This window comes from Melospiza melodia, chromosome 24, assembly GCF_035770615.1.
Source record: "Melospiza melodia melodia isolate bMelMel2 chromosome 24, bMelMel2.pri, whole genome shotgun sequence".
In the NCBI taxonomy this organism is placed as follows: Eukaryota; Metazoa; Chordata; class Aves; order Passeriformes; family Passerellidae; genus Melospiza; species Melospiza melodia.
The window spans coordinates 12,795,846-12,939,169 of NC_086217.1; the positions used below are offsets into that span (position 1 = coordinate 12,795,846).

The 143,324-nt window shown below is 42.5% G+C and overlaps 5 protein-coding genes and 1 long non-coding RNA gene across 9 annotated transcripts in view; 2 read left to right on the forward strand and 4 right to left on the reverse strand.

Moving 5' to 3' along the window:
* Window positions 1–44, reverse strand: part of DUS1L (dihydrouridine synthase 1 like) — a 14,750-nt gene extending 14,706 nt beyond the window's left edge. Inside the window, exon 1 of the mRNA XM_063176126.1 lies at window positions 1–44. This exon is cut by the window's left edge and continues 217 nt beyond it. Coding sequence (XP_063032196.1) covers window positions 1–20 — 20 coding nt within the window. The 5' untranslated portion in view covers window positions 21–44.
* Window positions 45–3,481: 3,437 nt separating this feature from the next.
* FASN (fatty acid synthase) lies at window positions 3,482–45,014 on the reverse strand. The gene is made up of 43 exons (XM_063175718.1): window positions 44,881–45,014; window positions 38,898–39,044; window positions 38,225–38,377; window positions 36,513–36,686; window positions 35,476–35,676; window positions 34,925–35,047; window positions 34,171–34,286; window positions 33,798–33,932; window positions 30,957–31,416; window positions 30,411–30,598; window positions 29,388–29,577; window positions 27,867–27,961; window positions 27,333–27,467; window positions 26,844–27,047; window positions 25,227–25,342; window positions 24,609–24,784; window positions 24,067–24,258; window positions 23,705–23,785; window positions 23,421–23,606; window positions 22,947–23,126; window positions 22,515–22,718; window positions 20,972–21,282; window positions 20,431–20,820; window positions 18,538–18,702; window positions 18,218–18,336; window positions 17,959–18,113; window positions 17,420–17,623; window positions 16,268–16,418; window positions 15,572–15,750; window positions 14,910–15,029; window positions 14,646–14,768; window positions 13,618–13,841; window positions 13,100–13,301; window positions 11,901–12,052; window positions 11,321–11,412; window positions 11,023–11,174; window positions 10,481–10,723; window positions 8,782–8,970; window positions 8,015–8,242; window positions 7,391–7,611; window positions 6,755–6,853; window positions 6,374–6,625; window positions 3,482–5,284 (listed from the first exon to the last, which is right to left on the reverse strand). Exons 2-43 carry the CDS (start codon window positions 39,022–39,024, stop codon window positions 5,147–5,149), a joined length of 7,545 nt encoding a protein of 2,514 aa, XP_063031788.1. The 5' UTR covers window positions 39,025–39,044; window positions 44,881–45,014; the 3' UTR covers window positions 3,482–5,146.
* A 1,643-nt stretch (window positions 45,015–46,657) lies between these two features.
* Window positions 46,658–73,112, reverse strand: CCDC57 (coiled-coil domain containing 57). The gene is made up of 10 exons (XM_063175555.1): window positions 73,061–73,112; window positions 68,434–68,596; window positions 67,360–67,494; window positions 64,596–64,782; window positions 63,554–63,654; window positions 60,046–60,274; window positions 59,267–59,403; window positions 55,497–55,619; window positions 54,897–55,116; window positions 46,658–49,094 (listed from the first exon to the last, which is right to left on the reverse strand). Exons 1-10 carry the CDS (start codon window positions 73,066–73,068, stop codon window positions 48,871–48,873), a joined length of 1,527 nt encoding a protein of 508 aa, XP_063031625.1. The 5' UTR covers window positions 73,069–73,112; the 3' UTR covers window positions 46,658–48,870.
* Window positions 73,113–76,305: 3,193 nt separating this feature from the next.
* SLC16A3 (solute carrier family 16 member 3) lies at window positions 76,306–87,520 on the forward strand. The gene is made up of 5 exons (XM_063175912.1): window positions 76,306–76,406; window positions 82,688–82,932; window positions 83,504–83,647; window positions 83,994–84,761; window positions 86,034–87,520. Exons 2-5 carry the CDS (start codon window positions 82,710–82,712, stop codon window positions 86,318–86,320), a joined length of 1,422 nt encoding a protein of 473 aa, XP_063031982.1. The 5' UTR covers window positions 76,306–76,406; window positions 82,688–82,709; the 3' UTR covers window positions 86,321–87,520.
* A 5,793-nt stretch (window positions 87,521–93,313) lies between these two features.
* Window positions 93,314–114,153, reverse strand: CSNK1D (casein kinase 1 delta). 2 transcript variants are annotated; one of them, XM_063175913.1, is made up of 10 exons: window positions 113,850–114,078; window positions 110,859–110,969; window positions 109,065–109,213; window positions 108,358–108,586; window positions 107,794–107,964; window positions 106,208–106,356; window positions 105,465–105,636; window positions 105,025–105,164; window positions 98,551–98,617; window positions 93,314–96,728 (listed from the first exon to the last, which is right to left on the reverse strand). In XM_063175913.1, the coding sequence occupies exons 1-9, from the start codon at window positions 113,923–113,925 to the stop codon at window positions 98,585–98,587; spliced, it is 1,230 nt and encodes a 409-aa protein (XP_063031983.1). In that variant the 5' UTR covers window positions 113,926–114,078; the 3' UTR covers window positions 93,314–96,728; window positions 98,551–98,584. The 2 variants fall into 2 exon arrangements, with proteins under 2 accessions (XP_063031983.1, XP_063031984.1); XM_063175914.1 differs by lacking the exon at window positions 98,551–98,617 and having other exon boundaries at window positions 113,850–114,153.
* A 6,901-nt stretch (window positions 114,154–121,054) lies between these two features.
* The window catches only part of LOC134428908 (uncharacterized), a 24,506-nt gene continuing 2,236 nt past the window's right edge, over window positions 121,055–143,324 (forward strand). The window contains exons 1-6 of one of the 3 annotated variants that reach the window (XR_010030503.1): window positions 121,055–121,725; window positions 122,632–122,732; window positions 140,789–140,853; window positions 141,475–141,538; window positions 142,232–142,307; window positions 142,425–143,192. This is a non-coding gene — a long non-coding RNA (uncharacterized LOC134428908). Of the gene's footprint in view, window positions 121,726–122,516; window positions 122,733–139,975; window positions 140,258–140,788; window positions 140,854–141,474; window positions 141,539–142,231; window positions 142,308–142,424; window positions 143,193–143,324 lie in introns of those variants that run through there. The other 2 variants (XR_010030502.1, XR_010030501.1) reach the window with 2 other exon arrangements.

Here is a 143,324-nt window from a genome sequence, read left to right on the forward strand (position 1 = left end):
TCCCCGCGCAGCTTCGGCATCTCCCGCTTGCTCGCCCGTGCAGCGCTGCGGCCGCTGGCGGCCCGCGCCGCCGCCCCGGGGCTCGCGGCCTGAGGCCCGCAGGCTGCCGCGACCGCTGCGCCCGGGCCGGGCACCGGCGCAGCCGGACGGTGCCACCGCCATCTCGCTCCGGCCGGCTCAGCGGTGCAGCCGCGCGCCGTCCCCTCCAGAAACAGCGGCGCTGCCAGCAGGGGCCGCGCGCGGGAGAGGCGCAGCGGTCGCGGGCCCCGCCGCGCTGCCCGGGGCGGCTGAGGAGCCGCAAAAGGGCGGCTGAGGAGCCGCAAAAAGGGGGCTGAGGAGCCGCAGCGGGGCAGCTGAGGGGCGCCGTGCGCGGGCGGTCTCCCCTCACGTGCCGCGGCGGCGCACGGAGCCCCGGCGCTCGGCCGGTACGCGCCACGCGCAGCGCGGCAGCAACTCCCGTCCTTTGTCCCCCAGCCTAAGCCCGGCGTCTTTGAGCGCTTGGGCCTCCGCCGCAGCCGGTGCCGACGGGAAGCGCCGTGACTGAGCATTGCAAGAGCTCGGACAAAGTGCGAGGCCTGTCCTGTCCTTGGTGTTGGATGGTAGGGGCAGAGAGGTGAAAATGGTCCACATGACTGAACCAAATGTAACAGCATCCATGGCAATATCGTTCATTTTGCATCATTTTATAAAGCTATTGATCATCACCAGTATGAGTACAGTGGAGGAGTTCTGCTTCTCTCAGCCAATACCTTCCAGCATATAAAAAATGCTCTATCTCTACTCCAGTCAAAACAGCAATGTAACTTGAGTTACAGGACTTCTTTTCTTCAGGAGAGAAAAACTCCAACAAAATCGTAACAAAGCACCATAGTCTACACAGTTACATGTATACTCCCATTGCTCAGTAAGCCTGTTAAGTCTGCCTCTCTGCAGCCTAAAGAACAAGATTGCTATTTTAAATATACAGCCTCTGCACCCCTGCTATTAGCACTATCCTTTCCTGTGATGAAACTGCTCCAGGGGTATTTTTTCTTTCTTTTGACCTGATTTACAGGCATGATGTCTTGTAACTTCTTGAAGTGCAAAAGAAACAAACACCTGCTTCCTATTCTACCTTAAGTCTTTTGGGTTTTACTTGACCTCCATTCTCAGCATCAGAGAACTTCACTTTCTGGTAGTGAAATAGAGATTTTTTGAATGCACTTGAATTAGCAATATGAATTAAGCATTTAAAGTTTTGCCTGTAGAACTATGTGTTGAATTTTAACCCTTCTACTTAAGAAACCCCTGCCATGGTGCAAAGGGCATAGGAAATGCAAATTTCTGAAGCTTCTTGCATAAAGAACAATACCAGAGGAGACCAAGGGAACCCAGATAAAGGAGCTCCTCTGGCTCCAAGCTAATCAAAGCCACAGACACACTCAGATAAGCACCAAGAGACCAAGGGCGCATGCGCAAAGGGAAAAGTTCAAAAGTTCAGCCAGGAGGAAGACCACAACCTTCAGCCTCAGAGACCACCAAAAGGCCCCCGTGCGACCACCACAGCCAACCACGCATGCCCAGAAGGGCGTGGAACTATTTAGCATACGAGGCGAGGACAGGCGGGGCCAGGGGTTGAATGTGCATGAAAAAATTGTGCAAACTATTGCATATGGAACACCCTTGTGAATAAAGAGGTGGGTCAGACTGAAGCTCGGGGCACAAGTTTTTCACGAGAGCTATCTCGCTTGTGCCGGGCACCGACATACATACCCACTTCATAACTATCTCTGGTTGTGGAGTCTATTTATTCCACGTATCGCTTCAGTAGTGCTAATTTATGTAACTAGTTCTATTAAACGGTGGCCCTTCTAGCATTATTTTTACTGCTATCTTCAGCAAGAGAGCTGTATTTCTTTGCCTTCTAAAGTGGTAGACTAGAAAAGGAAAATAATAGCTTTAATACTGGTGACAATATATGCTGTGTGCCATACATTCCTGAACTCTTTCTATTGCAGATTTAAGGTACATGGTCCATCATTTCAAAATGGCAATATGCATTTGTGACCCTAAACAGTTCCCCAGTCAGAGAAATGCTCTTCAGTCTTGAGACTGAGATCAGCATGGTTTTAGCGTGTGAGAAGCTATCTGAAAAGGATGGAATGCATCAGCTGACAAGAATCCCCACTTCAGTTTCACAGAAAGGGTAGGTATGAGGGACTTCACTTCTGTCCTTGTCTTCTCAAAACAAGAAACTGCAATATTGGATTTTGCCATCTGATATTATTCTACGTGTCTAATCTGATGGGCTACTGAGAAACGAGCAATACCAGCACTAATAAGGTTTTTATTTTTGGCACACTGTGTCCAGCAGCCAGTTATAATAATGGTTTACATGGCAGTAGCTCATAATCAGATAATTATGGGGAAAAAAGCCCTAAACATAACAATCTTCTGCTTTTCAAATAACAACCACAAGAACATTAACAGTATATGAGCTATAAGTTATTCTTCAGCAACTTCTATGACTAAAACAGTATTTTCAAGCTCTGCTTAGATGAAACCATACAGATTTGTTTATACAGGGAGCTTATCAAACTCCTGCTTCAACAGATGGGACGGCAGTAGTCCTTGCTCCTTCCACACAGTCCATTCAGATCTTACACACATTAGCACAGCACTATTTTACCCGTTTGCTTTCCATTTAATCCTTTCTTATTCCTTCCAGTTTTAAATATAACCAACACAAAAGTAGGATTCTTTCCCCTTTTTTTCAGGCTCACTACAACTGCCAGAAGTTAAACCAAACCAACTAGTCCTCACTGGTTTTGTTTTATGTAGTACCCAATGCCAGCAGGTGCAGGGACAGTGGGCAGTAGATATCATGAAGTCCCATGGTATATGCACACAGCTTACACAGCCACTCCAGTATTAGTATGCAGTATGCCTCACACAGCAGACACTTTCCTCCTTCTGTTACTGTCTAACACTTGGACATCATACCAAAAACTTCAGAGCATTTATAGCCATTGCGTGTCTGACCCTCAGAGAGGCCCTGAGGCAGATGCTATGGTCCCATTTTATAGACAGGGAAACTGAAGCAGGAGTATTAATGGCTTGTCCAATACTGCAAATAGAAGCCCATCTAAAAGTTCCCACTTGAATATTATGGCTGTAAACTGGTTGTATCTAAGGTACCAAAATCATGGCAACAACAAGCCATGCTTCAGAATACTAAGCCTTCATTGTTATGATTTTTATCATTATTACTATTATTATTTCTACAGACTACAAATCAGATATGTTAGCAGCAGTTTTTTTGCTTTATACCAAGAAGTGAGAGACTCCAGATGAAACAGGGGATTAAGAAATGGTAGAAAAGAATTCAAAATCCAACCAGTGATGAATTCTGTTTAATTCTAGAAAAGCCAAAAAGACACTCTTCAGACCAAAAAGTAATAATTAAAAGAAAAAGAAAAAAGAACAAGACATTTCAAAGTGGTTTAAGCTGACATTATGTTGTTTTATTTCAATTTCACAAAAGAAATACTTTATAAAACTAAAATCAGTTAACCCAGCCACTATCAACAGAGGGTGGTATAAGCAAAAGACACTAGGTCAGAACCTGCAGTGAAGAGCCATCTGTTCCTGTCACTGGAATGCTCCTGTACCACCAGAATACTTTACTGGGGAATGAAGAGAAGAGGGGTTTTACAGCAGTTTGGAGAAGAACAATAGCTCCTCCTAGCTGGTGCTTTGTTGCTACCCAGGTCTCCTCTGTATCATAAGTGTAACAAGGATTTACTGATTTCGGAAAGGACAGATCCAGCATAGCAAAGGCAAGAAATTTTTCAATTCAATTTTATGCACATTTCCTTTAAAAAGGTACTACTGTATTTTAAAATCAGACCATCAAACTGATTACTTAGCTAACTTATGTGGGATTTCCAGTCTCATTACCAAAAGGAAAATGAACACAAGGCTTAAGCAAGCCCTGTGCTAAATAAAATATTTACGGGCCTTGGGCAGATACCTGTATGGTTGCCTGAGCTTTGATTATGGGAGAGCAGGGATGGGAGGATTTGTTCAATTATTGTTAAGGAATTCTATTCCTCGCTCTCCCCATTCCAAATTTTTCATTGGGTGGCAAGACTGGAGGTGAAAGGGAATAAGGTAAAGCAATAATCTTAATGCTTTACTAAGGTTCTGATAGAGCAGGCCACAGAACCTTGCACAAATATAAACAAAGTACCTGCCTAGGGACAGCTTTGCCTGTTTTTATCATGCCCAAGTTATGGCTGTTCAATACAGCAGCATCTGTCAAACCTATCCACCCTATCCACCAGGCCCCTCTCTCCCCTGAAGAGTATATGATGGCAAGAATCCTTCCTTCTACCTAATGCTTTCTGAAAAGGTCAGGGCAGTGGGAGAAAGAAAAATAACCCAACAAAACCAACAAGAAATTAGATTATTTCAAAGATGGGCAACTTTCCCTTGTAGAATAAACCTTTCCCTCCAAAAAAGGATGTTTCTTTGCTCCTATAACCCACAATAAATTAAAACCAAGTAAGAAGTCTCTGGTTTGACACAATAAATACTTAGAATATAGCAAATTAAAAAATATAGTTACAAAACCCTCAATGGAATTCTCTTTCTGACTTAAACTGCAGACAGATTCTTCACAGATAAAAAGTATCTCCAAAATCAGCTGCAGTTCCTCTTCTCTCCCTGTTCACTAGGCTTGGTCAACAAGTGCTATCACATACCCTTTGGAATACTGTTAAGACAAAAACAACATAAAGCACAAGAAATCTACTCCTAAATTTGTTTGTTTTTTTTTTTATACTGCCAAGGGTGTAGGAAGCAACCATCTGTGGGGAACCCTCACTGCAGTGCACAGTGACAGAGTCACAGCACTGCAGTTAACATGGACAGGGAGACTAGGGGGAAAAACAGCCATAGAAAAGGAAGGAGACAGAACCCATAAATGTGGGAAAAGGAAAAGATAAGCAAGAAAGAAACAAAAAAGACCAATTGAGTCCAGCTGGACTTCTCAGCTCTGGCAGCAGAGCAGATGAGATGTTGAACAGGAAGAGTTCCTTGGGGCCTGTCATAACTAGGAATGTTGTTGGCATTTTCTTCATCATTGATAGTGAGGAAGTAGAAGTTAACCCTCTCTGACACTGACACGTGGCTCTGCCAGTGAGCTGTGGATGATCCCAATAATTGATTCAACACCGTCTCCCTCCAGCAAGGTGCGGTGATCTCCTTCAACAACGTGGACAGACACCTTCCCATCGCATACCTGCGTAAGTATGAAAAAGAAAAACTTTTCATTCACAATTTACAACCAGCTGGTCACCTAGCCACTTTGGGTTTGTTAGTCTTCCAAGTTACTCATAATTCAGACCACTGTCTCTATCGAACTCAGCTAAAAATGGCACCAGTTTTACTCTGACACATTTTCACAGATCAGCTGTGGTGCACTGTTTGGAACTGGTGTTTTAAAGCACAATAGTCTGACAACCTGACAGGTGATCCACTCAAATATAAGCTGGGCAGGAAGTTAACCAACCTAGTACCAAAAGAATAATTTACCAACAGTATCAAAGAATGAATGATAAAATAGCTACTTCCAAGCCCTTAAGCAAAGAAAACACACACACACACATCCCCCCCCCCCCCTCCACGCCTTCTCCCACCACCAGAAATTTTCCTTGAAGGTCATTATGTAACTTTAATAATGTATAAGTTAGCCTGGAATCAATAATGACTAAGCTGGGTATCTGAAAGGATAGGAGATGCCAGAAGCAGGAAGGGAATTCTGACAATCACTTCCTTTTCCCTGGTATTTGCACCAATTTAAGCCTTGTGTGTGAGCAGGAGCTGAAGAACCTTATCTGGACTATGGGCCAAACCCCAACTTTTTTTAGACCACAAGAAACCCACTTTAACTACTACCTTCTAAGTGAAGAAGAGGTAACTCAGAAAAAGCTGCCTTTATTCTCATAAGACTGACACTTGCTCTTTAGAAGGCTGCCCTCATTCCGTGAATTAGCTTCAGGGTCTACAGTGAAAAGAGATTGCTCTCTTTTAACATCATTATTATCCAAAGTCATTCTAGAGAGCCGCAAGAATCAGCTACAGAAAACATTTCCTATATACTGGAAAGACTTTCTGGCCTTCACTACCCACAGAAAATGCCTGAAACCAATAAACTTATTTGCTTTTGGAGACTTCTTATTCTTGTTAGAGCACAGCAGCTGCAGAACAATAATGTCTTTAAGGTTGGTTTTGTCCTTTTTTTCTCAGTAAGGGTGATTTCCCATGCTTTCCTTTGGCTTCCCCAAATACCAGAAGAAATTCAACAGTCATCAATGGGGCTATGACTGACCTCTGAGAGTTTATAGTCTCTACCCAGACCTTCCTCATATTCATTGCGAGACTTTGCCCGCATCAGTGTCACATTCCCATGATACTTGGAGTCTGGTATATACTTGTCAGCAGCCTTCAGCTTATGGTAAAATGAAGTAGCAGCAAAGCTGAGTGCTTCACGATTGATGTTTGTATGAATCTCAGTTATTAGGTCTACAGCAGCATTCACACGAGCCTGCAGATCTTTCAGGGGCAGAAGAACCTCCAGCAGCTGGAAATATTAAAATTTTTTTCACATTAGTCTCAACAGCTGAGAATTCATCTCAATTAAACAAAAAAAAAACATACACTCTCTTGTGCAATATCAAGACACATGGATTTCGAAGATAAGAAACAGTACCTTATTATGTTCAGTGCCCGTAAATTGCTGAACAAAGACACACAATGCTTCGGTCTCCAGTTCAGCCTCATTTCCTTGGGTCAGTTTGGCTCTGTAGCTCTGGAAGAGAGAAGAATACAATGTGAACGTGAGAGGAATGTGCCCAATATTAAAAGTCAGATAAAAACAGTAACAGAACCAAAGGTGTGAACTGGGAAAAAAAAGGAAGGGGGAAAATCCCTTCAAGACAGATTAGAAAGCAAATCCACAGGTGGCAATTGCTAAGAGCCTAGTATTCTCTAAAGTAATTGAATATGAAATGAAAATGGGAACCCTTAAGCAAGGTTTCCTCACACCACTACAAGAGGACCTTGACTTGCACCAGGATCTTCCAGAAGACATACTAATATTATGATTTATCATAGCAAGAGCAACATTTTTGCTTGAACTCTTTCCATTTAATGAAGACCACCTCTCATGTGCTTCTACCCTTCAGCCATCTCTAAGCATCCACTGTCTAAAGCTTTCTTCATAATCTTTGTGAAAGTCTGTCAGCTTTTCAGATTACTCATATCCAGAATAGCAAGCTTTGAGAAAAATGAGCCTTGATGAGAGAGGATGGGGTCCCCAGAAAGAAGAGTCTCTTTGTGCCCTTACCTGGGTATATGCTGCCACAAAGGAATGAGACCCATCAAAAAGGAATAAACTGTTGAGTGCATGGGAAGCATTTTGTTGTGCTTGCAGCTGGGAACACATTTCAAAGGCTACACAGGCACCAAAAGAGTATCCAGCAATGCGGTAAGGTCCTTCAGGCTGTATCTGCTTCATGCAACCAATGTAATAGGCTGCCAGGCTTTGGATGCTGTCCAAAGGAGCGGCTGGAACATGGAAGTGAGTTAGAAAGACTCGTGAAAAGACACTGGCAGAGACAAATTATGTTTTCATGCACTCAGAAACAATCCTGTTGGAAACATTCAGGTTATTTTGCAGGTAAATTACTAAATTATTGTTAACAACTTGCATTTAGGACAAGTAATAGTAATATTGCTGCCTTCCAAGGACAGGTTGAACAGGATGCTTTGACTTTTGTATACATAAACTCTTCAATTTCATCCATTATTCTTCTTGATACCGGGGATGTTTGACATGACCCTCTGCAGACTAATAGGCCTGATACTTGTTCCTCCAAGTTTAATCGTCTAGAAACAAAGCCCTCTCTAAAAGCAACTACAGTTCAGAATGTTATGTTTGCAAATTCAAGATGCTGAAGAACTGAGATACCTTTTGTGCACTGGAGCCCATAGCAGGGCATGTGAAGTCTGGAGGCCAGAGTGTGGAAAACTGCAATGGATCCTTCAATGGGGTGAACGAGGAAAAGAGGGCGCTCCATGCTCTGAACATCATTTAGACGAGTGATTGTTGGTGCTTCTGGGTTCACCAGTAAGTTGTTCAAATCTAGTTTTGGAGGTTCGCCTGGGCCTGCCTTCATCAGTGGGGATGACTTCAGCTCTTTGAAGGAAAGCACACCAGACAAACCCAATTAGCTTCAGGGTCAGTTTTGGTCATGTAGCCATACTCTTAAAGGAAAACTTCAGGGCTAGGGCTGCCCTAGATTAGCCTGCTGCCTCACTACATCATCAGATCATAGAAGCAGAAATCTTTCTACTGTCAACTGCTCTGCAGCAACTGCATATGATTTTAGCTTCCTGTGAATGTGAAATTACATTGTTTATTCCCCAGACAAGTAAAAGGTCTCAAATTGCATCCCACACATAGCTACATGAGAGTACTCATGCATGCAGCTGCTAGCCATGCAAGAAAGCAGATTGCACACTTGCCTTGCTTGTACACCCTGCTCCCAGAAATGATGGGCCTGTCCTAGTGGTCAAAACACTTCTGTGACATGTCTGTCACTTAAAAGCTATTCAATTATAACCTTATTTCATGATCTGATAGAGGTTTATGTCACTAGAGATGAAAGCAACAGATTGGAAGCTTAATTATTTGGATTCAGGTGACTGGTAGCAACCTTAATTCAGACACTTTACCCTCTGCTGTCTTGGACTTCGAGGAAAGTTCACGCAGTTTGTTGATTGTAAGGAGACGAATTTCTCTCATGGTCATAACGATGTCATAGTCTCTCTCCAGTGTCTGGCGCACCTCCACACCCATCAAGGAATCCAAGCCCAAGTCAGCCAAGGAACTCTCAGCATTCAGACTGCTCACATCACGGACCCCTGAGAACAAAAGAGCATACTAGCATAATGCCAATTTCTTTTCAGCTCTTGGTCTCTCTAGCAGCCTTCTCCACTCTCTTCTATCTCTCAATAAACTTCAGCTGTAGAGCTGCAGTTTACCTTTCAGGATCATCTAGTACTTTCATAAACCACCTATTCTATAACCCCCACCTTGTCATATGGGATCTAGTATTTAGAGTACATATTAATGTGCACAGATTTATGACAGGGGATACCTCACTCCCAACTAAATAGCTGTGAATATTTTCACATCAGCTCTAGACCAAATACAGATCAGTTAGTCAGCTAGACAGATTCCACACACTGGAGGCTCTAATTGAAAACTGCAGTCCTAGACCTAACACTCAGCTACACCAAGATTGAAGTTATCAGTGTCAGTGATGGTTGGCTGCAACACTTGATGTCTACAACGCTGGAGGAGGAGGTGATACATTTAGGCTTCATTTCCCTTTTCTCCTTTATTTTTCTGACTGTTCAATCTCTCACTCCCTCCTTACCTGCAGAAGGCCTCTCATAATAACACCTGCATCTTCAGCGCTTTGTCCCTTCCTCCACCTTGTATAGCCCCATGTTGCTACCCTTCCCACATTAGGCTTCATTACTAGCTCCTCCTTTGTTGCTTTCATACTCTCCTCTTCCAAAGTAATCCCGTAGCAGTGTGGTTTCCCAGACCCTTTCCTATTGCTTCTAAAAGCCACATCTGCCCTGAGAAATCAGATTTCTCAGTGTCAGTGAGTTGCATACAACTCCTTAAGTAATACTCAGGAGACTGTCTTTTATTTATCAGTACCTTTTTTGGTAGAAAACAAAGGGTCACTAGACAGTTCTGCCTGCAATAGAGATAACTGAAGTGGGACATAATAGACAGAGCTGACAGCAATTATTCAGTATCAACACAAAAATAAGAGACACAATGGTAAAATAAAGCAGATTCAAGACAGACAGAAGGACATGGCACTTGTAATGCATAGTTAAGCTATGGTTACTAGATGTTCACATGGGATGACAGAGTTGGTAAGTGAATAAAATACCAGTCAAGCAATAAGTAGAGAAAAGCTATTTTTTGTGGCATGGGAACATATCAAGGTGAATATTTGAAAGCTGGAACAGTACTCAGGAAGTTAGTTATGTATTTACTGTCTTACATGCTGTCCCAGAATTTTGCTCTTGGGGACTGTTCCCTGTTGATTCTCCATTTGGAGAAAGGTACCAGCTCACTCTAAATAAAACCCAAGACTCTGGAGTATATATGCGTATCTATGTAAACACATTAACGGAGGAAAACCCATAAAAGAAACAGTCCTTATTTGAGAGAAGGAGCAGTGTAAAGGGGGAAAAAAAAAAGCCAACAGTCTCACAACAGCAACATTGCTACAACACAGGGGACCAGGAAGAGATGCTGAGCAGAGGACCTACAGCAGCACCACTGCTTTCCAAAGGTAATGAGAGAGTAGGCACCATCCAGTAGTACTTGAGTGACAGCACTTACCCAGGATGTGAGCAACAGCTTCTACAAGATCCCGCTGACTACCTCCTTCAGCTTTCGCTGAGACCTTCTCTGCTAGGACAAAACTGGACATGACAGGATGAGGTTGATTCAGGAAAACATCGAGCACCTCCAGGCATGAGCTCATTTGTTGGGGAATTGTTCCCCCCACCACAATGTCTTTGTTTCCCATTGTCTTCATCAAGATACCCACATCACCAATGGCTCCCCACTGGATTGCCAGGCCTGGAGAAGAAATTAGAAGAACACACTAAGCAGCTAACTAAAGCAGATGGCAGGAACAGGAGTGAGTTAATAAAAAAGGAACTTAATAATGAGCTATGCTAAGGCCTGCATTTCCTTTGTACTGTTAAATGGTGAGTATTCATTCACACATGAATGACTCAGCATAACATCTAGGAGCAGAAAACAGCCTTCAAAAGACTTTATAACTCCAGATAAGTGCATAGGTTTCTGGTGAGCTGGTCCTCATCTGGATGTTTGGCAAGATAGTATATACTGTGCAATGAGTAAAGTCATCTTACCTGGGAGTCCATCATGATGCCGCTGCTCACAGATACGCTCCATGGTAGAATTGGCAAAGCCGTAATTACTTTGCCCAGCATTTCCTCTTCCACAGCTTACAGAGGAGAATACAACGAAATAGTCCAGGTCTGGACACTTCTTACGAGTCACCCTTGGAACCGAGCAGGAGAAACCTCATCAGAAAAACCTGCTTAGTGTATTACTGTCAAAGGCTAGTGCAAGACTAAAACAACTAAGCTTGATCAGTTCCTTGACTTTAAAAACAGTTCTTATTTGTCCCTTCTACCAGACACTTACCAATCCAAATGAAGGGTGCCTGAATACTTTGGCTTGTTGACCTCGCAGAATAATTCTGGTGTCTGATTTTCAATCATGCCATCTCTAAGGACCTATGGGGGGGGTGGGAAGAGGGATTAAAAAAAAAAAAGTGTAGTTTCTCTGTTTAAATATGCCACATGGCTTGAGATATGAGAGGATATCGCTACACAATGTATTTTTGTAAATTCACAGTACAGACATATCTGGAATATCCCAAAATATGACAACATGCCTTTTGCCAAGTCTGCTTTTTTCAGTATTTTTTCTGTACTGACACAGCAAAAATTCTGGCAAGCTCTATGTGGGATTTTTCTTGTCCGCAAGAGGCTAGGACAACATTTGTCTCATCACAGAACTGAACTCACTGGCCAAATACTGTTGCTTCTCAGGTCAAGGGAACAGACCCATAAGCCTTTAGTCACCAGGTAGGACCAAAGTATAGTGTCCTTTGAAACACAGAGAACTTAACTAAAATTGTACGAAGCCTGACTGCTTTTAGTTAAAAAGTCACATGAATGGATGTTGCTTCTTACAAGTCCTGAGCATTTTTGTCACTTACCACAGCCAAATTAAAGATGCCACCAACTGGTCCAAGCTTCAAAGCCTCTTCTATTAATTGCTGTGTTCCTTCTAGTGTTCCAATATCACTGGTAGATACCAGCACTTTGATTCCCAGTGCCTTCCACTCTTGAACACGTTTAGCCTGATAACCTAGAAGAAATAAAGGTGGACAGTGCCTTGCATGAAGAATCCCAAATGTAAGGCTTTGGTTAAGCTGCTCCTTTATGCTTCTCTGACTAGATAGGGACTGAATAGCTAAATAATTCCTGATTCAGCTATGAGATAAAAATTGTACAAAATTTCAACAGCAGCTAGAAATCATTTGAATTTCAGAAATTCTACATAGATAAAGTGGAGAACAGCACTGGGAGAACCTAAGGGCTGGGGTGGTGGTGGGAGGAAGGAAGGAAAAAAACAAACAACTGCGAAGAGAAATTAACAAAAATTTGGGTACTGAGATAGGGAAAACTGGTTAGATTAGAGCAAAGCAACAGATTATAGTAGCACAACCAGAAATTGAAAATTTGTATTTTATCAATGGGTTTGTACACACAAGTGGTGTGATTGTGAACTTGCCAAAAGAAAGAAGAAACCTGTAGAGACAGAGAGGATTTGAGTTATGAGTGAATTTGTATGAGGAAATACTGAAGACTATCACTGATAAATCTCAATGCTGCCACTGTAATCAAACTAATGCCTTAAATCTGAGTAAAAATGTTTATGCATGCTATCAGATAGTAAGGTTCATCTTTACAGATGAGCTATCTAAGGAGCAAGAGTGAGCATCCACATATGAGGAACAAAGTATCTTTAACAAGGAGTTTTTAGGCCCTTCCTTGTGGCATGTGATCTAACATACTACAGCCAGTGGACAAGTCAGTGAGGTAGCCAGACTTTGCAGAGGGCATAAAGATAAAAGAAAGGCTACAGAAAAAACCCTGTATAAGAGAGAAAATGGGTTGATAGAAATAGGAAGCATAAAAGGGGGAAAGTAGTAATTGGAATAAACGGTCAAGCGAAAAGATTGTTCCTCCTTTACAATAAAGGAGACAACAGCTTGAAATGAGATAATACAGGAAAGAGAAGAGATCAAGACATGATTAGTCACCAACAGGACCCTTAAAATGGAGAGAAACTACAAACTGAGGTCTGTTGAAAGGCAGTCATATTCCCTGCTCCCTTACAATTTTTGCTTACCAGTTCGTATGCCAGAACGAGATGTCAGTATAATTTTCTGTGCTCCTCTCTCAACTAGCCACTGTGCCAACTCCAGCCCAAATCCTCCCAGGCCCCCTGTGATGATGTAGGACTTCGTAGGTGGACAGGAGGTTCGGGAGATTGCAGAGATTTTAACTGGTTCAGACTTTCTTAAAGGATACTCCTTTTCCTCTTCTTGGACCTTCCCCCACAAAAAAAAAACAACCAAGAACCAGAAACAACACACACACACACGCAAAAAAGAAGGTAGTTACAATTAGATAATCAGATACATAATGCATTTCTTATCTTTTCATGCTATGCTACTTCAGTCAATAGGAATGGACCTCGTCGAATAAGTGCCAGACTTGACAGTTACAATTGTGACAGTGTCAGCAGTAAAAACTGACCCTGTGCTGCCCTACTCGTAGACATTCAACTCAAAATGGATCAAAATACCCAACAGTCACCAGAGGATGGCCAGACGTATCAGAGAATCAAAATCATTATTGCATTACCTTGATGATAACTTTGCCAATATGTTTTCCTTGTGCCATGAATCTGAAGGCAGCTTCTACCTCTTCTTTGTTGAAGACCGAACTCCTCAGGGGCTTTACTACACCATCTCTTATGCCTTTCTTCAACAGCTCTGATACTACTTCCCACTCTTGGTTTCCCTCATCAAATATTGAATCTAGTAGGATCCCATGAAATGCCACATTTTTGAGGAAGAGAGACATTCCTAGAAAAAGCAACTTAGTTATGATCTGATGCTGCTGACATCTCAAAATGGAGCCTACCCTCTGCTTCAGAAACATTTCTGGGCAGGTTACAGGAGTAAAGCAGTCAGATGCTTGAATTCTACATTTTCCAAACTCATTCTTGCAGATATTCTCCAATTCATAACATTATGTTGTTCTCTTACAAGCAGACCAGTTTCACAGAAATGCAACTCCAAAAAATTGTGTGTTGAGAGGACAAGCTATATCATGGTCAGTCTGATATTAAAAAGAACAGTTTTTGTCTAGTGACAGCTGAGTTAGAGTCCCAGGAGAGCTATAATCCTGCATACATCATGTCTACCTCCACAGGAGACTTCCTCATAGCAAGGTTTTCCAATATGATAGGATTTTTGAAATTTAATTAGAATACGGAAGCAGGCTGTCAACGCTATATGCAATCATTCTACAACAGGAGAACATTGCTGTAATTTTTCATTGACACATCACCTTACAAAATTCAAAAATTTTTTCCCATAGAAGAGAAATCAGGGTTATCTTGCCCTGTGCCTTCAAAACTGGTAGATGCTGTTGACTGCCTTGAGGGACAAGAGGCCTTGCAGAGGGGTCTGGATAGACTGGAACACCAAGCAATCATAAGTGATACAAAATTTAACAAATGTCAGTTGTGCACCTGAGCCCTACTAACACCAGACATAAGTATAAATTTTGAGGAGGCTGGAGAGCTGTCCTGCAGAAAAGGGCACATGCGGTGCTGGGCAGGAGCTAAAACCTAATGAGAGGTGCTTTTCAATGCCCCATCTTACCAAGCTGACTGTTGTTAGATAGATCAAATTTGCCTATTTCCAAGAAGCGGCCATGTCGAGCAAGACAACGCAAACTGGCTTGCAGCTTCTCTTCTGCCAAGGAATTTAACACGAGGTTGACACCTGCAATGAAATGAGAAGCACCTACTTAACTCTGCTGAGAGCCTAACCCTGTCTTCTAGTGACTCATATTGTCTTTAGAATGCACAACTGATAATGTGGCTTAGCTGACAAAAAAAAGGAAAAATATTTATTGAACTTCACCTTTTCCATTGGTAACTCGAAGTATATGTTGCTCAAATGCAGTATCTCTGGAGCTGGAAAAGCTATTAGCATCTAGCTGTGGAAATCTTGCTTGGAGATACTTACGTTTCTCAGCGGAACCTGGAAGTAGAAGACAGGTTGAAAGATGTCACTAATTTGATTTTTATGATGAAACAGCCCATTTTCCACTGCACATCTTTCCCCCAAGGACTGTAAATCTAAGAAGCCATCTCCAAGCTTTCAGTCTCTCAAGATGTCAGACTCTAGAACAAAGGCTGTCTGGTTGCTACTGCTCATTTATGAGATAGAGCAAGGACCAGAAACAGATGAGAGCCTTTCAATTGACAGGCTCCAATTTGATCCATGTTACTAAATGTAAAATGAGGAAGCCATGCTCTTCTTCCAGGCTTTTGATTATATAATGTACAGAGACAGATAAATTTGACTGTGCTGTGGAATTTTCAAGCACAGAGTCAGTAGCTGTATTTACTATGTAACCAGTTCTCAGCCTGAAACTAGATCAAAGCTACAGCAGATCACATTGGGAGGGGAATAAGTATATACCTAAATAGGTATATATATTTCTGTATGTGTACACACACATGCTTCCTCTATTAGCTATAATCTCTCTCTCCCCATGACTTTGGGCCCTCAGTACTCACCTACAGTAGTAAAGACACGGCAGCCCATGCTCAGGGCAATGGCAATGGCTGCTTGGCCCACACCTCCTGAGCCAGAGTGAATCAGGACACTCTCACCCTTCTTCATACCACCTCGAACCACCAAAGCATAATAAGCAGTGGCATAAACCACAGGCACTGAAGCTGCTTCTTCCAGAGTCCTAAAGAGCAAAGTGGAAGGAGGTATCTTTAACCTTGGGAAAGACTACTAGATTCTCCTGATGAAATCTGCCTTTCTCCAACAGAAAGGTTCCACTGCTGAGATAGATAAGAAAGTGTTAAGATAAGATAGATAGAAAACATAGATAAGAAAGCGTCAATCATACAGCAGACTACCACAGCTGCCAAACACAGACAGGTTTCATTATTCTGCAAAAATATTTCACTAACTAACCAGTAACATAACAAACACCGATATCCCAGAGTATCCTGAAACACGTGAAGCTAAGAGCCCAAAAAAAGATGAGAACCTTGTGTAAGCCACTGTACAAAAACTAGTGCTGCTGAACTCCTGCAGTGAATCTAATGCAAAATTCTACAGTTTCTTGGCACACTCTAACCCTGTTAACATTTGACAGAGATGAATCTAGCCATTGTGCAGCACTCAGGTTTGATCAGAGCTGTCGTCAGCCTCAGGCAGGAAGGCAAATCTTAACCAGAAAACAGAAGCTGACCTACCAGTTTTCAGGCACCTCCCATAGAAACCTTTTTTCACAGTCTACCACTGTGGCCAGCCCCTTTGCTGGCAGCAATCCCATTACTCTTCTTCCAGCCGTGTCCCGTCCTGAGAACTCCATGCCCAGCATGCACTGCTGCAAAGCCCAGTTACCTGAAAGAACATTAACACCCTTTACAAAAAAAGAAAATTATCTTCTAAAATTCCTATTCTACAGCAGCAGACCCTGAAAGTCTAAACCTCTGAGATTTGTCTCTTCTGTACACAGTTCATAAATTGTCATAGTTAATGGCTCACTGCAAGAGTAGTGGAAAAGGACTTGGTCTCATTAAATCATGAGCACTTATCCTTGATGACATTGCATTAGTTTCCAGTTTTCATCTGAGAAATATCATGAAAACACCTTGTTTCAGAGGCAATTCTGTCCCTCAGAAAAAGAATTGTATATAAACTATAAAGATGATCACCGCAAAATATGAATTTTTGATAATTCATGTTTTAGGCAGACACTTATGTCAGTCATAGAATCGTAGAATGGCTTGTGTTGGAAGAGACCTTAAAGATCATCTACTTCCAACCTTCTGCCATGCACAGAGGCAACTTTCATTATGCCAAGTGGTTCAGCCATGAAGGAAACCCAGCCCTACTCAAATCACTAAATTTTAACATGCTCCATCCCCTCTCTTTTAAATACATATTTTAAAACCATTTCATACACATTACATTAATTCTTAACTCGCTATGAAGTTAGTACTACCTCCATTTCGTAAACAGGCAATTACTTCATCGTGCATTTTTCCTCCCTGAAATTCAAGCGCGTCCATCAGCATGGCAAAAGGCAACTTCGACATTCTCACCTTGGTATTTACCATGCCCATCTCTGGAACCTCTATCAACATATTTTATCTCACACTTGGTATCTGTGCAATGTGGCAAGCAACACTTCTCAGAGCATAGTTTGTTAATTGGAAAAAAATGGAACTGTAACTGGAAGTAGAACTTGGGAACCTTTTGGTGTACAGCCCTGCAGCAGAGTTGTACTTCCTTCTCAAAAGCATGCTTTCTGGCATACAATCTAGCCAGTGCATAACTAACAATCAAGAGATTAATTCTAGAACCACAATACATATCCTTTTAGTGTAACTTTAACTCACCAGGGATAGCATCTGGAGAAAGCTTCCCCGTGGCCAGCATAATGTCCCGGAAGTTGAGAGATGCGTAATAGACTTTGCAGAGTAAAACATTGGGATCAGTTGTGTGGAAGTGTCGAAGTGGGGAGACAATCCAGCGAAGAGATGAGAGATCTCCACGAGTTAGCACATTCACATAGGCATATTCTGTCAGCTCCTGAGGTTGTGCTGCAGAAGAAGGAACAGTAAGAACTTAGACATATTAACAAAGGTACGTGCTTTCCAAAACGAGTAAACTCCTTGTGCAATTTCTACCTCCTTCTCCATTTGCTATCCTGAGAGCCCTTTCTTGCTTTGCAATACTACTGATGCCCTAAATAGCCTATCCCTTCTAGCACCACAATGTTCTACTGTTCACTTTGAGCTGAAACAGAAGAATTATAAATTGTTAATTAAAAATAATAATAAAAGGTAACCATAGGAACAATAGCTACTCATTTTCTATTCAAAGTTCATTCAGATTCAAGGCCTTGCAAGTGATCCTCAGCTCTCAAAGACTGTACCTTGCTGCAATGTAAGATGCCTGAAGGAGCCCCACTTTCCATCACGATACACATTCATCACCAGGTCCTTCTGAACAATCTTCTGCATCTCCAGAGAGGAAAGACTTGTGGGTGGGACAGCAGATGAAGGGCTCAAGTTGGAAATGAACACACACCTGAAGACAAGAGTTGTCATTTTGTTTATTTTGCTATAGGTCTGAGAAGAAGCTAACACAAATATCTCATCTCCCAAATGTGACTCAAAGGCATGCTCGCGTACCTGATTCGGTGGCCTTCTGCTTCAAGGCGAAGGCAGTTCACCATTCCCAAAATTCCTGAGTTCGCACAACTGGTGGCAGTCAACCACACAGGCTTCTCTGATGGGTCAGCCAAGATCTCCTACAGGACAAACCCCAAACTGTTTTACCAGGAACTGCAAATAAAATAGCCCTCATATCCTTGGCAGAGATTAGGAACTTCTATTTTAGTAAAAGTAACTGAACATACACACACACATTCTTCTTTGAACACTACTAAATATCTCATTCAGAAAGTATAATGATTTGGAAATTCAGATACCTAGGACACAAGAATTCTCACCTTTAAGGATTCAACCCACTTAAAGCTCGTCTCATCTACTGGCAGAAAAACAGGTGTTTTGACAGGAGCTTGCCGACGACACAGGAAAATAACTGAGCCAAAGAATGACTTCTTTGTGGCAACAAGATTCAATGAAGCTTTGCTGAATAAGTCCTCCCACTGTGCCTGTCAAAACAGGCAAAGCAACAAAATTAACAGCAAAATCAAAAGTCAATATTTCTTGCTTTTTCTTGAAAACTTGCTCTGTATTGTCACAGTACAAATACAGGTTTGATTAACATAACAATGTTTTATCCACATCTAGACTACTCCTTCTTCCCTAAAGGATCTTCCAAAAGCAGGAGTACAAATACCTCAAAGTCCAAGTTAGGCAACCAGTCTTAGCACACTAGCAGATGTGCAAGAAACAAAAACCTGAGCTGTAACCATACCACCAAATTCCACAGTGTATTTGAATGTGTCTATGACCCTATGTCACATAAGCCCTGTTTGCACAGAGATGGGGAGAAGCACCCATATGTCTAAGTTACACTGAAATGGCATTTCAGGAAAATAAAAGAATGTAAATGCATGTATGGCATATCCAGAAACACTTGAGGATTACTATCTGAATGAAATAAAGATGAATGCAGTCTCTCAGAAAAGCATCCATTTGCTTTTCCTATGCCAGGCACAAACCAGCAGAAGGTTTTTACAGTGTGATCCCTTATATCAAGGTCCAAAGACAGTGTCTGTATCTAGAAAACTTTGAGAACTATGTAAGTCCTGCACACTCTTGCCTGGCTTGTATAATTTCCTTCAGAGAAGGAACATTCAAGGGACAGATATCTTCTCCCAGGGATTTGCTAATACCAGGCTACTGATACTAATGACAAATTTCTGGTTTTTGTTATTGGTAGCATCTCAGTGCCTTCTCTTTGTTCTCCTGTTCACCGGGAAAGATTCACAGCAAAGAACTTAACCTTTCTTCTCAAATCCCCTTGAAAAAATGTATTCAGGAATGGCTAGAATCCATGTAATTGCAAAATTCAAAATACAACAACCCCACCCCAGAATTATAAACAAAACCCAAACTCTTGGAAGCGCTATTCTCTTCTTTTTCTAAAAGAAGAGAGCTGAGAGGCTGCATCCCCTCAAATCAGGAAAAATAGGTAAGTTCAGTAGAGGTGCATTTTTCCATTACTGTTGGGTCTAACAGATGTCAAGAGAAGATGATGCCCCAGTTTCCACCCTTACCCTTGCCTTTCACTCTCCTCCTCTTGCACCAGCTTTGGCATTAGTTTATCTGTATGTTATACTGGTTGGAAGATACAATGCTGACACTCTTCTCTCCCTCCTCCAGCTTCTCAGGGCTTATTATACTGTATCTCATTATGGGATCAGATAACATAGGGAAGAGGAAAGGAAGAAAAGAAAAATACAAGAGAAAAGCCTTCCTTCTGGGAGGACCTTAACATTAGAAGAAATTACTAGCTTGTAAAATCGCACTCTAAGCAGCAGTATCAAAAGTAAGAGAGATAGTCTGATACCGAAGCATTTCAGGATTCTACAGTGGTAGAGCTGTACCCCACCCAGCAACATGATTTTAACAATAAAGGAATTGTCCTGGCCAGTGTTTTCATACAGATTGGACAGATGTACAAAAGATAATTAATAATTTTCAGTGCATTATGAAAGGCTTTCCTGATTGAACCTACAGTTTACTCTCTCAACCTAATATGTAGTAATTTGCAAGTCCTCTCTTCTTAATAAGTGTTCATTAGATATTTCTGTAGAAGTCCTCAATGGAAAGGCATGCAAGCAATGCCCACTACACATTTACCATCAGGGCATCTACAAGCAGCAGACTCAGACTATCCATGGTGAAAGTATTTGTCCTTCCAAGAGGCTTACCTCACTTAGGAAGCTGTGTTTTTGCTGCAGATCTGGGCTTGTAAGGAAACTGACAATTTCTCCAAGGGTTTCTCCCTTAAGAAGAGTATGTAGCAAAACAAACCCTCCTTCTTTCACAGCAGCTGCCAAATTAGAGAGTATTTCAGTGGTATTCACTAAAACACTTGTTGAACAGTTGTATACCACCAGGTCAGCATTGGTCAGATTTCCAGAGGGAGGGCTAGATGGATCCCACCGGCTAGAGACAACACCAGCATCTTGTAGCTCTGTTTCAACAGCTGAAAGGTTTTCCAGGATGCAGTCAGTGGCAATGTAGTCCAGCTGCAACAGGGGCTGAGCATTCAGAATACTTTTCACACGAGAGAACAGTTGTCCACTTCCTGCATTAGCCTGTGAGAAAAAGAAGGGGAAGGAAAAGCAGAAACCAAATCAAAACATGACTGATATCCAGAATTATAACCAGAACAACAGCAGTATGTAATCAGGTTACTGGAAGGCCTAGAAACACTAGCTACAGTCCCATCCCAGGCTTCCAACTAACCTCTATTATCTTCATCCTATGACTGATCATGTTCTCCAATGCCACATCCAGGCAAGTCCTCAACTCTGCAGAATCCAGCAATCCACTGAGAAGAGGGTCATTTTGGAAGTGCATTTTCTCTCGAATCACAACTTGTTGCAGCTCAGAATGGAGGTTTCCATTCAGTTCCAGACGGCAGATCTCAGCGAGGATATGATGAAGGCCCTTTTGTGTGGACGAGGACCCCGTAGCAGCCACTGCATTTTCTACTCCAGGGATGACTAATTTGACCCCATGCACTGCCACCTTAGACTGTAACTTCTGGATCAGACCTATGGAATAGAAGGGAGAAATGAAAGAAAGAGGCAAGATTTTCCAAGAATTCTTTTCCTCCTTGCCTCCATTTGCTACACCAGCTGATCAGCACCACATATTACAGCATCATATTACAGCATCCTATATCATTAGCCCAGACACACAGATACAGTGCAGCCTCTTACATTCACATAATTATGTATTGTGCAGTAGTTGCCCCAAATAAGTAGGCTTTGTAGTCAAACAAACTACACCCCCACAATTACCTGTGGTAAGACTGACTAAAGAGGGCAACTAACAGAAAACTTTTGATTGATTTAGGGAGCTGTGGTGGAAAATTTTAAGTTTCTGAAGATACAAATATACTAAAATGCCCTTTTGCTTTATAAACTGATGGGAAATAGTTAATCCTGACTGAGGATCAGGAACTGGATTACAAAAAATAAAATATTCCCACCACAGCCTAGAAAAAATATGCTCTGGGGACAGTATTTGGATACTGCAGGGGAAAACTAAGGAGAAAAAAAAAAAAAAAGGAAATCTTTAGAATTTATTGTCAAATCTAAGGATAAGCATGAAGACACTCTACCAATACAGAATGAAAAAAATTATTCTCTCAAGATGAAGCAAAATTCATCACTAGAGTAAAAATTTTTTTAAAAAGTAACATTTTTCTCTTTGATGAAAAGGCACTTAAGGTGATTAGTTTAGTGGATGTCTCCCCATCAAAAAACAATATATTTAGCTACCAGTTTCACAACAGACTGAACTGCTCCTATTCTATTCTTGTGGCAAACAATTCCTTTGATGTGTGCCTCACTACATCATTTTCCCTGTTTGGATATGTGCCTGCAGTCAAAGTGCCTATCGTAGCAGTTCACAAGGAAAAACAAACCAAGGTTAAAAACTCACTTAAGTAAGCTCTCCTGTCAGTGTCTAAAGCAACTAGGTTGGATTTCTTCTTAAAGATGATTTGTGTCTCTCTGCTTGCAGAAGGGGTTGTGCCATCTAACACCACATCTGACTGTTATAGAAGGAAAGATGTCCCTCTTCATGGTTTTTACTCTTTCTCACATTCTAGAGAGCTCAAGCAGAACTAGCTTTTAGCTTCCAGCAATCATACAGAGAACCCTTGCTGAAGTCTTCTACAGAGACCAATATTTAATATCTTGGATGTTCTGAAGGAGTATTCAGCTTCTCTCAGGCTAGAAGACTCTCCTAGTATGACAAGAAAGCAATCCCACTCTACCTTTGCATTGCTCCAGATAGGCATGAAGATGGGCACTTGAAGACAAACAGCTACTCTCAGTGTAGGGCACAAAGCAGAATTTTTCCAGGGTGGGAGGTGTCTGTTCCTGCTGTCGCCGTGGTGCCACAGAAGCATGAAGACCATTGATCTGAACGCCTCCTGCTTTAAGGCTATCAAGACAGCGGTCCACAACAACTTCCAAAGCTGAAAGTCAGGAAAGAAATGTAAGTTGGGAAACAAAAACATATTTTGTTCAGGGTGATTTGATGAACAGTGCTATGAGGGACTCTTTCATAGAGAGGTTACAGAGTTGCAGAAGAGCTTGGAGACTAAGAGGACCCTCCCATCAAAATTCATCCTACTACTTCAGAATTCACACATTCACCCAGTAGTCAAAGCAACCAGCAGAAGTTCAAGCATGAGAGACATTACCTTCTATATTGTCCTGGTATTGGCACACCTGCTCACGATGCAGCACTGGATCAATACAGACCGAGCGAATCCTCGTGGGTAAGCGCAGACTGCGGCCAGTCTCAGGTAAGATCAGCATGTGCAGCAGAGTGTCAAGGAAGGTCACCCAGTTCCCATTCCACAGAACTTTCCCTGCAGTTGCTGCAGAAGAGGAAGAGAAAGCCTCACTATTTCATCATTCATCAGATGCTAGAATGTCACTGCTTATTTAATGCTAAGTTTGGTGTATGTACCCAGCTTCCCCTGTAAATTCCACCACACAGTTCTACACTGGAAAGAACAGCTTTCTCAATGCTCTTTGTTGTTCTCTCCTATCACACAAAGTATAATTACCTCACAAGGCACAGTCAGGTGAACTGTTATAATACAAATGGTATTAAAAGATCAAATAGTCATCATTATGATACCCTGTGCTTCTTTTGAAAGGAAATTTACCTTCACTGTTGCATTCTAGAACACCCTGGAAAGTTGGTCCATAATTATATCCACGCAGATGCAGCTCTTGATAAATGTCATCTTTCAAGAGCCCAGGCTTTGAGCTCCTGTCTGCTTGAGTCCGAAGGCCATCTGTCTGGTTACGGAAATTGTTCTGAGCAGTGTCTTCCAGGAGCGAAATCTTCCCTGAAGGGCACAGTAACAAGAATAATGATCATTACCATTATTTATAAATAATGGATTTACTAAGATTGTACATATACACTTATATTTCCTTCACTTACCACTGACAGCCAGATTCCCATTTCCTGATACCTCAAAGCAGCGGGAAGCAGGCATAAGTCTTACTTCCAGCTGTACTGATCCTGCAAGAAACATTGAGGAAGACAGGAGGTCATTTATCTCTACCATTCTCAAGCAGAACTTTTTCCTTCACTATCGCTAAACTTACTACTCACAACAGGTAATAAGACAACCATAATGCATACTGCTTGACTATGTGAACCCATTCCTTTGCTCAGTCATGCTGCACTCCTCTTTAGTCTCTCTCCTGCATTCCTCCTCACTTTTCCCATGCATTCCTTTCCTTCCTCTCCCTCCATCTTCACTACACAGTTGTGCAGTTATACCAGCACTCCTCACTCACCCTTTTTGGGAATGATAGTTGCCTGATGAATTGTGACATCTTCAAATGTAACAGCCACTTCGTCCATAGCTACACCAAGAGACCGCGCCAGTGTTCGCCAAGCCAGCACCAGGTACCCAGTTGCAGGGTACAAAACTCTGCCATCAATGCAGTGACCAATCAAGTAGTGGTCAGGAGAGTCAGGACTCACATCTGTCAAACAACAAAGAGAAAAAGAAAAATAATAAAAACACTAACAAAGAGGTTTTCCCCCTCAATATCCACAAGATGCTCTAGTTTCCCCAACTATCCTGCCTGACAATATGAAGCCCTTAGAATTACTCTTAGTCTAAAGCAACAGAGGTTCCTGGTTTGTTCATGTTCTCTCATCCCATTTCAGAAACAGATAAAGGTTTTTGTCAATCCAAACCAAACATTTAAGCTTCAGAGGATGGCTTCCAGGATGCTGTTTTGAGTATTCTATTCTTACTATTACAAAAGGAAACACACAGGTAAAGCAGGAAAGTGAAAAACAAATAATAGACCCCAAATGAGCAACACACCAATATTGTAGACTGAAGCAGATGCAGAGCCTTTGGAACCTGCTGGAAAGTCTTCAGCTGTTGGAACATCCCAGTCCTGACTGTGGTCCCATTTGATGCATGGAGAAATAAGGGGTGTTCCCACAGGGACAGGGTATTCCATGGATGGGAACAAGTTATTTCCAAGAACATTTATCCTAAAAAGACAAAAATAATCAAGACATGGGAGAAGGGACGGGAAGAAAAAGTAAGGAAAAAAAATTGGTTATAATACTTAAGAGGTCAGGCAGTAATTGGTCTCAAACTCCATGTCAGATGTACCATGAACACTTACTGCAGCCAAATTTATAATTAACAGTCTATAAGATGCAAAATTTATTTCCAGAAGCTAGTGCCAGGTTCCTAGGCCTTTAAAATGGGACTTCTCTTTAGAAGGCACCTTCCCTGACCAAGCAGTCTCTAACCCACAGGAACACTTCACAAGTGAGCATGCTAAGTATGTAAAGCACAAATGCACATCCCATTTATTTAAAGGTTTCTTGAAGGAGTGTTTGATTCCATATGAAGACATTTATATTGGAGAAGAGACCTGAATTCCCTTCTGTTATCCCACTTACCCTCCTCCCCATGTCTCCTTACCCAGTTAAATGAATCTTGCCAATCTGTGTTAGGAAGAACTCCAAATTATTTTGGTGATCTTTCTTCATCAAAGGCAGAATGGTGCAAGTTGGTTTCAAAGTTCTCTTCAAGATAGCCTGGTCAAGCAGAATCCATAAATCACTGGTGGAAGGCATTACTTACTACTTTGTCTCTGAATTTTTGTCTATAGTGTCCAAACCACTTATGCATCTGTGCCAAGAGTTCAGTGCTAGCTGCTGGCACAAACACCACTTTAACAGGGAAGAGTACCCTTCCAGCAACCCTAGCTGTTGCACATCTAATGAAGCAGAACCTACACAATATTAATGTAATTCTGCCAAAACACTCCCAAGTAGACTGTGAGGTAAAACCACAACGTGCACTTGAAAAACTGCTAAGTCACCGTCTCATGCCTCCCACTTGCACACACTCCCTTGCCAGGAGCAGCACCTTATGGTCTGAAGTATCCTAGAGCATCTTTCAAGCATAAGCTATTAGACCAAAAAACTCAGCCTTGAACACCTGACCCAATTTTTATCTTCTCTTCAATTTGATCCCATGGTCTTTACATGAGAAAATCAGGATACTTTCAAACACAGACAATGAAGTCTTAGTCACTTGCATTAGAGTCCAAAATTGTTCAATGATTTCAACATGAGGCATAAAGTCTCTATCGAAAAAATATATGCCCAATTTTAAAACAGTACTCCTGATTCTCCCTTCAAATCACTTTCAAAGCATAAGACTAACATGACATAGTAAAAATACACTGGGCTGAAACTAAGAAGCACTGTGTAACTATTAATCTTGATCATGAGTAATTATTATTCTTCCTAAGACTTCTCCTCTTGCGTGCCACTGACCAAATAAAAAAGACAGTCCTTGAGACTTAAGAGACACAGACAAGACCACACCACTGATCCTGAGGAGCAAGTGTTTCCCAATGCACCTCATGTTCTGCACTCTCTACTATGGAGCTAATTCCACGAGAATCAATTTTGATAGGGCGGGGAGAAAAGAATAATGATCTGATCTCATTAGAGAAAGGAGTCTAAGAAGAAAGTAAGCTTCTGTGGTTTCAGTCTACTTGGTCTAGGAGAAGAGGGGAAAACACCACTGTTATCCACCACCTCTTAAGACAAAACCTCAACCCAAATTCAGAGTACAGATGGTAAAAGATTTTTTTTTATAGAGAAGGTCTGTTAATTCTTTGCATGTCTCACTCCACCATAAATTTTGTACAGACTCTCCATTAGATCCAAACAATGAAATGCTTTCCTTACTCATTATATGCAGTTCAGAAAGCTGGCTATCAGTTATCTGAAGCACACAGGAACAAATAGCAGCAGTAATGTGAATTTCTGGGTAAGGAAGTGGTAGTGTGTTAGGGATTTTTTTTATTTTTTTATTTTTAATATTAACATACACCACCTCCTAAAAAATCATGAAGAAACAAACAAAAAACCAAGCATTAAAACTGGGAAAAGCTCAGAAGTACTGAAGGAAGCAAGTACTCTCAGAACTAGGGGGGGGGAAAAAAAAGCTGCAGTCTTCCCCAGTTTGAGGGTCATCAGACCTTCAAACTCCTTGTAACAGCATGATGATCAAACAGGATACCTGTAAAAGAGCATGTGGAGCAATCTCTACAACAACGGCATTCTCTGGAACATGCTTCAGACCTTCATGGAACAGCACTGGATTCACGAGGTTGTTCACATGGTACTCTGCAGAGGAATTCCTAGCCAGATCACCTTGCCACTGAGATTCAGGGATAGATGTACTGATCCATCGTGCTGAGCGAGGTTTAGGGTGTGGAATGACCTACAGACAGTCAAGAAAGAAGGACAGGAGAAAGAGTTACAAGTCATAGAGAACAACAGGATCAGCAAAAGCAAGTAGCTCCTCCTTTTTGCAGGTTGATTGCTCAGGACATCCTCCTGCTCCAGGCCAAGTGATTTCAAACATCAGATCTCACAGAGGTCTACACGTTCTTCAAGAGATTTTCTCTTCCTTCTGAAAAAAGGAGTCCCCTCAAGCTGAAAATGACCTATAGGCAACCCAGGGGTCAGAGCATAAGCCATGCAAGTCATGGTTTGGCAATATTACCTTTTTCAGAGCATTGAACAGTGCTGGGGCAATAGATGCCATGTAATGGGAGTGAAAGGCGACGCCAGCACTGCGCACCTCCTTTGCAAACACACCCTCTTTCTTCAGTTTGGCTACAAACTCATTCACAGAGTCCTAAGAACAAAAACATAAGTGAACTAAGAGAGAAGCTCACAAAATACTAGGTATTTGTACATGCCAGTGTAGTCCCTCCATACCCTTCATCAGTTACCATTTAAGGGAAGCCACAGCAGTCATGAAGTTATTGCCCTTCTCAGTCTTATAATTTATCATCCTTTATGCCCATGGATAGAAGACATTTTATTACTAGCTTACTGAGGCACCAATATCACTTCCTCTCACAGACTATTTGAGTGTGTAAGTTTATACAATGTATTATGTCCACTCCACCACTTCAATCAGCTCCCCTTTTCAAGCAGCTGCACTCTAAGCAAGCTTCATGCTTTCTTCAAACTTGAACTTTGCAGGTCCTACTCACAATCCCGGTACACACTCTGTCAGTCTCATGCTCACCAGAGGCCCCGAAACAGTGACAGTGTCCTCAGAGTTGTGACAGGCTGGTACCACATTTGGAGGACAGCGTTGTTTACACTCCTCCCATGTCAGACCTGCAGAAGGAAGGCCACAGGAAAACAAAAGGGTTTCTAGTTATGAGCCTCATAAGAGGAGGAAATATTTAGTGCACAGTCACTCTGCTCAATTCAGCACTTTGCAAAATTGGGAAATACTTGCAAGAGACTGATGGGTACCTCCCTCTCCCCTCCAAAGCAATTCTGCAAAAGCTAAGAATATTTACCCTAGAGCTTTACCATAACATTTTTCACAGTTAAGATGAACACAAGGCCCAATCTTTGCACCATCCCATTAATGAATGAGGTGGGGGTAACCCCCACACTTTCGAAGAAGCTGCAGAAGTGGTTGTTTAGTCTCATGTTGCCATTAGTTTCTAGGAGCCAAGCCCATGTGTTCTCTTCCCTGCTCTAGCTTGGATTGCTGAGAGACAGAAAATAGCCATACAAATCAGTAACTCTAGTGGCATGTCAGATTAAATATGAAGCATCTGGTCATAACATTACACAGATACAAGTCACAGGAAGAACTTGAACTCAACATTAGATTACCAAAAACATACTATATGTAGACTTCCAAATTCTATGATAAGAGTGTAATTTATTTAATCTCAAGGGGGGAAAAAAGCTTAATTAGGTAGGTAGTCCTTTGGAGCATTACCTAAATTAAGAAATCTGAGATTATAGCAAGTGTTCTAATCCAACAGACAGCATTATACCTGCAACAACTTTTCTCCAAAGTGTTTTCAGGTTTTAATTGACCCTGCATCCAATAAGAAACAGAAGAACAACAGTGCTACCAATAATTATTTTACTTTTAAGCATGTAAGTCACTATAAAGTTGCACTACAAAGCAAAACTGCTGGGTCCAAAATTTTACCTGACAGTAGGCAAAACGATATGACTTACACATACACAAAGTAAAGCTTGTTCAGGAGAAAGCTTATTCCCAAGTGCTATTAGGCCATAGTAAATTCCACTAGCCAGCTGGCCGCTACATCACAGTGGCTTACTGTTTTCAGATCTCATTACTCCTGCAGACAATCACAAGTCTCCTTTGGAAAAAAAATTACAAAATACCCCCAACATACATACACACACACATCTGTGTGTGTATGATACAAATCTATAGAGAGCAAAAAAATCCAATTCTTTACATTTTTACCTTGTTTTAAGGTATTATTTATGAAGCCTTTCATTGGTCACTTGGCAATAAATCTCTCCATTTCCACTTAAATTTTGGATGGTTACCAAAATCCTGATGTATTCCAGGACAGAGATCACTACCATTTTATCCACTTAAATACTTAAGAGCCTGTTCTACATCAGAAGAAAACAAAGAGGAGGATACAGTGGCCAAGATTTTAGAGACATGATAGTTTCAGAGACCAGTTTTATACCAATGACATACAATAGAGATCAGATGCACGTTCCTGTATCACTCTTTTGGTAAGGGTGTACCTACCAACAGCAGCCATTCCTCCAGGTGGCAATTTGGCCTCTTTAACGCATCGTCCCCGCCAATAAGCAGCAAGAATGGCTTCTTCATGACTTAAGGAGTTGTCTGCATAGCCACAAGCTAGTTCTCCCACTGAGTGGCCCACAATCCCATCGGGATGCAGACCTGCAGCCTTCAGCATATCAATCTGAGCAATCTGCAAGCAGAACTAAAATTAGATTCCATGCCAGAGTAAGAAGGTGTCAGGCCTCAAAGGTACACACACGTAGCAAGTACATAATAAACTTTTTGGTTCAGACATTCTTGGCCTCACTGCTTTTGTTCTTCCCCACAACTACAGCTCCATCCTCCTTTCAAAGCAATCCCAAGAATCATCATGCAACTCCAGTACTGTCTGGGACTCTTCACAATGTAATTTTCCACTGAGAAAGTATTTCCAACGATAAAAGGCTGCCAAGAATGTTTCTGTACAAAGTAAGAGGCTAAGACCAGCTTTCCAGATCACTTTAAAAGCTTGGCCTCTAGTTTATTAAGAAACCATGAATACCACATTGACACTCAGAATCATGAAGATGCTTCATTCAGCTTGACTTAGTTCATTTCAGAACAAATTTTAGAAAACATTAAATGGAACCTTGCTCCTTGGCACAAACATTTGCCTAAAACTTAAAGACATTCCTAAAGCTCTTAATGGAAGAAACTGTGTCACACATACATACAGAAACACATGCAAATCAGTTCAGACCAGTATTAATCCAAACATCTTGTAAGAAAAAAATCAGTGAAACCAAGACTATCTATACCAAAAAGTTTGCTATGTACCTCGAAGTGGCAAAGTCTGAAACTGCCAAGGGCACAATGCACTCCCTCCTCTCAGAGAGGTATTTCCAACAGCTGCCACTTGCTGATTACACAAAACAAGCTTCCATAAATTGATATAAAGTGTTACCAGCCAAACAGACACATTAGCAGAAGGTGCTTATGTAGATTGAGTCCACTACCCCCCTCCCCTAGCCCACTGAGTCTTGCCTGAATAGCAGCTAGTCCAACAAATGCATGAACAGTGTCATCAAAAGTGCTCTCATTTGCTTGCAGCAGCAGCTCTGAGACCTTAAGGCCTGTGTTCTTCAAAGCCTGATCTGAACGCAATATAGACTGGCGAAACAGATCCAGCTTCATAAGGCTCAGGCCCATGCCTTTCCACTGTGTTCCCATGCCTGCAGGATAGGCAAGGAGAAAGTGAGCTTTTAGTAATACTCTGAAACAGGAGCAGACACAACACACTTTCCTCTGGCAGTTAAAGAATTCTAACTAAGAGCAAAGCATTGTACATTTCTTACATTCTTTAAACTGGGCACTGGTTGTTATTTGCTGGGTTTCACTATAATCAGAAGACAGTTAAGTTGGAAGGTTTTGATAAAATACAGAAAACACAGGACTCCTAAACATGTTACAGAGTTGCAAAATATTTCCTCATGCTACACTGTAAAATAACATTAGAGCACAGAATACAATTGCTCAAGTCCCAGATCTAAAGAGGAATAGAAAAGCCTGGATTCAATGCTGCACACCTACCCGAGCATATGTACCAGAGTGGTCTACCAGATGCTTGAACTTGCTGAACCTCTTTTATGTCACTTTCAGTGCCAACCAGTGTGTAGCCCCTGAAGGGCATGGAGGACACAGGAACTGCAGAGATGTCGCTGAGCAGGCTTACAAATGGGCTGCATTCTCCATGTTTTCTGCTCTCTTGAATTAGTGTTTCCACAGCTTCCTGGGTTCTGCCAGAAATCTGAACCAGCCTTGGCATGTTACTAGTCTCCAGAGGTGGGCATTTGTTCTTATTTGGCCTCAGAATGACATGAGCATTAGCACCCCCAAAACCAAAAGAGTTGATACCGATAAGGCCACCTTTCACTGGTGTTGGTTTACAAACTACCTCCAGGGAGCCATCTTGTAAGGCAGGAATATCTGGATTTGGGGTATTGAAATGAAGATTTGGAGTCCACAGCCCATGTTCCAGAGAGAGAATGACCTGAAAGAAAAAACAGAATGCTCTGTGCTCCACATTGTCTCATGACACACATTCTTTTGTTACTTTTTTACTACAAATGACTATACAGCATATTCTGAAACAGTTCTCTATGTTTGGATAAGGGGACATTTCAGAGAATAGCATTATTGATGTTACTGAGGTAGCAACTGCATCACCTAGGCAAATTTTCAGACCATGCAGGAAGTCAGCAGGGAAGTTGAGCGTAGTAGCATAAAGTTTAGCTTCCAGTCTCTTTCTAACTGGCAAGCCATGCAGTCTTGCTGGAAAAACAGCCTAGGTACTAAGACTATCACATCATCTTTTTTCTCTTTCAGATCCTATCCCTTTATCACTTTCCACTCCATCCCTTCCCAGTCACATGCATTCACAAATCCTCTTCCTTATTGCAACAAAATGCTCCTATCTCTTGCTTTGCTGCAAAAGAATCAAGCTGAAGCACTGGTAAAGAAGTCTGCTTGATGCTTTACACCCATTTTTTTTGTCTTCTTGATTCAAAAAAGCAGAAACAGCAGACTGGGCAGAACTGGCAGAGCCAAAGGAAAGTACTGAAACAGTGCGAGGACCAAAATATCTGTGCCAAAAAAAGCAAGAGCTCCCTTCTCTCAGTAGCTTCTCTCTACATACAGCTCATGACACCAAGCCCACGTTCATCTGCAGAACAAGCCCAGTAAATTCCAGGCAACAAGGTCAGCTGCAAACACAGTGTGCTCTGTATGTCTGACAGTTCCTTCATCACCCCAGAATGGTCAGAGAGACATACTGTCTTGGGAACTGCTCCTTCAAGTTGACTATCAGACATGGCAGCTTACCTGGGAGAACAACCAGTATAAATATACAGCTTCAACTCATAGTCAACATGTTTAAAGCTGTAAGGATTTTCATGCACACTGTCCTACACCTACAATACTATGCACTTTGAATGTGCTGCTGGTTTACACTGATATATATTGTACTTTAGGTTTGCCATGGTTTCTACCTAGGTTTGAGAGCACAGTATAGTGAGCATACCACCAGTGCCACCAAAAGCTTTGTCTTGGCTGCAAGGCAAGTGATTAGACAGGCTGAGTAATTCAAAGATGCAGGTGAGTTTTCCCTTCCTCATCAGAATTTGACTGAAGAGGCCTCAGCAAGCCTTAGTTTCATTCCTACCTATCCATATAATTATTGGATTATCTTCAAGTCTGAAACCTGATACTTTCAAGATCAAATTTCCCGATACCTCACATAGCAGCATTTTATGGAATTCCAGAAGAAAACACTTATACAAACTGAAGACATACTGAGACAGTTACTGTCTAAGAAACACTGGTTTTGGTGTAGAGATGGGGGGCAACAGTACCTCAAAGTTATGATCCTGTCCTGACAGATCACAGAACTACACTAAACAAACTGTTACATACAACACAGTATGGATTGAGAAGCTTATTTTATGACTAGGCTATCATTCTTTCTATGAGGAATGTGTCAGTCAGAGATAAAGGCTCTAAAAACCCTAAACTTTTCTCTACAGAGAGATGGACACTGCTATTGCCATGCAGGTGAGGCTACTACACAGTGAGTTGTATTTGGGTCACAAGCAACCACTTCGAAGAGTCTAAAATTCTAGCAGTGGCAGTATATGTGACTTTGGTTTGCAAGGTTCTATAGTAATAGGCTTACAAACAAGTGTGAACATTAGCTAGCTCTCTGCTAAGCAGTTTAGCAGCCAGAGCCAATAGATGACTGTCTGCCTACAGCGGTAGTTAGCAAGCTGGTTGCTGAGACAGACAGACAGACAGTTATTCATGCTGGTAGCCTCATCCCAGAGAACTCACCTGGCTTCCTGCCATCCTAAGAGAGAAGAGGAAGAGATGACACATCCCTGACAGAAAGCCAGAAGATCATCTGCTCTTTTGGCACTGAAAGCCCACATTGCCTCTCATCTTTGGTCACTGTCATCTACTCCAAACATCTAAATGTCTCTACATGTATGTGCCTCAAACCCAAACGACTTGCAGCAGAGCTCTGTTGGAAAGTCCAGTGTAAGGACTGACAAAGTAAACAACAAGGATTAACAAAAGGATCCCAAAGCCTTCATTCTGAGCAGAGCTACGCTCCTACAGAATTCAGTAGGAAGCAGGAACTGAAGTGTGTGAACACAGCAGAGGGCCACCTAAGCATCTGGTGGTTTGCAGGACAGCCACATGAGCTTTTAAAAGTATTCACATGTGAGGCAAGTAGTTAATGAGAAACATCTGAGTTCTTATAATTATCAGTGAACACCCTAAATCAATGCAGATTTTCCCTAAACCAAACAAACAAAACCCCACACACTGGTGTTACCCACCATCCCGAATTTTCCTTCTCAAGTCTCCTGTTACCTTAGCTAATGCAGCAAGCCCTGAGGCAGGCTCTGGATGACCCATATTTGACTTGGTTGATCCGATCAACAGTGGCTCCCGCTCACAGTCACAGAATATACTTGTAATGCTGTTTACTTCCTGTGGATCTCCAACCTAGTATGAAGAGAATCAGAATGGCTATTAGCCAGCACTTCCAAAACACACCCCAAAAGAGAAATCTGAAAGATTATGGTGTTTGGGCAAAGTCCAAAAGTTGTGAAGCAGAATATACTCTACTAATTGGTAGAAGGCAAAAGGATTTTACTTTGGGAAAACAAAGAATAATTTAATGGAAAGTGTGGCAAGAAATGCAAGGGAAGAAAACACTCAGTCCCTAAGGGACCATGCTGACCTTGGTGCCTGTCCCATGAGCTTCAATATACTCCACTTCTTCAGGTTTGACACCACTTTCGCTGTACAAAGATCTGATCAACTTCTCCTGCATCTGTCCAGATGGGAATGTCACACCTAGGATCAAAATTGCCATCAATTCCACTCTCCTATCAGGTACCTCCTGTTCTGATTTTAGCATCCTTTCATTTACTTTAGGCTGCCAGGTCTCTCCCCAAAAACCAAAGACCTTTTCACCATGTTCTTAGCACCAAACACTCAGGCTCTTTGTAAGAAGAGCAGAGAAACCAGGAATTAACTTAAAGCAATGAGTTAGGCTAGGGTGGAAAGATACTGGTTAACAGAATACTAGATTTCTAGGTTAAGTAGAACACGTGAAGCTTTCTGTCACCACAATTGGAGAGCAGGAGAAGCTGGACAACAGCAGGGTAAGAGCTTTACAGTTATAATACTATACCTACATTTCTACCATCACTGCAGAAGTTACTGCAGAGATGTTTAAGGAATGCTGAACTAGTAAGAGAACACTGCTGTTACTTCAGTAAAAATCACCGCTTTTCTCCTTTAAGTTTCTTACAAAACAGGGTCCTGAACTTTGCATTATCAAAACCAGAAAATGAAAAAAAAATCCCCAAACACAAAAAAAAATATTCTAAAACATCTAAAGAACCCTACAACAGACCATTTTTTATGGCCAAGACTCTAGACTGAACAGTTCTGTAGGTATCTCACAAGGTAGGTAGCTCAAGACCTACCTTGCTCCTTAAAGCCATCAGTGTTAACTCCAGCATTTATAACTGTGGCATAGATCCTCTTAGCCATAGATCTCTTGGTCAAAAGAATAACAACAGCAGCTTCAGAGCGACAATATCCATTTCCTGAGAACAGAGAGGGAACAAGTCATAACTTCTGCTTTGCCTTGTAAAATGTTGCCAAACACCATGCAGGAAGATTACTGCTTAAAACAGACTGTTTTGAGAATATGACATATCTATTTCTTTTGAAGAAAAATGTCATGACCTAGAAAGATACAGTGCTCAACATAAATTTCACAACAGAAATTTTCCATAAAGAGACAGCTTATTTTTCTCCAGAGGCAGAGGGATGAACCATATGTATCAATTTCTTCCTCACAGTTAATTTTCCAGGTTCAATAGAAGATGCAACATAGATCAGGGTATGGCCCAAACAGTGCACATTGGAACAACTACAAGGTTAGCTCTTTGCTGTATTGAAAGAGTAGCTGGTCACAGACTGTACAGTAAGTTACTCTCGTACAACATAAGCTTTTGTACTTATGCCTTACCTGAAGCATCAAAAGCCTTGCAGGCACCATCAGGACTAAGCAGACCCAGTTTCATGAACTGCACAGATGTGTTGGGTTTCAGCAAGAGGTTCACCCCGCCTACTAGGGCTGTACTGCACCGCCCATGACGAATTGCCTTATAAGCGTTTTCCAGAGCAACGAGACTAGAGGAGCAGGCTGTGTCAACAGTGAGGCTTGGTCCTTAAAAAACATAAGGAAAAACAACCTTAATATCCTAAATTCTTCTCCAAAGATGACAGGATGGGATTACAAGAAGCATATTAAAAATAATGTTAAATAAGAGTTGCTTCAGAACATAGCACATAAACCTGATGCCATGGGAGGCTAGAATCACCATCTCTGCCTACTTAGAAGGTATAGCATGAGAAAAGTGGGAAAAAATTGTGAACAGATCTGCTTTAAGGGCATTTTAAAAAATTCTGTCTCTCCATCAAAAAGAGAACGCAGCTTTACAGGCAAGTCTCATCTAATTACCCATTCTCATCAATAAAAATCCCTTGTCCTTCCTGATGCTGCCTTTGCCATCATCTCTGTTCTCTGCTGCAATCCACATCAACTACCATTTCTCCATTCCCTTCAATACCATACATGGACGGAATCATACCCATACTGGCAATTGCATCATTTCTGTGGCTCACCTACTTCTTCCACTTTACATAAAAAAAAACCCCAACTGCTACAGTCAATAGCAGTCTATCTCTGGTCTAGCTGACTTCCACACATCTTGGTACCAAACAGCAGTCCAAAGGCCATAAAGGCTTCCTGACATCACCACCTTTCAAATGAACACCAGCAGCAGCAGCTCAGTTATAAAAAGCCTTACAGGGAGTCCTATCATATAGTCACTACATATTTTTTACTTTTCGTATGTAACTAAGAACAATTACATGCTATTTTCTCTTTCCAAAAGGGATCTGTGCCATAATATCCATTCCAGTCCTCTACAGAAACTGTGGTACAATCATGTTGAAACTGCAATTGCTGATCAGCATCAACAGGTTTGGGGGGACACTTACCTTTAAAGTCAAAGAAGTAGGAAATCCTGTTGGCAAGCATAGCACGCTGACAGCCAGTCATACTGTATCCCAAAAGCTCTTCTGGATCTTGGCTAAAGGCTTCACCAGCCTCTGACCCACTGCAACCAACCCATACACCTGCATCTGTGCCACGGAGGGTGCCCGGATTAATACCTATGGGGATTGGAAGGTAGATTACAGTAAACAAAATGAAGGGCAAACTGGGGAGATATCAGGTTCACTTGCATCAGTTTCCCAAAAACTTTTTATTGCCCCTTTCTGGCAGGCCTGCAGCATTGTTCCCTTACCCTTACTAACCTTTCAACAGTTTCAGCTGCAGACCTTACATGTCTTACTTCAGAGTCCATCAGAAGTTTGGTATTGGCCTTCCGCCAGAACATACTTTGCCCTGACAAAGCTTTTCAGCCTAGCTGGGCATTGCTAGAGTCTTGTGCAAAAAAGTGCACGGACTACGAAAAGTACAAATGCTGACAGGAGAAGCTAACTGTTGATTTCCAGTAGAGAGAAAAGGAGCAGACTGAATGGGAGAAAAATCACAGCACATGAAATGTCATGTGAGCACATCAGTATCTATCTCCAGCTGAGATCTGGAGTACAAGACAGACATGAGAATTCTTAAGTATAAAACCAGCCAACAACCAGAACAAGAAACAACTTTGCTCTAAAAAAAACACATAGCAAGGTCTACTGTCAGAAACCTCTGCTGTTTCTTCGCTGTGCTTTAAGGCGTTCTGGAGACAAATATTCAATCTCTAGATGGGGGCTTACAAGCAGAGAAGCAAAAATTCATTTCAGTAAGTCACAGAATGTTAAGTGTTGGAAGGAACCTTAAAAGATCATCTAGTCCCAGCCCCCAGTGCCACAGGCAGGGACATCTTACACTATACCACACTGCTCAAGACCCTACCCAACCTGGCCTTGAACACTGCCAGGGTTGGAGAACCCGCAGCCTCCCTGAACAACGTCTTCCAATACCTCACCACTCTAACAGTAAAGAATTTTTTCCTCATATCTAACCTAAATTCACCCTCTTTCAATTTGTAACTAGTCAGTACTAGTGAGGTGGTTCCAACTTTTTCCCTATCTGCTTATGTTCTGACAAGAAACTAATTAACATGAAGAATAAACTTCTTGGCTCGGTGGATAAGTAACTCAAAATCTCAAAACACTGGCAGTGATAGAAGAGAGAGACTCCTATTTCTGAAAGCACACTTCCTAGGAAAGCCTTCTTTAGGAACAGATCAAATTCTAAAGGCTTTCCAAGAATCTGGCCATTAGACAGGAATACATCAGGCCATCTGTCATTCTTTTAGACCATGCATGAGAATTCTAATCAAGTCATCCTTATTTTCCTTTTACAAAGGAATTATTATGAAATGTTAGGGTAGAGAAAAACAGAAAAGCTCTAGAACCATGGACTGTTGAAGTGATTCTGTCATACTGGTTGTACCATATAATACAGGTACAGATTTGCTAGCAGTCAGCACTGATTTCTTTGTTTGCGTTTCAGAGACAACAGCTTTGTTGTAACCCTTATACTGGGATCTAGAACCCCACAGCATGTCTTGGATCTCCTCTCTAATGTGATGGCTTTCCCTTGTCAGAGTTCTCATCACACAAGTGCATGTCTACACCTGTTACAGAGAGACAATACAGCTTAATTCTCCCTCTTCAGTCATTCAGCCACTTACCTCCATCCAAAATAGCTTCATAAGAAACTTCCAACAACAAGCGAAGTTGGGGATCCATTGTGTTAGCTTGTTTGGGGTGAACCCCAAAAAAAGAGGCATCAAATTTGCTTAGATCCTTGAGCTTTCCATTTCTCTTGGGCAGTCCATAAATTCCTGGGAAGAAAAATTTGACAGAGTCCCAAAATCCATAAACGGTGAAGTGGCTACAAGCTGAGAGACAGTACAGAATGACCAAAGTTGATTTTCAATTACACATGAAACCTTACTCCCATGTGCAGTACTCAGAGGGTTGCATGAGTATCTACTGACCTACCTCATCTGGGAATGAGAATGCTGCATTAGCAAAAACAATTTTAATTTTTAGGATTCCCCTGGATATAGCAGCAAAAGACACCTATCCAGTTTAACCATTTTTACTTTGGCAAGTTGTACCAAGCACATATAGTCTAAACAGTGGTTCCAGTCAGTCACCAATTAAAAGAAAAAGAAAAGCTGCTTTTGACTTCTGCAAATCACTTCAAAAAAGTATTCTGTTACTGAATTTCTCGATGATTTACCAGAAGTTAATTCACGTCTGGAAGGATTTCAATCTCATAAATTCTCTTTTCATAGGATAATTCCTCTAAAACACTCAGAACTCAGGGCTCCAAAAGGAGGGACAATAAGCACTCACCTGGTTTCCACCTCCGATCATCCTCTGTGACCATATCAACTCCATTAAGCAGGTTTTCCCAAAACTCTTGCAAGTTGTCAGATTCTGGCAGCCTTCCTGCAATGCCTGCAATCACCACGTCCTCCATCTCTTAACTTCTCCCTGTTGCTGAGATCCACAAAGCAACAAGGCTAGTAAGATTTCACACAGAGGAAAGTATATGTGTCTTGTCTTCTTGACATGTTGTGACAAACAAGCATATTTGCAGGAACACCCACACAGGAACAACCCACGGAGTCTCTACTATTAAAATAAAAAGAAAAAGACACCCCAACTAATCAAATGGACCATAAGACCTGTGGGGTTGATAAGGATGAAAAAAAAAACGATCCTGAAGGAGCATCAGGCTCAGAGAACCACCAGTTTCTGTATGACAATCAGAAAAGGAGTAAGTCTACCTCTACTAAATGTGGAGCCTCTATGAAGTCAGCAGAGAAGAAAGATTAACATGCTGGAGCACAGGTGGGTGGAGAAATTATGAAATACATATAGTAAAATACATAATTACAAGGCAAACCTAACAGGTAGCAAAACAAGTTCTACAATCATTCCGAAGTTAAATGCTAACTTGAGAATCAATAATCAAAAGATTTGTTGGATGTGAAAAAAAAACCAACCCCAAACAAACAAAACTACAAGACTGCACAAAACCACCCCCCAGGTAAGTAACACAACCCTAACCCCCCTCCATTAACTCTGAGCAAACAAAAACCTGACTAAAAACCCCAAACCAAACCTATCAAACAACAAAAAAATCAAACAACTCCCCTATAAACACACAGAGGAGAAAACCCACACAAACCACAAAGATTACAGTACAATTCAGGATCATTTTAAATGTTAAAACCAAAGAATTAAGTGTTACATCTAAAGTGTTTCCTAACTGGACCCTGCACTGCCACATATTTAAAGAACTGTGAATGTGGTACTGACTGTATGATAGAGAGTGGTGCTTTAAGATACGCTTTGGCAGAACAGATCTGGAATACATACAGGATGAAAACCATCAGCTATTGTCCCAAGAAATTTGTATTCAACACCCCAATCTCAAATACCACAGGAGAGCATCATGCTGCATAACATAGCATGGCAGGGCACCTGTATCAGACCACAGCACCAAATGATAGCTCGTATAATACACTCCTTTATCTTCTACTACAGTAAAAAACATATTAACAACTAAGTAGAGAGGAGGCAAGTTAACGTGATGTTTAAGTTAAATTCAAATTATAATTTTAGATCCTAAGTAGACAAGTTAAAGGAGTAGTGGAAATACCCATATATATGATGGGAGCTTTTTAAAATATGAAAATAAATAAAAGTTGCAGCTGCAGGAACCAAAGAGAAAGTAAACATTCACAGTACTTTCTTAAATAATCCTTCTGGTAAGCAGAGGCAAACTATTCTTTAATGCATGGGATTTTAAACAAGTAAAAAACACAAAAGAAACTAGGCATTCAAACAACTGCACGTCTGCCTTAAAACCTTTGAAGGAAAAGGTTTGTTATGAAAGATCTGAAGTTTGACTTCCATCAAGTATTATGCTGCATAGTGGCATGCAGGCCCATTGCTTAAGTGCTGCTGGGGCTTGATCATCTTCTCCAAAATACAGCACTAATGGAGTCTCTCTGATGAGTGCTTAGTGGCTGGTTTTCCAACTCAGGATGTTTCATTTGGGCATTGTTTTGCAGCCTCTTTTGGGACTTCCTGATGCCTTTGAGCAAGAAACAGGCCCCTCTTCCATCCACGGACTACACTGCTCAGGCACAATGACACTTTCCCATAGCTGCACGAGGTTGCTGGGCTGTGCAGAAGGAAAGCAGAGCCTCTGTACAGCTGAGGTGTAGCTCTGCCAGAATGTAACACCACAGAGGCTGCCCGATTTCTTTCACCCTTCTTTCCTTCAGCAGTAATCCTGATTCACATCTGTGGAGTAACTGTGGAATTATGCAATACCTAACACCGAAGCAGAAGAGATGATTACTTCACCCAGTCCATTCCTTCTGGGAGCAGAAACAAGTGCTCCCACAAGGACATCTTGGATTTCTAGGTCTTGTGTCAAACACCCAAGCAACAGAAGGTCTATTCAACTCTTGTTCGTTTATAAAAAAAAACAAAAACATTAAGGGCCAAATCGAGAAAAGCCCTTACTAAGAAACTAGTCCCCAAAACTTAAGTCGGTAGTAATAGGCCCAGTCCACTCAGAGCTGAAGAGCTTTCCCACTCACACAAAATTAGCAAGTCAGTTTTATTACTGGCTTCATCACTGTACCTGTGAAAACCAACCAAGGGCCACAAGTCAACTACACTTTCAGCATTTCTGTGCTGGGGCAGGGAAAGAGAGATCTTGGGCACAAAGTGTACTATGTAAGTTTAAGATATGAGATACAAGAACGATAACTTAAGTATGACCCAATTTTATACCTCAGCTCTTTGGGTGATGATCTCTAGGGAGAGAAATATAATTTCTGTTTCAGGGGACTGAAACATGACTTATCTGATTGTTCCTTCTCATCCCACATCTCTTTTCCGGAAGTATCAGAAAAACTCTATCTGGGTAAAACCAATCCACAAAACATTGCTTTCAGACAGTGAAGTAATGAAATTCATTAACCAAACAATTTTTGCCAACTTGTTTTGAATGTAGTTGAGCAAGACTATGTCAAAGGTGGAGAAAAAGATGTTGCAGTAATCAAAATTAGAAGAATAAGAGCCAAGAAGATAATTTTAACTTGGGTAAGAAGAGCCACAAATTAAAATATTTTAATACACAAAGAACCAGAAAGATTCAGACTTGCCACAAAGAGCTCCAAATGCATACATCTAAGATAAAATAAAAATTATGGATTAAGCAGCAGACAGCAGAGAGCATCTGCTGTTGAAAAACAAGAGTGTTCAGAAGAAAAGTCATGAATATTAAGCCATCCCCCAATTAAACAGCGATTACAGTAGTTGTTACAGTTACCAACAATGTTTTCAGTCTTCCTTGACAAATAGTAAGCAGGTAAACCATTTTAAAGTTGATTGTCTTTGCCCCCAAATGATGTATTGCATTATTATTTTACTTTATTAGAGACGTGTTTTCCATAGAGCATTTTTTGACTATACGCAGCAACACAGTACATTGACAGATTTTCAAGTATAGGGCATAGCACAGATCAAGAAAGAACATTTATTTCTACAGATGTTCTAAAGGAGATTAGACTACAGAAAACATACAAACAGACTGCTCCTACTACCTCTGATGAGTGAAATGTTCAAAAGCAACAGGTCCAAATAGGAGACAAGATAAAGAGGGACAAACAGGAGTCTTCTGTTTCTTAAGGCTGTATTTTCTGAATCCAACCAGACATCTACCATTTTTCTTCCTCAGTTTATCTTATGCGTTTGCTTGAACTGAGTTTGTGAATTCTCCTCAGACAGCTAGCGTTTTTGAGTGGAGAGAAGCAAACACACTACAGCCGACCTTCCCTTCCCTCCCTTCCCCTCGAAGTATCAGTGCAGTAGACACCTCAGTTAAGCCTAAACTACCATCTTGTTGGATTTGCACAATATTTTTTAGCAATTCTATTGTGTTGCTGACTCATTCAGTTTGTGACTAGTAATAACTAACAATCCCTTCTGGTATCAAAGCAGCTCTTAAGTTGAAATACTGTTTTCTATTGCCTTTAAAACATTTTTTCCAGTCCCTCACTAACTGGGCACCAAAAATTAATTCTAAAAGTATTAACCATCATTTTCTACCATCCCTGGCAGCTGTACAACTTTTTTACAATACTTTTCTCTACTGCTTCCCTACAGAAATTACCCTCGGACCATTAAGCATATAAGCTTACAGAGAGAAAGAAAAGCCAAAAAATCCAAAACCAAAACACAAAGTGAAGGTATAATCTGATGCCTTTGCCCGCTCATACCTGACTTGCTACATAAACTTATTCTGCTGTACCTTGTTCACCTAGGGTTTGGTGAAGAAAGGAAGGGGAGAGGGAGGGAGAAACAGCTGTTTGCAAAGAAATGATAAATAAAACCCAAATCTTGTTTTGCCTGATGCACATTTCCTTTTCTTGGGATCAAAGTATTTATTTCACTGTTATTTTGATAGCTCTCATCATGGCGTAACAGAATCCTTAAAGTTAGTTCTGCTATTGTTTCTAGACAGTCCAAATCTTCACCTTTTCTGGATCTCTCATTATTGTAAAATGAAACACTCATGACTCCTCCATAGCTTTCCTCAGCGCAGATATTGACAAAAGGACTGTTTTCTTTGTTTTTCAGTATGATTACATCACAACCCAGGTTTCCTAATCTCTGGCTATCATTTCTAAAATTTGTAATAAACTGTCCTTACACAGAAACTGCACTTACAAAGAGTTATAATGCTTGCCTCCAAAAACCCCATTCACAGAAGAGAGGCAAACACAGTCTGGCTTTCATTCTTTTGACAGCATTTGGCTACCATCAATCTGTATGTTACAGATTCAATTTAACAAAGACCTTTCAAATGCCTCTGCTTCAGGTAAGTATTTGTCCTGTCAACCGCAACACAAATGAAAAGCAGTAGACTGTGTTTATATTTAAAAAGCACTACTTAGGGGGAAATGCAATCTAGTTCAAATCTGTAACTGGAGAAAGAGTAAGTTAGGCTTTATTCGTGGAGTCAACACAGCTTGGTTGATTCCCAAGTTGTCAGAAGTTATAAAAATCTAAAGTCCCCAGTATGACTATATCACGTTTGTAAAACAGCTGTTCATAACTGCCCTCATTCTCTGAATTCACCCACTAAATGCAGCCTTTCACAATGTACTATTCTTTTCACTTTGTTTCAAGAAGGATAGAGGCTGCAGGAAAAGGTGAATCCTTTGCTCACGTGGCTTGAGGTTTCTTCTCCCATTTTTTAAGACAAGACATGCTCCAAAGCTCCCAAAGGTGGTCTGACGGAGCAGGCAATTTACACACCCTTAATACTGCCTGTTTAAATTTAAGCATCCAAATACAGCTATTAGCCAGGACAATACGCATTTTGTATCTTATAGGGCTGTATTCCAGGGAAGGAATTCGGACTAAGAACCAAGCAGGTGCAAAACCAACCAAAGAGAGAAGAAGATCACATTCCTAATAGGAACGCATCGTCAAATCCATACTGGTGTACGATCACCGGGCTATTTCGTGCGGGCCGCTGGTTTATACTGAAGTGGGAAAGAACAGTTTAGCAATACACACGGCACGTTTTCTCAGATGGATTCCCAGAACCTATTGGCGAATCTCCCTTCCCAATATCGAGCGCCGATATCCTCCCGCACAAGCTTCTTCAGCCTGCCAGGACCGTGCCTTCGCGCTAACCCGGGACGGCGTGCAGAACGCGGCCCCGCTGCCCGGGCAGAGCGGCCCGTGCGGCCCTGGCGCCCACTCGAGGCCGTGCGGAGCTCGGCGCCCGAACTGCGGCAGCGCGAGGCCACCCGGCCCGCGGCGGGCGCGGCCCCTCACGCAGCTGCTGCCGCCGGGCGCGCGCGAGGACTGCGGACAGCGGGGCCCGGCCGCGTTCCCGATCCCGCACGGCCCGGCTGCGGGAGGTCGCGGCCGTGGCGGCGGGACGGTCCCCGTCCGCCACCAAGATGGCCGAGCGCCAGCACCACAATGCAGCCACCTTGCCGGGCGGGCGGAGTGCGAGACTGCGGCGCGGTAACCGGCCGCTGAAGTGGGGGCCTGTGCCCAGAACGACCGCGGTGGGCCACGGGAGAGCGGCCCGCAGCAACAGGGCGCGGCAACCCCAGGGCCGGGAGCAGAACCTTCCGGTCGTGCGGACCGAGCCCGCGGACTCGCACCGAACCCAGGGACCCTAATCGGCTACCCGGCGCAGAGGGCAAGATGGAGCCTCCCCAGCGCACCGGCGGGGCGCAGCGGCCCGCGGAGCCTGGAGCAGAAGCTGCCGCTCTCCCGCCGATACCTGTACAAGTGCGGATGGCTTCGTGTCGGTAACACTCCGTCGTCAGCTCAGTGCGGGATCGAGATGCTGCGGGGTGGACGCTGCGGCGGCGGGTGCCGGGCTGCGCACGGCCGATACTCCGCGCTCTCCTCACTATCTCCCTCTAGCTCCCACTCCTATTTAAGCAGTCGCCACCTCCAGCGGCCACGCCACATGGGCTGACAGTTTACGCCTCGCCGCAGTCCAATGAGAGCTGGGGCAGGGCCGCCCCGGTCAGACCCGGGGTGATGCCAACCCCTGTCCGCCAGAGCCGCTCCGCGGGAGGAGGGGGCCCTGGCCAGGCCGGGACGGACATAGGCGGGCCCGCTTGCCCTCGGGCACCGGGCCAAGCTCTCGCGCCCTGCCCCGCCCCGTACTGGAGGCCGTGGAAGACTAGGCGCTGCGGGCGTGCCTGGCTTTGGCCTGGCCTGGCCGGGGACGCGGCAGCGCCGACCCCCCGTGGGCGCGGACCTTGTCGTGTCCCTCTCCCACCTCCCCGCGGGTAGGTACACTGTAGGGCGTACGACCGCGCCGTGCCGGCACCGTGGCTCGGCGACTGAGGCGAAGGCTCGGCGGGCGCCAGTCCAAGCCCGGTGGGATCGCGCAGCGCCCGCGCGCATCCGCGGCGCACAATGGGAAAGGACGCGGGGCAGGACGCGCAATCCCGGGACGGCACCCAATGCGGAGGCGGGGGAACGTGGGCGGGGGCGCGGCCCTGCCAATCGCGGGCCCGCGCGGTGTTGCTAAGCGATAAGGCGATGTGGTGACGGCCGAGGGGTGGCTGGGGCCGCCGCAGAGCGAGCAGCGCCCGTCGCTCTCCGGCGGCGGCGGTCGTTCACCCCGGCGGAGCGCGGTCCCGGGGTTACCACAGGGCAGCAGGCACGCCGGCCAGGGATGCTCTGCCCCGTGCCCAGGCCCGTCGCGCCGCCCTGACTGGCGGCAGCAGAGCGAGTCCGGAGGCGGGGGGCGGGCGCCAGAGGTTCCCTCCCCGCCGTGCCCCTGCTACGCCCCCCTTCCCACCGGAACGGGGCGGGTCGCTCTGCGTGCGGGCACCTCTCATCCACTTTCCCTTAACTTGCACTCCTTCGGTTAAACACGAACAGTAACGAATCTCAAATTTCTTGTGTATTGCCTACGACTGCCTCTCCGAAACAAAAAAGCCTTTCGGTCGGCAAATGTGGGCTTGAACACGGGGACGCAAGAAAGCCTCCCCGCCTTGTCTCTCCCTCATGGCTTTGAACAGGCTCTGGGCAGAGGCCCCGCTCCCGGGTCGCGCTTGCACTGCCGCTTCGCAATACAGCTCCATTTAGACCTTCTCGGGCAGACTTTTTGCCTTTATATATTCCTCAACATAACAGGTTTTTAACCCTTTGATAAGGACAGCAATAAGTAATGTCCTCTTTTACCTTTTCAGTACTCTGTGATCTGCTTGAATTCTCTTCTTTGTAGGCATTCTTTTCTTTGTACAATTCAATAGCGTCCACAGTAGTACCTTGCTGCCACTCTTCTAATCTGTTTCTTAGAAATCAGTGCCCAGTTTGTTAAATATTTTGGTCATAAGAGAAATATATGAGAATTTTCCTGCTGTATTTAGTACACCCTTAGCACAACCGCCCCACACAGTATGTCCATATTATTTATTATTATGCATGTTTTGTTAATTTTCATACTTACATGCTATGTTCTCAGATGTACTCTGTTCAATGACTCAACTACTTTTTTTTCTACTACAAGTAAAATAAAATGAAACAACCCAGCTATCATCTTTCCTTACCTACAGTTGACTTAAGGAAACCTGTTTCTCAGGGAAACTGAATAAATTAAAGCTGCATTACTGGCAAGACGTCTGCATGAACAGGCATGCCAGTTGACATGGGAGGGGGAGTAAGTGGGACACCACACCAAACAACCACAAATAAAAACCAAAAAACCCCCCAAAAACCCAAACCAAAACAAGAAAACCCATACCAACCCCCTCCCCCCAAAAAACCCAACAGAAAACCCTCAAACAAGCAAGCAAGCAAACAAACAAACAAACAACAACAAAAAAAAAAAGCCACAGAAACCTGCATACAAACCTACACAAAGGCATTTCTGAAGTCTGCAGTCCATTAGCTTACACTTACGGTGTAAGGAATAAAGAGAAATGTTTTCCAGGTTCAGATGTAGTATTACAAATACCATGGAACAAACTGCTCTTTTATGCTGCTTTTAACATATGCACAGAATCTCATACCACCGAACTATTGTGTATCTCTGTAGGTCAATATTAAACACGTAAATAACAAAAACATTTTCAGGATGATCTACAGCTATTATAAAATCTAGAATTTACACATTGAGTTCTAGAAATAACCAGTGAGTGCTCTAACTGGTGTGATCTGGGCCAAAATTCCTGTAGTTGTTAGAAACCACTATGCTTTGTGCTACAGAAAGAACTCATTCAGGGCCTGGTTCAAGGGAGTGCATCATGTTGTCCTGGCTTATGAACAATGTTGAATCAAATGACAGGATTTTCAAGTAATGAAAATGTTTAGAAAGAAGCTCACAAGGTCTCTCAGGCCTTATATTAACTTAGCAACATCTCATGAAATTGCATATTTCTAGCATCTGATTATAATATCACTGCACCTTTGCACTAAAGCAGAATATTTTCAGCAGGTAGTACAAAATAATTAGTCCAATTCTCAAACGCTCTTCAGCATATTATCAGGTGCTGAAGAGAACACTTCCTTGCAAAGTGTATCAGGCAAGCATTTCTATAACAAAACACTCCACAAAAAAAAACCACTCATGCATAAGTAGCTCTCTTCCTTCGTTTATCCTTTTTAGATTTTATATATTTAGCAGCAACTGATAAGTATTATTCACTTCAGTGATACCACTTGCAGAATCACAGAATCTCTTAGATTGGAAGGTACCTCTTGACATCACTTAGTCCAAGCCCTCAACTCAAGGGTCAGCTGGAACAGTCTGGCCAGGCCCATGTCCAGTTGAGTTTTGAGTATCTCCACAGACAGAGACTCCATAACTCATCCAGGCAATCTGTTCCAGTGCTTGACCATCCCCACAATTAAAAGTTTTTTCTTTAATTTTTCATGTGCATTTCCTTTACTTATAGGAAAGGTCATCTCTGTAATGTTGCAGGACAGCTCAGCATTACTGGAAATGCTACAAAAATAAACGATTTTTTTAAACATAGCCAGAACACTTGTATTAGTGTCCCGGCATGATCATTACTACATAGCTATCCTTTCTTACATCACAACTCATTCAAGTTTTCTTCTAGTTTCATCTATTTTAAGACTTACTTCTTACAACATGTCTGTATTATTATGAATATATGATTCTAACATTGTAACAGTGTTTCTCACTGCTTTGAAGTCCATACAATCTCTTGTCAAGGGAAAATACAATCACTGGTGTGACAATAGAAATTTAATTTTATATTCTTTCATGCTCTCTGAACAAGTGGAAAGAGCTACAAAAGATGCAAGACTCAGATGCAATCTTTTGAAACCCCTTTCTATCAAGTAGAAAGATAGCTGCACAGGATTAACGGTTGCATTGTTATTTAGAAGACAAGTAGGTTGAGGCATCCCACTTCTAAGCTTAAATCACATCTACAGTTTCTCAACAAAACATCTGCTGAAGTCCTGCAAGTCCTGCCTGAAGGCACAAGGCTTTACCTATGTGTTAACTGAGTATTTCTAAATCCATGATGCAAGAAAATCTTAATATATATAATTAAAATAAATCAGTATCAACAACGAAGATTGTAACCTCATAATGCACACAGATTAACCCTTTATTTTAGGCTTCACTGTATGAAGCAGGGTATTTGTTCTCTCTTCTGGCTGCAAATATCTCAGCCTGACATACAAAACTGAGGCTGATAATTAGACCTGATATAGAGATGTCAAAGTAAATTCATAGCAAGTGTGAACCTACAACATGCTGACAACATAGAAATCAGTCTTTAATATTATAATTGCGGATTTTTGTCATACTGGAAGAGATTTTTGGTTTTAATAGATGAGCACAAATTAAACTCCTGGATTTTAACTTCTGCTGAACTTCCAGCCTTGTTCCTCTGACTGTCAAATCTTCAGCTGATGTTTCAAGGTTATCCTTGGCTTTGACATTTTGCCAAGATTCTTCAGATTGCTTGATTGAATGTACAACTTCAAACTCCCCTGCTCAAAAAACAGACAGAAAAATACTTGGTAGTTATGTTTGTATCCAATTATGAGATTGAATAGTTGAAGAGACCTGGTCTACTCTTTTCCTCTAAATATACTGATGCCATAGTGCCACATTATCAAAATCTTATATTACCAGGACCATTTCTGCACATAGGAGCCCAGAACAGTCCATTAAGGCTTGCCATACTGATGGTATAACACAGTATCTTCTGCTCAATCCCCCCTTCATCCGTACATGTTCATTCTCCATTAGCATCAGATTGCTTAAGAGAGGAAGACATCTGGAAGGTCAGTGTAACAGCTCAAGTCAAGCACTACCTATCTGTTCAGCTGTTTTAAAACATCATATTTTACAAGTTTACCCTTCCCTCCATTTTGAGAAAATGTTTGGATATGCACAATATAAAAGACTCAGAGGTAACTGTTGGCTTGACAAAGCTGTATTGCTACCATTATCTTTTGGGTCTTTTTTCAATCTTCTTTCATTTAGGAAAGGATTTAGTATGTAAATATTTGGTTTTGTTATTTAAAATATCTGTCTGTACAAAAATGACTAACTCAAAAAGAAACATCTTTGTTTAGGAAGCAGTGGGACTGGTCTTAATACCAGTCAGAGTGCATCTTGCAATTCTCACATAATTCTCCAAAAACTATTATCTCCAACTAACTGAACTTCAGTCTTATCACAGGTTTCTTTAGGTAAGATAAGTGGAACTGTTCATTCACATTATTCACTGTAAACTATAGGTAATATTTACAGGTGTTTGGCTCCGGGCACTTAACCCTTATTTTTCAAGTCATTGAGACTTTAACTTCAGATTTTCTATGGAGAGCCAAAGCGGACAGCAGAAGTAATCATAATAAATCTGTGATGACACACCCCACAGTATTCTGTACTAGTTTAATTTTATAAGCATCAGTCTGCAGTCCCAGATACTACTCAATCACAGCAATAAAAGGTGCACAAATTGACAAAGATCAGTTACTAGTAGGAGAAAGTAAATTTTCAGTCCATTGAACATGGTAAAAAGTCTAAACAAAATTCTACATAACAGGAAATACAGCATGTTCCTGAATTATGGAATGGATTGATCGATTGAAGGTTTATAGCTCTGTGCAATGCATGACACTGTGGCTAATGTCAAAACACGACACTTTTCAAAATAATTTTTATACACTGGCTTAGCTTGAAGCACATGTTCACTCATGTGTGTGATCTCTGCACTGAATCAGCTTGGTGACAAAAGCTCAGTGGACTCCTGAGCTGTGGATGCGATATCCTGTGGTTCAGCTTGCCACCTAGTGGTTTCCTACAGATGTAGAAGGTATGGAAGAGGATGCTTGGAGCCCATGAAGATCGTTGGGTGTATTTTCCTGCATGGGAAATGGACTTTAATCATTTGAATGCCTCTCCCACATCTGGCAGATAAGAAAGCAGAATTTCACAACAACAACCATTTAAAAAAGTGCAAGCAGCAGTGTCTGAAAGGTATTGCTTCGAAGATTACTGTCTTGAACAGGAACAGCGGTAGAATAATACTACTTCTTGTGGGTCGTCTAAATAACAGGAATGAGCAGATCCAGTGCTCCATAGCACACAGTTAACACTGCTTACAGACAGTCTGTTTTTTAAAATACTCAGTTTTCAAGGGCCTTTTGTATTCACCCAAGGGGATAACTTTCAGAAATTAATGTGGGAGGCCTTAATTGTGTAATTCTAAAGGCAAAGTAACCAAGCACCAATGGATGACTGCATCCCTTCCTGTGAAGACTTCTGTATGCTTGTCTCCTGTCATTAGTAGAGAAACTACAGTTGTAACTAGTAAAGGCTTCTTAGTTAGGTATTTGGAACAACAGCACAGAATACAAGCATTCTACATGGCTATTTTTAAATTTTGGACTGTAAAAAATGTGTACTAACACAGAAATTTAAAATCAACCACCGCAATCTTTTAAGGTTAGTTCCAAAAATTAGGAAAAGATAAAGAATCAATACCCAGAATTAGAAATACTCTTTAAATGCTGTAGCTTGGTTTGCACACCAATGAAAAAACACACCTAATTTACAAGCCTGCAACTTACTTCACAAGTGACCATGGCAAGCAGAGCTAGCAAGATCATAGCTAAGCATCTAAACTGCTTTTGAAAATGGAACTAAGTGTTTAGTGTATTGAAATGCTTAACATATCTTCCATTTGATGTGTGCTAACTTCAGTCAGAAATGAACATTCATAGATTTTTTCCCCTCAGGATAAAAGATATATATGCAGGCATGTTGTATAGGCAAACTGAAATTTCCTCAGATGGAAGTTTCATTTAAGAAATTTGTCACTAGATATTTGCTTATGGCTAACAGTGCTTCTGAAGGAACACCAACTCAAACAAGTTCCTATTCAGGAGAAGAACACAGAAATGAAGAAAATGTAGCTAGGGCATTAGTTAATATTTGTGAAACACTTCAAAGATGAAGTTTTACGTAATGCAGAAAAGAGATCATGAGTTTCTCTGATTGGAGCTGGAATGAAGCCCGAGCCAGAGCACTGTTTCTCTTTGTTAATATTTTACCAGATTCTTTCTCTGGCCAGCTTTTTACCCACATGGATTGCTCTTAGAACTGTCAGTGATGTCAAAGCTGTTGAAATTCTGTCTAGTGTGGAAACACTTAAGATAACTTTTGATCCATGAAGTGTGGAATTTCAGACAACAGAGCTTTGCAAGTTACAGTGAGAATTACAGTACAAGAAACTCCCCTATCTAAACTCAAGCAGTAAATAAAAAAGTTACTTTACCCCAAAGCAGCTCACTCCTTTTCTTTGTTAGGCTACAATGTAAACCCAAATTATTAAACTGAGGACAGGGTTCTGAATACTTGTGGTGGTGGGGTGTGGGATGTGAAAATACAAAGTTTCATCTATACTAAATATGTATAAGTCAAATGACTAGTGGGGACACAGCTTGCCTTACACCCATATTCCCCCTGCACTGACCCATCCTCTGCTAACCCAAGGATAGCTGATTGGAGCTGATAAGGAGCATTTCACACAGTACCACACAGAACCCTTCACAGTACTGGCTTCATGCTAAATGCATTATTACAGCTGAACTTCTATAGGTGATGTTTGCTTTTTTCCCCTCGGAAAAACTGGTAAGTATCTTCAATAGCAAATAGAATAGTAAACTTATCAAGATAAACAGAAGAAAATAAATTTCCATTTTCTAAATGTTTTACAAATCTTCCCCTCCTCCTGCCTGACATTTCCTCTAAAATCAAAAAAGGCTCTGCTTTCCTTTGAGGGAGGCTTGTTGTCAGCATTCAAGGTGCATATGATGTGGATCACCGATCAAAATCTCCACCTGCTCTCAAACTCTGGGATAGAGCATTTAAAAAGTAAAGAAATACAGAGGTGTATTTCTTATTTGTACAGCCTATGCATCCTATGTAGTCTTTTAATATCATCATGGCTTGTATCTGTCTATCTCTAGGAGGTTCTTTTTCTTTCAATAATACAGAACAATAAAAACCCCTAAAGAAGGGACCTATGATCCTTCTAAACATCTTCCTCCTACTTATCTGCAGAATTTACATACAAGCTATGAAATCCATCTAATTTTTACAGTAAACTGAAAATTAGCAGGTAGAGTAAGGAGAGAGAAAATTAAAATATCTCATAGCCTTTTGACTTGCTTGGAAGCTTACACAAGGTCTGAATTTGATGGTGAAATGAATAAAGTATATTAACAGTCCACTTCAGTAATTAAGATGTAGTCATTAACTCTTCAAAACACATTTAGTCATTGCATTGTGTAATAGGTTGGAAATACAACAAATTGCAGGGCTTACTTGACATGCCAACCATTTTGAGTGCCAGTAGGCTGTTTGGTACATGTAACATGAAAAAAATGAAACTGTTTAACAGGTTCAGAAAAATAATTTTCAAGCTACAATTCGTTTCACCAGAAATTCCCACAAAACACATCTACTGATGTTACCAATTTTGACAGAATTGAACTTGGGAAAAAAAAAAAGGGTTTGAATAAGCAAACTAACTTGCATGCTTTGCTGCAAATCATTTTTTGCCACTGAGCTTCCAAGTCTCTGGACGCGTCACTTGCACCTGAAAGCCCAGCTCCAAGTCACTCTGTCTCAATGACAGTGGTTTTAAACAGGAAAGATTGAATTCATTTCCATAGCTCAGGCCTGAAAAATAATACAAGCCTCTGCTAAAAATCAGGAGAAGAATTTGAAAATTTTATATGTAATGCTTCTAAGGTGATGTTGTTCCAAAAAAAGAGAAAGATTTTTCTTTCATAATTTTTTTTCTGAAATACAGAATTCAGTCCAGTGGAATTAAGGACACCTTTTCCTGGAGGAGAAAGCTAAGCAGCAATATAGTGTGTTTAAAAATCGTATTCTTGCAATGCAGTATTTCTGGGCCTGCACGGTTGAGTAAGAAGTTCCACTGTGGTATGCCTCATATAAATCTGGATGCAGAGATCAAATTAAACTTGGTCTTAGGAAAATATTATCCCTTATTGATTCACATTTCACTTGTTCCACGTTGGCAGTATCCTCTGTCCCTTTTGCTATTTCTAGATCCCTGAAAATCTACATTAAGTTTTGCAACAGTGGCTGGAAATTTCTAGACATTAAGAAACTGATGTCCTTGTAAGGCTGCCAGAGCTGTTGCATCACACATCCAACAGCACGAAACTGCATGGCACTATCAGTAATGTTTCAAAGACATCCTTTTGCTTATCCTGTCAATATAGGCCTGGCCTGAAATGCTCTTCCTATTTCAGTCCTAGCCTCACAAAAAAAGCATGAGAATCATGAATCTTAGCACTATGTCCATTCCAGTCCTACAGGTCTGTCAATGCACATTACTTTGTCCCTGCAATGCATTGCTGTTGTGAATAAATACACTTATAATCCACTCTTCATTTTGAAAGCCCTTTTAAATATTATTTTTTCTTGTGAGCTACTAAAGATGGTTCATTGCCTTCATACACTGGTTTAAAAATAGATGTAACACAGGCTGGATGGGACCTGTGGGTGAAATGTCACAGTGCTTATCACTCCCTACTCAGAATGTATCTTGACACAGCTTGTGTCCATTTGCCACTTTTCACGGTGCATCTCTAAGAGTCTGGTTCTGTCTTCTCCAAAATCCCTCACTGGAGAGTTAAAAAGCACCAATCAGACCACTCACCTACTCTTTTCTACACTGAACAACCCAGTTCTCTAAACCTCTTCTTGTGTAATGTGTTCCCATGCCCCAGCCATTTAGTGGCTCTCCACTGGACTCCAGTTTGTCACACTTTTGTACAAGAGGGTCCAAAGGTGGACGCAGTGGCCTCACAAGTGTCAAATTTAGGGGAACAAATCACTTCCCTTAATCCAGTGATTGCATTCTTGTTCCTGCAGTCTGTATGTGATTAATTGCATATGAATATGAGTGTACAATTCTCAAACAGACACATTTTTATCTGCCCCAGCTAAGTTTTAGACTATGTCAAAAGTGGAATTTGCATTCTACAGGAGTACTTAAAAACAGTGAAGAAGTATTTGCAATGAAGGCATTTAAACCAGACAGCTATATGGACATTCCTCTTAATTCTTACTTCTGCTGGCAACCGTGAAATTCCCTTCAAGTAACTCATTCAGATTCTGATCACAGGGCTGTAACAACAGGAGCAGTATGTAAAAGAATTAGTGAACGACAACAGAATCCACCGTAATTCCACACTTCTAGAAGAGTCAAATATTGTGACTGCTTTACAAAGCAGGCTTACCCTGGCTGGTGTTCTTTTGAGGACTGAGTAGAGAATGGCTTGATCCCGTATCTAAAATTTGACAGAAATTATGCATTCTAGATGAAGAAAGCTGAACCTGTTGGACATGACTAGGACTCTGACTGAGCAGCTGCGTTTGAAAAATCTCTGTGGTAGTATCTTCCTTTGTTGCTGAGAATGTATCTGGCCCATGATTTTCAATAGAGAAATCTATCCAAACCTGTTAAAATTCAAACACAATCTTACAGACATACATACATTTCACATCAAAGAGATCAGAAAATTGGTTACATTTCATAGTGGCATCTTGGACTTGGAAAGAAAGAGGATTTCGGCAAGAGGCAAGACAAAAGAAAATTATTATTTTTAATTTTGAAAGGTTGTACAAGAAGATTAATTACAACATCATGGCAGTGATTGAGAAACCCTAGTTTATTTAGTGTTAATAAATACTATTTTGTACAGGAACAATGCATAACAAAGACAACGAATTTAAAAAAGACATAGGTTTTTAAGTCTTCGAGGAGATGACTGTTGAGCAATTCAAACTGAAAAAGCCAAATGAAGGTGAATTACATTGGTCATAAAACTGCACTGTACCTCACTGGATGGTAATCCTGTTTCTTCTCCACAGCTGCTTGGAGCTTCCTCTTCCTTTAAGCTAGGGCAGGCAGTAAGAGAAGTGAACCTTGAAGGTTGCTGTTGCCTTGTGCACTGCAGCTCCTAATGTGAAATATTACATTAACACAAGTAATTCATGGTCCCTAAAACTAAATCCTTATAGCTCAGTTTGCTGTTACACTGCTAGATTTAAAATAATCAGTTATAAATAATATTAAACTAAGTTATGTTCTCTTCGGATCAACAGGGTCAAACTACCTTTATAATAAACCTAGTATCAAATCTGTTCAATATCTACATTTCCTGGTGCTGTTACTATCACCTTGCTTGTTGCTCAAGCTTATATCATCGGGGTCCTTCACTTTCATATTTTCCCGTGATTAAACTACAGAAGAAAAACTCCAAAACAATACCTAAAACCCCAACTAAAATAAAGCAGCTATGGAAAAGTAAATAGTCAGCAGCAAAAATGAAGTAATTTACCTCTCAAAGTTTCACCAACTTTCAACTTGTAGCAACTAAAGTGAGATTTGATGAAAAGCTAACTGCTTCAGCCCTGTCAAAGGAGATGCAAATAAACACTGAAGTCTTCTGTTATGTAATTAAGACTAAAGAAAAACGTAAGCCCATCACATAAAGTAATTGACAGTAAAATTCCTGTAGCATTGACAGTAATAAATTTTCTTGGTTTTTTATAAGGATCAAGATCTTGGAATGCAGGAGCAAATGTAGCCCGGCCAGTAAGAGGGTTGCCTAGAATCAAAACACCCAAACTAGAATAATAGTATTCTTTGGAAAGTCAATCTGGAGCTCAGCTTTTGTGTAGGAGCTGAAGCCTCAGCAGATATATTCTGAGTAAAGAGCGGCCTGGAATGAGAGTATGAGCTTGGATGTAAGAAGGGCTATGCTTTCTAGTATAGGCATTATGAACTCAAAGGTTCCAGAGGTGGAAAGATCCTCAATGACAGCCATTTCAGCCATGACCTCCAAGCAACCCATCAGCTGAAGCAGTTGAACTACTACTCCCAGCATTTAGCTCACCATCTGGAAAGTCACAGCCAAATTCTACCTCTCCAAGTGCCATAGTCATACTGTATTTTAAAAAATATATTTATTCTAACAAAAGTAAGAATCATCTTTAATGATTTTTAACAGAACATGGGAGACATGAGATATGTAGAAAAATACAAACACAGTATCTTGCTCATTAAAAATAAGGCAAGAGAAGATTGGGATGGATGGATATGACTATTCATTGGTCTTAATTTGAGAGTCAGCAAAGTTCTAAGGTGAGCTATGAAAGAAAGAATAATTAAAGAGGTGGAAAAGGAAAAAAAACGTGGTTTTGAATTTTGGTAATTTTGCCCAGATCTGGAAGTCACTTTTATGTATGTTTGGTATAACCATTTAGCCAATTTTTTTCAGACCTCAATACCAGCAGTGCACAGATGAAACAAGCAGGTCACAAGAGGTCTCCTCAAGTGGTTTGCTGAACCTGAATTTCTTTGTAAAAATTATTTCCAGTGTTAGCATTTAATGAACAGGTCACTATTTCTGAAACAGAGAACTGAAAGTTCAAGTGAACAAAGGATGCCAATCTTGTGACTTTAGGTTAATGAGATGATCACAAGCATACAGAAAAAATTATAAATCCACAAGCACGCTGAGGCATTCCACAAAATAGCAAACAGCCAAAAAGATGATCAGTGAATTGGAACATTGGATGTAGAAGAAGAGGTTGGGGCAGCTGGCCTTGCTGGCCTCCAGAAGAGATAGATTAATCTTTTCAACATGTATAAGCATCTGATGAGGATGTTATAAGGAGATAAGGATGACTGAGTTGGAGACATCTCAGTGCTGTACAGTGGAAAACCAAGGGATAATGAGCAAAAAGGTAAGTACAGGACACTTCGCTTAAGTATAAGGGGGAAGAAAACCCCAAACAAATGACAGCCTTCTTTATTGTGAGGGTGACCAAATCCTGGAACAACTTGCACAGAGTGGTTCCCAGAGGAAGTGTTTCCTCAGCGAAACTTGGTTAATAATTCTACTAGAGTTTTATACCTCAGAGCAACAACCTCACCCTTTCTAAAAGAACACTGTTTACTGCCTTCAAAACTACAACAACAATCAACTGCTCTGACTCAATCCTCACAGGAACAAATCTGCTGATCGATTAAGTAAAGTACATAGTGAAATCCTCACTATCGAAGTTACTGGGAGGTCTGCCACTAACTACTAGGGAAGCCAGGATTTTTTTCATTAGTCTCTCTGATAAAAGCTGCAATTTAACTATGAAATGTTGCATTTTAATTACAAAATATATGACACAGGTTAACTATATATCTTGCTTTTATAGATGGAAAAGGTGCTATTACAGTTATTTGGACATGGGTGCTTTAAAATCCCACCATTGTGAGTATTTGGAAATACCCTGACTGATTAATCATTTTAAAGTTTATGTTAGAACATAGTGCAAATCCTTCAAACAGCCTTTCCTGCTCAGTTAAAAGTAAGCCTTACAAAATTTGTAATTTAGGATTGCATTTACACTGCATAAATGTATTTGTTTCTGAAATACCTTGATTGAAGATAATGTTTAAAAATATTACTTTTGAAGTCCCAAACCATTTAAACTTATGGGGAACCATCTGGCTTGTGGCCAGTCACTAATGGTGTTTGCCAGGGCTCAATTTTAGGGTCAATATTCTCCAGTCTTTGATCAATGACCTGGATGCATGAGTTGAGTGTGCACGAAGTTGGCTGATGATACTAAATGAGAAGGACTCATTGATTCCCTTCTGGCTAAAGAGACCTTACAAAGACACCTCGATATACTGTAATGCTTGGTAATTACCAGCTGCATGAAATTTAATGAGAGCAAAAAGGCTGGATTCTGTACCTGGGACTACAGGCATGGACTGCATACATTTGAGGGACAAGAGGCTGAAGTGCAGCCCTGAAGAAAGGGTTTTGATTGTTGGCAAGCTCAACATGAGTCAACAGTGCATCCTGCTGGCCGGGAGGACCAGCTGTGTCTTCAGTGTGTTAAGCACAGCACAGCTAACCGGCCAAAAGAAGCTAATGGCCCACTACGCTCAGCATTGATATGGCCTTACCTCAAGTACTGTGTGCATTTTTGGGCTCCACAATATGAGAAGAATGTAAAAATATTAGAAAAAATGTCCAAAGGAGGGCAACAAAGATGGTGTAAAGGTTAGATGGCTAGATTTATGAGGAGTGGCTGGGGATATTTGGCTTGTTCAACTTAAAAAAGAAGCGGCTGGCAGATGACCTCATTGCTCTCTATAACTTCCTTTCATGATGGAAGAGTAGGAAGCACTGATTTTTGTTTTTGGTGTCTGGTGATAGGATGTGAAGGAATGGCTTAAATCTGCATCAGGAAAAATTCAGACAATTCTTCCCTGAGAGGGTGGTCAAGCAGTGGAACAATCTCCCCAGGGTGTGGTCATGGCCCCCGAGCCTTTCTGTGTTCAAAAAACATTTGGGACAATGCCTCTAACTTAAATGGCTTAACTTCTAGGTTGTCCTGTGTGACATCAGGGTGCAAAGATCCTCATGGGTTCCTTCCAGCTCCAGATATGCAACGATTCTACAGAATCTTCCAAAGATAGATTTGAGCTAAACTCAGTCAGAGTAATTTAAATGCAGAATTTTAGGTTATATTAATGGAATCAGAACTGGCTTAATGGCTTATTATCGTTAAATTTCAAACCGCATACAATTACCTGTGTTGTGAGTCTGTGCTGTAGATGCTTTAGAACTGATAGCTGACACTGTGTTCTTTTGACAAGTTCTCTTGGAAGAAGACTACCAGAGGCAATACAAACTGTGCAGTGTTTAGAGCTAACAGGATGCCAGACTCCTATAAAAGAGAGAATATACTGAGGAAGGCATTCTTTGTTGATATTTTGTCAACCATATTGCATTTCCAGTAAGTGTTTACAGCAGATAATAAATGAACCACAGAACACAGGCCTTCTCATTGCAAATGCAGAAATGGGCCTCATGCTTTTTTCCCTTTATTTCATTGCCAGAAAAAACTGTGCATGGAACTTAGATATCCGCAGTGAAATCTTTTTACATTATATATACTTTTAATTCAAGTTTACAGTAAACTTATTCTGCTTTCTCTTCCTCTTTCCTAAAGCATTAGTTTTTATTCCAAGAAATACAATACCTCTTTTCTGCTCATAAACAAAGTCTTACAGTTCCAGTTCCCGCACTGACATCTAGGCACCAGAGAGTTCTTCATCTAAGATGTTTATCAGCAAAAGTCACTACACAGACTTTTGTTCTATCTTAGCATCTCCTATCCTAACCCTAATCTTCCTTACAAGCATTAGTACCACAGTCTCACATGAGCTATGTAGATCAAGGATCACTAAGGTTCAGCACCTTTTTTTCATAATGTAGCTTAGCTTTCTTCAGCTCAGAGGATGAACTGATTCCCTGTCAATTTTATTCTAAATATATAAGCTAGCACTTTCCTTTAGAATAAATTTACCTTCCTTTAACACCATTCCAAGTTCTGCCCTGAGTCTGTTTCCCATTTCAATCAGCTGCTGCTTTTCTTGGTTCAGAATTGAAATTTTTCTTGCTGCTTCCTTGAGTTTATTTTGCATTCCTTGTAGAGTGTGTTTGACACTATATTGACAACCATTACCAGTACCTACATCGGGTAGCTGTTGTCCAAAATTGACCATGTTTTCTTCAAGAACTTTGGGTTCTGCCCCCTAAATAAAACAGATAATGCTTATAATAAATATTTTGAAAATGCGGTCTGCAGGTTCAGAGATTTGTACAAATATGCATGAGAGATCAGTTGAAGAAAAAGTGTAAAATTGAAGGCTACAGTCCATTTTTTTGGGCCCATTTTCCAGATTTTTTTAGCAGTATTGGGCAAATTAAACTGTGGAGCAAAACACTGTAACAGCCTGAGACATTCCCACAGATATTGTCAACTGTAAGTGTAAAATAATACACATAGGATAAACACGGTATAACTGTTAACTAAAAAGCACTTAATTTTAAGATAAAATGTGGAAAAAAGCTCTTCACACCAAATAGCAATCTGCTACAAATCCTTCTTTGTTTAATCCTTGTGTACATTGTTTTATCATTTGTACACACAAACAAAAGGGGTAGATATAACTTAAAACATTTACTGAAAAGTAAAGATTCTACAATGTTATGTCTCTGGCAATCTGAGTCCACCTGCACATACACATACTGGTAAGGTATATACCCAAAAGATCGCATCCTTGTTTTTCAAGGTCTGTCTGTCTTCTTTCAGCCCCCGCAGAGGAGACTTTTTGATAGCCATTTAAATAGTCATCATTCACTGAACAGTCATCTCCCCATAAAGATTTTACATTTCACACATTGCCATAAGGATCTGAATGTATCACATGCACTAAAATTGTTTTACAATTACTCATTGGTATGTTTACCCTTTTACATATAAACTAGCTAACTGTGCAATCTCAATCAGTTTTCAACTAAATCACCCTAAACACTATGATTCAAGAAGTACACATTGAAAGCTATTATCCATACCGAGAAAAAATCAAACCATTGTTGCCTTATTGTGCCATGCAACTCCCATGCTCTTATTTCTTTGGATAGTTTTACCATTAAAAGGAAGGCTCTTGAGAACTTACTGAGAAAGCATGCCAGCCTACAAAGAGTATGGGGGAGAAAGGTAGAGAAATTAGTACAGGACTAGAGTCTAAAAATTCTAAGACACCAAAGTGAAAGGAAAAATAAACTGCACTTTGACACATATCTAGCAGTTTGTATAAAAGCAAGTAACACAAGTAGCTGGGAGCATGTGTTGATCTGTTGGAAGGTAAGAGGGCTCTGCAAGAGACCAGGAATGATTGGAAGGATGAGCAGAATCCAATAAAATGATGTTTAATAAATCCAAGTGCTGAGTCCTGCATTTGGCCACAATAACCCCCTGCAGCGTTCTAGGCTGGGGACGGTGTGGCTGGACAGTGCCCAGGCAGAAAGGGACCCTGGGGGTACTGGCTGATAGCAAACTGAACATGAGCCAGCAGTGTGCCCTGGTGGCCAAGAAGGCCTGGATCAGGAATGGTGCGGCCAGCAGGAGCAGGGAGGTCATCCTTCCCCTGCACTCAGCACTGGTGAGGCTGCACCTCCAGCGCTGTGTCCAGTTCTGGCCCCTCAGTTTGGGAAGGACCTTGGGACGCTCGAGAGCATTCAGAGGAGGCAACGAGGCTGGAGAGGGGCTGGGAACACAAACCCAGTGAGGAACCACTGAGGGAGCTGGGGGTGCTCAGCCTGGAGAAAAGGAGACTCAGAGGTGTCCTTATCAGTCTCTTAGAGCACCCTGAAAGGAGGTTGTAGTCAGGTGGGGTTGGTCTCTTTCACCAGGCAGCAACTGGCAGAGAGCACACAGCCTTAAGCTGCACAGAGGAAAATATAGGATGGATATTAGGAAAAAGTTCTTTACAGAAAGGGTGATAAAGTTCGGGAATGGGGAGGTGGTAGAGTCACCATCCCTGGATGTGTTTTAAAAAAGCCTGGATGTGGCACTGGGTGCCAGGGTTGAGTTGAGCTGTTGGGGCTCAGTTGGATTCGATGATCTTGAAGGTCTCTTCCAACCCAGTGATTCTGTGTGATTGTGTGTGTGTGATTGTGAAATTATTACAGTCTACCTTCGTTGGTGAAATTGGCATACTAAAGCTTAACATAAAGCAAGGTGAAGGCAATGACCAGTCATGGGACCACTGGCTGTCACGCTGTGGATCACCTTCACTGGATCAAAAGACAAAAGCACATCACCTGGCTGGGGCAAGGAATGCCATTTGCTTAAACTTATTTTCCCTGAACTTTTCTGAAAAATATTCCACAGCATTGCACAGAACATTTTTTTTTTCAGACTGTAAGCTGTAGAATTAGGAGTGGAACTCAGAAATCTTTTAACCTTTAGACCCAGAGCAAAATTCTGCAGTACAAAACAGAGAAAACACTGAAAAGATGGATACTAAAAAAGAGTGGGAAGAAGAACTCTCCTCGGAGCTGATACAAAAGACAAATAGAAAAATATATGTACAAGCAAAAGTTTACATGCTATTTTTACTAGTTTCCACAATAAACTTTTCTCTTCTTCTTTAGTGCTGAAGCCTATAATTTCCAGATTGTAATCACAAAAACTCTGTTATTTTAAATGGAAAAAAGAAAACTATCACTATATGGCTTTGCTTACTGACTTCACCTGCACCCCTATGTTTAGTTACCATTATTGCTCAACAGATTCCGAGCTCCCTGAGGTAGAAATATTTTTGCCTGTAATTCTTCATGGCCTTAAGTACATCCTTAGTATGCAATTAAAAAATAAATGTAAGAAGCACAGAGAAAGAGTAGAAAAGTGCTAATGATAAACAATTGAAAAATCCCGTAAGAAAGTAAAATTAAGTATTGCCCATTGTTTTTAAGATATTTTCAGGACTGCTTTCAGCTCAGTCTATGTCTAAGAAGGCTTGTTATGTACTGAAAAAACTAAAAATAAAGCAGACCGAAAAAATAGGCAAGAAACAATAGTCCAGCTTCAGTGAAGACAGCATCAACTACAATTCCAGCATTTTATTCACTTGAAGTTTTGGCCTGCATATCCCCTATTTGCTACATGTCTGAACATATAAAGCATAAGTAATTCAGCATTAAAATATGGATTTGCAATGGAAAACCTGAAGCAGTAACACACAGTAGCTTAAGCATTTGCAAGTAGGAAAAAAAACTCATCAAGACCAGCTTGCAAGATCAGAAGTGACTTGTGCCAAGGGTTGACTGGTCAAAATTTATTGCCTAGAAAGAATAAGAGTAAGTTTGGCTAAAAAAATCTTTGCTGGCTTTCATCTGACCAATCACATAAGCACATATTACTTCCATTTATAATACTTACTCAAACAATAATAATACACTCGGTATTTAATTACACACCTGCACATACATACAGATATTTTTAGGTGGTTTAAATCTCAGCATACCTCTTCCATGTCTGGGTTTACTAAACAATCCAACTTAGCTGAACTGACTTTGATGTTGCTCAGTGTGGTTCCAGTTGAAATTTTGTTTGTGTTTAATGAACCTAAAAGAGGAGGATAATAGGAATGTATATGTATTTATAGAGAGTTTAGACTTTCATAGCAAGAGCTGCTTCAGAACACTGTCTTATGCATATAAATGTCTAGTTTGTCTAGTTACAGAATCATAAAACCATAGATTTAGGTTGGAAAAGACCTTTAAAATCATCAAGTGAATCCAGTGACCTAACACTGCCAAGTCCTTCACTAAATCACGTCTTCAAATGTCCACACACACATACCTTTTAAACACCTCCAGGGATGGTAACTCAACCATTTCCCTGGGCAGCCTGTGCCAATGCTTGAATAAGCCTTTTCAAAAAGAAAATTTTAATACTTAACTACTTAATATTTCATAAATTTTAATATTTAATTAAAAATATCCAATCTAAACTTCCTCCTGCATAACTTGAGGTTATTTCTGTTGTCCTATTGCTTATTACTAGGAAACAGAGACTAATCCCCACCTCACAACAACTCCCTTTCAGGTAGTTGTAGATAGTAGTAAGTTCCCCCAGAACCTCCTTTTGTACACCATTTCAGTAGACAGACTGTAAATGGACTGTAAACCACCATGGCAGGGGGGGGGTGGACTAGGAGATCTTTAAAGATCCCTTCCAATCCAAGCCATTCTGTGATTCTACATACTGGCTTCGCTATCAGGAATTCTGTAATATACATATAATTGCTTTATTCTTGCAAAATCAAGACATGATTGATTTTCTAGTGGTAATTTTGTAGTGACTTATACCGTGTGAGTGTGTATGTGTGTTTCTTTTCACTAATAATTGTTTTGTAAACAGAATCTCAGACCACTGTGTTCTTGTGTATGGTGCAATCAAATTACAATTTTTACACACTCATGGATTGGGGAGCCTTCATAGGTTATGACTACAACTCCTAAACTTCCTTAACTGAATTTAAAGTTCTTTGTCAAGAGTTTCACCTTGCTCTGCAAACTGTCTGTCTTCTGTTTGAGGAAGAGAAGACAACATCTGCTCATCAAGACTCTCCATTTCTTTCCTCATTTGTGTAATAGCAGCCCGAAGGCTGGCGTTCTGTTCCTGCAGCTTTTTTATTTCCAAAGCAGGGATATATTTACACAGAGAACTTTCCTCATCATACAGAAATATCTGGAAAATAAAAGTACAAGACAAAAAGAACCCTTCATTAATAAGTGACACATATTCTCTCCACACCACCACCACACACACAGATCCTAATACTTTCAACCCATGAACATATGTGGGAGAAAAGTACCATAGAAGGAGAATAAATGTGTTGTATTCATATTGTTGTATAATTATATTTCCTGAGTCTCATAGCTTCTCGGTGGTTTTCTCACGGCAGATCTTCACAGCAGTGGTGTTGCCTCTCAGTCAGGGCTCCTCTCCCCAGCTCTCCCTGACCACCCCGCCCCCTTTTATCTCAGTTACCTGCATGGGCTACAGCTGCTGCCCAATCAAGGACATCACAGCTGCAGCCCATTTACAATAACTAGAACCAGGGCGGGGTCACTAATACAATAGAGAGATCTTTAACTGCCATACATATGCTTACAATACATAAGTTAACTCAGGCCCCCACATTTCCCCCTTTACTTTTAGCAATTTTACAATTACAATATACATTTTTGTCCCAGCTCTCAGGCTGCCACAGCTCTCAGCTGTCTAGTCCCAGCTGTCTGGCTGCCACAGCTCTCGGCTGTCCTATCTTCTGTCCCAGCTCTCTGGCTGCCACAGCTCTCGGCTGTCTTGAATACATACATAGAATATATACATAAATGTGTTTTTTTATTGAAGATTTGCCTGGGAAAGAAGTGCTGTACTGAGAACATCATAGGAGGAGGTACACATGGAGAGGACCATGGCGCCAGAGCTGTTTTATAACTGGTGTTCTGCAGGTGTGGTTTATCTGTCTTCCATGTGCAGGTAAACCTTCCCCTTAAGGAACTTATGGGCTCAATAGCAGTCCCCTTTCTGACTTGTCAAATTCTTGAAAGTGTCATTGGAGATCATCTGTTGACAATAACATTGCTGTGGTTTAAAACAGAGATATTTCCCAAGGAAGAGGGGAATGTCCCTGGAATGGAAAGATCTCCTCCTTCCTCCGAATTATTATGAATTTGAAATTACGGGGCTTCCAGGCAAAGATGTAGAAAAAAGAATAACAGTTCTTTACTAGAATATATATATATATATATACATATATGTGTGTGTGTGTGTGTGTGTATAAAACAACAAAACGATCAACAGCAGCAAGGATAAGAAGAAAATCCACTAACAGCCTTTGCCCGCCCATCAAGCATTTCCCCATTGGTGTAATTACGACGACAACCGACATGGGGCGCTGTAGGCTGCGGTGACTCTGCCGCGGCGTCAGCTGCAAGATCGGGACCTCCCCGCTGATGATGGCAGCTCAGGTGAGAGCGAGGGAAGAAGGATTGAGTCCCCCAGACACCCACGCCAGCAGTGATCGGTCTTCGGCATCGCTGACGGCAGCTGGTACACGCTGGGAAGGGAGGCCGGGCTTTATGATGTCCCACTACGGAACAGAGAAGAGGTGCGGCGGACGTGCTGCTCCAGCTTCAGGGGCCTTCCAAGCGGCGGTTCCGGGAGGAGGGCGGAGGGAATGGCTTCCCCAGGCACCCGCGGGGACTGTGCTGGTCTCCGTCGGCGCTGGCAGCCCGCGAAGTCTCAGTCAATGGAGCCGCCCTTTCTCTCTTGCAAGCAACAGACTCAGAAGCCGGCGGCAGGCGGAGCTCCGCGGCAGGGTTGAAAGACCGCTGCGCAGGACAGGTCCCAGACGAAGAAAACCCACACGACCGTCTCTGCTCCCAACAGGGCAAGCACTACCCACCCCCAGCTAAGAAACTGCCAGAATATGTCTGCACCCTCCCCCCGCTTCTCCCACTCCCCCGGAACCATTACAATGGTATGCCAAGGCCACGTCTTTTGTCTCTGGATCGCTGTCCATTCACCATCTCCCTGACAACAAATGGGAAGAAAATTCCCGGGGAAAAAACAAAAACCAACCAAACAAAACCAAAACTGCTTTTTCTTAGCAAGCTCTGGTAACATGCTCTGAACTGGTCACTGCTGAGCACCTGTAGCCACCCAATAGAGTGCACTGCAGCATACACTTTGCTTTCACTCTTACCAAAGGCAGTTTTCTACTATTAATGCATTATCCTTCAGCATGACTTCAAACCAGCATTACATTTAAAACTTTGAATGGCTTTTTAAAATATAAGCAATTTAAGAGGCAGCAATGAAAGGAAAACTAGCTAGTGATACTCAAATACAAAACATTAAAATATTTTAAACGGCTGGCATATTAGTATTTTGAAACATTGCCTTAAAGTTTTAACTTTTAAACTTTAAAATCTACCCTGAACTGCACAGAACCTCAGGAATGAGGTTCCAGAAATTCATTCTTCCCATTTGATTGCCACGGTGGTACAGTATGTTGTCACATTTTGGAGCAGCTGTCTATATTCAGCTTCCTCCTTTTGCTAGTGAGTAATGAATGAGAGTCATAATTAATCCCATGGCACCCAATCTATGTGTTTTCCAGGACAGATATGCCTATATTTTGAATGAAACATATGAAACAGATGAACTGCCTACAGTAAGTTCAGTGGAAGCAAGGCCCATAATATTGTTATCTTAGAATGAATTCATCCATGTCTACATTAAGTGTTGTCTAACCTGTTTCTCCCCTTCAGGTGAAATACTGTGATTAAACGATGCTTGTATTGTCTGTTCTCTCTCAACAGTAAAAGCAGAAAGAACACTCTTCACTTCATGCAACCTGTAGTCTGTTTTCTGTAGATCACCTTGAACCTGGGACAGAAGGAATGGAGGGGAGGCAGAGGATGTCAGTAGCTCAAGGACAAAGGGATAAAAAAAAGGAAAGGTAAGGACTGGAAAGGGAAAGGGAAAGGAAAAGGGAAGTTAAAAGAAAAAGAAGGAAATCAAGGATACTTTAAAACATAGTGCAGGGACTTAAGCACATTCCTTTTGTCTCTGTCAAAACTGCCCCAACAGACAAATAATTTAGCATAACTGTCTTATCTTCTTCATGTAAAATGGAAAATTATGATTTATCTCTCTCATGTGTTCACTTGCTGCAGCTATTGATGCCTATGAAAAATTCTGGAAAGACAGTGATAAAATAAAACACTAGAGTAAATGCCAGCATTATGAACTTCAGAAACAAGTGTTTCCTCTGTACCTGTGAATTCAGTGCAACTGGGCATTGAGAATTGTTAGACCATTGTCTAATAGTCTCTAAACAATAAACATGTATTTAATTTTTCAGAAGCTGAAGTTTTTACACTGCACAAAATAGGTGGTTTTTTCCACACAAAAATACCCAAGAGCTTTTCAGAACTAATATTGATCCCTTGATAGAATTCAAGTGGTACTGTGATCTGAAATTCTTTCTGCCCTCGGGCTGCTCCAAGAGACATCTTTCTTCTTTTGCTACAATGGCAAAGGAAAAACATCTCTCAAGCTAACTTGCTTACATGGAAAGGGAGAAAAGGCCACCATTAGAGATTGTTCATGAAAATTAAACTGATTTCTGTTCATGAAAATTAATCTGATTTCTGATACATGCAATGAATTGCTGTACACAATACAGAAATACTGTATTGTAAATTTTACAGGTTTTTGAAAGACAAGTAAACTCATATTTCCCTGAGAAACACCATGGTGACAAACTCCATAGCTCTCTATGCAGTAAATGATTCTTAAACAGTGTTAATTTGAAATTCTCACCTCCTCTCTTGATGAAGAAAGGCTGTGTGTTGGATCCTCTGATTTCTGATACCAATTACATTCAGCATTCTCACAGAGCTGCTGCCAGTTAAGTTCTGCTTGCATTTTACTCTGTTTCAGAATCCACTCTAGCTCAGCTGCTGGAGACAGTTGTTGTTTAGACCTATGATACACAGAGCAAAGCTGTTGATTTCAGCAGAATAAAAACTAAGGGTGTTTTGTGGGTATTTTTTGTTTGTTTGTCATTCTTGGGGGGGAATCACTTGTTGTTAGAAGACTTTACATTTCAAACTCAAGTACAGTACTACAGAATGTGCGTTTACTGTGAAATTCTCCTGAAGTAACATTGCAAGTTACTCCAAAACATGAAAATTAAAGACAAGAGTAAAGATACCACAGTAAAGATACGAACAAATGTGAAATTCTTGCCTCAAAACACCTATGTTTTATAAGTGTATGAAAAACTGTTCATAAAGAGACCATGGATTTTCCAGAAAACTAAATGGTTGCAGTGAGCTGCCATCCAGTGGCTAAACTGATAAAGTATTTTTAAAAGTGTTTGAGAGAAACTACTTAGATGAATTAAATTGATAAAATACAACTGAAAACAAAAGAATGAGATAACAAGGCTTTTTGTCTAATTGATACAAAGTCATGTTAGATTAGGGGGAATAACTGCAGGAGATCCAGTGGCAAGGACGGAAGATGTGCTTCTTTAGTTGTAAGCATAAACAACTGAGATAATTTTTTTCTTCTCCAGTGTGGTAAGAGAAGTCATGTGTATTAGATGATGTAGCCTTACGCTGGTGGACAGCAGCTAACCACCTTTAACATTACAGCTCAACCACAGAAAACACCATAACTTCCAAACCAGTTATCAAATATTCTTCTGGTTCTCACACTTCTTCAGGTAGGTTCATAAATTGTCTTTAGGAAGCCCATGAGAAAGAGAGTCCTGGATGAAGATTCATTATTTAAGCAGGACTACTATACTGAGGGCAGCGAGACTTGGATTGGCAGGTGTTGGGTGGAAGACATAATTGCTTAACAATACCGCTTCCATTTATATTATATATTGGTTTGGTTGACAGGACAAAAATTAAGTGTTCTAGGTCTAATGACTAAACACATTCATATGTAAATTAGTAAAAGGAATTCCAATATCAAATGCATTTTTATACAGAGACAAAGAAGGAAAGTTTTGTTTTTCTTTAAAGTTTGTTATATAGAAAGAGATGGTATAATGCCTCCCTAGGGTATCACAGTTGAAGATAAAATTTCACCGTTAGTAAGAATACTAACGTGGTGAAATATAGGAATATAAGAAGGAGAAGCAGGGGGGAAGCACCTTGAAATTAGGAGTATGATAAACAGTGTACATTTATTCATCTTGCCTAAGACTACCTCTGCTTTTTAGATGCTGACCTTTCCTGTAGTTTCAAGGTTAATGAATTTAGCAGCGTGCTTACTACATAAAATAATCTTACGCACTCTCACATTACTAAACATATTCTAAGCAATTCCTTACAAGGGGTAGCTGTCAAACAAGCAAAGTAACAGCTACTACACAAGCAAGGCATAATTTTCTAAACTGTAATTACAAGTGTAATCAATTTTTAGAGAGATAAAACAATAGACCAAAAAAAAAGCTTATACAACTATAGCAATGTTAAACCAGAACATGCTAATAACAAAAAAAACCCCTGAAAAATGATTTCTAGATGGCACTGCAGCAACACAAAATTGCTTTTCCAACATTCTTACACCAATTTCTGCCATCAGTGTCTTCCAGTTCTTGAATCTTTTGCTCCATGTGAAGTTTCAGGTTCACATAATCCTCAAGCAGATGACCTATATGACTATTCTTAGAGCTAACAAAAATAAATTTACATTAAAAAGCATGAGGGATCCACGTATAAAATTTTTTGAACAATAAGATGCTGTAATTTCCTAAAGAAACAGGCACCATAACATCTTTCCCCGTGAGTTAGTGGAAACCAATTATAACAATATATGTTATTTCCCAAACAATCCTTCCAAAGGTTAGTTGCATACAGAATATAGAGGATCTGCTGAAAAGTAGTGCAAGATCTCCACTCAAGTATAACTGAGTTCCTCCTCCACCCAAAATTTTCTGTTAAGAAAAAATTTGCAGAACAAGGGCTGACCAGCAGAAATCTGATCTTTTAGATACATTTGAAAATAGAAGCATCTCTGTATCTTTTCCCCTCCTCTCCCAATATTCTTAATTGCTATCAACAAAAAAGTTTCTCTACGATCCAGTGGAAAAATACCAGTAACGTCAGGATCAAATCTGAGGAGCTGATACTGCTATCAAGTGAGTTCTCTAATGATACACTGAACCTTTAAAGCTCTGCATTAATCCCTTAAAGACTTAACAGGTTTGCAGCAGCCTGTCACACAGCCAAACAAACCTGTATTACTATCGTGCTGTTTTGCAACCTTCTATTTACTTTCAACTCTATATTACAGGGTTTTTGTGTAGCTGAATGACCGTTGGAATAGATTAGATAAGACTGATCATATAATACCTACAGAGTCAAAACTCTGAACTAAAACTGGAGAGTAACAAACAGCTAAATGCATATTCACTTTCACATTCTGCTAGATTTTGCTAAAATAAATTTACACTTCACCTGAAGTACTCTGAATCCCATAGCCAGCACTCATGTATACAAACCAAGTCTATCAGAAGTGCTGTCTCAGTGTAGTCTAGACATACATTTTTGCACCTCCCTTGTTCATCCCCAAACCCTTAAGGGCAAGGCAGATCAGAAGAACGACTGCTGTACTGTGATCAGTATCCAGCTCAGCCTGGCAAAGAGGCAATTGCTGGATTTAAGAGACTCAAATTCGTCATTCCAATCCCAAAGGACATGCTCCATGTAAAACACCTAAACTGACTTTAAATGAATTTGCATATGCACCATATTAACATCAATAATTTCGTAATCTTTGATGAATTCCAGAATCTTGACCAGATCACCCACAGTAAATAAAAAAAAAAATATTTAAAACTTAGCCAGCCATCTCTACATTATAAATGTAGTTGGATCCAGCACAGTTTACAGCATTTTATTATTAACAATTACCATTTTAAGCAGAGAATAACCCCAAAGAGACTGTTATTTCTGAAGACAGTAATTACATTAAACAAGAATTATGTGCAGACAGGACAGAAATAAGTGTTTATTCCCTCCACCCTGAAAGCTGCACACATATTTACCTTTTCTTCGAGATATGTATGACGAATCAAGGAACAGTTCAGCCCTCTCTTTCATTAACAATATTAGCTGCTGTGTCCCATTTGTCTGCTTTTAGTTAAAAAGAAAATAATCAACAGAGAGAGCCTGTGCTTTTACATGCAAAACTCTTTACTTGCTTCACATCCACCTCTTCCTGTTGTTTATTCTCCATATTTGCCTCTTATCTGATTATAAATTCTGTAGATGAAAAAACCCATCATTTTTAAGCAGTATGGATGCTCTAAAAAATTGTCATTTCTGTTCAGCTCTCTCCAGAGATTTGGGGAAATATAGCTTCTCTCACTACAGTATTATTCTGTGTCACTGCTTGCAGATAATCCCTTCTGAATAAGCACAGGGATGCAGAAAACAAATCAGACAAGCATGCCTTTCAAATAGTGTCTCTTTAATATCTTTAAATGAGAGATTTTTCAGATCAGAAAATGCTACGCAATATCTCTATGCTAAAGGATGTCATAATTTAAATAACATTTTTCTTCACAAACAATCTAGACAACTCCAGGTCTCTGGGATCGAAAAATGAGTCACTGATCGTTGGATGTGAGAAGTATAAAAAAATTCGAGTTTGGTCTTCCCAGGTATACTGAGGAACAAACAGTGCTAAAGGACACAATGATCTGATGGTCTTTCAACTCTGCTGGCCAAGATTTCACATTTATCCCTAAGTTAATTAAAACAGTGTTTTCTCTTCGTATTCTGATTCTTGTTGGCAATGTTCAAATCCCACGACCGTGCTAGTGTTAAAGTAACATCTTCATTTGGGTAAGAAGTAGATGACTTTTTAAAAAGTCACAATTATGGATATTCATGAACAGTACTGCCTTCCTGCCTATAACATGCAACACTGAAAGATCTGCTGTTTTAGTATCACATTTTCAGCAACAGTTGTTCCAAATGGATCAGGTAGCTACCACAGTTAAAAAGATTAACTAAATTTGAAGTGCACAGTGGGAGGAAAAGACAATCGAGTGTCGGCAAAAGACAACACTGCCAAGGGAACTGGCTGCCAGAAAGCAGAGCCCACAAGGAAGGATTCCATGGACAGCTCTGAGGCAGAAGAGCAGATGGCAGGCAGACTGTCGAAGATAAACCCGTTAGATGTAAACAGTAGAGAGGAGCACAAGATAGTGCTTTGGACTCAGGGACAGCACAAGAGAGGGCACTTTGCAGCAAGAGTACAGAAAAGAAAGAGGGTCCCCAGAGAGAGAAGAGGGCGCGAGATGCGCAGGCGACGCATCGGGAGCTCCGAAGGACAACCTGCGGCACAACAGGATGCCGTGCGACCGCACTGCCTTCCGATGGAAAAGCCCAGTGGCGACCGGCCTCCTGACGGCACGAACCTCCGCATGGCTCCGCTCCCGGCCGCAGGCCGCTCGGGCCGCAGCGGGCGGGGCCCCGCGGGGGCGGGCCCGTCTCCATGGCGCCGCCGCTGAGGGGCCGCTGCTGCCGCCGCCGCTCCGGCCCTCGCTCACGGAGGCAGTGCCAGCCCCCGTCTGCCTCCCCTCCTGTTTCTCGGTTCCTCGTATTGCATTCACTTCCAGGAACCGGCAGCGTGTTCTCTCCTCCTCGCATTCTCCCCGTTCCGTCCTCACTACTCTCACGCAGCAGCCTCTTCTCTGCTTCGTGTGAGCGCGGGCACGCTCCTTTGCAGCCCCCGTCTCGTTTAGTAAGACCCCCTTCTCCCAAAAGACAGCTAGTACTTCTTCCATACTCTCAGATCTCACTCTCTCGTTCACTTGTCTTCCTATACATTTTGTTTATCCAACCGTTTATTATTAATCAATTTCTCCCTAGCGCAGATCAGGAAGGAGACTCTTTGCCCCTTACGAGTACAGCCGTTAACAGATATGAACAAACTTCCCGTCCTCTTTGAACTCCCACTGCATCATGTGAAAAACTTCAAAAAGCTTGGCACTTAATTATTAAAAATTGTATCCATCAACTAAACTGCTTTACACTGTCTAGGTGAGACAGAGGAAGATGTAACGTGCAGCAGGCCTAAAGCATGATTTTCCCTTAGTCACACTAGATGACTTGCTTGTCTGGAAGTCATGAGGCAAACTTCCTGTAATGTTGTGTCAGTCTTCTGTTTTTCTAGATCATATAAACTTCCAGAAACTCGAATGCTGCACCCAAATGATATCTGAAGTACACTAATTTAGAGAAGATAGAGCATTATCAGTAGTTCTTACATAATTTTCCTTATGTCATCAGAAGGGAATTGTGTGTCCAGCCCCATGCCAGTTAAAGAAAGAAGGTGTTTATTTCCACCACTAACAATGAAAATTAGAATCAGAACTAACAATTTGACTTTCGAAATAATGCAAGTTCCATTTAGCAAATTATAGTTACAGAATACTGCAATTATTAAAGAGATTTAGTTAATTTACTTATATGAATCACCTCTGGTTTAAAATACAATGGTGAAACCTGGCTTAAAATGATTTTCTATATATGAACACACAAAAATTATAGTGCAAGTCCCAGCATAATTTATATTGTGCAGTGGGCCCCTCAGAGCCCTCATCAGAATCAGCACATAACAGGCAAACGTCCAATCCGTACACCATTCTGACTGCTGGCATTCTTTACACCCTTATATTAGCCATTGCCTAACCTATCAACCACATTATCTTTTCAACCCTTCCTCACCCCTGCCCCCCCCCCTTTCAAATTAGCTGTCATCTTCTCCAATGTACTTTCAATCAGCCCTTAGTCACATAGTTAAATGCATGTTAGTTCCCTAAATGAGTAATTGATAACTTACAGTGATTCAGTAGTGTCCCAAACAGACAAACTTTAATGGTGAGTAAAAAAGATTACAGACTACAATGTCATTTCAGGGATTGATGTTGAAATCTGAATACACCTAGTTTGCAAGTGAATGGCCTGAATTCAGATAACAGTGGACAGTCAAAAACTGGTTTTACTTTTACTAGTCTTTAAGATTAGCAGTGTCAGTCTTATTGTCTGTATGTTATCTACTTAAAATAAACCACATGGCCTTGCTCATCTTCACACATTAATGCAATGAATCCTTAAGCATGTACAAATGGGTACTATACTTCAGCAAAATTGAACCAATAGCCAATGCAAACATAATGCGCAAGGGAAAGAAAAAACTTTAAGTCATTAAAAGAGCTTCAGTTCCTGCCTTGGTATTACATGATTTCAGCAAGTAGGTTTTACATTGGAAGCTACTAATCTGTGCGATATCCTAGTTCTCAAAAGACAATATTGTATCCTACTTGTCCTCTCCTACTTAGACTCCTACCCCTGTGTAATTCCACATAGGTTATAGGAATCATAGAATCATTTAGAAATTTTTTTCCCCAAGATCATTGAGTTCAGCTGTTAACCTCCAGGGATGGTGACTGCATGACTTCCCTGGACATGCCATTCCAATGCTTGGCAACCTGTTTGGAGAAGAGATTTTTTCCAATATCTAATCTAAAGCTCCTCCAGCACAACTTGAGGCCATTTCCTCTTGTTCTATCACTTGTTACCTGGGAGAAGAGACAGATGCCTGCCTTGGTACAATCTCCTTTCAGGTAGCTGTAGAGAGTGATAAGGTCCCCTGAACCTCCTTTTCTCCAGGCTGAGTCTCTCCAGCTCCCTCAGCTAGGGTCCATCAGACTCATGCTCTAGACCCTTCCCTAGCTCTGTTGCCCTTTTCTGGCCGTGTTCCAGCCCCTCAATGTTTGTCTTGTTGTGAGGGAGTGAAAACCAAACACAGGATTTAAGGTGTGGTGTCACTCCAGTATATATTGGATTGTGTGCTAGAAGCACACAAAAGAATGGAGTCACCTACTCCTGAATTTCCTAAGCCCCAGGTATCCATAGGAGTGCTACTTTCGGTGCCTTTAAGAATCCCACCACAACTTTCATAGATCAGCACATCAGTTTTATAATCAAATGTTTGTAGGAATCCCAGTTGAGTCTCAAGAGATTAATGCAGAAAGCTCATTCCATCCAGATGTAAAAGGAGGAGTATGTTATGAAACCGTATTTGCAGGGAGTAGTATAATATTTACTCCCTTGGTAAAGGATGAGGAGGGAAGCCTAACGGTTGTCTACGGAATGCACACTCAATATCAGAATATTCAATATTCAATATACAAAATATCACACTCAAATTTCTAAGAAGAAAACAACTAAGCAAGGAAGCTCGTAGGAGTAATTCTCGTGGGAGGAGACAATGAGGAAACTGATCGCTCCCAATAAAACAGAAACGGCAGCACAGAACAAACCTCAACAGCAGAAATCCATTCATAAGTTGAAGTCCACTGCTCAGGTCCTCTTCCTCCGGACAGCCAGCGCAGCACTCGTGCCGTCAGGGACCAGCCCCGCGTTGCACTGTACGCAAGCAGCGCAAAGCTCGTGCTGATGCCTTGTGAGACGCCGGGGCCCCGCTCGGAGCCGGCGCCGGTGGAGTCGCGCTGCGCGCAGCCGGGGCCCGGGCGCCGAAGAACCTGTGGCGGAGGGGGAGTCGCCGCGGCGGCGATAGGACCCAGGGCGCGCCCCGCGTGGAGGGCGGGGCGAGCAGCCCCAGAGCCGCCGCGCGGGAGCGCTCTCCAGCCCGGGAGCAGACGGGCCGTGCGGCTCTGCGCGGGCACACGGGCACAGCGGGCTGCGGTCCGGCGCCAGCACGGGCATCCCCGCGCCGAGACGCGGGACGTGACTCAGGTACTGAGGCGGGGCCGTCGTGCGTGATGCTGCGGAGTCCTTGCCGGGGGCACGCGGACGAACGCCGCGGGGAGCGCGGAGTGGGGGGTCCGGAGCCGGGTGAGCCGAACCCAGAGCGCCGACCTGACCGAGGGCGCTTCTCTACGTGGGGGTCTCCGGGCCGGCGGATGAGCCGTTGCGCCGCCCAAGCTTTGGGCAAAGCGCGGCGTAAGAGTCACGGGTTCATCCTTTGCCCAGAGGCTACGCTTGGCGCCGGTGGGGACGTGGGCACGACGCCGACTGTTCTCGCACCCCTTGGCACCACCCCACGAGGGTCGGCGCGGCGTCGTCCCACTGCCTGCGTTTCTCCTCGCTCGTGGGGCCACGCGGGCTCAGCTCTTCGTCGGGAAACCCGCGTTGCCGTATGGGTCGCCCAACGTCCTCAGAGCCACCAGCCTGAAAGCGCTGTCCGGGCGCTGAGCGGTGCTGGCCACCGAGCACCACTCCGCCTGCTACGAGAGAGCGTGGCCCTCGGCTTCCCCTCTGGCAGCCGGGTCACGCCTAGGCGCGTAGTGCCGCCGGCCCGAGGGCACGTACAGTGCCACACCGGTGGCTCGTGGGACGCCCGCGAGCTCGGGCTTTGTTTTCGCCATTCGTGGCTTCACACCGTTACTGGGGGACGAGGGTCTCTCGCCTCCGCTGTCCCTTCGCTACTGCTCAGCTCCTGTTTCAGTGTAGAGCCCTCGGAGGTGAATTTCGGAATTTTTTGTCATAGCGGTGACCGTTCAGGTCCGTCAGAGCGAGTGACGAGCAATCTGAGGGACTGTTCCCTCATAAGGACATCGTCTCAGCCCCAGGCAGGAGCCCCGTTAGTCGGTGCAGCGAGCACACTAAGAACGGTGGGGCACCCGGGCGCGGAATCGCGCGGCGTCTCCCCGGTCTGCGTGAGCATTGACTGCGGCGGCGACCCAAGCGTTCCCCGGGAGCCGCCTCGGCTGAGGGCTGCGCGGGCTACGTGCCCGCCCCGGAGCGCCGCGCGAGCGGTCGTGGCCGTGGCGACGCCGCGACCGCCACCATTGTATTCCCAAGCCCTCTCCCCCACGGCCCCTCCCGCGCGGCGGCCGCCGAAGCCCCTCCATCTCTTGGGAAAGAGCCTTGTTTTGATGCTGGTCGCAATCCACCTGAAGGGGTCTGCGGTTTGCCTTCTAAGCAATTCTGTGGAGAGAAGAAAAAGCACAAAAAGGTGGAGTTGAATTTCAGTAATTCAGCTTCCTCACAGGGGCAGACCGTTAGCACTATTGGAAATGCACTCCTCTTGGGCAATCCGTTCAATTTAGGATGCCATAGAGTAAAGCCATGTATGGTTTTGCAGTGTTTATTTCAGAGGAAGCAGTGTGGCAGCGGTTTTAAAATGTAAATCAGAATCTATTAGTACAGTACACCTTCAGTCAGAAGTATAACTCAAGGTATATTATAGAAATAAAAAGGTGGCATTTTAAATTGTGACTGAAGGTGGCAATTCACATATCTCAATGTGTGACACCCTATTATGAAAATGCACTGTCCAAAGTGTAAAATTACCTCTGAGCCAGATTATCTTTTCTCACTACATTCAGCTACAAGTGCTCACCTAGCTTGAGATACAGTGTATGTGCATGTGAGCACTTTATATATAAAGGTAGTTCCATTATAGTCTGCAAAAATAAGCAGAGATGCCCAGCTGGTGACAGGACTCGACCCTTAATTAGTTTTTATCTATCTCTGTCACTTTTTGGATTTATACTAAACAATATAAGGACACATCTTCACTATAAGCAATTGTCAAGCATTTACGTTTTTCTAAAGCTTCAATATTTTGCAAAGCCATCACAGCCACAGAGCTGAAATTAATTTTCATGATGCATGAAAATTAATCGTAAGTTGTTCTTAAGTGAAGTTGGGATTCTGCAACTTTTCATGATATAAAATAGGACAAGCAAATAAATAGTCACAACTTTGCCTATAGAGCACTTTACCCAGATAATAGAATTTAAACTTGTTATCATTATCTGCTACACATAAAATTGCAGTGTGAATTTACTGTCAGTGAGGTCTGCTAATGACTTGTGATGAACGTTACTCACTGTGCAGCAGCAGTGAACAGCTGTTTTGAGGCTAAATGGGGACTGGAGAATAATTAATAGTCAAGATTTGGTATGGAACACCACTTACAGCTACAGACAGCACAGAATTATTCTAAGTGTTCTAAGAGGGAGATGAGAGAATTCTGAAAACTGGCAAACCCTTAAGAAAGGCAGCAGACCTCGAAAAATTGTCTGATTTGAAATGGAGGAGGCCAAAATGGGACTGAGGCAGTCACTGTGGGGCCTTGCAAGGAGGACAGGAGGTTAAAATAGGCATTGATAAATATGGTAATGATTTTGTAGGGAACAGCCTTTGGAATGAGCATATAATTCTACTGGCTAATATTTAAGCAGGTAAGCCACAGGAAATGCACTAGTGGGTTATACCAGTGGCCCATCTAAATGGCTACTATGAGTTACCTGAGTTGTAATAAAATCTGATTTAAAGATTTTTGCATTTGTACTTTGGAGAAGCAGGAAGGAGTTAAAGTCATGCTGAATAGGCAGATGTCAGTGATGTCAATACAAAGGGTAGTTGTTCTATATGTAGAGGGCTATCATAAGGGTCTGGAGAATATTAAAATAAAAACTTTTTTTCAGGAATCATTTCCTGAAAAATTTCAGTAGAGTTGGTTAGTCTTAGGAATCCTTAAAATCAAGAATAACATGCATATTTTGTTTACTTAGATTTTAATACCTTTGGGCAAATACAGGAGGTTTATAATTCCTGTTAGCACAACATTAAGCAGCCTATGCTTTTCAAGATATTCATACCCCCAACACTCTATGAAGAGAGAAATTATTTTCTTTGTTCACAGATAAGAAAAACTGAAGGAGGATGTCTACATTACTCAGCTTATACCATCTTCCTTATTTTATAGTTATACAAATCTTACCTGGGTGTGGCTCCAGACTGAAGTCTAGGCTGAACTGGGTTCCCTACTCAGAGGCTTATGTTCTATTTTTGATAACCATCTCTTATTTGTATCATAGAAAGTCAAGGTTGTGTAGATTTCAGCTGTAGTTAAAATAAATTAATTATTCTTGAAAATTCCTGAAATTAATTCTTCTTGAGAACACGAAGTTCTCAAGCTATATAAGTCAGTGTACATGCTCATAAGTGTCCTTCCTACCCATACTGCTGACCATGAAGTACAGCTATGTTGCCAATAAGAGTAGTGGCTAAACAGAAATAATAGATTCTTCCCTTTTCTAGCTGCTCCTTTTTATAATACATCATCCCAGAAACCACACCATCACACTACCCACAATGCTACCTAATATTTCCTCCTAACTGAGTCTATATTAGTTTCCATGACAAGAAGAAGATAATATCAGGAAGATGAAACCCCAGATGCTACCTTTGTTTTGCCCTTTACCAAAGCAAGAATCCATTCATGATAGAAGGAATCTGGAACAAATACTGACAATACTGTTATGTCTGTTGTGGAAATATGAAACTGAGCTGCAGCCAGTTAAATGTAATCCTTTGCCTCTAAAATAGAGCTGAGCTGGCAAAAGCAGAAAGCAAAACAAGCTGTTGCAATAGTTAGGCAGTAGCCTTCTATCTTAGCAGGCTTTGATGGCATCCCAGCACTGTAGTGAAATCCTAAGTAAAAATTTTGCCAGTGCAGATCAACCAGAAGCCTGCCTTTTCTAAAGGTGGTACCCCTCGTTTATACATTTTGTAAAGGAACCTCTGCACTACTTCCTTATTATTTATTATTCACCTCTTAAGGAGGTGAATGCAGCCCAGCCTAGTAAGGTACACCATAACAGGATGAAGTACATTCTTGCTGTGTTTATGGAGACAGGGTTCATTTAGTTCTGGTTAATGGTCTTTTTATTTTGATGTGTTAACATGAATATCCAATGGACAAAACTAGATGAATAACATTGATTGTAGAATCATAGAGTAGTTTGGGTTGGAAGAAACTTTAATCTCATTCCAACCCGCTGCTGTGGGCACGAACACCTTCCATCAGGCCACATGGCTCCAAACCCTGTCTAACCAGGCCTGGAACTCTTCCAGGGATGAGACAGCCACAGCTTCTCTGGGCAACCAGGGCCCCATCACCCTCAGACTAAAGAATTTCTCCTAATACCTAATCTAAATCTACTGTCAGTTTGAAGTCATTCCCCCTTGTTCAATCACGGCATGCCCTTGTAACAAGTCCCTTTCCAGCCTTCTTGTAGCCACTTCAGACACTGGAAAGGTGCAATAAGGCTTCCCCAGAGCATCCTCTTCTGCATGCTGAACCATCCAAGTTCTCTCAGCCTTTCCCTTTAAGAGAGCTGTTTTTGAGGCGCGCGTGTGCAAACGTGAATCACTCTTGAAAGGATGGTGCCTGAAGATCTGGTGTGCTGGCTTATGGTGATTTTTAGCCAAATGTGGTAGTAGTCGTGATGTAAAGAGTAAATGGATATTACTGTGTGTTCCCCTGTAGACCTTTTTTTATGAAATGCTGGAAAGTAGGCCAGGTTCCCTCACATCAGCAAGTCTACCTCTTTCATCACAGCAAAACATAAAACCGTTTTAGAGACTGCTCCTCATGGCAAAGATGGTAAGCTCCGTAAGGCAGGTGCATCAGAATGTGTCTCTTTCAGGCTGACTTGCTCTGCTGGGCATGGAAGAGCTCAAGAACGGCCAGGAAGGAGGATATTTCCCTCTCCTGTGGGAGCACCGGGCTCCGGCAACGGCGGTTGCGAGCGCTGGGCGGGGGTGCGGCCCCGGCTCCGCCCGGGCCGCGCGCGCAACTGGCGGGCAGCGCCCGCCCCCGGCCCGGGAGTCACGTCCCGCACGTCTCAGTGCGGCGGCCGCGCGCGCCCCGCTGGGGCATCACCGCGCGGGTCAGGCGGGGCCGCGGGCGGGGCGGCTCCGGCAGCCTCTGCCCGAGGGTCGGAGTGCGGCGCGGGGAGCCGGCTCTTCCTCCGAACCGCGGCCGCACCAGGCTCCCTGCGCCGCGTGCCGAGTTGACTTCTCTCCCCCTGAAAATCTTGGACAGTTCTCTTCTGAAAGGAAGAAGCGTGCTGCCAAATAGTTCTTAACGGTGTTTCTTCTCAAAGCCACTCGCCGCTTCATATGGCATGGATGTAGTTTGCTATCGGGGTTCAGCCCTGTTAGGTCTGCAGAGACTGCCTTTATAACAACTTTGCTGTAGACGCAGTAAAGGAGACAGTCCCAGCCTGTGCCCAGAGGCGAATGCTGTAAGGCACTGAATATCCCCACCCAGCACTGTATAAGCAGTCTGGAGAGATTGCCAGTTGCTGTATTTCAACAAAGCGTGCTCATGTATTATTACTAACTTTGTGTTGCTATTAGACGGGTAATGGAAATGAAGGAAAACTGCCCAAACCTTCCCCCAATATTTTCAACCTTCACTTCAAATGAAATATTTGGACAACTTGAAAGTAGCGCGAGTGACAGTACTCCCTGAAGTGCTTCAATTTTACATCTTATTCCTGTTCTTTATACATTTGAGCCGAGATTCATAAAATATTACTTTTTCTTACTGATCATGTAGTAACAACAATGGCAAATATTTGTGTCAGGCAGGCAGCTGTACTGAGCATTGCTTCAGTTACTAACTCCCAGCATCCACAAAAATGGCTCTTGGGGATTTTCATTGCAGTTTATCATTTGAACTTGATGTGTGAAAAATGATAGCTCATCATCATCTCAAGGGGACCTTTCTATCTTTTCAAGATAACAGGGTATCAGGGCTGTGCAGCTGTCCTCAGTGGGGAATAAAAAAATCTAGGTGATTAGTCCTCCATTTCACAGAGCATTTGTGATGCAACAGGTCTCCTAAGTGAATAGGCCAGGAGCTTCATGTAAAAAGGTCTTATATAAAATATCTTGCAGACTTTAATGCAGTAATTATTACATATTTGTGACAGTCAGATACACCCCTGAAATGCTGTTACAGCTTCAGTTTTTTGATGAAGCAGTGCTTTGGATGAAATCCAGCTTTGACTTTGAGAGCTGTGCAGGGCCATTAATTTAAAACTCAGCTGCGTGCATCTCATTTTAATGTGCTTTTGCAAGCTTTGTAAAAACCTAAACAAGAAATAGTTAAAATTGCACTGCATTTACAAGACTGTTTTTTAAAAGTAATTCCAAGCCTTAGTTTAAATGGTAGTGCAATTTTAGAATACTAATTGCTTTTTGTTTCTTAGGGAACACACAAGCTTCTTCATCATGGGAGCTGTAGTAGCTGATGATGGTCCCTCAGGTGTTAAAGCCCCTGATGGAGGCTGGGGCTGGGCTGTCCTTTTCGGCTGTTTTATCATCACAGGATTCTCCTATGCCTTTCCTAAGGCAGTTAGTGTCTTCTTTAAAGAACTTATCCGGGAATTTGGCATTGGATATAGCGACACTGCATGGATTTCCTCCATTCTGTTGGCCATGCTTTACGGAACAGGTGAGTAGTTATCTGGTTTTGAAACAGTATTGTTATTACAATTTTTTAATTACAATTATTGTTATTACAGTTATTATTGTCATACAATTAAGTTTGTAAATCTTACAGCCGTTTACAGTCTGTATCATGACTGCATATCATTAGTTGTGTGCAAATAAGGCATTCCAAGGAAGAATTACTAATAATCACATCAATCAGAAGATTTTTTAAGCCCATCCAGTTTATTTAAAATTATGTCTTTGTAAGTCAGTAGCTGCTAAAGATGATGAAAAAGAAAAATCACAAGGCACTATGAAGACAAAAAATATTGACTACAAATAGTCAAAAGTATTTGACTACAAAAGTATTTGACTACAGAGGGAAGGACATTTTTCCTGATTGGCCTGACTTTATGGACAAAGTACAAAACAAGTCAGAATCACTGAAGTTGGAAAGACCTTAGACCTTTAAGATCATTGATTCCTACTATGAACGTTGCACTTTGAAATCTACCAAAGAAATACAAAGTATCAGAAAATCAGTTGTAAAAGTTGGTTTATTGTAGCAACTGTAATTTGCTTTTCTTGCCTAGGTCCACTTTGTAGCGTATGTGTCAATCGCTTTGGTTGTCGCCCTGTCATGCTGGTGGGTGGCCTTTTTGCTTCAATGGGGATGGTGATAGCTTCCTTCTGCACAAGCATCGTTCAGATATATCTAACTGCAGGTGTGATTACTGGTAAGTACTATGCTGAAAATGAGTTCACTTATATCTTATCTTTAGGCTGAAGTTTTGTTTAAGTGAAAAATACCCGAAGCATAAGGATCACCCAACTGGGCTTTTATAAAGATGGCAGATAAATGTGAAATTAAAAGGTCATTTATTTTTGTTATTAGCATGAAGTGTAATCATAAAGTACAATAATACTATGGGGGTAAAATACTTTTTGTTATCTTGGGATTCTTCTGTCCATTTGGAACAAAACTATTTTCTCTTAAGTCATGAGTCAGAAAAACTGTAATTAGAATATCTTTAACAATGATATTGTAGGCCAGTATTAATTTTTATGTACCCTCTACTACAGGTTTGGGTTTGGCACTAAACTTTCAGCCTTCACTCATCATGTTAAACCGTTACTTTGACAAACGCCGGCCCTTAGCCAATGGGCTATCTGCTGCTGGGAGTCCAGTGTTTCTTTGTGCTCTCTCACCATTGGGGCAGATATTACAGCATGAGTACGGTTGGAGAGGAGGATTCCTTATCCTGGGTGGGATGCTGCTCAACTGCTGTGTATGCGGAGCACTAATGAGACCTTTGGAGCCACCCAAAAAGGCTGAAGCTACCAAAGAGCCAGCTGAGAAGAAAGTGAAGAAAAAACTTCTGGATTTCAGTGTGTTTAAAGACAGTGGTTTTGTAATCTATACACTAGCAGCATCTATCATGGTGCTTGGCCTCTTTGTTCCTCCAGTGTTTGTTGTGAGTTATGCCAAGGATTTAGGGTATCAAGACACCAAAGCAGCTTTTCTTCTGACTATTCTGGGATTCATTGATATCTTTGCTCGCCCAATCTGTGGAATGGTAGCTGGTCTTAAATGGGTTAGACCACGCTGTGTGTACCTCTTCAGTTTTGCTATGATTTTTAATGGTTTTACAGATCTCATGGGCTCTATGTCTGTTGATTATGGTGGACTGGTGGTCTTTTGCATTTTCTTTGGCATTTCTTATGGAATGGTAGGTGCTCTTCAGTTTGAAGTTCTCATGGCTATCGTTGGTACGCAGAAGTTTTCCAGTGCTATCGGTTTAGTGCTCCTGGCGGAAGCTATGGCTGTTCTGATTGGCCCACCATCAGCAGGCAAGTATGCCATTTAGCTCAGAATTTAAAATTGTGTGCATTGCATTCATTTACACAAAATATAAGGGAGCTGAGAAAAAGATGCGAGTCACTCAAGAAGTGCAGATTGTGCTAGTGTTGCACATCTTTCAAAGGCTTTCTGCAGTTGCACTCTGAAATACTCCAAGAAGGGATGGAATAACCCGTTTCCTTCTGGGTCTATTTCAGGATTGGTTAAACTGCCATATCGAGATGCTGCTATTTCTTTCTGAAACCCTGCACTGATCTTCTTATTGGTAGATAGCTGACAGGGATTCAGAATATGAAACCTGTCAATTTTCTTTGGGAAATATTAGGATACATTTTCTATATCCATGGTAGATTTGGAGGAGGAAAGAAAACATCTGAAGGACAAAATAAAATCCTACAAGGAGGCCTATAAAACCAGACTGATTTAAGGAAGGTGGAGTGCTTCTACTGCACGTCTTACAACCCAAGAATAAGGGGACATGACAAAATAGTAAAATTCATTAATTTGAAGTCAAAACACAAATTAATTACTAATCAAAGAACATACATTTTACAGACCCTGAACTGAAACACACTTTCCCTCCCAAAACCCATCAGGTCACTGCCATAGAATGTTTATTATACCAGACAAGTATTTTTATTTTAGCAAAAGCCCCTTCATGGGAAAACCAGTATTATGCAGCACTTCCTCCAATCTTCAGGTTTGGAGAGGCACTTCCTTCATATCCTCCCACCTGTTCTTTCACATCCACCGCATCCTGTAAAAATTTACCTTTCCCAGTGTCAGAACCAGTCAGTTACTCCAGACTGACTATTGAATAACATTTTCGTTTTAAGCAGGCAGTCCACTACCCGTGTAGAAAGGTAAATGAAATTGGGAGCAAGAGGATAATGATGATCAGATCATGATACAGATGACATAGATACCATCCATGGATGCACATATTTTTATCTGAAATACAAAGCATCTGTTTGATCTTTCGCATCTGAAGGCGAGGCCAGTTTTATTTCAGATGAACTGCATGCCTCTGTGTGCAGCAGACTATGTGTTTTGATATCTCATGTAGTGTCAGTGACTGTTAAACTGAACCGAAATAATTGAGAAATATTTTGTTATAAACTCATTTTAATCCTATTTCAAAAAATCTTGTTAGGTAGTCATGGTGATTCTAGACAGGAGAGTCAAAATGCTTTAAAAATCAGAAAAATATTCACTGCAAGATAATCACTTTTGTTAATTACCTGGAATGTTGCCTTTTTCAGGAAAACTCCTGGATGCAACAGGGAGGTACATGTTTGTTTTCATTATTGCTGGAATTGAAGTTACCACCTCAGCCCTTGTATTGGCCTTGGGGAATTTCTTCTGCATTAAGAAAAAATCAGAAGAACCACATACAAAAGAAGAAGCAGCAGAAAGAGAGGAATTAAACAAATGCGAAAACAAAACTCCTGAAGATGCCAAAGTGGACTCTATTGAAGTGGAGCAGTTTCTGAAAGATGAGCGTGAAAAAAATGGCGAAGTTGTAACTAACCCAGAAACATGTGTATGAGCATAACAAGGAACTGAGAAGTGTTTAGAAAAGAAATATTTCCAATGCTATTTATTTTAGAAACAGAAATAGTTTAGGGCTGGGCCATCTGCTTTAGTAACTTGGGGCTAGTCAGCTCATCAGGTCTCTTTGGAAGCTGATTAGCTGGACAACATCTTACCGGAAAAATAGCTTTATTGGTAAAAGGTGGAACATTGTGGTTATGTATTTTATGTAAACTAAAAAAGCTTTTCTGAACACAAGTAGGCTCTTGCTATGCATCACCAGAAACTGCTCACTTGGAAGATACGGGAAAAGCATATTTTCAGAAAAGTGGAATTATGTTTTCAGACAATATTGATGAAATTGCTGTGTTGTGTGGCAAAATATAATTTCCCTACGTTCTCTGTGAAGGGAAAAGAGTTTGAGATGGATAAAAATCTCAGGAACTTAAAGGTCTCCATTAGGTTTTAGAATTTCTTACCTTTTTAGATTTTTTTTAAGATAATTGGCTCAGCCCTAATTTAATTTTGGTAAGATCTGTAACTTTGATTTATGTAAATGCATTTCTGCCTAAACCTGTAACCTTTGCAATAATCACCTGGAAATCCTGTTTTTGGAAAGGCACATTACAGACAGTGTCCTCAGCAGATCACACAAGTGGTATTCTGAGATAGTACTAAAAAAACCCCAAACAGCAGAATGGATCCTGACAGACCCTGAGGAAACAAAATTAGTCCACAATTCCATGCACTGTTTTCAGTAAAATTTCCCTAGAGCATTGAAAAATATTACAAGTAACATGGACAAGATGATCAGTAGAATAGTCTGAAAAAGTGTCCATTTTGCATACAAAAGAAATGATGGTGCAAGTTTCCGGATGACTTACAGAGTGGATAGACTTTGGGAAGAGAGTGAACTACTTTGAAACATGTTAGTCATCCATAAAATGCAATGTTAGCATCATGGAAAGGTTTTAATATGTTTAGTTTTGAGGTTTTTTTCTACCCCATTTATCCCACTTCCCTACCCCCCAGCTTAATCTATAGAAGTTCAAAGTGCCATTCTTGCTGTTTGAGGAAACATGATAGAACTGTTGATAATTTTTATGATGGCATGGTACTGAATAGAAAAGGAAGGCAAAAGAAAGGCATTGTATTTTTTTTCCCACCCAAAACCACTCAAGAAATGTAATTTTTTAAAATATAAAATCATGCTACTGCATCTCATCTCTTAAATCTGCTTATAAAAAACTGAATAGGCTTTGTAACTGCAGTAACAATCTTCAAAACAGACTAAATGTAACAGATTCAATTTTCTTAGTAGTAGCAAAGGAATATTGGCTTTCAGGTGCCAAAATTGTTCTGCTTAATAACTGAAAACTGAAAGACCCTAATCCCTTACAACTCAGTATCCACTTAAAATTTCTAACGGAAACAAAGTGCCAAAACCAAGAACCATTCTCTAATGAATGATACCAACTTCCATTTTGGAAGTTTCTTCAAAATGGTTTTGCATTGTTAGGACAACCTTGCACAGAAATCGGAAGGTTAGAAATATAACTTTAAAAAGAAATGAATGCTACATAGAATAAACTGGTTTTACATCCTATGTAGTGCATTATTTTAAAGTCTTATTAATTTAGTGGCAGCAATCGTAGCGAATGGTATTTCCCAGTTGTAACAGCATGCTTACTGAACTTAGCTCCACTTTGCTAAAGACTAAATTGGTACTTGAAGCACAACACTGATAGCTCCAGAAGGCAAGAGAAAAACTGAATCCACAGAGTAATTTATTATACCCTTGGAGGCTGCTTCAGATGATACATGAAAGCCTGATACAGCTTTCAGATTGGAGTTCCCTGTTGTTTCAAAAAGCAGAAACTAAAAACCTTTCCAAAGGTGAATTCAGATTCTCAGACAGCCATTTTTGACTTACTGTGTGCTTTGATCACTGGATTTCTTTGCTAGATAATGCTATGCAGTTATCACAGAATGAAATGGTTATTCTGCAAATTGTCCAGACTGCTTTATAGGTGACAGAATGTAATTTGTGCTTATCATACTGACTTTCCAGACTATGTTTCATTTTCCATACATAATACTTTTACAGTTAAGCTGGAAAAAATTTTATGTTGTAATTTTATGTGATTTGAGACAGAAAAAGAAGTTAGGAAGACAAGGAGACACAGTTCAAGAAGAAACCATAAATCATCTTGTAAGCCAAACTGGTGTTAATAGAAAGGCCTCATTTGCCAATACAAGTTATTTTCTTCCACTCAAAGACCAATCCCATTGACTGGTACTGCCAATGCTCTTGTGCTGCTTTCAGCACAGGCCTACCAATGGCTTGCAGTATTTATGACAGCAGGAGATGCTTACTGAATGACAGTGGTCAAATCAAAGGACTCCTTTATTGACTGTGAGGAAAAAAAGGGTTAGAATTTAATTCACTAAGCAGTTTAAAAAAAACATATTATCAGTGTAAAATCTTTTATCATTTTAATTAATTGCAAGAAGCATCAATACAAAGGTGAGAAACTCCTAACGTAGCTCTCTTAGCAACATCCAAAGTGGCAGGCTTGAGAGTACTTCAGAGTTTTAGAGCCAGTTAAGCTCCTTGCTCTCATTCAGTTCCACTCAAGGTAACACCGAAGTGTGTGCTAGCCCTCCAGTCCTCCTTCTGTTCAGCTGCCTTTATCTTCTTGGAAAGAGATTCGTTAAACTGATGGGAAGGAAACCTCCATGCCAGATATCCAGGCTGAACACCTGCTGGCCATTACACTAGACTGGGCTGAAGCATGTACCCAACTGCTCCAATAACCCTTTGTGTCCATGTCAATACATCTCCTGTTTTATAGATCTCTCTCCTTCTACCCCAGTGTGTTAAAAACTCAAAACCAACCAAAACTAAACCCCACAAGCATCTAGTCCTTAGGTTCCCAGCACTGTCCAGCCAGGCTCCTTTTTAATTTAACTCTGCTTACTGTAAATATTTAAATAGATTGATAAATATTTAAAAAAAATATTTTGTATATTTAAAAGCAAGGAACTGATTTAAAATTCTTCCAGATACTTTGCTACTCTATTTCTTTAATCTCAATACCACTGAGATGGCCCTTAAGAGCGGTCTGCGAGATGTGCTCATCCACATATTTTGAGGATGTACACGTCGAAGCCATAAAGCATTGCTAAGGAGACATTGATTGCTCAGGGTCACAGGCAGAACAGTTTCATGCAACATCTACCCAGATGAACCTTTGTTCCACCTTCACCTGATTAAAATTTTGTGATTTGAAAAATGGGAAAAGGAAAAGGAAGGGAATGTAGGTAATTATGCAACCAAATTGCAAAGCATCCAAAGATTATAGTTTACTCCTACATCATACACTATTGAAACATATATAATTTCTTTTGACACACAGATCATGAATATATCTAAGAAGTCTGGAAAGTAAACAATCAAAAAACCAAAACAGTTTTCCAAGATTCTTTCTCTGAAAGTAGTGAATAGTCTTTTACCCTGCAGGCTAGTGAAATTTTTAAAGCATTTTGGATCTTCACACATTCTATAAATTGTGTACTATAGGATTTATTGGCAAAGTATTGTATGATTGATTATGTAATGGGTCTTAGGAAAGTAAGGGCCTGATGCAAGGAGATGAAATGTGCATAAATGCCAGTAATACACAGAGACTAGATAAAAAAGAATACGTGTGTTTGCACATACATATGTACATATGTGTGTATATACATACATACATACATGAATAAAAATATATACGTAAACACGCAAAATACCCACAGGAGTAGATTACAGACAGTTTGCCCATTTATAAGACAGTGAGCAGAGTTAAAATTATTTTCTTCCTCCTATACAAAGATCAGTTTGCTTTTTTGAAAATTCTAAATTAAATATTTTGTACCCATTTGGAGCCTAGAAGACCTCAGCAGAACTAGAAGTCTTAAAGTAATGCAGCTGTTTCAAAATAAGCCAGTTCCCTAAAGTTAAGACTTGAGATGGATGGTATGAAGGTATGGTGTAAAGGACTGGAGAGATTTTGTGCTAATATTAAATTCCACCTACACAAATGGGTATTAGGCAATGTAGAATCATTCTTTAAAATAAATTAGAACATTCCCCTAATCAAGCAACCAATCTTCAAAATGAAAAAGCAAAATTCATATATGCCCTATTGGCACATCCCAAAGAAAATATTTAGTTTGGTAGACAATTACAAAAGGAAGAATTTCAGAATGCAAACTCTTACATGTTACAACATGTAAGTATTGACTTATGTAGTGTGTCTGTGTCTCTCTGCCACACTCGTCTATAGGATTATGGGAAGCAATTAATTTTGTGCGAGATGACATTTTGTTTCTTGTTAATGCACTTTAATGTAATGTGTATATTTATACTTAGTAATTTTTTTTATGCTTTTCTAGTAAACTGTTGCAAATGTAGTGAATAAATAAATATCTGATTGTCAAAAACTGTGGGTTTGAGAAAATAAGCTCAGAAAAAAATAGCTTTAGCACCCCAATATAGATATTAGGCTTCATTTGCACATACCTATTAAACAGCTATACAGGGACAAGAGTGTTTATAGAGAAGAGCTGACACTCAGCTGACAGGCAGCCAGAATTTAATGTGGGCAAGGGGACTGCTTTTGCCATGACTCATAGTTTGGCCAATTCCAAAATGGATATGTGCTTCTGCTGTAAGTGATCCTGAAGACTACTTTAGAGCATCATCTAATTTAAAATAGCAGCAATTAATTTTGTGCTGTGCAAAAAATATTGTTCTCCTCCGAACAGTGCTCCAGATTTTGTCTGCAGGTAAAGTTTTATTAACTGTCTTCAGTTATAAAGCCCAAAATATTTTGAACACTGACATGTTGGCAAGCTGTCTGTACTGTCAAGTGATGCTCTTCAGAATTTGAAAGCTCCTAAGAAAACACAGTGCAGGCATACATTTATGTTGTGGGTTTTTGGCTCCTATGGTACCTCAGCTAGGACTAGTTCCTCAAGGTATAATCTCAAGGCTACATCCAGGTGAATCAAAATTACAAGCAGTGTAATTCACAAGCAAGACCGATCTTTTGGGATCTGAAGATACATACTTGTGCTTAATTCTGTGTGTCAAGAGATCTTTGAGAAAACTTTCAAAGCTCACTTTAAAAAGTTTCTCTGTATATTTACACTGAAAAGGTCACAGGTCTAGTTTACATAAACACATCCCCCCCCTTAGTATTTGAATAGATACACAATTACTTTTTTATGGTAGTTTAATTAAATTGGCAAGACTTAATGTGTAATCAAATGCTTTGCAACCCAATGGCCAAACCAAGCCATATACTGCTGCAGGAATTAATATTACTCAGTGGACTAAAATGACAGAACTTACTAGCATGTAGTCAGCCCACACTTGTGACAGAAAACCAGAATTTATCTTTGCCTCTGGCTCTCTTTGAGTATGAAAGAAAGAAGTAGGGCCAATCACTGTAGGGGAAAATGTGCTTGATCTGATTTGCACAGCTGCTGTTCCCTGCTGCTGGACCTGTTGAAGAAAGTACTCCTCTACTTCTGGAAGAGTAAACAACCTTGACAACAGCAGAGGCACCGCAAATGAGAAGCAACAGCTTTGGAATGGATTGTTTTAGCAGCTTTCTCAATGCTTCTGAAACAGAGCTCATTTTTGTGCCAGTTAAAATGCTTATGCTCTTAAACGCATTTTGCTAGTGACACAGTCAGTGAGATCAGCAGTCCTGTATTTGTCTGAGAATGTATGGCAAATTAAGATACAGAGTAAAAAGCTACTTACCTCTAGATATACACTGTTATTTCCTTGACTGAGCTCCGTATTTGCTTCATCATGTCAGCAATATTTCAGCTGGCAGCCTTCCTCACTGCTCCCAGATGAATACTTCAGAGCATTAAGAAAGGATAGCTTTTGCTCTTCTGACTTTTCATTTACTACTCTTTCAACAGTTTAAAACCTTTCAAAATAAAACTCTGAACCCAATGAAAAAGTATATCCAGATTTTAGTATTTAAAACTCTTAAACAGCAAAAGACCTTCTGAGTCTTGTTGAAAAACGTGCCTTAAGATCGATTGATGACGTGTCAGACAAACAAAATACATTTTTTTTGGCCGTGAGAGCAGAGAAACATTTGCTCTTTGGGGTCATCTAAGAAAAAGACCCGTGCATGACCTCAAATTACCCTGGTTTATCCTTTCCTTAAGAATTAAGGGAAATACCAGAAGCTGTGTCCTGCCTTAGTGCCTGCAACGCTTGCAGGTCCGAACCAAGCTGAGGACCGTAACTGAACAATTTTTTTTTTCTTGTAGTGCTCAGGACTAAGTATTTTCTTTTGAGTGTATAATGTACCAAATGAATTCTTGTTCCACATCCCATCCCAAACATCCTGGATTGGTCATGGTAAAGACACTGTAGCCTAGGGCTTAATAATTTAAGATGATCTGCGACATTTTCCCCTTTTTCCACTTTTTCACATTTCTCTTTGTCCATTAGGCATACATATATATCTCAGACCTATACCTTAAGCATTTTGAATCAAGAACTGCCCAAAATGTGATTAACAAAGAACATTTTAGGCATATTTTTGTAGATTCTGTATGTACAGTTCTCCGCTCATTTTCTACTATCCCTCTGCCTGAAGCATATAATGGTTTTGACAGAAGAACCAAACCATACTAGTCTTAATAATATTAAGCAAGGAAAAAACCCACCAACATCTAAGAAGTTGTAAAGTGTTAATACTGTGCAAATATCTGCTGAAAAAGTCGGTATGATTTGGCTGTGAAACAGATTCTTACTGAAGACCAGGCCTCTGAGCACTCTCCTTGCACAAAAGTATTGAACAATACACATAGTCTATACCAATTCAGGTTCAGACAGTCACTTAAATCTACACATATGCATGTAAAATCAATAACTGTCACTTGAATGAATCAAAGGGAAACATACTGTTTTTAATAACAAAATACCGCATTCTTTCACAGTAAAACCTTTTTATTATTGACCTAACTCATCCAGTGAATTTTAGAAGCTGCTGTAGGATTAAGTTCATGATGGATTACACTTGCTCACAATCTCAAAGCTTAAATTTTGATTTCTGAACAGATGGCCCAGCACAATTAAAAAAACAGTAGCATTGTTTGTTTTAATTTGGTATTTTGTACACAAAGTGCACCTCTTGTAAAGCAAAAGTCAAAGAACAAAATCAACACCTTTTTACTTAATTATTTTAAAAGAGAAACTAAATATTTTTGAAATCAACATGTATGCTCCTCTAGCCAATGCTATACTCAAGGGTCTGGGACATGAGGAAACAAAGATAAGTAGTTATGCTCATAACATTTTTCCTACTGGAAACTATGACTTCATCAACATGCCTTCCTCCAAAGAGTACTTTGAATATTTTCATGAAGCTAACATGGAATACATGGACTCAAATGTTTTCTCTTAATAGCTCTCTTAAAGCAGAGGATTTATTTTCTTTTTTTTTTTTAAAGTACTTGTACCACAAAAACTCAAGGACTCTGTAACCACTCAAGATTATGTAAAACAGCGGCACAGGTGGTATTTTCCATATAAAAGCATATACACAATTTTAAGTGAAAACCATGAGAAGAAATTAAAATATCCTTCCAACTTCTAAAGGTCTGTAAATAAGAAAATACAGAGGGTTCCTGAAGGTGCGCCTACCCTCACGTTATAATAGACTTTTGAGAATCACATAGCAAAATCTGGAATTTTATTATACAGGGCACCACTGTGAGTACAGCTCACTATTTTTCTTGCCTTTATCTTAGCTACCATAACTGATCTAATCTCAATTCCCCTACTAGACTTTCTTATCAATACCCTGCATTACTTGATACGCAAAAGCTTTTGTACAAAATTAAAAACTTCTGGAAAAAAAAGAAGTATCCAAACAAAAACATTTACCTTTAAATTGGCAAAAAGGTATGCTTTCTGTGAGCAAAGTAATTAATGCTTTCTCTTTCTTCCTGTACACCCCAGGATCATAACTACCAAACTCTTTCACTGAAAGTTTTGCTACCAAGACAGTATCTTCAAATGTTTGCAACTGACAATATTCTTTGCAAGTACAGAAATCCCTTGAAAAAAAGAAAAAAGAAGAGAGAAATGAGAAAAGAGAAGAAAAAAAGGAAGAAAGGAGAAAAAAGAAAAGAGTTGCATCAGGTAAATGGTGAAGATTCATTGCAAGTCAGTAAGTTACACCAAGAAGAACAGAAGTTATTATGAATGTATTTACACAACTGTTAAATTACACAAATACAGTGGTAGTACAAATGAAGTGCTTTGAGATACTGGTTTGTACACAGGTTTATATAGACAGTCCAACTATTTTCTGCATGATGGAATTTAGCTATTATGAGGACAAAAACTGCCCACAAGTGAGTACAATTCTAGAAATCTGCAGTCAACTTTTAAGTATAGTACAGCAATCTAATGGTCCAGATACATAGGAAATAAAAAGCCTGTTTTTTTCAGTCCCTCAAACACTACACTATTAACCACAGGTATTTACAAGAAAAGCACAGTGAAGTGTAAAACTGCTCAAATGGTAGTGCACATGCCTAAAATACCGAAGTCTATCGTAACTGAGGAAATAACTCTCTTATGCAAACTTACCAATCAATCAAATTCTTGCACTTTTCCACTATACTCTCCCCAAACACACATTTCCCCAGTCTGACCCAGAGTACACACAAGCAAATAGCTAATGTTATGAAAGCATCCAAAGAAGAATGATAATTCTTGTTACGGGGACTTTTGAGAGGGGCAAAAAAGAATTTGTAAACACCCAAAAAATAAAAACTACTCTTCATAAAAATCTGCAGACCAATATACCTTTAAAAATTGTCTCCATTTCTCAAAATACCTAACTGTTCAAACAAAATCTCTGTACATACCTTCCAGCACAGAACTTCCCATAATTTCAGTCATAAAGAGTTCTGGTACTGTTCCAAGTACCGTAAGGACAGAACACGTACTTTTACAAGACCATTTACAGTAACAGACAGTATGAAGAATTTCCCATATTTCATAACCAACAGGAGCCAACAATACCTGCAACAACCTGAGCATGTTTAGTCATTCATGCCTAGCTAAATTACTCTGGGCATTCTCAGGTTAAATATACTTAAGAATTAAATATGATATGCATCTGAATTGTAAAAATTCTCAAGATTTTATGGCAAGAATAGGTTACTATGTTTGTGAGGGTGTTTAGTTTTTGTTTTTTTTTTGGTATAAGAATTCCTTTTTTGAGTCTTGGCATGTAACAGAAGGCCTAAATCACTGTATTTATTTATAAACATGTGGATACTGAATGAAACATGCAAATTCTCTGAAGATTCAGCAGCAATGTCTATTTTGCACTTGTAACAGTCTCCAAGCTAATCAGCCTCAGCGGAGAAGAAACAAAATTTTCTGAGTAAAAACAATGTTTGAAAGTATCCATTCACCCAAACTAAGCAGAAAGACAGAACAAGCTTTCTAATTCTAAATCCCTCAAGTGCCAGTCTTTTACTTTGTTCTTAATGTTCTTTACAAAAAAGAAATTCATCATTACAATCTCTACTATACTTAAGACTCTCCTGCAGGGTATTTAGTTATCCTCTTCTATGAAACACAATGAGTATTAAAAAATTCATTTGTGCTACACAGAAAGTTAAATGTCCAGTGTGAATGAAGACAGCAAACAGTAAAATAAACTTCTAACAGTTTTAAAATCTTCATGAAAAAACCAACTCAGAATGGGACAATACGTGAAAGTAAACAATTTAAATAACAGCAGATGGTTTTGATTCATTTACATGTTCCCTGGCAGACTAATCTTTTAAACAAGAAATTTCAAGTCATTATCTTTAGTTCAGGTTTGTTTATACTCTACATTTTTAAATCAGACAAAAGCAAGAGTTCTTTACAGAGAAGTAAGCCAATAATTTTAGCAAAATGATACAAAAAACTTTCTTAAACCAAGTAAAAGATTTATAGTTACAGTAGAATAATAAAAAGGGAGTAAAGTCTGCCGCCTGTGGAGGGAAAACTGAAATGGCCATCCAGTAACAGGCGGTGAACTCTGTAAACCATCTTTCTTTTCCAGCCCTGTTACCACAGGGTTCTCTTAAGGTCATTGGGTTTCTGGCAAAAGCGTCCTGTAATGGCAGCTGCTGGAGTCTCTGCATGTTCCTCCAAGAGCTTTTTAGGTCACATGGAGAACTCCAATTTCCGCTCTAGTTTAGGGTATATTTGCTAGTAAAGCCATTGATAACATGGGAGATCAGCCATGCATTATCTGCCCTCCATGGCAAAATAATTTTCACCGGTGCACAGCAGACTGGAGAACACTGGTAGTAACCCGAGCAGGAATCTACCAAAGCCAAAAAACAAGACAACATCAGCACATATCCTTCCACTTAACATACAAGTGTCTTGCAATGTACTTCTAAACTATCAACTGCCAAAATATAAGTGTGTGAATTTAAAATTCAGTGAGGAATATAATGTTTCACATCCACCTATAGCTACACAAAGTTCCCTACCATTTTCCTCTTTTATTAGAAGTTAACATGGAAAATTCACCTTTCCAGTCAGAGGGCATGTTTTGAAGAAAATTAGACAGAGCATAAACATGTGCAGAAGAACAAACCAACCAGATCAAAACACTATCAACGCACATTAATAGACTCAATGGATAATTAATTTTTAAAAAATATTAAGAAGGTAAAAAATAAATTCATTATTTTCAATAGCTTTTCTCTGTCCATGGGACACTGTGTTAAAAGATACCTCTTGTATTTCCATAGCTTGACCTACTGAAGTAAGCGTAGCATTATTTCTTACCACTTTCACCGTGAAAGTGAAAAACTATACATCTCCGCAATTTAAGAAGCAAGAAACATCTAAGTAGCTGGATCGGTATTCAGTATTCGTTTCAGTTGTGAACAACTACAAATACTAAGGCATACAGTATAGGCCAACCAATGTAGCCACATACCAGACTAGACCCGAATGTGCATGTTTCCTGCATACAGGCTTTTCAATGCAAAGCTTTAGGTTTACTTTTTTGCATTTTTTGTAACATCTATTTTTTTACTAAGATCTGATAACTGGTCTTTAAAGTGCTAAGCTGTCATTTACAGTTGGATCTTTTTAATGATATACAATGTTTGAGAAGCAGGTTGTGCAGAGTCAGCCAAGCACACAAAGCAGAAGGAGAAAACAGAAGAGAAATAGCAGGACTCTTCACCAACTAGAGATACAGGATTAATGCAAGCTTAAGCTTTATAGAGAAAGTGAGACAGCAGACAAGAGTTACACAACAATTTATTAAGGAACAGAAAAATCTCACAGCTTTTTTTTTAATATATAGCAAATCAAAGAAGCTCTTGAAATACTTAAGAAAAGTATCCCTCAGCCACTAAGGTTCAGATTCCAACTGAAAGCTGTTATTTCTCATATGAAACCTATTATTGCCAAAAGCAGAACAGACTAAAAAGCCAAAAGCTGCACACAGAAAGGCAGAGACTTCTACTGCACTGAACAGTGGAAAGGACTTGGTAATATCTAAATTCAAGTCTGCCTACCTCTGAGATGCTCATGGTCAACTATTCCTGTTAGTATGTGAACGTTTGTTTTAAATATAGATCTGAACAGATCTGAGTTTTTTAAAATGAGAGTTCATAAGGCATGGAGAACAGTGAAAAATGGACATGGCTGTAGTAGAACATTCCATTAATGAAAAGACAAGACAGAGCCTCATTTGAGCAATACTGTCAATTGAGTCTTCATACAGGTAATTTTGCTTTTATGATTCTGAAGCAGATCTGTTTTTTAATGGATGACATACTGCTGCATCAATATCCTTGGAAAGACACGTAATTCTCATACAGCTAATATTTTGACTTGGTTATTTTACTTTATTGTTGATACTTGAACAATTTTAGGGACCTTTTAAAGTCACATTATTGTCAACTCTGCTTAAAAGTCCAAGTGGAACAGCAGTAGTAACTCAGCTTTTGGAAAGACATTTGCTTTTAAGTTAGAGAAAAATCAGTGCTTCATCAAGCATCTGACCAGAAGGCACAGATACAATATGAGATCACATGAGTAGAAGAAGCAAAGTCGGATGTTTCCAAAGAGTTTTTTCCCCGTCCCATACAATGTTTTGGTGTCGAATGAGAAGCACTCACCCAGTGCTGCCTTCCAACGAAAGGAGACGAGCAGCTACTTGCCATGGTGTTCGAAAGGAATGCTATTCTGAGGTAGGGGAAAAGACAGCAATTTTTAACAGTTCCACTGCCCCAATATATAAAGATGTCTTAATAAAAATCCAACCTGAACTTGCAGTAGCAACTCTATCTTTTGAGAAGCTCTGATTTCAGACTTCTATAAGACATTTCCATCATATTAAGAGGTGCGTAAAAGAAACAAATCATTAATCCTCAAAGGAAGCTGACAGGGTCAGAAGAACAACACAGAGTATGATGCCTATTAAGATGGGTGGAGAAAGATTTGTGGATACAGAAATGAAAAATGAAGAAGCACTTGAAGTATGGCACAACACTTAAGTTATTCAATGCCAGTGTTGGCTACAGTCTTTTAAAACCTTCTTCTATCAAAGAGCCATAATCAAATATTTCTTTGTGCAGCACTTCAATCTTTCCTTTCAACTACAGAGAATACCTCTATTACCAATTGGAATTTGCCACAGCTTTGACTGTTGGGTGCTGAACATGTTACATTCAAGAAAAAAAATATTAAACAACTTACTGTGTAACCATGAGCAGTCAGACTGAACCTTTCATTGAAGGAAATGAAGACTACTCACCCATAACTAGACTCTTGAGATGATCATGCTTTCAGGATTCAGTCTGTGCACGTGGACGAGCAGAACTGATTCAAAGTAGTTTTTACTAGAATACTCATTACCTCATTTACTACCTCCTTTATTACACCTCTTAATGTTTAAAAACTTTGTGTAAAGGAGACTTAGGGAACAACTCAGTGTTCAGGAGCAGATGAATCTTTTAACAGTTGGTATGATTTTCTGTCTAACACACTGCACACAGAGCTGAAATTTAGGTTTGCTTTAAACTTGAACACACCACTTAGAAATTAATCGAGTCTCTATGCAAAGGAGGAGAGATGATCTACTTATTTTAGAAGTTGTTTCAGTAGGTAACTACTTTCACTTAGACCTCTATTTTGCCCTTCTTTACTTGTGAGTGGTTTTAATTTTATGTGATAGGTTCTTCACATATTTTCTCCTTAAACATTAATTCCTGTTAAAATCATTTGGTCTCAAACACCACACCAACTCACTCATGACACTTTCTTAGCTTTCAGTACAAACTGAAAGAAGTAGATTTGAAACTCTTACACTGTACAATCTGTTCTCCCAATCCATCTAACTAATGACACAAAATAACATGTCCACTTCTGTTCATTACTGTATCATACATAGGAGGAAATTGTGCCTTTTCATTACAGAAACCACACTAACTTCTCCAACATTACATCTCCCTCCTCAGTCATTACTTACCACAGATACAGCTCCCCCATACAGGAAAACAGCCTCCACTTCTTCATCCTAACCAGAATTTGGAGTACTTCAGGAATACACATTTGAATGGACTGTGCTCGACCACTCAGCTCCCACTGATGTTTATCACTGTGAACTCACAACTTGCAGGTTTTCTGCTGTTGCATTCACTTCATAGAATCCAGAAAAGTACTGAATAACATGTGCCATAGAATTTACATAATTTCATTAGAAACACTTAAATTTCACGAACCACTTCATAACACACAGCAGTACTTCAATAAATGCTTGTTACTTAGTGTTAGAAACTGCATGTCTTTTTTGAGAAGAATGACTTAGGTGCTATGCAGACACTATCTTGGATGCCGGCAATGACATCTATTTTGCTATGCTTAGCAATTACCATTTTTCCATGAGCATTAAATTTCTCTGAGAATGCCTAGTTTTCGTAATAGAACTGCAGTTCCTATTATCAAATTTCTCTGAGAATGCCTCCTTTTCCTAAGAGAACTCTGGTTCCTATTATTTGCATTCACAGCCTTAGTTTTTCAGTTTCAGTCTTATTTGATCAGAATTCAGTTTGGAAAAAAGAAAGATAAACACGTGGAGTAGTCATCTTTAAGAACTCTACTTAGAGGCTAGTAGCTTTCCTTGTCTGAATAACATCTGTACATTTCATTGTCCAGAATTTAACAAGCAGCAACCTGTCCTTTAGATAAATAGAGGTGGAGATTACAGATGCACTGTTGCATTACCAAACCAAAGCATAAAGTAAATGAAATAACAAAACTAATGTCTCAAATACTTGAGGTTTTCCTAAGAACAAGGTATACAGATAATGGAAAACTCATGGCTATAACTATTGACCTGGCTAACATCAAAGGATAAATTCTGATTACAGAAGAGCTACTTTAGTATTATGAAAACTGTAAAGAGCATAAGCTATCAACGCCTACAACTTGCACCATCCTGCCTGCAAGAGAGTGACAACTGGGAAAATGAAAAGTGAATTTTCTCTAGCAAGCTCAAGCAGTAGTGTTATAAGCTATAGTCTAAGTAAAGTGTTTCAGCCACACCACTCAAGTTGCAGAAGATGAAGGCAGGGATTGGGAAAATGAAAACCATCCACTGCGGAAGATGACTGGCTTTGGGACTGTTTAAAGAACCTGAAAATGCACAAGTCTGTGGGACCTGATGACACATGTCCATCCAGAGGTTCTGAGAGATCAGGCCGAGTAAATGGCTACACCACTATCCATCATATTTGAGATGTCATGGCAGTCCAGTGTAGTTCCCTCTGACTGGAAAGGGGAAACCATAACCCCCAGTTTTATAAAGGGAAATATGTCACACCTCAGTGCCTGGCAAAGTCATGTAACAGATCTTCTTGGAAACTATGTTAAAGCACATGGAAAATAAGGAGGTGATTGGTGTTAGACAACATAGCTTCACAAAAGCTGAATTGACTCCAACAAATTTGGGGACTTTTTACAGTGTGGCTAAGCAGTGGTGGATGAGAGAAGAGCCACATGTATCACCCAGCCGAACTTGTGCAGAGCACTGGATGCTGTGTTGCATGACATCCCTGTCTCTAAACTGCAGAGACACAGATTTGACACATGGACCACTTGGTGGATAAGGAACTGGCTGGATGGTTGCACTCAAAGAATTGTGGTCAGTGAGCTCAATGTCCAAGTGGAAAACAGCGATGAGTGGTGTTTGTCCCTCAGTATTGGGACCAGCGCGGTTCAAAATCTTTGTCAGCAACATGGACAGTGGAAACAAGCGTACCCTCACCAAATGTGCTGACAACAACAAGCTGTGTGGTGCAGTCAACCGGCTGTAGGGAAAAGGATGCCATCCAAAGAGACCTTAACAAGCTTGAGAAGTGGGTCTTTGGGAGCTGCATGCAGTTCAACAAGGTCAACTGCAAGGTCCAGCATGTGGATCAGGTCAGCCTCAAGCATAAGTACAGGCTGGGTGAAGAATGGATGGATCGTAATTAGCTCTGGGGAGAAAAACTTGGGTGTGTTCATAGATTAGAAGCTCAACATGACTCAGCAATGTGCACCTGCAGCCCAGAAAGCCAACTATGTCCTGGGCTGCATCAAAAGAAAAGTGACCAGCAACTTGAGAGAGGGGATTTTACCCTCTATTCTGCTCTTGTGAGACCCACGTGGAGTACTGTGTCCAGTTCTGGGGCCCCCAACACAAGAACAAAGCTGACAATGTTAGAATGAGTCCAGAGAAGAGCCACAAGTTGACAACAGTGCTGGAGCACCTCTCCTACAAAGACAGGCGGAGAGAGTTGGGGCTGCTTAGTCTGGAGAAGAGAAGATGAAGACTTTGGGGAGAACTGAGAGTAGCCTTGCAGTACCCAAAGGGGGCTTGCAAGAAGGCTAAAGAGGGGCTATTCTCATGGCATGTAAAAGTGCACATAGTGGCAAGACAAGGGTGAACGGCCTTAACCTGAAGGAGGGTAGATTTATTTATTAGGAAGAAATTCTTTACTATAAGGGCAGTGAGGCATTAGACCAGGTTGCCTAGATAGGTTGTGGACTCTCCATCTCAGGAAATGTTCAAGGCCAGGCTGAATGGGGTTCTGAGTAACCTGGCCTATTGGAAGGTTCTCTGCCCATGGCAGGGAGGTTGGAATGAGGTGATCTTTAAGGTCCCTTCCAATCCAGCTCATTTCCCCTGCAAATCTCTCTTTCCCTCCAATTGCAACAGGCCCATGGGAATCTGTTCAAATTATACTAGTTACACACCGTTATTTGTTCACCATGAGTAGATACCAGCAGTGGTTCACTGTCTTAAGAACTAAATGAATACAGCAGTCAATGAATTATTAGTTCTAACAAACTCAAGAGAAGATACTGACTAGGCCGCTTTTGAGACTGTAAAGAAGTCAACCAAGCAGTCCTGTACTTGGAGCAGAGTGTTAAAAAGAGCAGGTATGGAATGTGCCATTAAGCCAGATGGTACTATGGGCCCATATCACAAATTACACATCTGGATGTTTAAAGACCACTCAGAAAACAGCCCAAAGACCACTCAGAAAACCACTCACTGCTCTCACAATGTTCACATTCTACAGGCCAGGCAGAACCAAAATGGATCTACAAGACCAACTGTATTACTCGTATTTTGAAATGTTTACAATAGTGTCACCTGCACAATGAGCGACGCGTCACAAACGTAGCAAAAACATTAAAGATGTACTTGCACCTAAAACAATCAAGGGGCATTGCTACACTTCTGTCTGTTACTGCTATAACTCATTTATGTGACTGTTAACAGAGACAAAGCATCTGAGATTTGCTCAGACTGCCAAAGATCTGGCATATACATTTTGCCACAAAACCATCTTTATATTAAAGTAAATGTTCAGGGAGAAGTCTGCATCACAGCCTCACATAATATTCAAGGTCAAAAAGGACTCCTGGAAATCACGTAGCCCAATCCCACTGCCCAAAGCACAGTCAACTAGAGCAAGACACTCAGGACAATGTCCAGTTGGGCTCCAAGTAATTTGGAAAAGGGAGACGCCACAACTTCTTTGGGCAACCTGTTACATTCCTTGCCCACCTTCATAGTAAAAAAGTTTCTCTGTATGTTTAAACGGAATTTCCTGTATTTCAATTTGTGCCCGCTCTCCATAGTCCATTCACTGGATATTGCTGCAAACAGTCTGGTTGCACCTTCTTTACATTCTTCTAACAGGTATTTATGAAATTTACAAGATCCATAACTATGCACAATTCTCCCCTTTGTTTTCAAACTATTTAAAAATATTTAAACGTGAGAATTTCTGGTGGCAAGAATAGCAGTTCAGTGAACAGTACAAGATGGTGAAACTTGTACCAAAGCCAGTACAGAAAACCTCACCTACACTCTATTCTTGCCCAGTCATTTCTGTTCCTGTTCATCCCTTGTGCAAGCATAAGTATCTGTCCAGCTACATGGTGAAACAAATCATTCAGCTCAAACTCCCCGCCACCCCAAATGCCACTTGGCTTTTATCACAATGGAATTGTTTCTCCAACCCACTTCACTCTCAGTCTTCGTTAGATTGGGATGTCCAGTCTGAATATCCATATCCACCCGGCCTCCATCTAAAAAACTGTTCTTTCAAGCAGTAAGATTTCATACGTAAGAACATGTACTATCCAAAAGTAATTAACTCTGCCAATTAAATGATGAAGCTAAAAGGAACCAAGTTAATTTTTTTCAAGGTGCTCTGTCAACAAGGAACAAGTCCCTGGCAAAAATGATGCACTTGGAGCTCCTGCACAGTAGTGAGGCATGATGGAAAAACCCCTAGGTCACTGCAATAGTCCCCCTAACATACTGCTTTCCCAGAAATGTTGCAGAATGTCTACAGATTGGCTGATTTCCATTTTGTAAGTAAGACTGAAAGTAAATTGTACAAAGCCAAGCTACACACTGTTTGGGACAAGACTGTCAATATGCTGAGGAAGGATAGAAACACATTTAACACTGTTAGCCCTAAAAAGAAACATTCTTAGAATTTCTTTGCTAAGTCACTGTGAGCAGCAAGGATGATTTCAATGCGACTATGAATCATTATTATCCTCCTGCCATTCTCTTCAAATGAGCCTTCTGCAACATATCCAGCATCCATATATGTGGCCTCTTATGGGCTCTGAATTAAGAACACTGCACTACAACCGTGGTGTTGTAGTGCAGTGCTCTTAATTCACTATTGCACCTTCTATTCTTCACCAAATGCTTCTTGCCTTTTCTGCACCAATATTGTGTGCTCTGCTGATCCAGAAACAAGATTCACTACGGTCTCTTACTCTGCTTCTTCACTTATAACAGGTATAAGAAACTCTATGAGTCAAGGAGCTACATCCCATAGCAGTAGGTTAAAATGCTGCACCTCTAGAATTTTGCATCCTCTCATTGCTCTCAAGGTAAAAATAAAAATTTCTTTACGCCCACATTATTCAGGCTAAATGTCAAGCATTTACATGAATGAACATCACCTGCAAAAACAGTATGAAATTACATCAATTACCTGATAAGTTCTTTTGGCAAATTAACTTTATCAAATCACCCTCATTTTTTCCAATACACAGATTTATTTTTTTTTTACCTGCGAAGTTGACATGCGAGAGGTATCTTGTCGGCCTGTTAAATCAGACGAGGAGATATTGACTGGGGCACCACGATGCAATCTCATACTCACTTTCCTTTCCCGTTCCATACCGGATACTGGCCGAGGAGAGGTGTTGGCTGTGAGAAAAACGGTATGAGATTCTCATAATGAGAAATGCCATGTTAACACAGTCACTGTAAAAATTACACTCTTGCTGTTTGCACACAAAAATTCCACATAACCAAACGAGGAATCAAGGCTGTTCAACATTTCATAGAAATACAAGTATCAATTGCCAGGGAAGGAGCATATGTAAATACCTTCAATCTACTAAAAATCAAGGGAGAAAAAACCAAACCAAAAGGCCAAACTCTGCCCAGACACAAACTGCCAATTAGTCTACAAGAAAGCACTTACCCAGCTACTTGCTTACTCACCAGCATGTGAAGTTGGGGTAAGGGGAGTAGGAGGAGCTACATCTTGTGTTCCTCTTATCCTGCCAGAAGCAGTAGAGGGTAATCCACGTACAGCTGGATTTCGTGTATGTCTTAATCTTTCCTCTCGTTCCCGTCTTTCACGTTCAGCATCTTCAGCTGCTCTGCTTGCACCCTAGGGGCCAAGAGTAGTGAACAACTTTGGGGATTACTCTTTACAACTGTATGTTTATAAAAGTACTGAAAAAGAAGTACTGGACAATGTGTGAACTGAAGTTTGAGAAGGCACCAGCTGCTTTGGTAAAATTTCTTGAGAACTGCCGTAAATTGTGTTCATACAGCTGCTTGGACAGTCTTCAAAATGTTAATGTACACGTGTACTGTTACAGCAGCTGGACACCTCCTCAAATGTTGCAAACGACCTTTGATAAAGATCAAAGTGGGAGAAAGTAGTAATTCCACAACCTAGCCTGGTGACTGCCCTAAAAGATCTAAGAAGCCTTCCACATTAAAAGCTTTGTAACTGTAATTTAGTTGTCATCCAAGCCTTATAAAATGGATCCTGTATCTCCTGCCTTTCTCCTCATTTCCTGATCTTTCTGTCTATACAGTAGAGTTGCCAAGAGGAAATATGGAAGACAATCTTACAGTATCAATTAAGGTACTCAAAACTAACAATGCAGTAACAGAACCCAACCAGAACAATTAAAAATTCCAAGTTTTAGAAAGCTGTGTGAGCTACTCACAAACTTCAGCATGTTCCAGTCAAATACATAGTCATAGGAGAATCCTTGCCGATGAAAAAGGTTTCTGAATAATTGCCTTAAATAGGAATAGTCCGGCTTGTCATCAAAACGCAAAGAACGGCAGAAATTCAAGTATGTGGCAAATTCGGCTGCAATTAAAGGAAACCTGGTTTTTATCTACAGCTTCACATTGGCTTTTTGTAATTCTGTGTCAAAAACATCCAAACCTGAAAAGCAGGGACTCTTCTTAACACAAGAAAAAGAATAATGATTTAATACTGGAAATTCACTACAGGAAACACTATCATGTCAATCCTGAAAAAGAAATTATTTTTCTATCACAGAGCGGGCAAAGATCTCATTTTTTCGACAGCACAGAGGACCCAATAACACAGTTCTTTAACCAACAGCTGGTGGGTGGGGGAGAAAAGTTTCAAAACTTTGCTTGGAACATATTGAACACAATTTATTGTGGGACATGGAACAGCATTTTCTTTGTTAAGACACACAGAGATTCATGTCTGCTTTGTCTCCCAGGTAAGTCACCACACATTTTTAATTTACAATAGTCTGAACACTTCTTTTTAAAGGGCAAGCAAAATATTACAAAGGAAAAAAAAAGAATACTGTAGTGAATTCAGTGCACCAGAGAAAAGCAGCAGTATCAAAATAATAGCTTTTGACTTTAGGTTTTCCCAAATGAAATAACAGAACAATTTATATTAAGAAAGAAATTCTAACTAACGGCACAAGAGAATCTGATTAGTCTTCCCTGCCTGTAAACCCCTGAGAAAACATGTAATTCATGAATGTAAAGGAACATGCATGAAGCAACACTTGAAACACATAATGATGCATTTTCACACAACCCAAACAAAAACTATAGTTCTTGTCATTGTAACAAGAGGGTGAAGAGACAGAACTCTTTGTGAAATTAAAATAGTCTCTGATGACAGCCAGTGTAACTATGTTTTAAAACAAACTGAAGTATCATTTTACAATACTCAAAAATGGCTTATTGTTGTTGAGGTCTAAATAACAAACTGAGAAACAGAACTGCTCTGAGGCATGATGCTAGGATACAGCAGTGTTTCTTATGCTTCTCACAAATTCTAATCCATCAGCAGGCAAAACCAGATGAACCTGGGATGATAATTCCCAAGCAAAACAACTAAAGTAGATAAGAGATGCATCTGACTACACAATCCAATTCATCCAAGAAACAGTACCCACACAGACAGAGAAAAAGGCAGTTTGTTAAAATGCTATTTGTCTGTTGCCAATTATCCAGCCAACAGGCGCACAAAAATTACATCACAAATCAGGGTACCATGCTACCCTTCCTCCTGAGGGCACTTAACAGTTGAGACAAGGGATCCCTAGAAATGCTCTATGAACACAAAAGATCTGTCTTCAGCATAGTATTTTTACCACACATGTGGTAAAATCATGGGGAGATAAGTAAGGGGAAGAGGAGAAGGAGAGAGACAGATGGTGAAAAAGAGTAGTAGAATTTAACATAAGGAAAGGAGATGTACCACTAAAAAATGAACACATAGTCCTAGTGTCACAGAAGAGTAACTTACAAGGATATCCTTTACACAAAACCTCAATGGGTGTAGACATTTTCTTTTCACTGATACGTTCGTATTTCTGCCTCTTTGTTGCTGCTTTCAGTCCCTGCCAGGGGAGGGAGCCCAGGTTAAAATACATCAGTACATAGCCCAAGGACTCCAAGTCATCTCTGCGAGATTGCTCTACAACAGCATAAAAAAGTGAACTCATTAGGTTTCATTTTCTACTGGCAAAACAAAAGTCTGTGCAACAAGATTGTTATAAAAACCCTTACAAAAACAAGAGAGAGCTGAGTGTTACTATGCCCATGACCAACTCATTCAGTAAAAGAAAAGCCTTTTATCCTTACAGTTATTTTTAAAAAGTGCTAATTCCCAAGCATTACAAACTCAGACTGAACAGACTAATATAGACTGAATCCCACTTAATAAAGATATACAAGGCCATGCATGCTGTAGTCTTAGTGTCAAAAATAGGGACTGTCTCCTATGCCTCCACAAAGCAACATCGACTTGCACTAAGATTACATGCATCGACACTCTTGAAGCTTCTATTTATTGCCTTCCCCAGCTCACCAATTCCAAGATGAGTGTTGATGGATGCATAACGGGCAGTTCCCGTTAAGTTTTTATTTTCACGATATGGAATATGTTGATGAGTTCGAGCATCCCGATACTTCTTTGCTAGTCCAAAGTCTATTATGTAGACAAGATTGCCTTTCTTCCCCAGGCCCATTAAGAAGTTATCTGGCTTCACATCTCGGTGGATGAAGTTCTTAGAGTGAATATATTCAATTCGACTAATCTAAATACAGAACCACAAAAAAACCACCATTGTCAAGAGACTAAGCACACATCTTTTTCTGACAAAAACACTAGAAATGGTGTCTAAATAATGAAAGAGGCCACTCCCCTTTCTATTGTAAAATGTAAGGGAATTAAAAAGAACAATTTAGAAGACAACAGACAAACCTTTCCAGCTCTTTGCCCGTGTGTATTTTACAAAACCAGGACAATCTGTTTCCAAAAACTTTCTAGGGGAAATTTCTTAGTCTTTAAGCAGTGCAACACCCGGTTTGCAAACAGTGCAGTTTCAGTTTTTAAAGAACTGGTAATCACTTTTCATGGGATAGTTTGGATTTACAAAAACAGAGCTACTTTTGATTTTTTTCTCTATTAATACAGCCTATTCAGCTCTAAATTTTAGAAATAAAATGAATATGATCAAAAAAATTCAATATCCCAACATATTTCACTCCCAAGGTAACAAAGTCATTTCCTACCATTTGGTCAGCAAGTAATAGGACTGTCTTGAGACTAAATTTCCTTGAACAAAAATTGAAGAGATCTTCAAGACTCGGTCCCAACAACTCCATCACCATAACATTGTAGTCCCCTTCAGCTCCACACCACTTAATTGTGGGAATACCCACTAGGAAAAAATAAATCATTTATTCAGTATAACATTTTGATTTATATAATTGATGCACACAAATCTTCAAGGCTCTTAATATTAATTCTGAGTGTCATTACCATGAATGTTTCCATTTACAGCAAAGCTTAATATTTTACGTTCAGACATTCCAAATTAAATGTGGGACAACTTCTAGCAGAATCTATACAAAATTCTAGCAACAGAGGTCTAAAAATAGCCTTTTTTCTTTTCCCCAGAAACCTTCTAGTCTTCATGCTTATCTTGTAACTTTAAAGTATTGAGCATCTTTGTTGGATTTGAACTCCAAGCATTTTACCAAGAGTAATATTCATGTAGTCTCTAGGATGCAATAAGGCACAAATCAGGAGTTTGAAAATAAAACCCTGACAACCCACTACGAGGAAAGCCTTAGAAATTAACTTAGTTTCAAAGCCTACAAAATCACCATGAAATATCTGTCTCCATCAAAATTTGCAATGAATTTCTGCCCTTCCTTCATATTCTTGTCTTTCCTTCAGTTTCATGGTATTTGCTGTTTGGTGAATCTCTACCAAAGTAGCATTGTTCATGAGATGCATTATTCATTCAGTTTTACAGTGTGATAATTAGCCCAAATTTATGGAGGAAGTCAGGAGCCTTATTTCACAAAAAAAAAAAAAAAAAAGTAGAAATGCTCAAATATTTTGAATTAAACCAGCATGTAGGTAGCCTTATTCAGATTAACTCTGACTTACTCAGAGTTAATTCTATGCATTTTGGTGTGAAATGCCGTAATTCGCTGAATTTACAGGAAGCATGATATTCTATGAAGGCTATTTCGGTTACATACAGGTGGCAACCGAATGACGAGGGAATTAAAAAGTAACTAAATGCAAATACATATTATTATCAATTTCTAGAAGTCTTATTACCCTACTTGGCATGTACTTGAGATACAGCATGGAATGCACTCTTCATGCAAAGCACATCCTCATTTGGGAAGAATTCAAGGGACTATAAAACAAACAAAACTGAACTACACCGGGTTTATGTCCCAGAACTGCACAGGAATGCTACATTTCCAGAATTTCAAAATATATGAGCAAGTTACTGTAGCAAAGCAACACACAGTAGCTAAGAAGTTGCTGCATTCCAATTCTCCACTACCAGTGCCATTTTGTCTTTGAACTCTCCCAGCAAGGAAATATTTGTAACACAGACAAAAATAATACTAACATGTACAACAAAAAATAACCTGATTGCTAAAAGTTTAGAATTGTGCTACCATAATAAGCAAGTCAGGTGAAATGGTCCAAAGTAGCGGTTACCATCTTTCACTGATCCATGAGAATCAGAAATAAAGCACTGTTCTGGGATGAAACTTTGTTTCACATTGCACAAGGTCCTCCCACTTTAATATTTTGGGAACCATGAGAAACTTTGGAGGATCTTACTGGTTATCATGAAGCATGATAGCCATGGATTTAGAACTGTTCCTCTACAACCCTTGCAGAACTAAAATGCTGCTCTTTATCTACCCTGCTGCCTTTCCCACCTTCTCCTTATTTCTCAAAAGAGATCCCAAACATTAACTGTCAGGTGGCAGACAGATCAAAGGTGTAAAAGCAGTAAAATCTTTGAAGAAGGAAAATAGTTTGCTTGCCTCCACCCTGCATCATTTTGTAGATTTTACTCTCGATGTGGAGCTGAGGATGTTTGGTTTTCACACATTCCAACTTTATTGCAACCTCCTCTCCGGCAGCAATATCAGTTCCTAAAACCAGAAGAATTAAAACATTGGTCAAAATATTTTTAAGATGCATTTCCTTTGCCAAGACTGAAACAAAATGAGCATCAACAAACTACTCCTCAATGGCAAACGTACAGAGATTAAGTACTTTCAGCCACGATTACCTAAAAATTCTTCTGAAACTTTACAGACACTCTCCAACAGACTAGGATTACAAGAGAAAACTATTGTATAATGAGAATCCAAAATTGCTGCTATCCCATTGGAAAAAAAAAAAGAACAAACAAAAAAACCCCCAGAAAAATAACAAAACTAAATCAAGTGTATCTTCTCAGGAATGTCTTTCCACTTCCAGTTTGTGGTAAAAACGGTCAGAATTAATCTTTATGAACGTGGCAAATTGACCCGCCAATGGAAGAAGTACTAAGAATTCAAATCACCTCCTCTTATGTCTTGGAAATAGAGGCTACAATTTCCCTAGATCTCAACATAGTCCGGCTGTACCCTGACACCTCATTTTACTTGGCTGGAAGGCAGCTTATCTAGACTAAAGAATATGCAGTCTGCAAAAGCTTTCTTTTAAATCTTATTAAATTCTTGTTTTAAGAATCAAAAAAGGCTTACCTGTTCACTTTCAAAGCATGTAGGGAGAAACTGACATTCTTAAATAGAAACAGTCAAGAAAATACACACTGTCACAGCCAAGCAACTTACAAGCTATAAGAAAAAAAGGAAATAGCAAAAGGAAACATGTGACACTTCACGGACATTATCTCCGAGTCTCTCTACTTCAGGAATTTGGCCCTTTTCTGCTTTATCTCATGGTTCAGGATTATGTGAAGTACACCACCTATAGTTCGATCTGATCCCCACTTTCAAAAGCCTAACTAGAGGTTCCTCTCTAGTCTCACATGTATTCAACACCCCTGTTATCTGCATTTAAGACAAAACCTGGGGACTGGAAACAGGCAAAAATAGTCAAATCTTCATCTTCAAAGCATAAAACTGAGCTGGGAATGTACACTGAAATAATCCACAAATTCACTGAGGCCTATCAGAAAGCACGTCTACTTAAATATAAATATTGACTTCTGAAATAACTTTAGAAATTATTTTAAGACACTGGTGTCTCCTGTACAGTCTGAGCAACGGAGCAGTAAATGGAGTTTTATAAAAAACTGACCACATTTCGTTTTCACAAAAAACCACAGTTTTCAAACATCTGTTCTACCACATAATGGATAGCAAAGCAAATGGGACTCTACAAAAGGCTTCAGTTCTTGAAAGACAGTAATTTTCCCTGGAAAAATAAAGGCCACCAGGATCTTCCATTAATGTACTTCCAGGCTAGTTCCATGCCTGAGCCATGCTTCATGTAAATGGGATGACATTTCCAATAAGCCCTGAGACTAAATCCATGACAACTATATAGACATAAAAAAAAAACCGTAAAACCCAGAGGATTTATTGCATAGAATTCAGTATGGCATTAATATATACACTAGCATACAGGGAACTATTACTTTCTGTGCAACTTCGCTGGTGTAAGCTGCATTCATAGAGATAAAAGTCACACATAAACGTTTATTTCCCTTGCACTTGATATTAATACTGTAATACAATCTGATTTATCTGAGCAATAGTCAAGTTTAAATTTCTCAAATCATTTCAGACTTTTCAGATTTTAACTGCTGTCTTAATTGTCCCCCAAATTCCCAGTGGAAGCTAACAAGGATTTTTGCACTAGCTTTACCACAATCTTCTATGGTCACATCTTCAATCTTCTACACATGCATTGCAGAGAGGAAGAATCACATTCTCTGACTCTAGACCACCACATGCCTTCAGTTAAATATGCGTATTTTTCATCAAGCATATGATCTGTCTTATGGATAACCAGTATTTCATTTGCTGTAAACAAGCAGCTTTAGGTAACGAATTATGTTGGAATGCCAGCTGTGCACTGCAAGATGTACGGAAAAACAACCCCCACCTGTCATACTGCATGCACTGCAAGCGTACCACATAAGCTAGCAAGTGACATTATTTTTATCTTCCACAAATACGCAGTCGATGAAACTTAACCCTTGCAAACTCCCCCTTCCCTGATTTGCTTTTCTAGGTTAACACCATTTTCAAAAGCAGAACACTTGTGTCTACCAGGCGGGACGTAATGCTCATATTTCTTTCGATTTAATCCACTTCACATGGCTTGAGAGTTTGCGAAATATGCAGAGTATTATCCGCTTTCAAAATGTTTTGCACCCGCTACCTGTGCTTGTCATAAACAGTAGCAGTAGGCTATGTTAGAGGGCTATAATAATGGATTGGCAAAGACAATTCCAATCCTTTATATTTTACAATTGCACAGCGATCACGATTAGTAACGGTCAGGAACAGGATTAGCCAAACTACCAGGATTTAAAGTTTTTTTTTACTGCAATCTATTCACTTGTACTTGTGTAATTTTTTTAGGCCTCACAGGAGAAGGAAACATCCTTCTGACAACAATTTTTCCTAGTCCACTGCAGCGATATTTAACCGTGGTATGTTTCCTTCCCGAAACGTTTTTTCGAATGCGATGGGTTGTGGCGTTTTCAGGGTTTATGCGATTTTGGGTTTTTTCATTCCTTGTTTTGAGAGGAAGCGATTTTTACCCTTATGCCCATTTTACAGACTCGAACGGTGCCCAAGGTCACTAGACAACAATGAGAAGAGGCAGCCGAGTAAACCAGAATTCCCGATTTCCGCACCATCCAAATTAGGACATGATGTCAACGAAATATTAAATTACTGCTGCTGTATCCCTAGCCCAGGTACTTGGCCCGACCTGGCTAGGCCCTCGATGATCTCCACACAGCCAGAAAACGGCCAGCTAAATCTACAGCGAGCCATCCTCCTTACCCAGGTAGATATCCCCGAAGGAGCCACTCCCGATCTTCCGGCCCAGCCGGTACCGGTTCCCAACCCTCAGCTCCATGGCGGCAGCTCGGCTCGTCCGCGACCCGGTTCTGTTGCTCTGCCCGGTCTGCTGGCTCTCGTTCTGATGCCTCACAGTCCTACGGTTTCGGATGCCATCGCGGCTTTGGTCTCGCCGCTCGACACTAGCGAGAGAATCAAGCCCGTCGCCGCACCTCCCGTGCAAGATGGACACGGATTCCCGACACGACCGGCGCCTCAGCTCCTCCGGCCCCCAGCCACCATACTGCTGACCTCACTTCCCTAGCGACGGGGGCGGGGCGCGCTGCCGCAGCGACGGGCACGCGGCGGGCGGGGCGCGGATGCCGTCCCAGCTCCCCCGCCCGCCGGTCTCTTGGTGCTCGGCTCGGCGGGAGTGCCTGCCCCGTCTTATCGCGCGTCCCAGCCACATGCCGGGCGGCGAATGAAGCCCACAGTCTTCCCGGTGCGTATGGCGTCGTCGTCCACGAGGCCGTCAGTCACCGCAGTGGAGACTTCGGCAGCACTGCGTTCCGAGGAGTGCCCGTTTGACCGGGAAGGCGGAAGGAGGTGGGTGGGTGCAGGGACAAAGTCTGAGAAGTGACAAATTTCAGGGGAAAACCATGTCATTCTTGCTGGAGAGGAGTGTTGGGATCTCCTGTCTCTCTCTCCGGGTGAGGAAGAATTTCTCTAAGCAGACCACCGCTGAGCACTGCAGGGCCTGTATACGTAACCATGTAGTGTCTGCACGTGTGAGGCTGTGTATTTGTGAAGCCTCATACTGTAAAAGTTGTAAGACGTTAATGTCTTAAGTGACTGACAGCTGAGCCACTGGAAGTACAGAGTAAGAGAGGGAGAGAGAGACAAAGACACATCTGAACTGTCAAATTCCCACAGCAACTGTTAGTGGGAGCTGTGATGAGTCCTGGACCCATTAGTCCATGTAGGCCCCCTACATTGCAAAACACGCCTCCCAGACCCAAGCTGGTCCCAGTGCCAATTCGAGCTGCTTTGACAGTGCCAAGCACCTCCTAAAATCTGCCATCAGGAACCTAACCTGCTGAGTTTTGCTTACTGGAGAAGGGGCTGGCACTGGGGTTCAGGGGCCTGTGGCCCAGAGCAGCTTGCTGCATGCTGGAAATTCTGCATTACACAGGATGCCTCCCAGACCCAAGCTGCTACCACCGCAACATTAGGCTACTTTGTGAGTCCCAAGCACATCCTGCAAACCCTCTCCAGCTGTCACTCCATGTTAAGGGTTTTGATTGGGGGAAAAATGCATCTTTTTTAATTGCTGGAGTGATTTAAATTGAGGAGAAATTCTTTTTACAATATTTTTGGAGATTAAATTAAAGGGCAGAAGCAGTTCATTTGCCATTTTATCAGTTTCAGTGGGGGTAATTGCCCTGTTCTCTCATTTTTAGGGGTTCACTTGAAGGAAGCTCTGTCTTTTTTAGCATTTTAAGGATTTAAATATTTATTTCTGAGCAATTCTTTCTGTGCCTTTGGACCAGGTATCTCAGAGGAGGGTGAGCCTAGCATGTACTTAACCCTTACACTACCCAGGAGGTTTTTTTTTCTTATTTTTCTTTATAATGTAGATAGCCTGAATTAGAGGTCCCAAGGAGACTTAGACTATTCATATCAGTAGTATTCTTCTCCATCCAGCTTAGTCACATGGGAAGTACTACTTAGTAGCCACTAAGGAATAATTACGTAAGTTAACAGCAAATTACCCAATTTATCTAGTTATGCTGCCTAAACAGAAAGTTTTATTTCTTACCAGTTTTCTGGCCTTTTGCTCCAAGTAGCTGTTGCAAAAAAGAAAGTGCTGTTATTTTTCTGAAGAGTTTTCTTCTATAACAAGCCCTTTACTCCCCTTGAATTCAAGACAGAGGATCCAAACAGCTACAGCTGCTCTGAGGGCTTTTATACCCGGTGGGATTTGCCCCCTCCCTTTTCCCGGGTGCCATGGGAACGAGAGGCGGGCACAATCAGGGGTACATTAACCCCAGCCTTGGCTGAGGGGCTTCATTCCCTCTCTGGGATGTGCTGGGGTGAGAGCTCTCCTCTCATTTCAGTGAAGAGGCTCTTTCAGCTCATCTCAGTTTCTTTTCAGCAGGTGTTTCTGGGCATCTAAAGCAACAGAGGCTTGGAAGATTCTGTGAAGTAAACAGCATGGAATACAGGGAGTATTTAGAGTCATGATTTTGGGTTTTGTGTTTAGGGGTGGAAAAGTGCATTTGTAATTTCTGGTTTTGTTCTTGTTTTGTTTTGTACTTTTTTTAGGAGGAGCGCAGCTTCCAGAGATTCCTGGTTGTGTCAAGTACAACGCTTTTTTCAGCAGATTCATCATGTCACAAAAGGGATCGGCCCAGTGACAAGGATGATGTTTGAGATTAAGGCTTCAGGTAAGTTGAGAATTGTGTCTAAGAGAGGGAGGGTGAGCAGGTATCCAGATAGGAGTTATTGTGGGCAGGGGGAGGTTTGCAGGCAGCAGGGTGAGAAAGGGTGTTTATTTGTTTATTTGAGGGCCCCCACACACAAGGCTGTTCAGAAGCCTAGCAGAGGCATTGCCATGTCTTAGAGCACACAAGGTCATCCACTGCACTCACAGGAATGCCATTTAACTTTGCCTTCCTCTAACCCAGGTGCAACTCCTAATGAAGGCCACAGCCTTGGAATCAAGATGGAGCTGGAGCATGAAGGAGCCAGGCACACTCAGGAGAGGGCAAGTAGCTGCCTTCTTGGGATTTGGCCCACATAACTCTGAACTTGTACTTATGGTTTGGTTTTCTTTATTGTAGCTGACCGAGAAATATGGCTGCAGAGAAAACAAACTGGAGAGAACAAAAGGTGATATTGTTATCCTTATCCTGTATTAGAAACATCCACTGTGCTTTGATGCTGGTAGCTGCCAGGGGCTTGCTTGGTCTGTTTAGGGAGGTGTAGGTGTTCACTTGTAGGTTTTTTCTCTGGACAAGTCAATTCAAACTTTGCTAAGCTTATACTTGAAAATTACTCTCTAGAACAGTCCAACATGACATGCTGGATGACGTCTCCCAGAGGGACCCAAAACTGCCAGAAATTTCACAGGGAGGGGTGGGTGTAGAATACTAAAACCTGTCAAGGTTTTCATTTTTATAGGTATTGGCAAAGAAAAGGAATTTATCTCTAAATTCATTTGGAAAGAAACCCTCTCTCTATCCACTCATTTGTATACAGGAATGTAGGAAACTCTGACTAGAGATGGGTAACAGTTTTGAAAATAAAGACATAAGTTTTATCTAGGAATGAACCAATCAAGTGCCCTGAAAGTATAAGAACAGCTGCAGGGAATAGGAAGGGTTCTCTGGCAGCTTTTGCCTCAGTTCTCTGCCTGCCCCCAATGTTCGTCGTAGTCCCGGCCTGAGCTCGGCGGCACAGCTGCTGCAATGTGGACAGAGAGCGGTACTGCCGCCCCCTAACCCAGTGCCAGTTTTCCTTCCAGTTGTAAAACTGCAAACATCGCAGTATTCCTCTGACACCAGCGGTTCTAGGAAGTAGAGGTGTAGGTGGCCTTGGCCTCCCACAGGTCCTCATGTCAACTTACTCTGAAACATTAGAGTGGAAGTTATTCTATCTCATGAACAGAGGTACCTTTTCCTTACAGGTGCTTGTGCTGTAGTTTGGATTCTGCTTCCTAACATTTCTAGTGTGACAGGGTTTACCATAGAGACAATCTGCCAGGAGGTAGCGCTTTGGGGGGTATGGCAGTCCTGGGTGTGTATTCTGAACTCCTTCAGAATGTTAGGTTTGGAGTATTTCTTATCTCAGGAAAACAGCAGTCTTTTGCATCTGCATATCAGCTGTTGAAATTTTGGGTTCAATTTCTTGAATCACAAATGTCATAGGATTCCTCCCAGATGGCAGCTGTCATGAAGTATGGCTCTTCTTGGTCTTGGGTTTCAGGGGCTGTTTCCAAAGTGACCTACAGACATTGGAATGAAATCATTATTTACTGTGTAAAAGAATCACTCTCCAAAGCATCAGCCAGGGTCTAAATGTGCCATTCTGCCTTTTAAAAGTACCAACATCACAGGATTTTTCTCAGATTAAAGCTTCCATGGAGTCGGATCTCTCAAGCCTGGCCCTTGAGAATTGTGGGCCTCCTGTGAACTGGTCTTGCCAGAAGGGCTTGCTGAGTTTTCCATTGTGTGGAAAAGAGATCCCATTTGCAGCCTGAAGCCTCATGTTTCCTGTAGGGTTTCCACTCCTAGAATTGCACACTTTGAAGGATTTCTTATAGCAGAAGTTTTCTGGGAGCTAGGACTCTGGCTGGATTTGGGTCTCTGGACTCTCAGGTGAAGTGACCTTGAGACACTAGGGCATGCAGATTTCCTTGCTGTTGAAAAGAGCTATTGTTGGCACCCAGGAGCCATGGTCTGAATGGGGGTGTCACCTCTTAAATTTGCAAATGTAACAGGATTTCTTCTAAATGAATGGTGCTAAGAACATAAGGTCTGGCTGGCTTTCGACTTAGAGGCGTCTCCTCTAAATTGGTCTTCAGATGCTAGGTTGGAAAGTGTTCCTACATATGCCAAATAGCCCTTGTTATGCAGTTAATAAGCTTCAAATTACCATGGAGTTGCTGCCCCTGCAAAGATTTTGGCAGAGCCTGGTTGTGGTGCCCCACTTCACTCCACCCCCCCTTAGCAGGTCCTTATGGTTGTATGGGGAATCATTGTGGAGCATGCCAACCCAGCTCCATCCTGGGAACAGCACCTGTATTTTACCCTAAAATTTCTGTCCCATTATAGCTCCTGTTAGGATACAAATGTAACTCGGTTTCCACTGATTTTACCCCCAGTCATCTTTCCATACAAACATTGCTCCGCTCTCCAGAGGATTATTGTGAGCATATGTGAGCTCTGCTGTCCCTTTGGACTGACAAAGGCAGAGGTTTTGTCCCAAGTTCCTTTTGAACCTGCCCTGCACCTGTTACGAGTCCTCAGTCTCCTGCAATTTTGTGGGTCAGTGACATGTAAAACAGCACAGCTGGCTGGCATGCTTTGCTTATGAGGGGAGACAAGAGAAGAATCCCTCTGCTCACACCAGACCTGCAGCTGCCAAACCTCACCAAAGCACCTGAGGAGCCCCCAGGGACTGATGGTACAGAAGGGAGGTGATGGAGGACAGCACAGCAGGCAGCCTGCCCTCCATCTGGGTGTGAAGAAGGCAGGGGCTGAGGGTGTGGGGGCTCAGAGGGTTCTAGGGCCCAAGAACCAGCCCAAGAGTGCCTTTTGGGATGGGGGGGCAGGAGTCCAGTGGCTATTCCCAGCCCCTGCAGCTGCCTGAGGGGAGGTGAGGGGGCCTTTGTGCAGGTGCTGGGCTGAGAGCCAGGGGGAGGGTGGATGTTGAGCTTCAGGCCTCCAGTGTCCCCAGCAACATCCCAGCAGGTCTGGCTGATGGTGCCACCCTGAGGGCTTCCCCTGCCTTTGGGCAGTCCCAGCTGCTGCAGCTCACTTGACAGAGACTCATTGTCTATACTGTGCTTGGCTGCACTGGAGATGATGAAGCCGAGGACAGCAATGGTTGCCTTCACATCCCCTGACTGCAGATGGGAAGGAGGGCAAGCTCTGTCACCTTGGGAAGGCATCTGCAGATTCATTGCTGCCCGTCTCTGGAGCGTGGCTCCATCGGGGGATCGTGGTAAGGACAGCAGTGCTCACCTAACTCTGCACCTGAGGACAGCTTCAGGACCTTGTCATACTGTGGGAGAGCAGAGCTTCACAGTAAATACCAGCTAACATACTTAGTACCAGTGTTAACACTAACAATCCTTACCTAAATATTAATACTAGTAACACTATGCGTATTATTAGAGGCTGGTAGAGTTCTTAAGGCTGAGGCTTGCATGAAGAACACAAAATTAATTAACGTTGCTGATTATGCTATTGTGTTGAAATACTTGGCCTCCACTGCAGTAGCCCCACACTTACCTCGATGGCCTGCCCCAGCAGGTCCCAAAACACCTGGATGCAGATCAGCTTAAGCTTCACTGATGTGATAAACAGAGTTCATTCTTTAAAATTTTTAAAAGTTTATTAAAGGATAAAAGGACAAAATAATCCAGCACTGGGATGCTTTTAGCACACAGCCAAAGAGCACAGAGGTAGCTTAAAAACATGTTCACTATATACTGTTACATTGCTGAGGTTACATGCATATTCATTAACTTACACATTATTCAAACATTCCTTTGACTTTTTGATGTTCCAGGAACTCTCTTGTTTGGTTTTAACCTCTGACTTGTCTGCAGAACGTTCTGTAAATGAGGTCTACACATTTTATTTCTTCCTGTAGTTTTATCCTGTTGCTTCACACTCCCTGATAATACCGATAAGAGTCGATAAATGCTTCCTGGATGCTTAAGCTCTTTTTGTCACTATTATCACTTGGTAGGGGCAGTCTGCAGTTATAAGAAACAGAATAATTGCTTTACACCATTTTCTGAGTTAGTTACATAGAAGTACTTTAGTTTCTATTTCAACATTTTGCTAAAGCCTACGATATATTTATCAGGCTACTATTCATATGAAATATACAGTGCATACATAAACTGGCATATTACACTATACAAAGCAGTTAAAAGTAAGTATAAGTTTTACCATATCAAAATACTTGTAATGCAAAAAGCTAATCTATGAATGTGAAAGCCAATATTGTTTTATCATCTATAACATCCGACGACGAGGGTGAGCAGCGGGCCCGCAGCAGGCGGAGGGCGGGCAGGGGGACGCGGGCACTTAACTTTGGCCAGGGTGCTGATCTCGGCCAGTCGGGGCAGGCCAAGTCCCCGCAGAAGCGGAAGCACTGCGGTAGAAGAGGCACCCAGAGCCCGCAGCGGGCGCTGCACGCCCTCCCCGCTCCCGAGCCCTCTCCTCACCAAATCGCCGCCGCTCCCTAGTCCGCCCTGCTGTCGCAAAGACGACACGGAACCCCTCCCGGGCTACACTCCTCTCCGCCTCCTGCCCCGAGTGCCGATGGGGCTCTCCGGTAGGGGCTCTGCGGGAGTCTTTTCGCCGGGACCTGGGCACGAGAGAAGGCCGGAGAAGGGGACGGGGGTTTGGCGAGCGCGGCCGCCGCCGCCGCCGCCGCCGCCGCCGCCGCCGCCGCCGCCGCCGCCGGCTGCGAGCCCTTCGGGCAGCCCGAGCTCCGCCCCACGCTCCCACGGGCCTCAGCCTGACGGCTCCTAAGCCTGCCAATCACGGCCCGCCTTTCTCCGTCCGCCCTGTCCAATCACAGCCGCCCTTTCAAACCGGAAGCGGTCCCGCCAATCTCAGCCCGCTCAGTCGCGGCTCGCCGCCTCAGACTGGCCCCGCTCGCCCGTACGTCTGAGGCGCCGCTCCCGCCACCGCCGCTTTGGGAGCCGGCGGAGCAGCGTCCCCGCTGCCGCTGCCTCGGCAGGCGCTGTTGCGGACGGGAAGGGCGGCCGGGAGCTTCCAGTTCAGGTCCTGGTCGGGATCAGGTTCTGGTCCAGGGAAGCGGGCAGGCGGCGGGGAGCGGGCGGACGCGGCCACAGCAATGGCGGCGGCGGGAGCAGCGCTTGAGGGGACCGCGGGGAGTCGCGGATCCGAGCGCGGCGGGAATTGGCGGGCTGGGATTGGTGGAGCCGGCAGGCGCTGCTTCGGGTTGTGATTGGCTGGCTGTCCGCCCGTGGGGCATAAATAGCGGGCGTTGGAGAGGCAGCGGCGTCAGTTCGGCGGTGAAGCTGGGAGCGACGGGAGCTGCGGATGCGCGGTCCGAGGAGCGGCGCTGCGGCAGGACGGGACCCCCGCGGCAGCTGATCCGGGGAGCGCTGGTGAGCACGGACGCGATGCCTGCGGCCATATCTGGGGCCGGCCGTGTCCAGTTCTTTCTGCCGCGCCCTGCGTGGCTCGGGTAGCCGGCGGCTGGTGTGGGGCCTGGAGTGGCGCGGTGGGGGGGGGGGCACCGTCTGCTGTCACTGGGGGCTGGGAAGTAGCCGTTTTGTGGTTTCTGGATGTAAAGAAATGTTCAGAATACAAGGAATAAAGCTTGCTTTTTGTATTTTTATTACTTTATTTTGTTTTTACTTGTAATGTTTTTTTTTCTTAATTGTGTTATTTTATTATTGCCTGTTTTAATACATCTTTTTGGTTTGATTTGTTTTCTTTACTAGATATCTCATGTTAATTTGGTAAGGGTTGTGGGACTGGGGCTGAAACACCAGTTGTGAGAGCAGTGGGGACATAAAACCCCAGGGTGTGGAATAATGATTTTGGCATGAGTCAGGCCCAAAACAATGTGGAGTGGTGGAAATGCTGAGGCTAGATAAATGCCATGGGAGGAAGGCATGGAGCTGCAGCACAGGGCCTGCAGGTTATGCCTGGGGGTTCCCAGCCCCTGCCCTGTGGTACCAACGAGGGGCTGAGGGTGTGGGGGCTCAGAGGGTTCTAGGGCCCAAGAACCAGCCCAAGAGTGCCTTTTGGGATGGGGGGGCAGGAGTCCAGTGGCTATTCCCAGCCCCTGGAGCTGCCTGAGGGGAGGTGAGGGGGCCTTTGTGCAGGTGCTGGGCTGAGAGCCAGGGGGAGGGGGAGGGTGGATGTTGAGCTTCAGGCCTCCAGTGTCCCCAGAGTTGGGATGCCACTTAAGGTTGCCACTTAGGGCTGGGTGGGTGGATGGGACAGCTTCTAGAGATACTGAAATTGTAATGATGGCAGTAACTGATTTGTGGCCTTATCAACAGCCCCAAGGTGCAGTGAGAAGCATGAGCAGCTTTTAGCTGCAGCCAGTAGGAAGCTGAGGAGCTGGAGCTGAGGCAGCAGACCTGGAGGAGACAGAAATATGGTAGGGTTTGGTGTAAAACCCCCGTGGGGCTGGGATAGGGATTGTGGAGCGGGGAGGTGAACTGCATGGTTGGAATTGAAATTGCTGTAAGGGCTGTGATCAGAGCTCAAGAACTAGAGCTAAAACAAAGATCCTGTCCTGAGAAGCACAAGTAGTATTGTGTGGCACTACTGTGAAGATTTTAAGCAGAAAGTGCAAAAGAAGAGCTGGCAGTTAAATAAAGCTTGTGGGACTGGAGCTGAAATCACTGGGGCCGGGGTGGGGACGGCAGTGCTGCAGAGAGTCACTGCTACAAGGGATACTCACTGTGGATCTGAGCACTAATCGCAGAATGGGACACAGAGCTGGAAGAAGAGAGCTGGCAGTAAAATAAAGCTTGTGGGAAAAGGGCTAAAAGAGCTGGGATCACTGGGCCTGGTCTTGTCATTGTGCGGCTGGAATTGCAGCTTAACACATCACATTAACCTTAGGGCTGGTACCTGAGACTGTAGTGTTCCTGCGCCGAGATCACTGTAGGCCTGTGACACGGATGCAGGGGCTGGGTATTGCCACTAATAGTAGAACAGGATGTGTGGAGTGGGGAAAGGGGGCGGCAAGCTCGCGCCTGAAAACCCCGTCGATGCTAGAATATTGCCTGCGCCTGTGATGGCACCTCTTGGGGTGCGGCTGAAATCTCTGTGGGGCTGGGAAGTGCACTGCGGGGCTGGCAATTTGAATGAAAATGGCAAAGGCACTAGACCTGTGAACGGGGCCGTGGGCATCCAGGACAACTTACGCAGGGGTGTGCAAAGTGACTGGGGACTGCTCGGTGGGGGCTAAAATCACTGCAGGGCTAGCATATGGATGGTGGGGTGGGCTTTCGGAGGCTCGTGCCAGAGCTGAATTGTTGCCCAGCTGGAGCCAGATGCTGGCATTTGAAGCTGGAGAAACAGAGAGCTGGAGCTGGAAGAAGAGAGCTGGCAGTAAAATAAAGCTTGTGGGTCAAGAGCTGAAATCACTGGGCCTGGTCTTAATCACTGTGGGACTGGGATTGCAGCTTAACACATGACAGCAACCTTAGGGCTGGTAAAGGCAGTGTATTGTTCTGGCGCCGAGATCACTGTAGGCCTGTGACATGGATGCAGGGGCTGGGTATTGCCGCTAATAGTAGAACAGGATGTGTGGAGTGGGGAAAGGGGGCGGCAAGCTCGCGCCTGAAAACCCCGTCGATGCTAGAATATGGCCTGCGCCTGTGATGGCACCTCTTGGGGTGCGGCTGAAATCTCTGTGGGGCTGGGAAGTGCACTGCGGGGCTGGCAATTTGAATGAAAATGGCAAAGGCACTAGACCTGTGAACGGGGCTGTGGGCATCCAGGACAACTTACGCAGGGGTGTGCAAAGTGACTGGGGACTGCTCGGTGGGGGCTAAAATCACTGCAGGGCTAGCATATGGATGGTGGGGTGGGCTTTCGGAGGCTCGTGCCAGAGCTGAATTGTTGCCCAGCTGGAGCCAGATGCTGGCATTTGAAGCTGGAGAAACAGAGAGCTGGAGCTGGAAGAAGAGAGCTGGCAGTAAAATAAAGCTTGTGGGTCAAGAGCTGAAATCACTGGGCCTGGTCTTAATCACTGTGGGACTGGGATTGCAGCTTAACACATGACAGCAACCTTAGGGCTGGTAAAGGCAGTGTATTGTTCTTGCGCCGAGATCACTGTAGGCCTGTGACATGGATGCAGGGGCTGGGTATTGCCGCTAATAGTAGAACAGGATGTGTGGAGTGGGGAAAGGGGGCGGCAAGCTCGCGCCTGAAAACCCCGTCGATGCTAGAATATGGCCTGCGCCTGTGATGGCACCTCTTGGGGTGCGGCTGAAATCTCTGTGGGGCTGGGAAGTGCACTGCGGGGCTGGCAATTTGAATGAAAATGGCAAAGGCACTAGACCTGTGAACGGGGCCGTGGGCATCCAGGACAACTTACGCAGGGGTGTGCAAAGTGACTGGGGACTGCTCGGTGGGGGCTAAAATCACTGCAGGGCTAGCATATGGATGGTGGGGTGGGCTTTCGGAGGCTCGTGCCAGAGCTGAATTGTTGCCCAGCTGGAGCCAGATGCTGGCATTTGAAGCTGGAGAAACAGAGAGCTGGAGCTGGAAGAAGAGAGCTGGCAGTAAAATAAAGCTTGTGGGTCAAGAGCTGAAATCACTGGGCCTGGTCTTAATCACTGTGGGACTGGGATTGCAGCTTAACACATGACAGCAACCTTAGGGCTGGTAAAGGCAGTGTATTGTTCTTGCGCCGAGATCACTGTAGGCCTGTGACATGGATGCAGGGGCTGGGTATTGCCGCTAATAGTAGAACAGGATGTGTGGAGTGGGGAAAGGGGGCGGCAAGCTCGCGCCTGAAAACCCCGTCGATGCTAGAATATGGCCTGCGCCTGTGATGGCACCTCTTGGGGTGCGGCTGAAATCTCTGTGGGGCTGGGAAGTGCACTGCGGGGCTGGCAATTTGAATGAAAATGGCAAAGGCACTAGACCTGTGAACGGGGCCGTGGGCATCCAGGACAACTTACGCAGGGGTGTGCAAAGTGACTGGGGACTGCTCGGTGGGGGCTAAAATCACTGCAGGGCTAGCATATGGATGGTGGGGTGGGCTTTCGGAGGCTCGTGCCAGAGCTGAATTGTTGCCCAGCTGGAGCCAGATGCTGGCATTTGAAGCTGGAGAAACAGAGAGCTGGAGCTGGAAGAAGAGAGCTGGCAGTAAAATAAAGCTTGTGGGTCAAGAGCTGAAATCACTGGGCCTGGTCTTAATCACTGTGGGACTGGGATTGCAGCTTAACACATGACAGCAACCTTAGGGCTGGTAAAGGCAGTGTATTGTTCTTGCGCCGAGATCACTGTAGGCCTGTGACATGGATGCAGGGGCTGGGTATTGCCGCTAATAGTAGAACAGGATGTGTGGAGTGGGGAAAGGGGGCGGCAAGCTCGCGCCTGAAAACCCCGTCGATGCTAGAATATGGCCTGCGCCTGTGATGGCACCTCTTGGGGTGCGGCTGAAATCTCTGTGGGGCTGGGAAGTGCACTGCGGGGCTGGCAATTTGAATGAAAATGGCAAAGGCACTAGACCTGTGAACGGGGCCGTGGGCATCCAGGACAACTTACGCAGGGGTGTGCAAAGTGACTGGGGACTGCTCGGTGGGGGCTAAAATCACTGCAGGGCTAGCATATGGATGGTGGGGTGGGCTTTTGGAGGCTCGTGCCAGAGCTGAATTGTTGCCCAGCTGGAGCCAAGAGCCAGATGCTGGCATTTGAAGCTGGAGAAACAGAGAGCTGGAGCTGGAAGAAGAGAGCTGGCAGTAAAATAAAGCTTGTGGGTCAAGAGCTGAAATCACTGGGCCTGGTCTTAATCACTGTGGGACTGGGATTGCAGCTTAACACATGACAGCAACCTTAGGGCTGGTAAAGGCAGTGTATTGTTCTTGCGCCGAGATCACTGTAGGCCTGTGACACGGATGCAGGGGCTGGGTATTGCCACTAATAGTAGAACAGGATGTGCGGGGTGGCGAAAGGGTGAAGCTTGCGCCTGAAAACCCCGTCGATGGCAGAATATTGCCTGCACCTGTGATGGCAGCTCTTGGGGCGCACTGTGGGGCTGGGAAGTGGACTGCGGGGCTGGCAACGTGAATGAAAATGGCAAAGGCACTAGACCTGTGAACGGGGCTGTGGGCATCCAGGAGAACTTACGCAGGGGGTGGCAAAGTGACTGGGGACTGCTCGGTGGGGGCTAAAATCACTGCAGGGCTAGCATATGGATGGTGGGGTGGGCTTTCGGAGGCTCGTGCGGGAGATGAATTGTTTCCAAGCTGGAGCCAAGAGCCAGATGCTGGCATTTGAAGCTGGAGAAACAGAGAGCTGGAGCTGGAAGAAGAGAGCTGGCAGTAAAATAAAGCTTGTGGGAAAAGAGCTAAAAGAGCTGGGATCACTGGGCCTGGTCTTGTCATTGTGCGGCTGGAATTGCGGCTTAACACATCACATTAACCTTAGGGCTGGTACCTGAGACTGTAGTGTTCCTGCGCCGAGATCACTGTAGGCCTGTGACACGGATGCAGGGGCTGGGTATTGCCACTAATAGTAGAACAGGATGTGCGGGGTGGCGAAAGGGTGAAGCTTGCGCCTGAAAACCCCGTCGATGGCAGAATATTGCCTGCACCTGTGATGGCACCTCTTGGGGCGCATTGTAGTTCCAGTACGTTCCAGGTACGGTCTAGGTACAGTTCTAGGTTTCTGAGATGGTCCTGAGTCGGTGCTGAGATGGTGCTGAGAGGGTGCTGAGATGGTCCTGAGTTGGTGCGGATTGGTTGCTGGGATGATTCTGAGTGGGTGCTGATTGGTTGCTGAGATGGTCCTCAGTCGATGCTGAGATGGTGCAGAATTGGTGCGGATTGGTTGCTGGGATGATTCTGAGTGGGTGCTGATTGGTTGTTGAGATGGTCCTCAGTCGGTGCTGAGATGGTGCTGAATTGGTGCTGAGTGGATGCTGCGATGGTCCTGAGGGGGTGCTGATTGGTTGCTGAGATTGTATGAGTGGGTCCTGATTGGTTGCTGACATTGTTATGAGTGGGTGATGATTGGTTGCTGACATGGTGCTGATTGGTGGTGATATGGTGCTGAGTGGATGTTGAGAAGGTCCTGAGATGGTGCTGATTGGTTGCAAGGATGGCCCTGAGTGGGTGCTGAGATGGTGCTGAATGGGTGTTGGTTGGTTGCTGTGATGGTCCTGATTAGCTGCTGATTGGTTGCTGAGATGGTGCGGATTGGTGCTGAGACGGTGATGAATGGGTGCTGAATTGGTTCTGAGATGGTGCTGAATGGGTGTTGAGATTGTGCTGAATGGTTGCTGAGATGGTCCCTAGTGGGTGGTGCGAAGGTCCTGAGATGGTGCTGATTGGTTGCTAAGATGGCCCTGAGTGGGTGCTGTGATGGTGCTGAATGGGTACTGATTGGTTCTGCGATGGTCCTGGGTGGGTGCTGATTGGTTGCTGAGATGGTGCTGAGTAGATGCTGCGATGGTCCTGAGGGGGTGCTGATCGGTTGCTGAGATGGTGCTGAGTGGATGCTGCGATGGTCCTGAGGGGGTGCTGATTGGTTGCTGAGATTGTTATGAGTGGGTCCTGATTGGTTGCTGAGATTGGTATGAGTGGGTCCTGATTGGTGTCTGAGATGGTGCTGAGATGGTGCTGAGATGGTGCTGAATGGTTGCTGAGATGGTGCTTAGTGGGTGCTGATTGGTTGCTGAGATGGTGCTGATATGTTTCTGAGGGGGTGCTGATTCATTGCTGAGATGGTGCTGAGTGGATGCTGCGATGTTCCTGAGCAGGTGCTGATTGGTTGCTGAGATGGTTGCTGAGATGGTGCTGAGTGGGTGCTGAGATGGTGCGGATTGGTGCTGATATGGTGCTGAGCGGGTGCTGATTGGTTGCTGAGATGGTCCTGATTGGGTTCTGATTGGTTGCTGAGATGCTGCTGAGATGCTGCTGAATGGTTGCTGTGATGGTTGCTGAGATTGTGCTGAGTGGGTGCTGATTGGTTGCTGAGATGCTGCTGAGATGGTACTGATTGGTGGTGAGATGGTGCTGAGCGGGTTCTGATTGGTTGCTCAGATGGTGCTGAGATGGTGCTGAGAGGGTGCTGCTTGGTTGCTGAGATGGTGCTGAGATGGTACTGATTGGTGGTGAGATGGTGCTGATTGGGTGCTGAGATGGTGCTCAGTGGGTGCTGAGATGGTGCTGAATGGGTGCTGATTGGTTGCTGCGATGGTCCTGGGTAGGTGCTGATTGGTTGCTGAGATGGTGCTGAGTGGATGCTGCGATGGTCCTGAGGGGGTGCTGATTGGTTGCTGAGATTGCTATGAGTAGGTCCTGATTGGTTGCTGAGATTGGTTGGAGTGGGTCCTGATTGGTTTTTGACATGGTCCTTAGATGGTGCTGAGATGGGTGCTGATTGGTTGCTCGATGGTCCTGGGTGGGTGCTGATTGGTTGCTGAGATGGTGCGGATTGGTGCTGAGATGGTGCTGAATGGGTGTTGAGATTGTGCTGATTGGTTGCTGAGATGGTCCTTAGTGGGTGGTGCGAAGGTCCTGAGATGGTGCTGATTGGTTGCTAAGATGGCCCTGAGTGGGTGCTGAGATGGTGCTGAATGGGTACTGATTGGTTGCTGCGATGGTCCTGGGTGGGTGCTGATTGGTTGCTGAGATGGTGCTGAGTAGATGCTGCGATGGTCCTGAGGGGGTGCTGATTGGTTGCTGAGATGGTGCTGAGTGGATGCTGCGATGGTCCTGAGGGGGTGCTGATTGGTTGCTGATATTGGTATGAGTGGGTCCTGATTGGTTGCTGAGATTGGTATGAGTGGGTCCTGATTGGTGTCTGAGATGATCCTGAGATGGTGCTGAGATGGTGCTGAATGGTTGCTGAGATTGTGCTTAGTGGGTGCTGATTGGTTGCTGAGATGGTGCTGATATGTTTCTGAGGGGGTGCTGATTCATTGCTGAGATGGTGCTGAGTGGATGCTGCGATGTTCCTGAGCAGGTGCTGATTGGTTGCTGAGATGGTTGCTGAGATGGTGCTGAGATGGTTGCTGAGATGGTCCTGATTGGGTTCTGATTGGTTGCTGAGATGCTGCTGAATGGTTGCTGTGATGGTTGCTGAGATTGTGCTGAGTGGGTGCTGCTTGGTTGCTGAGATGCTGCTGAGATGGTACTGATTGGTGGTGAGATGGTGCTGAGCGGGTTCTGATTGGTTGCTCAGATGGTGCTGAGATGGTGCTGAGATGGTGCTGATTGGTTGCTAAGATGGCCCTGAGTGGGTGCTGAGATGGTGCTGAATGGGTGCTGATTGGTTGCTGCGATGGTCCTGGGTAGGTGCTGATTGGTTGCTGAGATGGTGCTGAGTGGATGCTGCGATGGTCCTGAGGGGGTGCTGATTGGTTGCTGAGATTGCTATGAGTAGGTCCTGATTGGTTGCTGAGATTGGTATGAGTGGGTCCTGATTGGTTTTTGACATGGTCCTTAGATGGTGCTGAGATGGGTGCTGATTGGTTGCTGCGATGGTCCTGGGTGGGTGCTGATTGGTTGCTGAGATTGTTACGAGTGGGTGCTGATTCGTTGCTGAGATGGTGCTGAGTGGATGCTGCGATGGTCCTGAGGGGGTGCTGATGTGTTACTGAGATTTTTATGAGGGGGTCGTGATTGGTTGCTGATATTGTTATGAGTGGGTGATGATTGGTTGCTGATATGGTGCTGATTGGTTGCTGAGATGGAGCTGAATGGGTGCTGAGATGGGTGCTGATTGGTTGCTGCGATGGTCCTGAGTGGGTGCTGATTGGTTGCTGAGATGGTGCGGATTGGTGCTGAGACGGTGATGAATGGGTGCTGAATTGGTTCTGAGATGGTGCTGAATGGGTGTTGAGATTGTGCTGATTGGTTGCTGAGATGGTCCTTAGTGGGTGGTGCGAAGGTCCTGAGATGGTGCTGATTGGTTGCTAAGATGGCCCTGAGTGGGTGCTGAGATGGTGCTGAATGGGTACTGATTGGTTGCTGCGATGGTCCTGGGTGGGTGCTGATTGGTTGCTGAGATGGTGCTGAGTAGATGCTGCGATGGTCCTGAGGGGGTGCTGATTGGTTGCTGATATTGTTATGAGGGGGTCCTGATTGGTTGCTGAGATTGGTATGAGTGGGTCCTGATTGGTGTCTGAGATGATCCTGAGATGGTGCTGAATGGTTGCTGAGATTGTGCTTAGTGGGTGCTGATTGGTTGCTGAGATGGTGCTGATATATTTCTGAGGGGGTGCTGATTCGTTGCTGAGATGGTGCTGAGTGGATGCTGCGATGTTCCTGAGCAGGTGCTGATTGGTTGCTGAGATGGTTGCTGAGATGGTGCTGAGTGGGTGCTGAGATGGTGCGGATTGGTGCTGATATGGTGCTGAGCGGGTGCTGATTGGTTGCTGAGATGGTCCTGATTGGGTTCTGATTGGTTGCTGAGATGCTGCTGAGATGCTGCTGAATGGTTGCTGTGATGGTTGCTGAGATTGTGCTGAGTGGGTGCTGATTGGTTGCTGAGATGCTGCTGAGATGGTACTGATTGGTGGTGAGATGGTGCTGAGCGGGTTCTGATTGGTTGCTCAGATGGTGCTGAGATGGTGCTGAGAGGGTGCTGCTTGGTTGATGAGATGGTGCTGAGATGGTACTGATTGGTGGTGAGATGGTGCTGATTGGGTGCTGAGATGGTGCTGAGTGGGTGGTGCGAAGGTCCTGAGATGGTGCTGATTGGTTGCTAAGATGGCCCTGAGTGGGTGCTGAGATGGTGCTGAATGGGTGCTGATTGGTTGCTGCGATGGCCCTGAGTGGGTGCTGATTGGTTGCTGAGATGGTGCTGAGTGGATGCTGCGATGGTCCTGAGGGGGTGCTGATTGGTTGCTGAGATTGCTATGAGTAGGTCCTGATTGGTTGCTGAGATTGGTATGAGTGGGTCCTGATTGGTTTTTGACATGGTCCTTAGATGGTGCTGAGATGGGTGCTGATTGGTTGCTGCGATGGTCCTGGGTGGGTGCTGATTGGTTGCTGCGATTGTTATGAGTGGGTGCTGAGTCGTTGCTGAGATGGTGCTGAGTGGATGCTGCGATGGTCCTGAGGGGGTGCTGATGTGTTACTGAGATTGTTATGAGGGGGTCGTGATTGGTTGCTGATATTGTTATGAGTGGGTGCTGATTGGTTGCTGAGATGGTGCTGATTGGTTGCTGAGATGGAGCTGAATGGGTGCTGAGATGGGTGCTGATTGGTTGCTGCGATGGTCCTGAGTGGGTGCTGATTGGTTGCTGAGATGGTGCGGATTGGTGCTGAGATGGTGCTGAATGGGTGTTGAGATTGTGCTGATTGGTTGCTGAGATGGTCCTTAGTGGGTGGTGCGAAGGTCCTGAGATGGTGCTGATTGGTTGCTAAGATGGCCCTGAGTGGGTGCTGAGATGGTGCTGAATGGGTACTGATTGGTTGCTGCGATGGTCCTGGGTGGGTGCTGATTGGTTGCTGAGATGGTGCTGAGTAGATGCTGCGATGGTCCTGAGGGGGTTCTGATTGGTTGCTGATATTGGTATGAGTGGGTCCTGATTGGTTGCTGAGATTGGTATGAGTGGGTCCTGATTGGTTTTTGACATGGTCCTTAGATGGTGCTGAGATGGGTGCTGATTGGTTGCTGCGATGGTCCTGGGTGGGTGCTGATCGGTTGCTGAGATTGTTATGAGTGGGTGCTGAGTCGTTGCTGAGATGGTGCTGAGTGGATGCTGCGATGGTCCTGAGGGGGTGCTGATGTGTTACTGAGATTGTTATGAGGGGGTCGTGATTGGTTGCTGATATTGTTATGAGTGGGTGCTGATTGGTTGCTGAGATGGTTCTGATTGGTTGCTGAGATGGAGCTGAATGGGTGCTGAGATGGGTGCTGATTAGTTGCTGCGATGGTCCTGAGTGGGTGCTGATTGGTTGCTGAGATGGTGCGGATTGGTGCTGAGACGGTGATGAATGGGTGCTGAATTGGTTCTGAGATGGTGCTGAATGGGTGTTGAGATTGTGCTGATTGGTTGCTGAGATGGTCCTTAGTGGGTGGTGCGAAGGTCCTGAGATGGTGCTGATTGGTTGCTAAGATGGCCCTGAGTGGGTGCTGAGATGGTGCTGAATGGGTACTGATTGGTTGCTGCGATGGTCCTGGGTGGGTGCTGATTGGTTGCTGAGATGGTGCTGAGTAGATGCTGCGATGGTCCTGAGGGGGTGCTGATTGGTTGCTGATATTGTTATGAGTGGGTCCTGATTGCTTGCTGAGATTGTTATGAGTGGGTCCTGATTGGTGTCTGAGATGATCCTGAGATGGTGCTGAGATGGTGCTGAATGGTTGCTGAGATGGTGCTTAGTGGGTGCTGATTGGTTGCTGAGATGGTGCCGATATGTTTCTCAGGGGGTGCTGATTCGTTGCTGAGATGGTTGCTGAGATGCTGCTGAGATGCTACTGAATGGTTGCTGTGATGGTTGCTGAGATTGTGCTGAGCGGGTTCTGATTGGTTGCTCAGATGGTGCTGAGATGGTGCTGAGTGGGTGCTGATTGGTTGCTATCGTAAATACTGCCGTAAAGCGCGACTGTCGTAAAAGGTGCCGTAAAGCGCGACTGTCGCAAAGACTACCGTAAAAAAGCGCGACTGTCGTAAAAGGTGCCGTTAAGCGCGACTGTCGCAAAGACTGCCGTAAAGCGCGACTGTCGTAAAAAGTGCCGTAAAGCGCGACTGTCGTAAAAGGTGCCGTAAAGCACGACTGTCGTAAATACTGCCGTAAAGCGCGACTGTCGTAAAGACTGCCGTAAATCGCGACTGTCATAAAAGGTGCCGTAAAGCGCGACTGTCGTAAAGACTACCGTAAAGCGCGACTGTCGTAAAGTCTGCCGTAAAGCGCGACTGTCGTAAAAGGTGCCGTAAAACGCGACTGTCGTAAAAGGTGCCGTAAAGCGCGACTGTCGTAAAGACTGCCGTAAAGCGCGACTGTCGTAAAAGGTGCCGTAAAGCGCGGCTGTCGTAAAGACTGCCGTAAAGCGCGACTGTCGTAAAGACTGCCGTAAAGCGCGGCTGTCGTAAAAGGTGCCGTAAAACGCGGCTGTCGTAAAAGGTGCCGTAAAGCGCGACTGTCGTAAAGACTGCCGTAAAGCACGACTGTCGTAAAAGGTGCCGTAAAGCGCGACTGTCGTTAAAGCGCGACTGTCGTAAAAGGTGCCGTAAAGCGCGACTGTCGTAAAAGGTGCCGTAAAGCGCGACTGTCGTTAAAGGTGCGGTAAAGCGCGACTGTCGTAAAGACTGCCGTCAAGCGCGACTGTTGTAAAAGGTGCCGTGAAGCGCGACTGTCCGAATTGTTCCGAAGAGCCGAGTGTGGCCGAAAACAGCCGAGTTACACCGAAGAGCTGAGTGTGGCCGAAAACAGCCGAGTTTACACCAAGAGCCGATGATAGCCGACTGGAACCGATAGCCGAGTGTAGCCTACTTGAGCCGCATTTAGACAATGTGCCAAATATGACCGAGTTTAGCCCAACCGTGCCAAGTTTAGAGCAAGACCCGAACCAAGCCGAGTTTCATTAAACAGAACCGAACGATGCCACAGCCCTGTGCCTGCAGTGCGCCTGTGCAGACGGCAGGGGGCGCTGTGCCTGCAGTGCGCTGGTGCAGACGGCAGGGAGCGCTGTATAAAGTAAGTATAGAATATCAACTATCTATAAGAAGGAATAAAAACTCTATGTCACGTGCATCAGTAGAAAATTTCAGGCTTCCAGGGAATAAATAGTTTTCTTTAAATCATTTTCGTTTTGGATTTTTTTTTAATCCCAGGTAGCCTGAAAGTTACTACTGCTGCTTTTTTATTCTAAAGCTAGAAAGGAAAACCAAGATCAGAAATACAGGGAAAGAAAGAAAGAAAGGAAGAAAAAAAGAAAATAAGGAAAGGAAATGAAAGGAAGAAAGAAGGAAGGACAGGAAGGAAGGAAGGAAGACAGACAAAAAAACCCAAAAACCAGGAGGGCAAGGAGTAACCTAGGGGAAAAAAAAAGAAAAAGAAAAGAAAAAAAAAACCAACAAAAAACAAACCCACAGAAAAAAACCTCGAGATGGGCGAGAAAACCGCCCCCCCCCCAAAAAAAATCTCCAAGATGGGCAAGAAAAATCCCAGAAATACCACAGGAAAAAAAAAAAAAACCCAAGGAAAAAAAAACCAAAACCAAAACCAAAGAAACAAAAAAACCCAAACAACGACAACAAGATGGGCAAGAAAAAAACGCAGAAGAAAATCCCAGGATGGGTAGGAAAAAGCCCAGAAAAAAAAAAAAATGGAAAAAACCCCTAAGAAAAACCCAGAAAAAAAAAATCCAGAAAAGAACCCAAGATGGGCAAGAAAAATCCCTGAAAACAGACCAGGGAAAAACCCCAAGATGGGCAAGAAATAAAATTGCAACAAAAAACCAAGATGGGGAAGAAAAATCCAGGGGAAAAAAAAAAAAAGGCAAAGAAAAACCCAGAAAAAAAAAAAAAAAACCAGAAAAAAAACCCCAAGGGGGCGAGGAAAAACACAAAAAAACACCAAAATGGGCAAGAAGAAACGAAGAAAAAACCCCAAGAAGTGCCAGAAAAAAGTCAAGGAAAAAGGGAGTAAAAGCCCCAAGAAACAAGGCAAGAAAGAGAGGCAATAAAGGCCACAAAAACTCAAGACAAGAAAAAAACCAAAACCAAGACATGCCTGCAAAAGGTACGAAAATGGTTCTGCCAGGTGCGATCAAGGTGAGCGGGTTCAGATTCAGGTCCAGGAGATGAACAAGTGTCAGATTAACTTGGGGCACTGCTGTGCAATGCAGCCGTGACAGGATTTATGTTTAAATATAGTTTAAATAAATTGGGGATTGTTTGGCTTTTATTGGGGTATAGGCTGAAAATTTCATAAAAAATATAAAACTAGAAATCCAAATATACCATATATGTGTCGATATCAATAAATATTTAATACATATAAATATCAGTAAAAGAAACCTATTGTGTCAAAAGAATATATCTATTATTATATAAAAAGGTATACTCTCCAATATATATAACATCTATAAATATAACAAATGAAAATTACAAATATAGATGTGAATAGAATTATGACAATCAAAATTATTTTTAAAATTTTAAATGTGTTTTAAATAAAGGGGTGTCTTTGCTTTTTATTTCGTTAGAGGCAGGGGTTTTATTTTAAATAATATAAGTACTATAGAAATGTAAATTGACATACAGAAATATATAATAAACATATAGAGATATAAAGATATAATACCAAACTATGAATAGAAATAGAAATCTATGTAAGTAACATGAAGAGATGCAATATATAATATAATTTTTATTATACAGTAATATAAATTCTAAATATAAATGCGAATATAAATATGAAAAATATATGATGGGGGCTCGGAGCAGCCCAGGTGTGAGCTGTTAGGATGGTGGGGGCTCAGAGCAGCCCAGGTGTGAGTGTGAGGATGATGGGGGCTCGGAGCAGCCCAGGTGTGAGTGTGAGGATGATGAGGGGCCGGCTCCTGCCGGGGCGAGGCTGTTTTAGGGGGAGGCTTTGCCTCACCTCCCTTTTGCATGGAGCTGCTGAGTGGAGGGGTTTATGGGCCGCTCCCGGCGCTGTCTCATGGACGGACTGCGAGAGCTTCTCACAGGGTCGGGGGGACACCTGGATCCGCACTTGGGTACGTGGAGCATCGCTTAAAGGAGGCGCCGAGGGACGAATCTTTGTGCCGGGGAGCAGCAGCCGAACAGGTGAGCCCGTGTGGGTTTGGAGCGGGGACTTTTGTCCTTCCCCTTTGCAATTTCATCTTGCCAGTCCCTCCCCGGTTCCCCAGGAACAAAAATGGAGCTTGTGAGGACAAAAGGGATTAAGGAGAAGGAAGCAGCTCCTCTTCTTTTATTGTCTGCGTTTGAACTGAGGGGATCCCTCTTCACTTGTGGTTTTAAGGGTGTTGATTGCAGGAAAAGCTGCCTTTTCCAGGCTGTTAGGGGTATCCCGGGGGTGACAGGGAATCCCTGCGTTCTATTCTAAGGGGAATGGGAAAAGTATTCTTGTGGTATTATGGGTTTGATTTGAAGGCAGCCACCCCATTTTCATCACCCTAGGGTTTAAATGGAGGGGGCATCCCTGGTGTTCCTCCTTTTCAAGGGTTTGAATGGAGGTCGAAATCGCCCTTTCCCATCTGTCGAAGGCTTTCATTAGGGGAGCGCCCCTTCTTTTCTGCTCTCCTAGGGGGTGAAATTGGATGAGAGAACACATTTCTTTGCCCTTGTTGAAGTGAGGTGAGCGCCGCCTGCGGCGTCAGTTTCGGGGTTGGGTTGCGGGAAGCCGCAGCTCCGGCAGCGTTTGCAGGGCTGCAATGGGGCTGTGCCGCTGCATTGGAGGGCGCTTCTCGTGCCCGCGGCCCGGCCCGGAACGTTCCCGGCCCCGAACGTTCCCGCTCGGGAGCGCTGCTGGCACGGCCCAGACAGCTGCCGGGGCACACGGGGGATTTGGCACGGCTGGGCCGGCCAAGGGCAGCAGTGGCGGAGCCGCGCCGGTGCGAGCCAAGCGGAGCCGGGCTGGGCCGGCCAAATGCGGCAGAGGTGGCGCGGGCGCTGCTGCGCCGGCCCTGGCGGTGCCGGCCGCTCCGTCCGCTCCGGGCGCGGGGCTCGGGCGCCGCCGGTAGCCCCGGGCCCGGTGCCGGCCCCGCCGGGCAGGGGCAGCGGGCGGGGCTCCCCGGGGCGGCGCCGGCCCCGCGTGCCGGAGCAGCCGCCGCAGGAGCCGCTTTCCTGCCGGGAGCCGCGCTCCGTCCGGGGCCGGCAGCGAGCGCGGGGTTCAGCCGCTCAAAGTTTGGCGGTGCCGTGGCTCGGAGGCGCTTTGGAGGCGTTGATGGCATCGCTGGGTTCGGTTTGCAGCGGGTGTACGCTAAGGGATACGGTGTTCTTCCTGAGCGGCACGGTTCTCGGTGCCGGTAGGGATGATAAAGGTTCGTTTCGGATTGGGTTTTGTAGTCGGATATATGTTTTTTTTCCGGGGTATTATGTTTAGAATGGCGCGCAACGGTTTTTACGGGTCGTAGCGCGAAGCAGCGGTTCGCATTTTAATTCTGTTGCGGTGGCTTTTATTAGCGTGAGTGTGTAGTGTTTGTTTTGGGGGGCTTGAGGTAGGGTCGTGTCGTTCATAGCAGCGGGTTTTTAATCTTTATAATTGCATGTGTGTTTATCGTCTTCCAGGGCTTTTATTTCTTTGGTTTGTTTGATTGTTGTGTATGTTTTATGGTTACCGGTAATTTGGGAGACATTGTTTATGGCTACGTTTGTCTTTAGTCTTTGTGTTTGTTTCTAGGTGGTATTTTTATTTTGATAGCTTGAGGCACTATGGGTTTATTCAGTTGGGAATAATTTTTTTGTTGCAGATTTAAGTTTATCTGTTTTTTGGTATTATTCTTGTTGTTGGTTTATTTTCCTTTTTTTGTTGTTGTTGTTGTTGTCTTTTAATGTATTTGAGTATTGTTTATCAGGGTTTATTTTGGGATCATGGGTATTTATATGGTGGGTTTTTAAAGTATTTATTTATTTGGGTAGTTAATTTCTTAGTTTTTAGTGGTTGAGATGTTTTTCCATTTTGTTAATTAGTTCCGGTTATAAAGTTATTTTTACAGAGGATTGTTTATTCTTTGAGTTAGTGTAGAGGTAGAATTTTGTTATTTTTTATTTTTTTTTAGTAACGTCGTTCAGGGTGAGTGGCACTGTCTTGAGTTGAGTAGATTGGTTTGACTTTTTTTTAGTACTTTTTGTAATTTGCTGTGTGTGTTTCTATAGGATTTTTTTTATTTTGGTTCCATTTTTCTGTCGTGATGAGAATTGTTATTGAAAAGAGTGTTCTTTGTTTTTTTGCTGACACTTGTTTGGCTGTTGGAGGTATCTTGATGTTTTTGGAAGATATTGGTGGGAATTTGATGCTGTTTGTTTTATCATTTCTATTAGGAATTGGATTTTAAATATGCAATTATGACTCTAACTATATTGAAACAAAAGAAATAGATGTGTAGCAATAGGAATGAGCTAATTCTATTTTTATATATTTGGTCAATTTTTAAAATTTAACATGTAACATAAGTCATTATATGTTACAATAAATTATTCTAATTTTAATAGAGTATTGTGTATGTTTATAGATATATGAATAGAGAATATAAATGTAAATACAACCCAAACAAAAATACAACTATATAAGTGTATTGCAACTATATGCAGCTATATAAAAAATTAATAATAAATTGTAAATGTAAAATAACATAAATTGATACAATATATAGTACAAGTAATACTGTGTATATTTTTTAAAAAATAATATAGGAAATGGATATAAAATAGGTATAAATATGGATGTGATATATCTATCTATATATATCTATCATTTGTTGTATATTATGATAAATATAAATATAAAAAAAATTTAGTTAGTTTAAAATAATGGATGGTTTTGTTTTTTCTTTGCCAAAGCAGGGGTTTTCGTGTAAAAATTACAAATACAAATAATATAAAGGTAGAAATATAAGTATAGAAATATATCATAAACACATTAAAGATTTATATAAAAATTAGAAATATAAGGAAAAATAAGTTGTAGCAGTAGATATGGTAAATAATTTAAAAAATAATTCCCGTATATTTTTTGAATAAGGTGCATATTATATATAGTTATTAATATAATGCATCAATATAAACTATAAATATAAATAAATATAGATAAAATATCAACTATCTATAAGAAGGAATAAAAGCTCTGTGTCACGTGCAGCAGTAGAAAATTTCAGGCTCCCAGGGAATAAATAGTTTTCTTTAAATCATTTTCGTTTTGGATTTTTTTTTTTTTTACTCCCGGGTAGCCTGAAAGTTTCTACTGCTGCTTTTTTATTCTAAAGCTAGAAAGGAAAACCAAGATCAGAAATAAAAGAAAGGGGAAGGAAAGGAAAGGGGAAGGAAAGGGAAAGGGAAAGGGAAAGGGAAAGGGAAAGGGAAAGGGAAAGGGAAAGGGAAAGGGAAAGGGAAAGGGAAAGGGAAAGGGAAAGGGAAAGGGAAAGGAAAGGAAAGGAAAGGAAAGGAAAGGAAAGGAAAGGAAAGGAAAGGAAAGGAAAGGAAAGGAAAGGAAAGGAAAGGAAGTGGTGAAAAACAGAGTGAAAAAAGTAAAAAGAGTTGGAGGGAAAAAGAGAGGGCATTCGGGAGGAGCGGTGCTGCCTCAGATCCTTCTCCGCCCTGGGGCGAAGGACCCGTTTGATGCCCGGGAGGGACTGCAGCTGCCGGTGGCGGGGGACGGAGCCGTGGCTGTCAGCCCGAGACTACAACTCCCGGCAGGCCCTGCTGCTGGCGCGGCGTGTGACGCAACGGCCGACGCGGCACTTGAGTGGCTGGCGTGCCAGGCGGTCGCGCGGAGCTGTGCGCGGGCAGCTGCCGGCGCCTCTCCCGCGCGGGACGGCGACGCTGGAGGGGCGCAGCCTCCGTCTGGCCGCCCGCACGGAGCTGAGCAGCGCGGAATGAGCGTCCGCCCGGTTCCTCGGCCTCCCTCAGCGGTGCCGGGGGCGGGGGGCGAGGCGGTGCTTTGCTGCCGCGGGCCGGGAGCTGCAGGAGCCGCCCCGGGCAAGCGGCGCCGGGCGCTCCCGCGGTCCCGGTGGGGCGGCTGCCCTCAGGCTGGCGGAGGCGCCGGAGGAGCCCCCGAGCTGCAGCCGTCTCCCTCGGGCTGCTGCCGGTGCTGCGGGCGGAGGCGGCTCCGCCGCGTGTTGGGCGCTGCGAGCAGGGAGCGCTGCGGTATCGCCGGAATGACGGGGCTGCTGCCTGCGTTAGTGCTCGTGGCTCTTTGTGCCATGAAAGCGGAGGGTTTACTGAGCGGTAAAGCCAGAGATGGCCGGGAGAATGCCCAGCGCAGGGAGCAGGCGGGCTGTATGCTTTGGATGGCGCAGGTGCGAGCTGCAAAGTCACCCCCCCCTTCCGCCCCTGCCCTCCCGAGCCCCAGGGAAAATGCTTTCCAGCATTGTCGAGCTTCTGAAAGACAAAACTTGTGATTTGACACTTGCATCCAGAAAAGGTTTCTGTCTAGATTAGCAAATGCCTAAATTATTCTTGGTTACATCCCATGACCGGTTTTAGGCAGTGACTTTATACTGCTTTTAGGATTTTCTTGTACAATGGTGAGAAAATAGGCAGGTCTGAGAGTGGTTTCACTTTTTTTCTACTTCACGTTCCATAAGATTCTTTTATCCGAGCACTTGTTTTAAAATTCTACCGTAGGCGTTTATGGTTCACTTTTTTTTTCTTTGTAGCACCCGGGACTCTTTTTTTTCTCTAAATCGGGAGTAAATATAGCTGAGTAAAATTACCTTGGTTTTCTTCCTTCTTTTTAAACTAAATTGTTTTTATTAAAAATCCTATTTGAATATGTGGGAAAAGTGGGGATGTCCTGTAATATATATTCTAGCTTTTCTTGTTTACAGGGTACTCGCAAAATCTGTCTCCCTTAGAGTCCCACAGGAACGTTCTCAGTGCGATCTCTATCAAGGTACGTATTTACAAGTAAGTGATCCCTTTAGATATTTGCCTGTGAATTACCTTTTCCTGTAATTCAGAGCTTGCGTTCTGTGGGTTTTATGATAAACCTGTAAAACATGTAAAAATGGTTTTGCAAGTCTGAATCGTTGAAGGCAGCAATAAGTGGATTTAGAGCCTGTTCTTGACCAGACAAAGGGAAAAAGTGTGACTTTGATGCTGAACTTGTCATTTTTCATTTGACTTGTCTTGCATTATTTAAGAATAGAGAGAACTAGAAAAAGAGAGAAATAGAATTGATTATTGAGCACTCCTCAAATGCTCACCATGATCCAGTGTAGAGCCGAAGGGAAGGGTGATGGAACAGGGCTCTGTGCTTTAGAAGGAAATAAATTTAAACGTGACCTCCACATAGAATCTCACTAACTTCTGTGGTTTTAAAATACAAAATACGTTTAGGAAGTGTTGGAAATTAGTATTTTGGGAAAGAAACGGCAGTTCCACAGAACATTCCATTTCACAGAGGCTCTGGGAACGATTCATGTTGTAAGTGCTGTCACTGCAATCAGTTGGCGGTTCAGCCTTGAAACGTGCACTTGCCCTTCTATAAAGCACTGTTTTGTTTGCCTTTCAGTGCTATGAGTCTTGATAAATGGGAGAAGAGCCCAAGAGAAATTTTTCATCCCTTGATATAAAAGGTAGGAAGTGACTTTTGTTGGTTTGGTTCTTTTCCTTTATTATTTTCTGGAAATAAAAGTAATTAAGTATAGGTACTACTGGTTTGTTTCTTCCAGTAGCAGGTGATAATAATAGTAGTAGTAATAGTAAAAATAAAAATAGAAATAATAATAATAATGGTAATGTAATACTACTTAAACTGTCTTTATCCATTGGACTGGCCATTTCAAATCAAAACTTCTAAACACAAATCAAACCATCATCCTTGTAGAATCTTTCACAGCAGTGGGCTAAAGATCCTGGTTTTGTTGACAGGATTTATTGGTTCTGGAAGAACAAGAGGGAAGTAGAAGCCCAACTATTTCTAGCTCACAGACCCGTCCAGTGAACCCAGCTTTGTGTTTTGGTGGGCTTGTGATGACTTTGAAATCAATTGCTCATTCCAGTAAAAAATATTCATGTTTTTTTGAACGTGACAGCAGAAATAACTTTAGGCACCAACTGAATAATAATAGATCACCAATTTAAGTTAAAAATTCATGCTATACTATCAAAATTTAAAGGTAAATTATTATGTATTAGGTGATGGTATAAAGTGTATGTTCTCATGTGTAATGAAAAGATGCATCCATAACTGAAAGTCCTTAGAGGAAACAAATTTTTATGTCTGCTGTTTGATTGTTTACCATACGATATTTGGCTTTATTTCCCAGGGATCGGTGAATTTTAACTTTGGAGTCCTCTATGCTAAGGATGCTCAGCTTACAGATGATGAAATGTTCAGGAATGGTGAGTTTTTCACCTTCTCTTTAATTGCTATGCTGATCTGAATAAGAAAAAAAACAAAAGCAAGAGAAAAAAAAGGATGGTTTATTATTTTTTATGCTGTTACGTTTGTTTCCTCAGTATTTGCTGCAGCTCTGCTTACCCAAGCTTTGGGTTCCTTCTGTCCCACTGGGAGTTGCCCAATTTGGTTGCATATGGTGAAATTCACCCTGAGACCTTACAGAACCAGCTCCAACTACGTCAGAGCCATTTGCAGTTCTCTCCAGACACCTGGAGAATGGGCGACATTTCTGAGGATCCGGCGAGCGTGCTTCTATCAAAACTCAGTCTGTGAAATTTCTGGGGAAAACCCTTCTGTGTCCTGAAGGGTTCAAACTCTGGTGAGGATCCAGTTATCAGGTGCTCACCTGGATGGTTCCAGCCCTTAAAGTGAGCACTTGTACTCTTGCCCTGTAGTTTACATCTATTGTATTTTTGTTATTTTCAAGATTTTTTGTCTTTGCAAAATATTGTGCATTTCACTCTTTGGAACCTCTCAGATGGTTCTTTGGTGCAGCACCACCCCATGGGACACTTGGCTGCTGTCCTGAAGGGGTTGATCGCTAGAATTGTAAATCCTGGAGAGTTTATAAGTCTTCTGTCCCCAGGGAGGTACCATGCTTTGTTTACTTTTTGTTCTGTTGGTTAGGCGCTGCTTCTCGTTGCAAGTATGAATTTCAAACTGCCCTGTTCTTATTTTAACTGTTTTCCTGGTTCTCTCCGTCCGACAGGGAAAGACTCTCGTATCCTTGTCGTCGGGCTCGGTGCTGTCCAAGAAGATACAGAGACTAAAAAAATCATAAGAAGCAAAATATGACTGCAGGGAAAAGAAGCTGGAGAGAACAGAAGGTGATGTTGTTATCCTTACCCTGTATTAGAAACATCCGCTGTGCTTTGATGCTGGCAGCTGCCAGGGGCTTGTTAGCACTTTGTAGGCAGGTGTAGGTGTTCACTTGTAGTTTTTTTCTCTGGACAAGTCAA

Excerpts from the sequence above, each read along its gene's own strand:
- CSNK1D (XM_063175914.1), bottom strand. The coding sequence starts at position 113,925 with ATGGAGCTGAGGGTTGGGAACCGGTACCGGCTGGGCCGGAAGATCGGG. Across the intron at positions 105,637-106,207 it reads ACTGGAACATGCTGAAGTTT|GGTGCAAGCAGAGCAGCTGA; the intron begins GTGAGTAGCTCA and ends CTTGGCCCCTAG. Across the intron at positions 105,165-105,464 it reads TACCCCAACTTCACATGCTG|CCAACACCTCTCCTCGGCCA; the intron begins GTGAGTAAGCAA and ends TTTTTCTCACAG.
- SLC16A3 (XM_063175912.1), top strand. The coding sequence starts at position 82,710 with ATGGGAGCTGTAGTAGCTGATGATGGTCCCTCAGGTGTTAAAGCCCCT. Across the intron at positions 82,933-83,503 it reads GGCCATGCTTTACGGAACAG|GTCCACTTTGTAGCGTATGT; the intron begins GTGAGTAGTTAT and ends TTTCTTGCCTAG. Across the intron at positions 83,648-83,993 it reads AACTGCAGGTGTGATTACTG|GTTTGGGTTTGGCACTAAAC; the intron begins GTAAGTACTATG and ends CCTCTACTACAG.
- CCDC57 (XM_063175555.1), bottom strand. Across the intron at positions 63,655-64,595 it reads CAGACAGTTTGCAGAGCAAG|GTTCATTAAACACAAACAAA; the intron begins GTGAAACTCTTG and ends CTCCTCTTTTAG. Across the intron at positions 60,275-63,553 it reads TAAACCCAGACATGGAAGAG|GGGGCAGAACCCAAAGTTCT; the intron begins GTATGCTGAGAT and ends TGTTTTATTTAG.
- FASN (XM_063175718.1), bottom strand. The coding sequence starts at position 39,024 with ATGGAGGACGTGGTGATTGCAGGCATTGCAGGAAGGCTGCCAGAATCT. Across the intron at positions 17,624-17,958 it reads GCATCTTACATTGCAGCAAG|CACAACCTCAGGAGCTGACA; the intron begins GTACAGTCTTTG and ends CTTCTTCTGCAG. Across the intron at positions 14,769-14,909 it reads TCGAGTTACCAATGGAAAAG|GTGTCAACCTCGTGTTAAAT; the intron begins GTGAAGTTCAAT and ends ATTTCATTGCAG.